General features: G+C 42.5%; 4 protein-coding genes across 4 annotated transcripts in view; 1 reads left to right on the forward strand and 3 right to left on the reverse strand.

Moving 5' to 3' along the window:
• The window catches only part of ntrk1 (neurotrophic tyrosine kinase, receptor, type 1), a gene marked incomplete at both ends in the record, with an annotated part of 46,233 nt that extends 45,647 nt beyond the window's left edge, over positions 1-586 (forward strand). The window contains one exon of the mRNA XM_080741699.1: positions 401-586. Coding sequence (XP_080597825.1) covers positions 401-586 — 186 coding nt within the window. The remainder of the gene's footprint in view (positions 1-400) is intronic.
• Positions 587-12,918: 12,332 nt separating this feature from the next.
• On the reverse strand, positions 12,919-48,952 carry paqr6 (progestin and adipoQ receptor family member VI; the record flags this gene model as incomplete). The annotated part of the gene is made up of 9 exons (XM_080741709.1): positions 48,866-48,952; positions 39,821-39,893; positions 39,026-39,348; positions 22,675-22,802; positions 21,876-22,081; positions 17,205-17,331; positions 15,581-15,677; positions 13,863-14,007; positions 12,919-13,184 (listed from the first exon to the last, which is right to left on the reverse strand). Exons 2-9 carry the CDS (start codon positions 39,855-39,857, stop codon positions 12,919-12,921), a joined length of 1,329 nt encoding a protein of 442 aa, XP_080597835.1. The 5' UTR covers positions 39,858-39,893; positions 48,866-48,952.
• Positions 48,953-56,556: 7,604 nt separating this feature from the next.
• On the reverse strand, positions 56,557-87,233 carry smg5 (SMG5 nonsense mediated mRNA decay factor). Its single transcript, XM_080747166.1, has 22 exons — positions 86,789-87,233; positions 86,315-86,413; positions 83,327-83,450; positions 79,455-79,611; positions 77,132-77,221; positions 75,584-75,673; positions 74,949-75,027; positions 74,483-74,608; positions 73,638-73,706; positions 71,432-71,655; positions 70,002-70,139; positions 67,743-68,690; positions 67,207-67,376; positions 67,037-67,112; positions 66,171-66,346; positions 65,109-65,267; positions 64,902-64,961; positions 63,180-63,339; positions 62,091-62,181; positions 61,287-61,361; positions 59,826-59,964; positions 56,557-58,020 (listed from the first exon to the last, which is right to left on the reverse strand). Exons 1-22 carry the CDS (start codon positions 86,851-86,853, stop codon positions 57,937-57,939), a joined length of 3,399 nt encoding a protein of 1,132 aa, XP_080603292.1. The 5' UTR covers positions 86,854-87,233; the 3' UTR covers positions 56,557-57,936.
• Positions 87,234-95,501: 8,268 nt separating this feature from the next.
• syngap1b (synaptic Ras GTPase activating protein 1b) overlaps positions 95,502-132,500 on the reverse strand; it is a gene marked incomplete at its 3' end in the record, with an annotated part of 114,973 nt that continues 77,974 nt past the window's right edge. Inside the window, exons 5-21 of the mRNA XM_080745902.1 lie at positions 131,356-131,509; positions 130,533-130,631; positions 127,622-127,861; positions 125,923-126,258; positions 125,241-125,385; positions 124,633-124,777; positions 121,588-121,824; positions 120,789-120,990; positions 119,249-119,451; positions 118,462-118,672; positions 117,480-118,076; positions 116,484-116,936; positions 115,527-115,700; positions 114,742-114,953; positions 107,407-107,479; positions 103,083-103,144; positions 95,502-95,616 (exon numbers count right to left, since the gene is read on the reverse strand). Coding sequence (XP_080602028.1) covers positions 95,502-95,616; positions 103,083-103,144; positions 107,407-107,479; positions 114,742-114,953; positions 115,527-115,700; positions 116,484-116,936; positions 117,480-118,076; positions 118,462-118,672; positions 119,249-119,451; positions 120,789-120,990; positions 121,588-121,824; positions 124,633-124,777; positions 125,241-125,385; positions 125,923-126,258; positions 127,622-127,861; positions 130,533-130,631; positions 131,356-131,509 — 3,658 coding nt within the window. The remainder of the gene's footprint in view (positions 95,617-103,082; positions 103,145-107,406; positions 107,480-114,741; positions 114,954-115,526; positions 115,701-116,483; positions 116,937-117,479; positions 118,077-118,461; positions 118,673-119,248; positions 119,452-120,788; positions 120,991-121,587; positions 121,825-124,632; positions 124,778-125,240; positions 125,386-125,922; positions 126,259-127,621; positions 127,862-130,532; positions 130,632-131,355; positions 131,510-132,500) is intronic.

Consider the following 132,500-nt stretch of genomic DNA (forward strand, 5'->3'; position numbering starts at 1 on the left):
GATAGGTTCACTCATATACTGTAGTTAGGATTAATCTTCCCAGAGAGTATGAATGTGCTCAGAGAGTTTCGTGGCAATCTGCCCAATCGATTTGAGATGCAGTATCTTGAGTGGAATTTTTGGCCTAATGGAGTCACTGCAATCTTTATCGTCTGGGGAGCATGAAGGTGCACAAACAATTCCAAAGCAATCCGCCCTGTAGTTTTTTAGATACGTTGTTTGGGATCATTATAGAGCTAGCTGGGCTGCAAGCCTAGCAGGGATAAAAACTCTTTACGTTTATATGCTACCTTATACAGTATATCCAAACACCTATTCTCCCTATCATTCATTATGTTCCCCTCTTTTGTATCTCCCTACTCTCTCTCTCTCTCTGGCTCTGTAAATGTTACACTGACAGGCCATTGAGTGCATCACGCAGGGCAGAGAGCTGGAGAGACCACGCACGTGCCCAAAGGAGGTCCACCTCTTAATGCAGGGCTGCTGGCAGAGAGAGCCCCAACAGAGGCTGGTCATCAAAGACATCCACAGCCGCCTGCTGGCCTTAGTCAAGAACCCCCCAGTTTACCTGGACATCCTGGGTTAGGAGAGGCTGCCTGGGGGACAGAGAGCCAAGGTTTGGAGATCGGTGGCTGGGGGGGGGGGGGGTTGAGGGACAGTGGAATCATGGCTGATCGCTGGGAAGAGTGTTTGGCAAAATTTAATGTAATTTGTTCCAGTTTGGAACTTTGGATTTCACTGGTATGTTAAGAGGACCAGGGGAAACAGTAAAATGCTCAGTGTTCATTTAACTCTCAGTGTAAGAGTGGGCTCAAATGGACCCCGGTAAATGTGTACGCTCATTATGAGTCTATATTCAAATGAACACTGAGGATTTTACAGTGAAGAGCATCGTGGATTAAAGTGGGTTGAATGATTAAAGGACAACTTTAGTTTTTTTACAACAAGGGTTCATATTTTAGATTGTAATTAAAGAATATAAAAGATCAGTGTTAAATTGATTTCATTTACTTCTTTCTATTGTTTTAGAGATTCTTATTTCAGTGGTTGGGGGCATGCGTACAAGTGGCTAAATATGTCATTTTACACAGAATAAGCCCATTTCCAAGATACGATGCATGCAACCTTTCATGGTTGGATGTGACTTATGGGGGCTAGAAGTGTTACTGTAAATAGCAATAAAGAAACTGCTGGCTTATTGTGACTAAAAAGACATATTTAGCCACTTGTACGCATGCCCCCATGCGTATGCATGCCCCACATTTTAGCACGGTAAACAGAATAAAACAATAGAACGAAGCAAATGAAAACATTTTAACACTCACTTTTTCTTTTCTCTAATTACATGAACCCTTGTTGTAAAAGATCAAAGTTGTCCTTTAATACTTGATTGATTAATACTTCCCAGTGGTTGGGGGTTTCCTTTCTTTTTTCTATGTTCTATTTTTCCCAGCCATGATTCTTGAAGGACTGGATGAGAAACATCCTCTCATAACAACTCAAACCTGACCCTAAAGGTCCTTGCACATTGCTGCGTCTTTTAGGCCGAATATCAGAGCAAATTTCAGAGCAAGTAAATAAAAAGAAACAGCCTCATGTTATGTCAATCATGTTTGCACACTGCTGCCCATTTTTGTTATTTGTTTGTTATATTATTTATTTCGGACCAAGGTCGATTTCTTTCGTTTGTCGCAGCTGCCATCCTGCTTCATTCTCTCTCTCTCAGCTAAGGGATCCTTGGCCTGAAAATTTTTTCTTTTTTTTTTTCTTTTCGTTTTTTGGATTTCGAGAAAGGAACAAAGAAACGCAGCAATGTGCTTGTGCATGGACCTTAATCACTACCCTCTTGTGTTACAAATGAAAAAAGGTGTCTTTTAGACCGGTCAAATGTTTACCACACTGTTTCATGGTGTATTCTGATATACAATTTAGTTCATGGTGGAGGGCCGTGCAGCATGGAAGAGGGTTGAGTAAAGCCTAATCTATACTTTGTTGTGTACTGGTGTTGTGTGCCGAAAATAACAGATCCACAAGCTCACAAGCGCGTCACATTGTGACATGTTGTGATCTTGTAGATCTGCCATTTCCAATGCGAGACACCCATATGCAGCCTATAGTATAAATTGAGCATAACGGCACATGGTATTCACTTTCCCGACGAAATACAGCTGCTCTTCAATGATATGGGGGGGGGGGGGGGGGGGGGGGGGTGATGGGGAGACTTTGAGTCACTGCAAGTCATTAATGTGAGTTACTGTATACAACATTTTATACGACTAAAAAGTAGACACTTATGACGTGACTGGCATAATTATAAAATGGAACAGTGATTATAAGAGGGCACTTGAGCGTTGGCCAGAAACCTTTTTAAAAGGTTTGTGCATTTTTTATTATTTTATTTTGCTGACTTAACAAAAAAATAGTTTGTTTCTAATGCATCAGGTCTCACGTGCCCAGTAATATTTTTCAGAAAAATAACAAAAAAATAAATAACAAAAAGGATTCTATCAGCAGAGAATGTGTTTCTTGGTGTATTGGCTATGTTTACATTGTTCATATATCTATATATAATGCTGGTCGTTTTCTTATCAAATACTATTCAATTTAAACAACAAAATACTTCCAAAAGAACATTGGTTTGACATGTGGCCTGGCTGCAAGAAACGGAATCATAGTACTGTGTGGCTTTTTGTACCATTTACTTATGTTTAACATGCAATTATAAAGACCTTAAGCACGAGCGTTCAGTATCAATCAAAGTATTGTTTAGTAATAGAACGAGTTGGTGGGGGTGATATGTATACAGTACAGTAGCGCACTGCAAAATAATACACATTGTACAAGGATTTAAACGAATTCAGATTTTTTTTTTATCAAAATGAATTAACTTTACAATGTAAAGCAACATGTCTATAGTGACATTATCTTTATAGTCACAGAGCAGTCTACCTTATAGTCCCTGTCATGTAGAAACATTGTATCTCCAAGTTTCAAATTAAAGTGAATTAAAGCCCTACTTAATCATACAGAAGTGTTGCAACAAAAGTAGTGAAAATAGCAGATCTACAAGCACACAACGCCTCACAATGCGAGGTGTTGTGTGCTTGTAGATTGGCTATTTTCACTATTTTAAATCGGTTTTAAAACAATAACAAAAAAAGGAAGGTTTTGGACATACTGTACAAGGTTTCCACCCGACAACACGTTACTCAGTGTATATGAAACTGCACTGCAAACAAAATTATCCTATTTCACGCACACCACCGGCAGATGTTTTCACTTATAAAATATCAAATGATAATTAATACATTGATAAATTAAAGATTCAAAGTGCCAGGTTGAAAGTGGAATGAAAGGCTAAAGGCCTAAAGATCAAATTATTTTTGCAGTGCAACAGATGGATAGAGTTGATTGAACGCCAGGAGGAGTGACAGATGGGGGTGAAAGAGGAGATAGTGAGGCGTGTGCCTGACCACCCGTCCAGAGGGAAACGTGCATGTAGAAAACAAAAGAAAGAGGCCCGCAGTTCATGTTGGATTCCTACCGTTAACCCGCAAATGGGATGCTTCAAAGGGGAGAAAAGTGGACGTTTTAAAAAGCAAAGCTGACATTTTAAGAAATAAAAACCGTTGTGATGCCTTTGAATGTAAATACTGTATGTATATACTCTGTATCATTGTCAAAAGGAAATTTCTTCTTCAAGTATTGTTACCCCAGCACTTTGTATATTGTTGGACCTTAAATAAAAAAAACTAACGATTAAAAAGAATTATGTCTCCCCCTGCACAGTACTGTATCTTGCCTCTATATATGTCAGTCAATCAAACGATCACGCTGTCAATATAGTTTAGTCTCGATGAATTACTGTCCACACTTAAGGCTGCTTAACAGTGCAGCTTCTATTATGTTGACAACAAGAGACTGAAATCAATAACCTGTAGCGTCTCAGTGGAAAACTCACCGGTTACTGAAAAGGAATAATCACGTTTCATATTGCCTTCCGAGGGCCTGCGAGCAAACAAACACCCTGCTCCAAACATTCTAGTGCAGCCTCTCCTTACCTCACACTTTCTTTGCTCACACTGCGCTCTGTGGAGCCTCCTCGGGGAGTGGTAATGGATTATGAGTAATGCTATCACACCAACCATGCAGCCCCTACTGCACCCCACCCACCCCTTTACCTCTTAAGCGCAGTGTTTCCCAAACAATGGGCTGGGACCCATTTTTTGGGTCACCGACAGACGGACCCATTTTATCGGCCACACATCGGTATCGGCCGATGTTTGCCGGTATTGGCTAATAAAGCTGACATTAACCGATGGCAGTAGCCGATATTTATCTGTTGTTGGTAAGCATACATTTTGCAATGGCTACGTTGGTGTGTTGGTTATTTGCTGCCTACCAAGAGAGTAGATTCTGAACAGTTATTTGTTCCCTGTCCCAAAAGGGGTAATGACACCAAAAACGAAATAAACAAATATCGTTATCAGTATCGGCTATTGTCTAAATTGATGTTTTAAACATCGGTATCGGCCAAGAATTTCCATATGGGTGCATCCCTAAATAGAAACCTTTTTTTTGTTTCTTATAATTTTGTTTTATAAGATTTTATGAAATAAAATGTTTTAGTTTTTTCAAAGAATTTCATACATTTTCAAAAAAAGAAATCACAGCTTTGAGGGGCGTTTCTAGGCATAGGCAACCTTTTTTTCCTTTTAGATTTATTTTTTATTTTTTTGCAATTATTGAAATGGAGCCAATTTATAGATGTTTACACCTTAGAAATTGTATCTATTCTTATACAATAGGCTACTGTATATGTGATTCATTTATCAGTCATGTGACTGCCCTACAAAGGCAGAGTGCAGTAACTACAAGAATCTCACAAAAAAAAATGGGTTTAAAAGTGTTACAGCTGATCAGCCAAATGAGATAAAGGCATACAAGTGATATTACACTGATTGTATATCTGTTCATCCCCTAATATCATTAAGGCTAATTTGACCTTTGGGCGACACAAATAAGTCGGTGTGTCCGAAAACGCAGTTACTGCACTCTGCCTTTGTAACAGTAGGATGTTAAAGCTGAATGATACTGACATGATACTGACCATGGATATACTGTACTGACATGATACTGACACAGTACTGACTATGATACTGACCATGATACTGACAAAATACTGACTATGAAACTGACCATGATACTGACAAAATACTGACTATGAAACTGACCATGATACTGACTATGATACTGACAAAATACTGACTATGAAACTGACCATGATACTGACTATGATACTGACAAAATACTGACTATGAAACTGACCATGATACTGACTATGATACTGACAAAATACTGACTATGATACTGACCATGATACTGACCATGATACTGACAAAATACTGACTATGATACTGACCATGATACTGACAAAATACTGACTATGATACTGACCATGATACTGACCATGATACTGACAAAATACTGACTATGATACTGACCATGATACTGACAAAATACTGACTATGATACTGACCATGATACTGACAAAATACTGACTATGAATACTGACCATGACACTGACAAAATACTGACTATGATACTGACCATGATACTGACAAAATACTGACTATGGATACATTGACATGATACTGACCATGATACTGGTGGGGAGGGATCTCCGCTAGGGTGCTGGGATGGTCAGAAACGCCAATGTGTGAGCTTGTAAAAGTCAGTCAGAGGAAATGCTGTAAGATAACAGAGAGCCACTATGTGAGCCTGTATAAGTCAGTCACAGAGGAAATACTGTACGCATAGGACAGACAGAGAGAGAGACAGGCCAGACATGAGTATATGGAGTTTTCATCCTCTGCAAGCTAAAGCAGTATTTCCCAAACGCTTTGGGTCGAGACCCAAAAGAGAAATGTGTCTTCCCACTGCTTTAGCGTGCTGGGAGTGAATACCAAAGGTAAAAACACCAAAGACTCTTGTCTGGCCTGTTTCTCACTGTTATCTACACAGAAAAAGGCATACAGCATTTGTTTTATATGCTAGACTCCAAAATGAAGTTTTGCTGCCTTTTGTCTATAATCCTTAAATTACATGGACATGAGAATAAAAGATCCTTAGCTGACAAAATGATAACCAAACTGTTTGATGTGATATTCAGAATTTTTCAATGATTCAAAAATACATATGGCCGGGACCTGGATTGGATCCTGCATTGTTAAGATGTTGATTATTGATAAAGTTCAGACAGAGATTTGTTTTTATCTATGCAACAGAAATCTCAATGTGTTTAAAACCCAAATCTCTAATTACAATCTAATAAATAAAAAAATGGTGGAAGCTTTTATCCAAAGTACCACTGTGTTGATCAACATCATGTTTTTAAAGGGATCCCTGGCTAATACGACAAATATGCCTTAATCTATCTATAAATGCGAGAAGTCTCTGCGTGTCTGTCTGTCTGTGTGTCTGTAATCCGCGTATCTCGAGAACCGTTCGTCCCACCGGCTTCAGATTCGGCACGCGCGTTCCCCGCCGCGGCACGGAGTGCAGTGCCGGGTCTCGACCCGACCCGACGCGCGGTTTTCCCGAACCGGCGTGAAACGTTCGGAATCTCCTTATGCGGGGTTGATTGTTGACATCAGGCTGTTCCGGAGGAAATCGGCGAAAGCTCTGACTCATTGTGACATCACTTCATAAAAGGCTCTGACATCACGTACGCCACACGAGTCAACAAATCAACAAAAAATCTCTGTGAGTGTGTATGTATGTATGTAATCCGCGTATCTCGAGAACCGTTCATCCCACGGGCACGCGCGTTCTCCATATATGGGCATAAAATGAATGCCCCCGTATATGGGCATAAACTGGATTGCAGACAGACAGATACAGATATCTCCATATATGGACATAAATGGACAGAGGCAAACAGATGGTCAAAGATCTCCATATATGGGCATAAAATGGACGCAGACAGACAGATACAGATATCTCCATATATGGGCATAAATGGACACAGGCAAACAGATGTTCAAAACGGGTCCTATGACAACAGGTATAATGAGGTTTGCATTAAAGGGGGAACCGGCACTGTGTCTGCAACACAGTTGGAGGCACAGACAGATACTCCATATATGGGCATAAAATGGACGCAGATAGACAGATATCTCCATATATGGGCATAAAATGGACCCAGAACTATAACTGCAGTGATCTCCATATATGGACATAAAATGGACGCCGACAGACAGACAGACAGATACAGATATCTCCATATATGGGCATAAATGGACACAGGCAGACAGATGGTCAAAACCGGTCCTATGAAAACAGGTATAATGGGGTTTGAATTAAAGGGCGGGGCATTCATTCCCTATTTACATTGTTCCGAGTTGGCCAGGTCGCCGACTAGACGCTGGGCCGCCCTTCTAGTACTTTATAATTGTCCTCTATAGCTACAATGTAAAACTAAAAACACCTTAAATATTTTATTTCTTCTAGAAACAGCTAATCTTTCACTCAACAGGGGAACTGCCCGTCGCAAGTTGATGAAGTCATAAATGTCTAGTGTGATCTTATCCCTATGGATTTATGGCATGCATGTGCAAATAAAAACAAACGTAATACTTCTTATGGTTAATATGAGCATCAAATCAATATTTCAAATGTGTTTTTTGCACATGCATGCCATAAATTCAATAAGGATAGATCACACATGACATTTATGACATCATCAACTTGCGACAGGTATTTCCCCTATCGAGTGAAAGATTAGCTATTTCTAGAAGAAATAAAATATTTAAGGTGTTTTTAATTTTACATTGTAGTTATAGAGGACAATTATAATGTATTAAGACATATTTGTCGTATTAGTCAGGGATCACTTTAATTTTTCAATACCAAATGTAGCTCAAGTGTGAACACAAAACTCTCAAAACACACTCAAATGTAGTAATGATAATATATTTTAATTGTCCTTCAGAATTATATCACTATCTCAACCTTGGAGCCATAGACATTTTTCATAAGTTCTGAAAGAAATGTTGAAATGCTCAACTGTTTACTGCATTGTTCTGCCCTCTCCTGTTCAGTATCACACATAGGCTTACTGTTCATAACAATACTAGGGCAACTTTTTACTACTCACTTAATGTGGGGTTGACTATCACCTAGTGTCCAAATGGAATAACTACAGGCAGGCAACCATATTTAAAATCAACAAAAATACAGAAAAAGGTGAACATTAATCAGGCACACCTGTTAAAATAAAATATATGTAGGCTACTACTACTACTACTACTAGCCTGCTACTAGGCATCCTACAAGACAGTCATTAAGCGCCATGAATTAATTGATGCCAACATGATGAGACATTTCTAAAAAATGTATGCTGCATTACATAGCATAGCCTACTATTTCATTAGAATAGTATAGGCCTATTTCTTTCTAGGAAGTTAAAGGAAACCTCGGAGTTCAGACTATTTCAAGAACCCATGGCATAGTCCATGATAGGCCTAGGCCTACCTCTTTTTGGAATCAAACGGCTCAAAATAATTTTTAGGTTTGGGTTGGACTATGGGTTCTTGAAATAGTCTGAACAACTTGACCAATTGTATCATATAGGCTATCCAGATTTGCACGGTGCACCACAGCGTAGTAGGCTAGCTAGGCCTACTCTTTTACAACTTTAGTTTACTCTGCCTCCCTCACTCCTCCAAACAAAACAAACACACGCGCGCGCACACGCCCACTAGCTACTCACCAATGTAGCACCTGCTGGTTGACAATTCAAAGCAGCACATTTTCATCTTCATGTTGCTCAGCAGTCAGCAAAGTAGGCCTACTGTATGACATTGGCCTCCTCATTGCAAAAGTCATGACACTTTGCTTTCTCTCATCCGCCGGTGCCGACAGGGTATTGAAACCCACAAGTGAAATGTAGTGTTGCCAGGTTTTGCAAAAGAAACAAGCGGCCAGGTATACAACAATAAATGACAGGTAGGCTACGTTTTACAACTGCTTGAAACCTATACCTATACATCTGCTACTTTTAAAATAAAATATTGATCATATTTGATTTTTTTTTTTTTTACATTTGAACAACAAATCTTGTTTGTGGGGTCCCTGGCACAATGGGGGGGGGGGGGGGGGGGTGTCTGCAGACAAATACATATTAATGAAGGGGTCCCTGACATGAAAAGGTTTGAGAATCACTGGCTTGGCTAAAACATTAGTAAGGAAGCTCAAATATGCCCCCGGGCCCCACTATATGTAGTAAGCAGGTTGCTTATAATAAGCAAACTTGGCAACAAATTATCACAAATTATGAATTCATTAATTTATGGTATAATCATTTAAAAAAAATGTTGTCTGGAAAAAAAGTAAGTTGAGAATCCAAGTCAAATCCAGCTGTTTAACTGCACATTTCAAAACAAAATGACATCACCCTGTGGTAAGTTCTTTTTTATTGAAATTATTCCAGTGCAAATGGTTACATTTATAAAATAAAATGCACAATTTATTACAAAGGTTTAGTAAACTAAGAAGTTAGCAAATTATAGACAGTAGAGAACAATTAAGAATTTACATTTTAAAGGAATTAGTATTAGCCTACAGAAGTGGTTCCGAAACCTATAGTGAATTATATCAAAGGAGATGCATTATAAATGGTTTTAGAGGCACAAATATTATTTAAATCAAATTCACTAACATGCATTTTTTTGTGAGTAGTGACGAAGACAATTTGTGTAGGTCCCAAATCACCTGAACCAAGTCTTTGGTTCTTTTGTTTTATCAAACGTAACCTTCATTCCTTCAATATGAACAAAAGAACAGAACATTATGATAAAACATAAAAGGAAGTACCCAAACATGAGGTGAGTAGTATAGGCTACTAAATGACATATATTTCCTGTTTATTCAACCTAAATTATGTTTTGTACAAGACATCTTAAGAAACTGCAAAATACCCAAAATGAAGTGTGATGAATGAATTAACCTATAATCCCTACAGGACCTAATAATAATAATAACAGCAACAACAGACAGTAACAATAAATAAATCAATATACAAAATGTGACCATGGAATGTTTCTATCTGCCATTGAGGTACAAAAAGGGCTGAAAGTCAGATTTTCTGTGGGGTAAGGGGGTTGTTGCAAATTTAAAAAAATAACACTTTTGATCTGACACAATGGGGTTAAGCTTCCACATTGGCAAAATTGCCAGCATGTTCTGTCTTGTACAACTGAAAATGACAAAGAGAATGCAGGCTAATTTGTACATCTTTGCCTGCATCAACACTTTCTTCAGTTGGAAAATACATATTTGTTTTGTTGTGCGCGAGATTTTGAGTACAAATTAGCCTCCACAGCAGCGCTGAATAAATTAATTCCAAGCCAGTTCGGGTCGATAATACCACATCAGAGGCCAGTAATGACACAATTCCAAGAATCAACGGGGTCAAAATAGAGAAGTGTGGGTAAGATGATGACCTCAGAGGAAATCAAATCAATAGAAACCCCGCCGAGGTGCAGGAATCCAGACTGTGTGGGCCAAGGCTCGTTTTGTCAGAGATAATAGGGAAAATATGACTCATATGCTCTATGTTCTACCCTTCAAAATACCTTTTACACGTACTCTTATTCTCATACAAAAATACAAAATTGTTTGTGTGCCTGTGTGTGTGCGTGAGTGCATGCGTAATTACATACTCTATGCGATGTGTGATTCTTCAAATGCACTACAGCAGTGGTTCTCAAAGTGGATTCAAGGGACTCTCTAGGTTCCTTTAGGTGGGTCTAAATTGACCCCTACATGTCTGTAACTCTGACAGCATACAAATGGAACCAAATGGACCCTAACAGGTCCATTTGGTTCCATTTGTATGCTGGTCAGAGTTAAGAGAACCACTGCACAACAGTGTGCTACTGTATTCCACTCAAGCACTAAAGCCACCTGCAATAATATCCATGTACCTCTCCTACCATAATATCACATACTGTTCCCTCTTCTTGACCTACTCAAAGAACATCTGTTTCGGAAAAACTAATATGTATTAGATGGTTGTGTTACCTGTGTGAACTACATGTTCTGTGCTTGTGGAATTTTCTTATTGGGGGTTTTAAATAGTTGACAAAATTGCTTTATACAGATAAGCCTTCCCACGTGATTTTCCGAATACAATGCACATTTATCCTTCTGTTCCTATGCTAGCACTATGAATGCAGCCCCCCCCCCCTTCTTTAATAACTTGAATCTAAATAATAATCACAAATTGTGAATGATTTCTCCTATATACTGTACTGTAGTTATCCAAAACTGGAAATACAGACTTTCTACAATGGTCAATATAGAGCAAAATTCGGAAGATTTTTACAACAGCGGAAGGAATGAAATGGTGTGACAAAAGGCTTCAATGACCATGCACCAAAATATTAAGACTACAAAACCAAGACTAATTATTATAACTCCTAACTCAAATACAGTACAGTAGGCTACATACCATCTGGCTGAATGAATATAATATATAAACGACAGACCAAAGAGTAAATGTTATTCAAATTTGTTCTGAAATGCACATTTCTCTCCATTCCCCAAGACGTTTGCAGTGAACTAATGGCATCATAAGTGCCACTAGAACAGAATACTTCATTTCATGCGAAGAATGGCACCACATGAGAAGTCATTACTCTAACACCTGTGGCAGAAACCCATACAGTACTGATTATAGAGTTGCTGTCTCATAGAAACCTTGTATATCCAAAACCTTAACTTTTGTTATATTCAAAACATTTTTAAATATGAAATATATACGATCTACAAGCCCACAGTTGTGTTCACACTCTTGTATGAGGAAGAAGGGAATCGTTTTAAAAAACCTAAAAAGTTGAAATATGCAGATGCAAGGTTTCTGTCCGTCAACGTTAGTCAAAAATGAAACACTTTCAATCGGAGGCCTTACCAACCTGTAATTTGAGAATAATGAGAGTACAGAAATTTTCCAGGAACAGAAAAAAAGAAACCCTGTCAGGCAACTATAGTTACCATAGAAACGTACCCTATTAAATGCCACCTGTGTTTTAATCACAGGCATGCTACTGAATTTTCTGTTGCAAGTAAAGGTTAAGGCTCATCATAAGGCAGACAATCAAAGAGAACCACATTGGCCAACAAATCAATTCAAGCCATTATAGAGTGGAATCAATAGCGATATGTAGGGGCTGGCAATCAAATCTGCATCATATTATGTAGATTTCAATGAGATGGCCAACATTGATTACAACTTTATTAAGAAAGCCATACTAACCAAATATTACAGTTATAAAACCAATACCAGTATATATTTTCTCGTTTACATTTTCACATTAGTATTATTAAACAATATCAAGATGCACCAGTGACATATAGTTTTGGCCAACATGGATGGAATTATTATTATTTTTAAATCCCTGCCATTCGAAACCGTTCTTTTTGTCCAGTTTGAGATTTGACCAAACCAGCACTGTGTTGCATTTAATAACATATTGTAAACTTTGTAAATTTAGTGTAGCGCTACCATAAGGCACTTGGGTGCTGTGTTAAGACAAATGCTTCATTCAACCCAGAGCCTGATATGTTTATATGTGCACCTCACATGAGCTATAAACTAAACACATACCGGTATGTAACATCCAAAAGGCTTCAACAACACCTGGGTTTTCAGCTTGAGAGTAAACAGTGAACACGAATGAATATTAAAACACAGTTAGAAATAATGCTTTAGTATCAAAGTCAAAGTATAAAAAAAATGTCACAACAGAAGTACTACCACAAACATTTATAATTATCTCAAACAATAAAACAAGTGGCAATTAGTACAGCCACACCCTTTGCACTGGAAGGTGCAGCAGCTATTTTAGAATACCCTCACTGTTCCTTGCGCTCACCCAGCGACGTCTGTTGCTGGTTGGCAGCTTGATGGGGTTTACAGAGCAGGGGAGCACTGAAGATACAAATGATGCCCAGGTTGAGGATGAGACTCAAGGCCAGCGCCCCGATGGTGCCCAGGAACGATGGAATGGCTCCTTGGGCCACCAGCCCCATCCTACGCGAGGACATGTCTGCTATCACCGCCTCCATCTGAAAGTGGGTGCCCACCACCGCGCAGATGTGGAAGAGCTGGTGGCTGTGGCCTGTACAGGTAGAGAATCAGATCATTAGGTGCAACGATGACATTTGAGCTTTCTGAAAGAGTGGTGAAAAACTTCTAAACCACTGGACAGCATAAACAGTATACTTTCAGACAGTAAGTGAACTCCAAACATGTTTTTATTAGACCTCAAAGATCATTTTACCCACATCCAGAAAAAAATAAACAATAAACACATTGGTGAAGAAATGTTTTGGTAAGGAATTGATTCAAGGACTTTTTAAGATATCCCATGACTACTAGCTCAACTGGAGCGATAAATGGTTAATGCCTTACTCAAGGGCATGTCTATAGAAGTTGTCAAGCGAGATCAGATTTGTTCATAAGTGTACTTACAAATGTTGCCATCATTGTAGTGGAATTCATAATTATTTTCACACTCACACCAAATGGGGTGTCAGAGATAGAAAGGCTCTTAAATGGGGGTCCGTAGCCTAAAGCATGCCAAACTGGAAAACCTTGAAATTAAAATGGTTGGGAATTAATCACTGCTAGAGCCATAAAGAATCTTCTCTTATGAAGGTCCCTGGCTTATCTTTTCAAATGGGGGTCTGCGGGCTAATAAGTGTCAATTTGGGGGTCCTTGACACGAGAAGGTTTGAGAACCACTGTCCTACAGAGCCACAGTGTAAAAAGGTGATGGTGGACATACAGTACATACCAAAGTAGTCGAAGCGCCCTGGGGCCAGCCTCTCCGGGAGGTGAGACGCAAACAGGAAGCAGGTGAGGAAAGCGAAGAGGAGGTGGTAACAGTGGTTGGCCAATGCCTCGCTGTAACTGTCCCCTCCTGTACACCACAACAGCAGCTAGACACACAAACACACGCATGCGTCAAAATAAATCATGAAGGGTGATGAGACCATATATATGAACCCATTTAGGCCTAGAATTATTGAATGCTTTAACCAGTGAAAAATAGCAGATATACAAGCTCACAGCGCGGCACCGAGTGCCGCGCTGCGAGCTTGTAGATCTGCTATTTTTGAAAAAGTCGTGAAAATGTGTGCACATCTTTGAATATATGTATTTTCAAAGCGAACGTTTGTAACTCAAATTTTGCTTCTGGGTGGTCCCTGGAACTAGATATTTTGAAATGGGGGTCCGTGGCCAAATAAATATCATTTTGGGGGTCCTTCACATGAAAAGGTTTGAGAACCACTGACATAGTAGTCTCTCAGGAACAGACTAACTGAGCTACAGTTGAAGTGAAACAGACCTTTTCTTTGACGATGGCTGGCCAGATTGCTGACATAGAAACATAGGTTTTTTCCAAAAATCTTAGAAGGATTCAAAAGACACTTCTAGAATCGGTTCAAAATTCTAATTCTCACGATTTTTCAAAAATAGCAGATCTACAAGCTCGCAGCGCGGCACTCGGTGCCGTGCTGTGAGCTTGTATATCTGCTATTTTTCAATAGTTAAAGCATAAAATATTGCGTCATAATGTGTCCCTGCCTAAATGGGTTAAAAGCTAGATACCTCATCCACCGCTGCAGTTCATTGGAGCGACGCACAACGACTGGAGGCTGGACGTCCGGGAGTGCCGGAGACCACGCTGCCAGTCAAAGTGACTACTGGCCAATCACAGCGCGTCTTTTCCGGGACTTATCAATTAAATTCTACAGAGCTTTATTGGCACGTCTCCGTCCAGTTACTAAGAACAGCTGAGCGCTGTGTGTGTGTGTGTGTGTGTGTGTGTGTGTGTGTAAGTATAGATTTCAATTTGGAGAAAGTATGAATCGGGTGAATACAGAAAAAAGTGAACAACATAAAAATGAATGAATCAAATAGAAAATAGCTGATGAGATAAATAAAACAACAAGGCCACCTGGATCAAGTAATTCCAGTCGAGAGTAATCAATTAGTTAACACATCATTTACTTTTTATTCAAATAGCAAATCAGTTTCTTTTTTTCCCCCATCAGTTTCAAGGTTAGTGAGAAAAAGTATTAAAGACTGGCATTAATCTGATCTCAGCTCTTACATAAAGCGCAAGCAATACACGCTCCTTCAGACATCCAAACCTTTCTTCGGAAGGGGGGGTAATATAACTCAAATTGACCACATCATTCCCAACTTCTGATGGGTGGTATCAGAACCTTTTCAGTGCACCCCGAGATATTCTGATTCTCGAAACTAGTTTGGAACTGGAAGATTTTTCAGACGTCAGAATGAGCAAGTACAGTATCGGCCTTAATGCACGCAAGTACTGTACTGTACGTCATTTTAAAATAACTGAGGTCATTGACTGAAAAATTCTCCACAGATTGCTTGTTGAATATTTTAGAAATATGTGACAAACTTTCTGTAATGACTTTACCCCAAAAATGTACAGAAAGCGCTTTGGAAGTCAACTTTTCGGACCAGAATGACACTCACCCTGTAGAATAGAGGAATGTTGTCGAAGAGGAATGGAAAGACAAATGCCCCTGTCCTAAGAACTTTACTTCTGCGTGGGAACTGTAACTCCAGGAACCTAGGGAAACATATGGGGTGCAGAGTCAGTAAGGCTATGTTCAGACTTGGTTTTATCACGTCTGAACAGCAACTGAACATTGAACTCCCACTGAAGCTTGGAATTCTTGGCAGAAATCCCATTTGTGTACTTTTTAATCTACATCATGCAATCACTGTGAAACCTTTAAATTATATTGTTTCTTTGACATTGGCGTGGTGCATTTGAGTGAGCAAGGGCAGAGCTGCTTACACATGCAGATAACAATATAAAAAGGAAGAACTGATTGTGCTAATCCAAATAGCACCGCTGAGTTCAATGTTTGTCTTTAGGTACTCTATCATAGCCGGTCAGTGGATGTATGGAGGTTATCAACCCATTTAGGACTGAGGCTGATTCTAAAAACGCCTTCTAAATCAATGGTTCTCAACCTGTGGGTCGCGACCCCCAGGGGGGTCCCCAAATTATTTTGGGGGGTCCCCAGATGATTAACTTAATGTGCAACATTGTTTTCTCTCTCACCAGTAAACAAACCAACACAAAGTGTATTGAGGGTATGCACACAAGAGACAATTTAAGGACATTTTAATACTTTTAAAATGACAAATTAAACATTGGCCAAATTGTCAAATATTAGAGGCAGAAATTGTGAAAATAGCCGATCTACATGCTCACACGTTGTGAGCATGTAGATCTGCTATTTTCACAATAGAAACATGTTATACAAAATGTAAATCCTCAACTCTTAGTGCTCGTAGGGTGGGGGGTCCCCGGTTAAACAATATGATTATTTTTGGGGTTGCGGCCTGAAAAGGTTGAGAACCACTGTTCTAAATCATGACCAGTTTTCTGGAGAAAAAAGAGAAAAACTTATAAAAAAAAAAAAAAAACATTACGCTGCTATATACTGTACATAGCAACAAGAACCCCAAAAGGGGTTCTGCCCAAAATGAGTTAATGGAATAGTTCACCCCAAAAATGACTTATTTTCTATCAATTACACACTCCATGAAGCCTTGAATTAATTTTCGTTTTTGTGGCATTCTTGAGCCAATAATTTGATGACCGAGTCATCGGTCAGTAGGAGACTCTGCCGGCCATCAAATGATTGGCTTAGTAATGTGACAAAAACTAAAACATCCATGAATCAATGAATTCAAGGATTCATGGGGTTGTCTAATTGACAGGAAATAAGTAATTGGTGGGAGCACCGCTGTTGTTAACTGAAATACATTTTCATTAATAATTTAAAGCACACCTACAAGCTTCTGTGATCATCAATCATGCACACAATTATCCTACATACAAGAATATCTTCTGGTCTCCACTTTTTTTAGGACTACTCAAGGTCAATTTACAGTTTGATATCAAGGTTTATGCCTCTGGAACAATCTGCCTGATCACTCTTTGCATTTGCAAATGGATGTGAATACATCTGCATTGTTCAAAGCAAGTGTTCTTGAGTGTGTATTTTCAAACACAAACAATCACAATTAAATGTAGCACTTCTCTTCCAGAGGTATGGTGGGATGGATAACAGGCTCCTACCTGGAATAACAGGACAAGCTGGTACAGAAGAGTGTGTTGCCAATGGCGATGGGTACAAAGTACTGATGAAGCCAACTGTTGACCCAGCAGTCTGGCATGACATAGGACCCATAGGTTATGGCACAGCCTGACAAAAGAAACAAAACACATTTTCAAAACCCATGCCCCAATACTAGTTGTACCCATACTGTAGTTGAAACATTCATACAAAACCAAAATGCATACTCTGCCCACACTTTTCTGTGCTATATTAAATCAATGTTTATCGGTCACAGACATTCATCAGGTTGGACATAAAAGGGACAAAAACACATAAGACTTGGAGGCCAGCCCATGATGTCAGTACTATACAGTATTGGTGATATTATTTTATATTTTATATACATACACAGTGTAGCCTACTGTATATAAACTTGCCTTCTTCAGGGTATATAGGTAGTCTCGCGTGGCCAGACTGTTGCCTCCGCAATTTGCAAATGCTCCCGGCATACAGTCTGGGGCACGGAAATAGAAACGATGAGTGCGAGATAGAGCGGATGTGACGCAACCTCTCCCTTGGTGCAGTAGCGATAACAAGTCCTACTGGAAGCGTTATGTCTCCTTTCAATATTTTTGGGGGTGTTATTTCGTCTTTCTCTGGTGTTGTTGGTGTTACTTCCATGATGATTTCAAATGTTTTCTTAAACTATACACGCATATTAAGAATATGCTGCTCAAATGACTCTGTCTGTGCGAGTGTGCTTCTGTTAGGTTTCCAGTGGGACTACAGTTCCGCCAACTTCCGTGCAGCAGTGGCTACTTCCGATACTCGCCGTTCGGGAGCTGCCGTTCCAGACTCTATATAGCATTCGGAGATTGTGGAATAGTTGTCTGGCTACGCGAGACTAGGGTATAGGGTATCGCGGTATCTCCCAAAAAAGTAGTTTTGAATGAAAAAAATAAATACATTTTAAATACATTTAAATTAAATTAAATAAATCGCGGTTATGCATTACACAACCGCGGTATGGCAGTATTGCGGTATTGCCGTTATTGCACCCAGCCCTAAACTACTCTAGGATACTTTATTAAACTACAAGCTAGGTTGCTTACTTCTCCAAAGAGCAACTGCCAGAATATGCCAGAAAGTGTAATCAAATGTGCAGTTAATGTATACTGCACCTATGTTTATGGGTTGCATACTGTAGTTGTCTCATAACACTTACTGGTTATGTGCATGACATGTACATAATACAAGACTAAATGTGGGTGATGGCATAGACTACTCTGCATCTTTGTGATAGGTCTATTTATATAATTAATAATTCAATGATTTTCACACTTAATTAATTTAACAAATCATTCCAGTGGCAGAGACTTGGAATGTACAGTATCATTGTTTGTATTTGGCTGATCTTCATGGTTGTGTGTATATTTACAGGAGTGTATATTTATAGGAGTTTCCAACCAGACTCGAGTTTAGCTTTAGAATGTTCTAAACTAATGAGCTTTTCAAATAATGTGGCTCCTGGCACTGCAGTCCTTAATCTGCCTCAGAGCTCTTTAGGTACAAGATGTGTGCTGTCTCAAATGTTCAAAGGTCCATTTCAGGGCTACAAACCTGCACTGTCGTCTTTCTCAGTTACTAGTTTCTTGGGCAATGATTTCTAGGTGTATACCACACAGGGGCACCCTTATATTCATTTTTGGTTAGAAAAACCTCCCTAAGGGTTGCACCAATGAAAGAGACACATTATTCAGAGACAAGAGGATGTGAGGCCAAGCAAACATTGATCTAAGGGCTGATAGTGAAGAACTCTTAAGCAAATCGTTGTTTTTGTTGGATAGAACTCTACAGTTATTTTCTCAAATGGAAACTATACATTCTCTACCGAGAGTTATGGTTATTCTATCTAGTTCTATGACCACAGGCTTCATCCTCTGACCGGGCTTTGAGGGAATAGTTAAATATACACGTACCGGTAGATAATGCATTGACCACCGCTGTTCATTGGAGCGATGCATCAACGTGGCAACCATATTGGACGGTCAAGCGGCTGCTTCTAGTGTGTGTATGTCTATTGAAGCAGGAGTTCTATTCACAATTCAAATCCTCATCACTCGCTGAATCTTGTAAAAAGTTGACACCAGTCACCTGTGCACTCTCATGTTGTAAAATAAACACCAATCACTCATGTTCTTCAGTTTATTCGTGTTATAGTCCCTTTACCACTGAGGGGGGGCTGTACAGTATCTATATAAGGGCAGTAGCATTCCCCATTCCCCTTAGTCCACCAGTCTTAGCGGAAATGGCAGGGCTTGACTTTGTCTGACCATCCATTGACAGAAGATCAGAGGGTAGCCATGGCCTCCTTAATACAACCCAATTGTTTGTGACACTGTAGCATACAGTACCAAGTCAGTTGTGGATAAAACCATATGCCTACTGTATTTTTTGTGGTTTACATTGCATGGAGGATGCAACATTGTGCTGCACAACACTGCCATCCTCTGGCCATTGCTGTTTGCTTAAAAAGCAAGATGAAGAGAACAAATCGCTCTTGCTCTTTGCAGGCATCAGAGAGTTTTTGATGACTAAAGATTCAGACAGGTGTGATCGGTTGGCTCAATCTTTTGACGAGCAAAACCTATAATTCCTGCTGAGGAACCGAGGAACACACCACAGGGCATTTTCTTCACACGGCTTATAGGAAGCATTTAGACAGTTGAAAAGCAGTTTCTCTCTGAACCCCACACAACACGAGGAGATAGCTGACATATACAGTACTTCATCTCTGTTAGGTGGAAGAAACCTCATATGTCCAAAACTGTTGACTCTTAAGGATTCAAAGATAGCAAAAGTAGCAGATCTACAAGCTCAAAATGCGCATTTCGAGCTTGTGGATCTGCTGGATTTGATACAGCTGGCTTTGGTACTTTTGTATTATCAAGTAGGGTATTCATTTATAAAAAGCTGTTAAATATGGAGATAAGAGGTTTCTGCTGAACAGAGACTCCTTTCTGATAGAAGTTGCAGGATGGATTGGACATTTCCTCTCTCTTTCTCTCTCTCTCTCTCTCTCTCTCTCTCTCTCTCTCTATATATATATATATATATATATATATATATATATACCGGTATATATCATATTTGTCATAGATAATTTGCTATAGATGATGCATTTAAACCTCAGCCACATTAGTATGCCATATTTGTTATTGTTACACTTTCTTGGCGAGAGCATGTAAGGTTCACTACAATCATGTGGTTCAAGACATGGTCTTGAATCAAATCAAATGTAATTTTGACCCACTCTTGTGAACCTTATTAAGTGTAGAATAACAGGGTTCTTTGTGCTCTGATCATTAACTTTGCAAAATTCTTTTTCATCTGGAAATGTTCTGGTCAATGGATGTAACCTCAACTCAACCCAGTGAGCCATGAATGGTGGCCTAAATACAGTGATCCCACTAGGCTTTGCTCTCAACTGAACATTAGCACTTACAGTACATCCGTCTAAGGAAACATGAGGCAATACTCTTTATACTGTTTTCAGGTATAATTTGTGACCAGTGACATCCGACTTTGAGCAGTTATTTCCAGTGATTCTCAAAGTGGGGTTTGCGTTTTTATACTTAGGCTGATTCAAAAAAGTAGCAATCTACAAGGCCACAGCGCGTCGGATGCAACGGGTCCCTGGCACAAAATCTTTTCAGACAGGGATCCATGGCAAAATACATTAATTTGGAGGTCCTTGACAGTTGACATTGACAAAAGTTTGAGAACTACTGCTTTAGACTGCTAGCAACTTGTGGTGGCATTCTGAAATCTGGCTTTATTAAGACACATGAATCAGCAGGAAAGTCTTGAGCAAAGTCTTGAACCATTTGTGGTTTGCAAGGGTTGAGCTGTGCATGTGCCAGTGCCTGTCCCTTAACCACTAAAGCCTAAATACTTACAGTAGTTGACCGGGGTCAATACTTGGTCCACTCCTTTTTTCCCTCTACTTCAAATCTTTTCTTGGAACATAGGCAATCTGCTAGCTTGTAACAAGTTGCGTAACTTGAGTCGCAATGACTTGTGAGTTTGTAGATCGGCTATTTTTTACCAAATGAGAATAGGGACAGAAGGTTTTGTGTGGAAACAAACTGTCCTTTGTTTGTCTTCACTGCGGTGGTCAGGGTTACACACAGCAGTCTTGCTCTCAGAGTCTGTTTCAAAAGTTTATATTTGCGTCATTACAGGGCTGTACATACAATTGTAAAGGTTGCAGTCCATGTTGAACTGAGGAACTAAGGAATGTCTGTGTACAGCACTGTAATGTATCCGATTTAAAATCCAGAATCTAATCTGAACTCCTTTTTGCCAGTGTGCCAGTCCTCCCTGGCTACTTGTACCATTTTAATTCCACTTCATTTATCAAGGGCAACTTATCTAAGTGCATTGTTTTTAGCAGTGCCCTACATTCGACTAATATTCATGCCTGAGCTGCCCAGTACAATCTTTTATAGCTGTTGTGTTCAGTGAGGCATTTCATAGTTTTGTATTGTGGATTAAGTACACTTACATGGACAACTCATTGGATAACTGACGAAGAAGAACAACGTGTTACTCATTCACTTTTCCAACTGCTCTGGGGAGCCAAACAAGCTGCCGCCCACTCACCAAACCTGTATTATTTGATTTCTCACCCAAGCTGTAGAGGCTGAGGGCCCCGTAGTCAAAGAAGTAGCAGATGTGACGTGCCTCGGCAGACATGGTGCTGAAGGTATGAGCACAGCTGGATGTGAAGGGGTAAACACATATCAGCAGCATGTACACCAGTAGCGGCCACGTGAAGCCGTCCGTCAGGAAGTTCAGCATGGAGCACAGAATGCTGAAGCGCCATAGGAAGTACCTGGGGGACACAACAAAGAGTCATGAAACCCTCCAAAAATAAAACCCCTGTGAAGTGGTTTGTGTTGATAAATTCCACAAATATCTGATAAGTGTAGAGAGTAAAGAGCCTCTCTCCTAATCTTCATACGTTTATTCACGTATGAAAATGTTATATTCTGGGCAGTGTTTCACACAGATGGTGTAGTGCAGGGGTCTTCAACGTTTTCAGGCCAGGACCCCATAGTTGAGAGAGAGATGAAGCAGGGACAACCTGTTCATAGATTCCGTATAGTTGTGAGCTTGTAGATTTGCTATTTTTGGCTAAAGTTTTCAGAATATGGACACTAGTGTTCAATGGTTAACATAACAAAGGAGAAAAAAGAAAAAAGTGCTATCACTCAAAGATTTGGAGGACCCCTGTAGTAATTCTGAGGACCACCTAGGGGTCCCGGACCCCCTCTTGAAGACCCCTGGTGTAGTGGTATTTGGATAGAATAGTATACTTAGTACACGGGCGACTCCCATTGTCAAATATCAGTTCATAGTAATTATGCATGCATGAAACGTGTCTATGATCCGGGTAGGTGAAGCAGATCTCTGTGTACTACACACCACGTTGGCAGGAAGTGGGTCCAGATGTTGACTGTCTCGTTGGTCATCTGGAAGCTGCTGAGGATGCAGTCCAGCGCTGAGCTCCGAGGATGACGATAGCCAGAGATGATGCCATCCTCTCGGAACACCTGAGGAATGGAGCCAGTCACACGCAGTCTGTCAAATACTACACAGTAAAATGGACTGGTCCATTTTTACAGATCAACTTACATTTTGTATGGCTTGTGTCCGGTTAGTAATGATCTCCCTCTGGCTCTTACTGTAGCTGTAGCTTCTATTTTGCATTGTGTTTTACGACTGTTTGTTTGATGATATTTTCTGTATAGTACTGTGCTCTATCTGTCTGTCATTCAACGTTATATGAGTTTAAAAAAAGGACCTCAATTTAAACAAGCCATAGGTTTTTGGGGGTTTATCCTTTTAGTTGACCTTGTACGAGTGAACTGTACTGTCATGAAACTGTACCCTTTCTTATGCAAACTTCTAATAACGTTTTCAATCAATCAATTCAATCAATACATTTGTTATTACTATTCTCAATATCGATATATATACTCAATATAGTCAATATAGACTGACAATGTCAGAGGAGACAAAGAAAGGTACATTTTACTATGAAGAAGGTCCTAAAGGAGAGTGTAATTCCCAGTCCAATCCATAGGTATTTATACATGATGTAGGTTATACTGTGATAAATCTAACAAAGTACATCTATCAGAACTCTGAAAAGCGTTGTTGTCAGCATATGATGGCAATGCCACAAGAATACAAAGTTGGGCCACATTCTCACAGTGATTCAGTATTCTGTGCGATTGGAAGGGGTGAACTTGCAACATTCTTGCATATTGAATTAATGTGTTTGCGCTCACACTGCACGTTGTCAACCGCATGCAGCAAGGAACCGCATTAGACCACGTCTGTCCACGGGGCATCTAACCACTGCTTAATAATGCCCTCTCCTCCTGTGTTTATAAATTCTTCAACCCACAGCCCTGCATCGGGAGTGGGACCCCGCGGTACCACCAGGACCCAACGCAAAACTTGCGGGCGTATTTAAATACCTGCAGTCCGGAACGGGTGGCCAAAACAATTAAAACAGCAGCGGGACTCACAAAATCCCGCAATAAACCAGATATAGAGCTTATATATAGGCTGTTTAGAGAGCACTCTCTTTGTGCTCTGTGCGTAACGCAAATGAATATACATGCGTCTTCACACCAGCCCAAACAACGCTACAGGATTCATTTTAATCGTATTAAAACATGCATGTGTGAATGAAACCTTAGTGTAGCTTACTGTGAGGTACAATCACATTTTGAAAGAGCAACGGGCTGCACCGCTAAAGGATACAGATGACGAAAACCAAATGGTGTTCACATGTTTACATTGGCCTGGGATTGCAAGACACCAAATACATTAGCAAATGAGAAAACACAATGACATTTCACAAAACAAATGACGAAGTCAGAACACACAACATTGCATAAAACAAATGGTCAAATCAGGGAAGACAATATAAACGGTAGGTTCCGTACGGAACCATTGTTTACTTAGATATGGAAGGATGACCTCCCACTTGGGTAATGACGCCCCCTGGCGATCATTCAGAGAAACTACTTCAGCTCCCGTACTAACGTAGGTAGGAAGGGCCTGTCACTCAAACCGGAGTGACCCGCCTCCAGGCTATATAAACCCCCGGAGGCGGAAGTAACATCCTCTTAATACCACTCTCTGCCACATTCAGTGAAACAGAGGGGCATTACGTGGGAGGTCATCCTTCCATATCTAAGTAAACAATGGTTCCGTACGGAACCTACCGTTTACTGTCAATATTCCAGGATGACCTCCCACTTGGGATTCTTAAACTCCCCTCTAAGCCACAACCTACTCTCATACCCCCACACACCCCTCATACGGGTGAGCACAGCCCAAACGGGCGTGACCCATCACCCAGAAGGTCCCAGGCCCACCGGACCTGGGTGTGAAGGCATGAGAAAATAAAGAGAGACCCTGACAGACCGAAGTCCGCCTCATTCAACTAAATGAAAAGGACCAGTCCGCCTTATAAGTAAGACACACTATATAAGGAAAACACAGGGTCCCCCCAAAATACCCCAGGTGGCTACATGCCCACCTGTGGGAGGGGAAGATCCGACTCCTCTATGACGTAGAGGAGGCAACTGCACCCAGAACCGAATGCGCTAGCGAAGAGGATTCGATATCCAGGTGATAGTAGGCTGCAAAGGTAGAAGGCGAAGACCAATTCGCCGAAACACAAATCTCCTGAACGGAGACTCCCTTTGCCAGTGCCCACGAAGTAGCCACACCTCTAGTGCTATGGGCTTTAAGTGCCGCCGGCACTTCCACACCCGCACTAGAGTAAGCCAGCCTAATAGCATCCACAATCCACCTCGAAAGAGTGGGTCTAGACACCGGCTTTCTGACAAGAACATTGCCCATTTCTACAAAGAGCTGAGAAGAAGCTCTAGAACCAGCAGTCCTGTCACAGTAGGCCTTCAATGCCCTGACAGGACAAAGGCAATTCAGCCGTTCATCCTCCACCGAGACAAACGGAGGAGGATGAAAAGCCAGAAGAACAACAGGCTCCTTAGGAACCACCATGTTCTTAGGAACAAACTTAAGATGAGGCTTGAGCAACACCTTGAGATCATTGTTCATAAACTGCATGCACTCCGCAGACACCGAGAGAGCTTGCAGGTCACCAACTCTTTTAGCCGTGGCCAAAGCCAGCAAAAGAGCCGTCTTGAAACTCAAAAGTTTCAAAGGCATCCCTACAAGCGGCTCAAAGGGAGCCCGACATAGGCCCCCTAGAACCACCTGCAGATCCCAAACTGGGAACAAAGACCTAGTCACCGGCCTCAAACGTTCAACTCCTTGCATGAACTTGATGACCTCCGGGACTTTAGAAGGTGCCTTGCCCGCCACCCCCAGGTGACAGGCATTAATAGCCGCCAAATACCCCCTAAGGGTAGAAAATGCCAGACCACTTTTCAAGCGGTTCTGCATAAATTCCAGAATTTCCTGGGCTGACGCCACATGAGCCACCACAGGTGGAACACGCGCCTCACACCAGTCCTCAAAGGCATTCCACCTTCCATCATAAGACGCCCTCGTAGAGGGCGCCTTAGCACTCTGAATGGTAGCAACCACTTCAGAAGAAAAACCGGCTGCCAGCAGGTTTAACCTTTCACATGCCAAACCCACAGGTCTAGGACCTGCAGGTCTTGGTGGAAGATCTCCCCCCTGGCCTGACTCAACAGGTCCCTGCACTGAGGCAGCTGCCAACCCGGTTCGCAAAGGAGAGGGGCGATCGCCGATCTCCACGTGCCCTTGTAGGGAGCCACCAGGAGCATCTCCAGACCGAACCTCCTGACTCTCTCCAGAGTGGGTCGGATTAAGTCGAAGGGGGGAAACGCGTACAGTAGACCTCTCGGCCACGTGTGCGCTAAGGCGTCCAACCCCAAGGGAGGACTGCCCTTCACCGCGAAGAACAACGGACACTTCGTATTCTCCGCTGACGCAAACAGGTCCGCCACTGGCTGACCGAACTTGCGAAAAATCTGGCTCGCCACCCTGGGGTGGAGAGACCAATCCTCGTAGCGAGGACCTCCCCTGGACAGGAGATCTGCTCCGCTGTTGAGGAGACCTGGGACGTGTAAGGCCCTGATCGACTTGAGGCGCGACAAGCACCAAACCGTCAATTCTCGAGCCAGACGGTCCAGTGGCAACGACGACAGGCCCCCCTGTTTGTTGACATAAAACATGGCCGTCGTATTGTCTGTCCTGACCAGGACGTGACAATGCAAAATCCAAGGCTCGAAATGCTTGAGCGCCAGGAGTATAGCCATCAACTCCAAATAGTTGATGTGACGACCCCTCATCTCCAGAGGCCAAAGCCCCTGCGCTGTGCGCCCCTCGAAAGTGGCTCCCCATCCACTGAGACTGGCGTCTGTCGTGATCGACTTGCGGGAAACCACCTCGCCAATCGAGACTCCGCTGGTGAGGAACCCCTCCACCAGCCACGGAGACAGGGCGATCGCGCAGGAAGGGGAAACCGTAACCTTCTTGTACTTCAAGGAGGGCGGGATCCCGAGGGATAACATCCATCTTTGAAAAGGTCTCATATGAAACCTGCCCAAACGCAACAGATGTACTGCGGAAGCCATCATTCCCGTCAGTACCATGCAACTCCTGTAAGTGACCTCCTGGCCCACTTGAAAAGAGTCGAGACATTCCCGAAACCTGTCCACCCTCTCCTCTGAGAGACGGGCCGACATGTCGGATGAGTCCAGAAGGACCCCAATGAATGTAAGACGACTTGCTGGAGTCAGCATGCTCTTGCCGTGGTTGACTATGAAACCTAAGGCCTTCAGGTGAGCCAAAACCACTTGTGTGTGACGCGCCACTTCGTGGGCGGAGCTCGCTGAAATCATCCAATCGTCGATGTACGTCGCCAACCTGACGCCCTGCTGTCTCAGCGGGGCGATGGCTGCTTCGGTCACTTTCACGAAAACCCTCGGGCTCAGTGACAGACCGAAAGGGAGTACTGTATACTCGTACAGGCGACCCTCGAAGGCGAACCGAAGGAATTTCCTGTGTGGGGGATAAATCTGGACGTGCTGATAAGCATCCTTCAGATCCACTGAACAGTGGAAATCCCCTTGCCTGACCGACCGTAACATGGTGGGTACTGTTAGCATCCTGAAAACGTATTTCTTCAGGTACACGTTTAGTGCCTTTAGGTCCAGGATGGGACGTAGCCCCCCCCCCCTTTTTGGGCACCAGGAAATAACGGCTCCAAAATCCCATGCGGGATTGGGTCCTGTCCAGCTCCACTATAGCACCCTTGCTTAGCAATGAGCTGATCTCTTCTCTCAAAAGACTTGCTTTTAAACCACGTGCTCTGGTATGAATAACCCTGCTCGAAAGCGGGGGTATATCTGCGAACTGTAACCTGTAACCCCTGGTTATCGTTCGAAATACCCAATGGCTCGGGTTGCATAACTTCCACTGGCGCGCACAGCGTGCTAGCGTGTTTTGAGCGAGAGAAACCCCACCACTGTGCTTCCGTGACGGCGGAGCTTTTTGGCGGCCGGACCGGAAGTGGGGAACCTGCGTATCCGTATCCGGAACGACCGGATGCGGAGCGCAAGGGTTCAATAGGCCGCATGGCGGAAACACCTTCTGGTTGTACCGCTTGACTAGCGGAGCTATTTTGCGGCGGGACCGGAAGTGGGGAACCTGCGTATCCGTATCCGGAACACCCGGATGCGGAGCGCAGGGGTTCAATAGGCCGCAAGGCGGGAACACCTTCTGATTGTACCGCTTGACTAGCGGAGCTCTTTTGCGGCCGGACCGGAAGCGGGGAGCTAGCGAATCCGTATCCGGTGAAACCGGAAGCGTTCGGTTTTCGCTCGATAGAGCGACAGGAAGAGCAAAGCGATTCGACTGATAAACAGACTCGCCCACAACTAAAGCATTCTCCCCTGACAGGAGAGGAACTTTTACGTTTAATACCTGCTCTAAGGCCTTTATGCTTGTCCCTTGACCCGGGCTCATAGTAGGCCGACAGAATTTCTGACTCAAGGTTAAATTCATAGCATCGCTCACGCGAGGGAAAATCCACTCGCGCGCATGAGGAACCATATAATTGTTTGACGTTAACATTACTGGTTGCTGATAAAACCTCTGACTGATTAAAGAGTCCTGACAGGACTCCATCATTCTTACAGGAGGCATGCATAAAGGAGTCATATTGTCGACGCGAGGGATATCCCACTCGCGCGCTTGAGGAACCACATAATTGTTTGACATTAACATTACTGGTTTCTGATAAAACCTGTGATTGATTATCGAGTCCTGACAGGACTTCATCATTACTACAGGAGGCATGCACGATGGGGTCGTCTGTGCTAGTGCGAGAGAGTTGGACAGAGACAGACTTTGCTCTTTCAACATGTTTATTGTCGACACAGGAGGCATCAAAATCAACATTTTCATTTCCCCGACACGGGGTACCGAAAAACGCCCTCGTTTGGGGGGAGGGGGACCGAGAGACACCTCGGACCCCCGCCCCAGCACAATCCCCCTCTTCAGAGTGTCATTTGCGCTGTCCCCTACCGCGGCCCCCGCGGTATGAAGACTGCTGCCTGCCATCCTTGGACGGGCGGCGCGGCTGAGCGCGCTCGGGAACCACCGCCTTGCTGCGGGGCCTGTCAGGCGCCCTGGCTGCAGAGGCTCCCCTGGAGGAAGACGAGTGCTTCTTAAAAGAAGCAGAGCGGCCCCTTTCCTTGGCGCGGGAGGAGCGGGACGCCCTCCTAGCTTGCTGCGGTTCTTCCTGTGGCACTGTGGTGGACTCGACGATGTCCTTAGCCGCCTTGAAGAAGGTAACTCTACCCTGCAGCAGCTCCAAGCCCCCACCCATGAGGGTGGTGCGACTGTTCTCCATGTTTATGAGAGACTTGTACATCTCCCCGCGAGGACCTAGAGGCTTCTCGCCCACGTCCCTCTTAGGCTCGAGGTCGACATAGTCGAGCCAGCGGGCTCTCTCAGACTGGAGGTTGTAGTCCATGGACCTGCCCATCCACTTAACCGCATGCCAAGTGACCTTCAGCATGATGTCAAATAGAGTGTTCAGTTCAGCTGTGTGCTCCCCCGTGGGCAGACCTTTGACCAGGTCCTTGGTGGAAGCGAGCAAGAGCTGGATCAGATTCAGGTCCTTAGCGGCCAGAGCAGCGGACCGGTAGGCGTTACGAGCCCTGTCCGACTGCAGCTTGTCCTCCAGGACCGTGAACCCCGGCGGGTTGGTGCCGACGGGGCCAACAAACGGCCCGTTTTTAGCCGTGCCTACATCTTTGTACTGGGGTCTGACGGAACCCAGAAAAGATTGTGCCAACAGGTGGTCCAGGTTAGGGCAGGTGGACATGCCTGCCTCCGCACCGCCCACCAAATCCAACACAGAAAAAGGCAGCTTCCTGGGGTCTTTATGTGTCTTCCATGAGGAATGGAGGGCCTTGGTGAAACCTTTCACCAGCGGCAGCCTGGAGAGGACATACGGGGCGGGAACCGAAGGCTCCTGCCCGGGCATTTCGTCATCATCCTCGGCCTCTTCAGAGGGGAGAGGAGGTGGCAACTCCTCTCCAACTCTGGCCAGAGCTCTCATGTAGACTGTGAGATGATCCAGCATTTCTGCTGCAGAATCGACGTCCTCTGCTCCCGCTTCACTCGCTTGACTGGCGGGTGGAGGGGCAGTGGTGCCTGAGGAGGCCTGGGAGCTCCCTGCGGCGTCCAGTTGACGTGCTGGAGCCGCAGGGGCATTACCTTTCACAGTGACCGTGAGTCGAGAACCCTCGTCCTCGACGGAGTCCTCCTCCTCCTCGGCCGTGTATCCAGAGTATTCAGAACCAGAACCCTCGCTCTGACAGGAGCTCAGGTCCGACTCTCGCCTGAAAGTCTGGACTGTTTTGGTGATGCTCACGTCGAGGGGGACGTCCCCGACGGTCACATCCGAGCGTTTCTTTTTGGGCACCGCGCCCGAAGGGGAAAAGGCTACCGGAGGGATGTTAGCCTTCTTGGTCGCCTTCTTAGCGGCGACTTCACCAGACCCGCCAGCTCCAGTGACAGTGGAGCTAGCTGCGGTCGGTTGCGCGGCAGGCGGTGTCTCATGTAGCACGGCGCCATCTTGACTTGGAATGGCGCGCTGTTTGCCAAGCGGATCTCCGGAAGGCAGCGCCGCACCTTGACCAACGGTGCGGGCCGCCTGGGGAAGGAAAGACTGGGCTGTGGGGTTGAGAGCAGTGGACCCACCTGGTGGAGCGCAGGCCCCGAGGCCTGCCCTGGCTAGGTAGAACCGGTGTATCAGTACATCGTGGTCGTAGGCCACGCAGAAGTCACAGAAAGGTCCTGCTCTCCCCTGAGGACTCAGTGCAGAGAAGGCGTGTGCAACGCCCATGCAGCCGACACAGAGAGGGTGAAGATCCTGTCCGTCGATGAGTCCTGGACAGCCTGGACATTGCCTCGGCAGGAAGGCCAGAGGATCCATGGCGAAGCACTGTAGATAGAGTTAACCAGAAGCAGACGAGCTAACAAGCTAACGGCTAAGGCTAGGCCACGCTTGATTCGGGCAGGGCCTGAACAAGCGGTAAGCAGTGTAGCTAACGTTAACAAATAGCAGACGAGCTAACAAGCTAACGGCTAATGCTATGCCACGCTTGCTTCGGCGGAGGCCTGAACAAGCAGTAATAATCCTTTGTTATAAAAGGAAATAACCGTCGATTTAGGACGGAACAAGAATAAGTATTCTTAAGTACGGGTTAATTCAACACTCGCCGGTGGGCGACTCCAATGCCACCGCTTTAGGCTAATGCGCGAAGAATAATAATACAAAGGCTGAGTTTCAACTTATCTGAATGTGATATCGCAGAGAGTGAAAAGAGGATGTTACTTCCGCCTCCGGGGGTTTATATAGCCTGGAGGCGGGTCACTCCGGTTTGAGTGACAGGCCCTTCCTACCTACGTTAGTACGGGAGCTGAAGTAGTTTCTCTGAATGATCGCCAGGGGGCGTCATTACCCAAGTGGGAGGTCATCCTGGAATATTGACAGTAAACAGATAATCTCTGGTATAGACCGAAAGGTTTCGTACGAAACCATGGTTTTCTTAGTTTAGGAGAAATGCACTCCTCTTGGGTTATCGCGCCTCCTAGCGTGCGATACAGAGCTACACATATGCTCCCGAATGACAAAGTCGGAGGGTATGCCAGTCAAAACGCCCCGCCCCAACCGAGGGCATAAGGCGCGAGACTGGCATGTGTACTTCCTCTTAACAACACCGTTCCTCTGCACGCAAAATGCGCGCGAAGGGGCGTTTGAGGAGTGCATTTCTCCTAAACTAAGAAAACCATGGTTTCGTACGAAACCTTTCGTTTTCTGTCATTTACTCGAAATGCACTCCTCTTGGGTCACATAAACCCCCGGAAGCGCACACCCTCAAATTCCGCCCGCTCCGCCTGACAGGAGACCACACCCCCGGCGTGGCCCCTCCCCCACGGAGCCCCGAGCCCACCGGACTCGAGAGCGGAAGAAAGTAGAAAGACCCTGACAGACCGAAATCCGCCTCATGAACTAATAGGCCGACCAGGTCCGCCTCATAAAACCCTGACAGGCTGGAGCCCGCCTACTCACTAATAGGCCCACTAGCAGCCGTTTTATAAGGAAACAGGGTCCCCCCCTTTTACCGAGAGCAAAGGGACTTGGTCTCAGCTATAAAAAAGGGGGGAAAAAGTCTTTAACTAGAGGAGGCGGCAACACCCAGGACCGAATGCGCCAATGAAGATGGAGCCACGTCCAAATGGTAAAAAACCACAAAAGTCGACGGAGTCGACCAGTTAGCCGCCGAACAGATCTCTTGGATCGAGACACCCCTGGCTAGAGCCCAGGAGGTCGACATTCCCCTAGTGTCATGAGCCCTTAGGCCCTCAGGAACCGGGACTTTAGCACAAGTGTAGGCCATCTTTATGGCCTGCACAATCCACCTTGAAAGTGAAGCTTTAGCCACCGCTTTCCGTCTAGGACCACTTTTAAAAGTGACAAACAGTTGGTTTGACGCTCTAATAGCCCTCGTCTTCTCACAGTAAATCCTCAAGGATCTTACCGGGCAAAGACAATGTAGACGCCTATCCTCCTCCGAAGAAAACGGAGGAGGATGAAAAGCCACCAACTCGGTTGGCTCATGTATAATCACACGGTTCTTTGGGACAAACGCCAAATGGGGTTTTAGCAGAACCTTCTTGCCATCCTCACAGAATCTCATGCACACCGGGTCCACCGATAACGCATGTAGATCACTGACTCTCTTGGCTGTAGACAAGGCCAACAAAAGACTAGTCTTAAAACTCAAAAGCTTTAAGCTCGCCGCCTCCAGAGGCTCAAACGGTGGACGGCACAGCCCGTCCAACACCACACCCAAATCCCACGATGGGAAAAGGGACCTAGTAACCGGTTTAAGCTGGTGCACACCCGCTAAAAACCGAGCCACCAGACGGTGCCTACCCACCGTCTTACCCTCAAAGCCCACATGGCACGCTGACAGCGCCGCCAAGTAACCTTTAATGGTAGAAAAGGCAAGACCACTTTCTAGCTTTTCCTGAAGGAAATTCACAACAAGCTGGACCGGAGCCTCAAACGCCACCACCGGTGACGTACGCTCCGCACACCAGTCTTCAAAGATCCTCCACCTCTTATCATAAGCCGACCGCGTGGACGAAGCCCTAGCACTTTGAATAGTCTGAACCGCCCCTGGCGTCAGACCCAAAGCGCTCAAAGACTCCCCTTCACGGGCCAAACCTGAAGGTCTAGCTTCGCCGGGTCGGGATGGAAGATCTCCTGCCCTGCCTGCCGTAGCAGATCTCTGATTGGCGGCAGAGGCAACGGGTTGTCGTAAAGGAGGGGAGATATCTCCGACCTCCACACGCCCCACCCCGGAGCCACCAACAATAGTTTGAGGCCGAACCGCCTGACCCTCTCCAAAGTCTGGGGGATCAGTTCCAACGGAGGAAACGCGTACAGCAGTTCCCTCGGCCAGTCGTGAGCCAGAGCATCCAGCCCCAGTGGGGCTGGCCCCGTCGCAGAGAAGAAAAGTGTACACTTCGCGTTCTCTGCTGACGCGAACAAGTCGACTTGAGGCTGACCGAACCTGCTCCAAATCTGTCTCACCACTCCCGGGTGGAGGGACCAATTCGCATAAAGGGGCTCCCCCCTGGACAGCAGATCTGCTCCGCTGTTCAGAAGCCCCGGAATGTGCGACGCCTTGATCGACGCCAAACGTGGTTCCCACCACAGCGTCAGATCCCGCGCCAGCTGATTGAGAGCCGGGGAGGAGAGGCCCCCCTGCTTGTTGATATAGCACATGGTCGTCGTGTTGTCTGTCCTGATCAACACGTGACACCCTTCCACGAAAGGCAAAAAATGTTTCAACGCCAGAAACACTGCCTTTAACTCCAGAAAATTGATGTGCCGCTTCTGTAGAGCGGAGTCCCAAACTCCCCTCACCGAACGGCCCTCGTGCGTTGCGCCCCAACCACTGAGGCTGGCGTCCGTTGTGATCACTTTCCGTGACACCACCACGCCCATACTGACCCCCTGGGACAGAAGAGTCACGTCCACCCACGGTCTCAGTGTGTACACACACCCTGGGGACACCTTGACCTTGCGGCGACCTTGTGTCGAGTGGATCTTGAGTGCCAACATCCACTTTTGAAAAGGCCTCATATACAGCCTGCCCAGCCTGAGTAGATGGATAGTTGAGGCCATCAGCCCTGACATAATCATGCAGCGCTTGTACGTGACCACTCTGCCCACGCGAAAAGATTTCGCGCAGGCCACGATCTTGACTAATCGCTCCTGTGAGAGTCGAGCCGTCATATTTATTGAGTCCAGCGAGATCCCCAAAAAGGTGGTCTGCTGAGCTGGTGTTAACATACTCTTTTTGAAGTTTATGTTGAACCCCAGAGAGGTTAACTGCGACATCACCACATTGGTGAGACGTGTCACCTCCTCTCTCGAACTTGCGCTTATTAACCAATCGTCCAGGTACGTCGCAAGTCGGATTCCCTGCTGTCGCAGGGGAGCTATAGCCGCTTGTGTCACTTTGACAAACACGCGGGGAGACAGAGAGAGGCCGAACGGGAGAACAGTGTATTCGTACACTTTCCCCTCGAAACCGAATCTCAGGAATTTTCTGTGTGGGGGGTAAATTCCCACATGCTGGTACGCGTCCTTCAAATCGAGGGACGTCCAATAATCGTTGATTCTGATCGAGCGCAATAGCGCTACGTTCGTCAACATTTTGAAACTGTACTTTACCAGAAAATTGTTGAGGGCTTTTAGGTCCAGAATGGGCCTTAGCCCCCCCCCTTTCTTTGGCACAACGAAATAATGAGAATAAAACCCCAGACCGAGCTGATCTGTGGAAACTTCCCTGATCGCTCCTTTCCCCAATAAAGAGTGAATCTCCTCCCTCAGAATCAAAGCGGCCTGCCCCTTTGCGTGCGTGAATATCACTCTGTCTGACAAGGGAGGCTGGGTTGAGAATTGTAGCCTGTATCCCTGCCTCACGGTGCGAAGCACCCAGGGACACGGCTTGCATGCTTTCCATTGAGTTAAATGCTTTGACAAAGGATTCTGAATGGGAGCTGACGTCAGACCTAACGGAATGTGATTGATAGGAATGCACGGTATGTGCACCCCCGGACACGACTCTGACGTCACCGGTAACGCGGAAGTCAAAGGGACTCGAGACTGAGACACGTGACTTACTACTGAGCGTGACACCGTCTTGCTGTGAAGCGAGGGCCTTACGTTTAATGCCTTTATCACCGGCGACAACACTTTGTTGCACGGTGGGACAGGAGGCAGAGGAGGAGTGTAAAAAGGAACGCATTCTTGTAAACACGTCCTGTCTAAAACCCTGTTTAATACTGCTGTCGCAGCTGGGGCTGGGATAGCTAAACAAGAAAGACCTCTCTGCAACCTTCTTACCTTGACTGGCGCTTTGGCGCCCTCTCGTGTCGGAAGGGAGGAACACTTGTTGTTCCGGCCCTTGAGTTGAGGCTGTGGAACAATTAAACCTTTTATATTGGAAATGCCCCTTAAGGGGGTTTCCTTGAAGGCTGTTTGTGTTTGTGATTGTGGTACTGGGCATGCATAATTTATATATGGATGTCCCCACTGGGGATTCTCCATTGTGTGTGCATTGTGAAAGAAGAGACCTTGTTTCGCAGACACATTCTTTACTTGGGAGAAAACATTTGGCACAGTAACAAAATTCACATTTACATTGGATTCCTCCACCCTGGGTGGCAGGATCAAAAGTGCACTGTGCTTGCGCGCTGGAGAGCCGTCCATGACCCTGTCTCCGTGCGCCGAGGGTGAGAAGGCCCTCTTTCTCAAAGTGTCATTTTCTCGACCCTCTCCCACGCCCCCTCACGGCTGCACTGTATGAAGGGCGAGCTGGTGGGCGCATCTCCTGGTGCTGGGAGCCCTGGTTGCTCTGACTTCTGTTCCTGCTCGTGCCCGAGGAGGAAGACGGAGCTCTAGGAGAACGATGGGGTTTCCCGCCCTGTCGGGGGGGTCCCTGATATCTCTCCCTATTACGGGAAGAGCGTCCTGAGTAGCCTGACTGTTCTTTCCCTTTATCAGGTTTACCCAAAACAGCATCCACCACTTCTTTTTGGGCTTTATTGGTGTCGGTGATGACACGGAGGAAGGGTAACGCTCCCTCGAAGAGACTGTTGGGGGCTGTGTCCAGGCCCCTCAGCTCCTCTCGCCTCTCGCTGGCCTTTGGTTCGTCGCCTTGGAAGGGGACTTTCTGCAGCCACCTGAACCTCTCCATGCTGACAGCGACGTCCATCCCTCTGCCAGCCCATTGGATGGCATGGACGTTGCTCACTATTGCCAGCTGTAGCATGGCATCCCATTCAGCATAGGCTTCAGGAGGGAGGCGGTCCTTGTTTTGGAGCAGCATCTCTGCCATGGCTCCATTCATCAGCCCCACCACGTTTAAACTTTTCACAGAGAGCCCTGCAGCTTTATAAACATTTTTTACCATGTTGGAGACCTTGTTCTCGTCCTTGTTCTTGAACTTGGGCACAGGCTCCTGAGTGAAGGGGCATTCCGTGGGTTTAAACTGGGCACAGAAGAACTGATTAGTGGCGACATCCACAGGGGGAAGGCCGCCCACGCCAAACTTGTCCTCATCCGCCAGTGAGGTTGACAGAGCCATCTTCCCGGGCTCTCTGTGTTCTTTCCATGTGGAATGGAGAGCTTCTTTGAGCCCCGGGGTAGCGGGTAGCTTCTGAGAGCGAGGGACTGGTGTCTGTACCTCTCTCTTGCCCGCAAACTTGATCTCCGTTGAGCTCGCAGGGCGAGGCTCCACTGGCATAGTGAGGCCCATCTTGGCCACCGCCAGCTCAACCACTGCCAGCAGGTCCAGTTCTTGTGGGGTGGATTCTGCTGTGGCGCCCACCTTCTCCTTATCCACCGCTGCCTTCTTGGCAGGGGCGATGGGGGGGGCTTGGGGTGAGGTGCGAGGGGTGCCGCCATGACGGGGGCTTAGCATCACAATGTCCTCACTTGTCTCCTCTTGAACCAAACCGTCCTCCTCCTCCTCCTCTTCATCTTCCTCCTCTTCTCCTTCCATGGCATCTTCCTCCTCCTCGGAGGTGCCAAACTCGTCCGAGCCGCGAGGCACTTTACGTGGCACGTTCTGTTGGGACGTTAAGAGAGGGGGGAAAGAGGGGGGGGCGGTGACCGTTGGAGTCATCAGGAACGGGTTGGTGGGGTGAGGAGTCCCACTGGTGGCCGCCTCGGCGGCGACCGGAGACAATGGCCCCGCCTGGAGTGGTCCCTGGAGGCTAGCCTGCAGGGCGGCGGAGGCCTGGAGAGGCCCGGTGCTGGTCAAACCAGGACCGGGCGTGAAGGAGAAGCGCGGGGTAGAGCCGAACATGCCGGGTCCACCACTGTGCGCTGTGGTAGAAATAGTGTACATCGGAGCGAAGCTACTGCGGATAGGTTCGCAAACACTAGGAGCCGCCTGGACAAACCTTGCTGCGGTGCTGGAAACAGGCCCGCTTCTTTGTCCTGGCGTGGCGGGGATCTGAGCGCCGTGTTCCATCTGAGCTCCCCGAGCGACGTGGCTTTGTTTGGGCCTTGCAGCGTCCATGTTCATGACCACCAGCAGACGCTGGTGAAGAACGGCCGCGTCCATCGTCGCGCAGAACACGCAGCTGTTTGGGAAGTAGAAACCTTGCCAAGCGTGTTGTAGCTCCAGACAGCCCAGGCAGATGGAATGCGGGTCCTCAGCGGCGATGAAGCGGCTGCACTCCGGATCCCCGCAGCGTCGAGGGAGGGGTGGTGAAAACAGACCCTCGCTAGACATGACGACGGTAAGCTAAGCTAACCTAGGCTAGCCGCTTGTTATCGTTAGCAGCAAACAGCGAAGAACAAAACAGAGAAGAACAGACCAAGTTGAACGAAACCCGTGGGTGATGGTCCTACTCACCGCTAAGGCTAAAGTTGAATTCGAACTGATCTTAGACTGAGTAACTTGAAGAATTAATTATTTGTCGTAGAGTAACATGTGTAGACGTCCGTATCTCATGCGTGCAGAGGAACGGAAGAGGAAGTACACATGCCAGTCTCGCGCCTTATGCCCTCGGTTGGGGCGGGGCGTTTTGACTGGCATACCCTCCGACTTTGTCATTCGGGAGCATATGTGTAGCTCTGTATCGCACGCTAGGAGGCGCGATAACCCAAGAGGAGTGCATTTCGAGTAAATGACAGAAAACCCCATTGCTTACTTAATGCATCTGTATTTCCCTATTTGATTAGCTATTTAAGAATGGAATGAAAAAATATCTCTAACTGCTTATGGCATCACTAAAATAAATGTTCTTCAAATTAGATAAACTTTTTTTTTTTTGCATTATTATGTGTTTTAATGAGGAAGCTGGACTTTTTGAAAATGTGTAAAAAAAATAATTAATCATGAAATATGAAAAGATAAAAAGATAAGAGCGTGCAGATTGGTTGTTAGTCTCGCACAGCCAGAATTTCAAAGATCTCCGCTTAGCCATCGAAACGTCTGACTATGCGAGACTAATTGGGTGTTGACAACGTTGTTGTTGTTGACGATCATTGGACTTCCCGAGCATGTGCCAAGACTAAAGACTTACGATAATATCAAACATCCTAACAGCTCGGACTGAGTTTTATGACAACCTTACACTTAGAGATGACAGGAGCGTGCCACAACTCTAGCAGAACTGTCACGATTTTATTCCGACATGGTCTGCGGCCGTGAAATCGCATGAAAAGTAGGCCTAAGGCCAGAGACGTGCAGAGAATGTTAGAGAGGCAGTGGCTGACATTTTTAAAAGGGCATTTTGGTGAAAATATTGAAAATAACAACGCTTGGAGGTCGGCTATTTTCGTTGCTTGATACCACACTGAACTAAGCATAATCAAGTGAATACTGGAGATGTGGCGTACAGCATGGATTTCTACACAGAGAGAGGGCTGTTATTCGACATAAGAAGCTGCATTTAAGGTCAGGAGAGTTTGGACAAGGCAATTCTCTTGAATGCTGCCTTCAGGTATGGCATGAAAGAGGGTATTTGCATTTCTTTCACCATAGTAAAAACTGCATTCATGGTCTGGAGAGGGCACTTTTTACAGACGGATAAAAGGGCAGGGGCTCAAGCCCCCTTTGATGTCTATGTGTGCACGTGCCTGCCTAAGGCCAGCATTTGGGGGTTTCTCACTTCACCAACTTACCTTGGGAACTTGGTGGGTGTCATAGAGCTGGGTGTCAAAGAGCTGGGGTAGTCTGATGCTGAGCATGTCTGTTGGCAGTCTGATGCTGAGCATGTCTGCACTGGGCAGTCTAATGGCACCTGTCCGTCTCTGACAAGCCTCCCTGAGCCTGCTCCATCCTCCCCGGCACAGGACACACCAGACAGGGCAGTCAAACGCCGGGTCATGGGCCCCTTCTCTGGGCCCTCCTGTTTCCCATCGCATGCAGCGGCCCCAGCCCCAGCCCTGGGCCCACCTACCAGCTCCAGCACCACTGGTCCCTCCGCCCCGCCACACTGGAAACACTGCAGAGAAACATTCAAGGAACACACACACACACACACACACACACACACACACACACACACACACACACACACACACACACACACACACACACAATAAAACAATATGTCATTGAGAAGCATTAAAGGGATAATTCACCCCCCTCAAAATTACTTTTCTATTGATTACTCACCCCATGGAGACTTGAATTCATGGATATTTTTTTTTCGCATTCCTAAACAAATAATTTGAGGAGACGCGTTGTGTATCCATAGGGAACAAAGGAGGCTCTTTGTGTCTCCATAGAGAACCACTGAGGCTCATCAAAATATTGGCTTAGGAATGCGACAAAAACGAAAAAAATATCCATGAATTCCTGTCACCATGGGATGAGTAATCGGTAGAAAAAATTTAATTTTTGGGTGAACTATCCCTTTAAGACTTGAGGCAACTGTTTCTGTCCTTGTTTGAGTAGAAGATGGGTCTAGTTACTTTTTATGGTGTGGCGGCACTGGACTGGCCGAGCCATCTAGAAGAGGGTCTGTGTGTCTGTCCGTGGCTAATCCTGCAAACCACTGAACTGATCAGCACCACATTTTTTGTGCACGCTGTGCACAAGGAATGAAATCTCCAAACCATTCACGCTTTTTAAATACTTCTTTTAAACTTTAAAATGTATAATTATTAAGACAATGGAGAGGCAAATAACACCACAGCGATATCACGTCAGTGTCGAGAACTTGAGATGTCATCAACATGACATCTGAGATCCACATGAAATCCAGACTGTTAGCCCACGTCTTTTTCATATAGGAATACCAGCAGTGTCCGAATAGACAATCGCAGAAAAGCATGTTATTTCTGTGTCAATTTTGTGTCAAGGTTTCCACATCTGGCCCACAATTATATATAGTGTATAGTTATACAGTAGTTAACAAATGGACTAGGAATGATAGATGTCTTGACTTGTATCCATCATTGGAGTCATCTTTTCAAGCGTTTGTTTTGCACGAAAAACATTCCTTGGGCTAAAAATGGACCCCACAAAATTGACAATTGTGGTTAAGTGATGAGTCGTCACTTTTCACAGTTTTGACCAAGGAATGTTTTTCGTGCAAAATAAACGCTTGCAATGGATTCAGAATCATGAAAAAACCCTAGTTGGACCCCTCATGCTACTTAAAGATGTTTTTTCCCCTGTATAGTAAGTGAATGGGTAGGTGCAACAAATCGTTAAAAATAAATCCCATGGGACATTAGTTGACCACGGCAACAAGAAGAAATCATAACTAAACACCATAAGGGTCTTTAAAAAAAAACAGGTTTCGAAAACATGTCGTTCGGGTGCTCTGGGAGCCTCTGATCTATCCTACTATATAGTCCTCCTTGGGATTATCACCCCCCCTGGCCTGTGTTATATAAGCTTAGAATGATAGATTAGCAAACTTGCTTGTGATGTGTTTGTTTGCTGGAGTCAAGACTAACAAGACTCTCCCATTATCAAACATCTCAAGACGTAGCCTACCCAGATAGACTTTGACTCAGAGAATGACTGCCATTGTTCACATTGTAGTAGGCTGCTAACAAAGCTTGCATGGTGATAACATCATCCTGAGTGCCAATATCGCACAGGACAACAATCCCCTCTCTGTCAACAGGACGTTTGTCGATGAGATGGTATTGTTTTTCAGCCCATATAAAATATCCTCCAATATTTTTCAGACATGCTTTTCCTTCCTTGACATGATTTGATTGGTAAAACAGCTTTTCATTTTAGAATGGTAATACTAGTAGGCCACGCTTATAATTATTTATGAAGGATGCAGATTATGACAGTCTACAAGTAGCTCTTTGTTTACTTCAATACTTGGGACAGCACAACAGGAACACACTTTGAAGGCTGAAAATCTGTGAGGAAAAGGAAACGGTTGGCTGACAGACAAACTGAAATAGATTACCCAACACGCTCTCTCTCTCTCTCTCTCTCACACACACACACACACACACACACACACACACACACACACACACACACACACACACACACACACACACACACACACACACACACACACACACACACACACACACACACACACACACGCATGCATGCATATTTGGCAAACAGAACAGGATGAGAGGTGATCACATACTTGGACACTATGTTGTGTCTGCGCTTCTGACATAACTATTAATGCATCACTACCATCCACTGACAATGGACAGGAAACGGCTTATGTTCATCATAAAGTGAGCCAAACATATAAAATCTGTTTTTTTCTACATACAATATGCATTGTATATGGGAATCAACCCCTTAAGCTTAATGTATACTGGGGTGCCCACTGGCCTACCGGTCCAGACGCATACCACATAGGTTCTGACGCCTGACGGCTTGTCGCAGGTTTGAGTCCCGATCCCGACGACCATAGCTGCATGTCACTCCCCATCTCTCTCCCCATTTCTTGGCAGTCTACTGTCCTATCAATAAAGTCATAAAAGCCGAAAAACAAATCTTAAAAAAAGAAAAAAGCTTAATGTATACTTTGTCCCGTGACAACTGATTTTCAAATGATAAACGCAACACACTTCCAGAATCCAGAATTTTACATTATTTGCCAATTGACCTACAGTATAACCCTCCACAATAGGAGGGACATGACTACCGGTAGTTGAAAAACTACACTCAGTCCCCATGTTATTAGAGCACAGCTCAGCACACCTTCAGGGTGTTTCTCTGGCCCGAGAGCAATGAGATGGGGACTGACTGTCGCTTATAGTGGCCCAGCTGTGAGCCCAAGCCAGTTAACTGTGACAAAGTGAGCTTTGTGGCGGCCAAGCCTCGAGAGACGAGGGCCAAGAGACGACTGTTACACACTGCACTGGATGAAAATGAGGCACCACACAAGTGTAATCACACACACACACACACACACACACACACACACACACACACACACACACACACACACACACACACACAATCATAGGAACAGTAGGGAAGGACAACCGTTAACAATACATGTTGTGCACGCCACCACATACACAATTTTCGCATAAGTGTGTAGTTGCATGCAAATCCTGTGGGGGACAAGTCCTGCATTCATTTCATGCTGGACAAATGGACATGCACGCAGGCCACAGTACACACAGGAAAGAAGCTCATTTCCACCATGAGTGAGTGAGTTCCCCGGGTTTACTGAAGAGTAACACGTGAAAGAGAAACAAATTCACACGTCTAGCCGCCTGAGGCGACAACCATTTTACTCTCTTTACTCAAGGCATGTGTTGGTGGGGCTTTCATGTGTTGCGCTCTATGCTGTGTTTTGAATGACATGCAAAATCATCTATAGTATACCATGTACTGAAGGCAAAATCCATAGCCTCTGAGGGCGCATAACTGTCAACTGTCACAGTTCAGCAAGGAAAGGAGTAATAACCTCTGTGAGTCTTGAGTAATATCAACACCTTTAAGGGGTATCAGAACAGGTTTTCCTTTAGATCAATATTTGTGAACTTGAGCAGCTGAAAGAAATTAAAACAGAATCAACAAGCAGAAACAGAATTCATTTGGAAGTTCCCCAAGGGGCATTTCATGGACAGACTTCCTTGCCAATTCATGGGAAAATAAAGCCTGTATAATACCTCGTATGGTGGTGTCGTATGTCGAAAATAGCAGATCTACGCACTCACGCCTTGCATTCAGATGAGATCGGTTGTTTTCAGTGTCACTTGATGTCCTGAGTCCTGATTCAGTAATGTAACCAAACAAATCATGTGGACTTTTACCCTCATTAATAGTGATTGATTGCATTATTTGCATAATAAGCTTTTCATAGCTCAAGCTCTGGGAGAAACTCTTCCGAACAATTACTGATTAAAGTGTGGATATAAAAAACAACCCATGAATTCTGTTTGGGGTGGATATTCCTTTTAAAAGCACAACACAACGTTTATGAGTTCATGAACATCAGTTTCCTATTAAGCCTCTGAGGAGCCAAAAGGACATGATGATGATGACTAACATGATTTGGCTGGTGGTCAAACATGTATTAGTGCAATAGGTACAGACAACATCAACAAGGGAAAAATTGTACTCCTACGTATTTCCCCCACCCTATCACAGATGAAGTAATCTCCCAAATAACCGAGCTTTCCGCCAGCCAGCTCTCTCCTGCTGTAAACACGAAGTCAGCTGACAGCAGGAAAGAAGTACTCCCATCTCCCTCTCAAGTCCCAACAAAACACGTCCCTATTATGAGTCATGCTGCTGGACACACCCTCCTAAGTTATGACAGTTTTCCCCTCCGAGGCTTCCATAGACTATCACGTCCTTGAAAACTGAACTGGGAGAGCGTGACAATGACAAATGAGTGCTTAATGAAAACTTTAAAAAAAAAAAGGTGTGCATCCTTTCCTCCTAATTGTAGTTTAAAGACTCCTGCACAAATCTGGTTATTGAGCAACAAAACCAAATTGACCTTCTGTTCTGTACTTCTGGGAAAGGCCTGCTGAGGGCTGAAGAGAAGGTGGAGGAGGTGTTTCTGGGGATATGCCATGTTGGTTGGATCTTGTGACAACTTGTTTATGGAGCGGGAAGTGCAAGCCAGTAGGTGTTTGCTGCGTTGCCCACTCCTCACCTAGCCTCGGAGTCGGTACCCAGGCTTTTCTATCTTTTTTTTTTTTTTACTCCTCACCAAACTACCACCACTTCTCTTCTCTTGTCCGTTTTGACACCAGGGTGGTGTTATTCAAAGACATAGTGGTCTCTACCAATAAGCATACTGTGTGTGGACACTTCTATCTATCTTTACTTCAAATTATTTTGGTCCAGCACTGGTTATATCAAGAATTATGGGGACGTGCATATACTACGTCTTGTTATCTACTCTGCCATTAAGCACCCACACAACCAAAACACAAACTCATGTTTTCCTTGAAGGCTCTTTTTCCTGCTACTATAACACCTGAATGTCCCTCCAGGTATCTTCAATATTTGAATACTTGCCTTACGCAACAACCCGATTAAGCTCTATTTTATACTTACGATAATTGGTGTGAAAGATTTGCTAATCTACAAGCTCACAGCACCATTGTTGTACAGTATTTTTTCATGTCGATGACATGACATGCCCATGTCCCATGTACATGTATAGCATGTACAAAGGAGGTATGGGCCTTAAAAAAGATGGCATCTCAACTAATGAACAGCTAGGGAGAAATTCAATACAAACATTGCTGTTAAGGACATGGTATCTCCAGTCCATGTGTGATATTGAATCATCAGACCATCACAGTTTGACTTCTTATCTGTCCCTAAACAGAGTGCACAGTTTATTTACATGATCTACGAATAGTCTAGTACAGGGGTCTTCAGTGTTTTTCAGGCCAAGAACCCCTTCACTGAGAAAGAAATGAAACAAGGATCCCCACTGCATATTGTGTTAAATTGTGTTGCAGATTAAACTTTTTTCAAAGATTTCATAGATGGCTTCATTCATAGATGTTGCGTTTGTTTATAGCACTATCATCAATGTTATGACCAGTATAACTGAATGTTTGGTTAAATGTCTGAAAATACTTGATTCCAACAACTTAATAGAAAAGATATTGTTTAAAGAAACACTTTGGCTCTGTACTTGCCAATCTACAAGCTGCAATGGCTTGTGAGCTTGTTTATAGGCTATTTGCTGTTAATGTCCCCACAGAAGAGGATTCAAGTGGTTAATAAAAGGTTTCTATCACATGTGGCAGTATCTCTGAGGACCCCTAAGGGTCCCGGACCCCCTGTTGAAGACCCAGTGTCTAGTAGTCTACCAACCTCTGGATTAGTCCATTGTATCCAAACTATTTTGGAAAACAAAATAGTTCTCCTCGTTTTTTGAACTCGTCCTACTCCTAAATTCTGAAATTCCTTCCCTTGCTCGTGATGCTGTCACATGACCGTCCTCAATGGACATCTTTATTGCCAGGGGGCTGACAATAAGAAGCCTATGCAGGGCATGGCTGCCGCTGCACAGTGCACGCACGCACGCACACACGCACGCACGCACGCACACAAACACACAGGCACACCTATTATGCAAACATCCTAGGCACATTCAGAACAGAGGCCCAAGTCACAGAACATTCCATTGTCATGTTGTGACATGCATGTACGTACATTATGCCTTTTCTGCACCAGTCCGTACTGTACCCTAGCATCTTACTGTAACTCACAGTAAATTGAAAGACAGACTACATATTTTCCTGTGTCTAACTTTAGGGACTTTTCATTCCTTCCTTAACTTTGCTCCATTTCTGCATTGTGCATCTGATATTACAGATTACAACTCTAACCAAATGGTAGCATTATTTATCTTATTGTCTCCACCAGCCGAAGGCATGGGGGAGAGTATGTTTTCCCCTCCGTCCGTCCGTCCGTCCGTCCGTCCGTCCGTCCGTCCGTGCGTGCGTGCGTGCGTCCGTGTGTGTGCGTCCGTCCGTCTGTTACCAGCTAATCTCCGGCGCTGTTGGCCCGGCCGCTGCCAAAATGAGCACACACACTCCCTGGATGCCAATTCAGAACCTCTGCCCCACATTTTTTGAATGGCCCTGTTCTAGCGCCACCATGAGGCCGATGTTTGCAAAACACATTTCTGTACACTACTCTTAGAGATTTTGTCCACAAATCCTACAAATCGGTAGACAGTATCTCTACAGTCATGTGATCAACATGGATCTGTCCGATTTTCCATATTCCATCCTGATTGGCTACAATTGGCCTCCAAAGTTTGCAGGATTGAGCCGTTTTGAACAAAATGCCTCAAATCACAAACGCAAAGTGTAATTATCATGAAATCGCACACACACATTCCCACTAGGCAGAGGAAGAAAGGCCACTTATTTTTTTTAATCAGCCTCATGGTGGCGCTATAACAGACCGATTTGTGGTTTTACCTATAACTCCACCGATCAGTTTCAAACTTTATAAGTGCACTCCCTAGAGGCCAAGGACAAACCCTTTTCCTGCATTTTTAACCAACTAATTCAATACCACCCATTGCACACCCACAACCAACACACCACACCTGGTGGAGACCTGTGCTCGGAAGAGCACTGCTTCTAGTTTAATGTTGATATCACAAGCTCAGTCTCTCTGCATGTCCCTTCGTGTAACTTTTAGAAACCTGTGATTAAATAGTACAATTTCACAGAGATGTACTTACTACTTGCAGACGACCCGTCACCCGACAAACACGCTTCACAGCAGTGACTCATGTTAGTTTACGCCTCAACTAACTGTACTGTACACACACTTCTCACGTGTCGAGGTTCCTCCACCTGTGCTGGATTGCGTCCAATAGTTTACACCTACTTGGAATCTATTCCTCCAGAGGCTCCTAAATTGTTGAAGTTGTACCTGCAGAGGCTGCAGTAATAAAGGCGTATAAGTGAAGATTATTCACACAGCAAAGAAATATATATAATATAATATAATTCAATGTACTTGTTGAGCAGTGCAGTGTTTCCCACATGAGCAAGCACTTGGCGCCAGTGAAAACTAAGGAAAACCTCCCACGTAACACAAGAATCCTCCTGCAGAACCAGGCTCTGGGTGGACAGCCATCTGCATCAACAGCTGGAATAAAGTTTAAATACACTATTGCACGTTTAAAACTATTTTGACTAAGTAGTAATCTGCGATGTGGACAAAGGCTCATTTTTTTTTTTACCAAATACCTCAATATTGATATTGGGACAATATTGTGGGGATGGCTATTTGGTGCTTTCACAAACTGTTTACTCAATGAGATTTTTTGATAAATCATCATCAGTGACAGTAATGACAATAGTGGGTTATGGATATACAGTAGCTAGCAGTGGTGGAAAAAGTACTCACATATTTTACATAAGTAAAAGTATCAATAATACAATATAGATATACTCCGTTACAAGTAAAAGTCCGGAATTCAAAATGTACTTGAGTAAAAGTATGAAAGTGTTGGCATCAAAATGCACTTAAAGTACCAAAAGTAAAAGTACAAAATGTTTGAAAATAGCATATCTACAAGCTCACACACAGCTTGTAGATCTGCTATTTTCAAATAGCCAAGGTATAGAATAGGGCTAAAGTGCATTAATGTATGTTTTATAATATAATCATTTTTATCTGCAAAGTAACTAGTAAGTAAAGTTTTCAAATAACTGTAGTGGAGTAAAAGTACAATATTTGGATCCGAGATGTACTGGAGTATAAGTAAAAGTACTGAAAACTGGAAGTACTCGAGTAAAGTACAAATACCTCAAAACTGTACTAAAGTACAGCACTTAAGTAAATGTACTTAGTTACTTTACACCACTGGTAGCTAGAACACTTGGAAGTACTTTACAGTAATGCAGCCTTTAAAACTAGGAAAAGACAACACTTATGCCATATCTCGATATAAAAAAATCACACTCGTGTGAACTGAGCAGTGGTGTGTGTGTGTGTGTGTGTGTGTGTGTGTGTGTGTGTGTGTGTGTGTGTGTGCCCCCTGTGTGTGTGTGTGTGTGTGTGTGTGTGTGTGTGTGTGCCCCCTGTGTGTGTTTGTGTGTGAGTGTGCCTGGCCTATGCCTGGCCTATCCTGAACAACAGCGCCCCTCCCTTAACATGTGTGGGCAGAAAAGGTTACTGCAGGCTACATACCCGGAGACAGACAGACAGACAGACAGACAGACAGACAAACAGACAGACAGACAGACAGACAGACCCACACACACGGCCACGTATAGGAGCGTTGTGACCACCGCTCAAAAATCGCAATATCTAGTCTCATATTGTGATAATGCTATATAGGCCTACAGCCCTACTGACACTGATAGCCTAATGTTGTGCTGTCCCATCCATGTAATGTGCCAGCAAATGGTCACTGTACAGTAGAGTTCAAGTTGCTTATTTCTCAACTGACTGCTGAGACCTTACTTTGACAAAGAGACTGGTATTGGAAGGGAGGTTTTAAATATTCACGTTCCTGCACTTCCAAAACCTTTTCCTTCAAACTTTAACAAAGAAAAGGGCATGCGACACTCATTATTATGTGATGCTACCAGAAGCTCAAGATAAAAAGCCGTAGGCATTTCCATTTCCTCCATGTCTACAGACTGCATTCCATCAAGTATGGTAAACTCAATACATCACCGAGATGGGAAAGTAACCATAACAACAAGCATTTAATAATAGAATACGAGCCACCACCTGAGGAACTAAAATCTCTTTACACTTTATTAGTGTTTCACTGTTGGAATTCCTGGAAAGTCATGTACAGTTTTACTGAACAGTACACTAGCAGTTCACCAAACTGTAAATGACTTTCCAGGAATCTCAACCTCCCACACCAACACCGGATTGCTGCAGTCACGACCACCAAAACGTCGATCATCAACACGGTGACAAGTAACTGACAACTGACCAGACAGTAGCACATTTAAATACAGAAATAAACGATGTAGTGATGACAAACATGCTGCTGTAGTGTGAACAAAAAAAAAGACGATATTAATCTTTTGTCAACTTACCGTGGGTGTCGGGCATGCGGAGGGGTAGTAATGATGATGCCACCCAGTCCGCCTACAAAAAAATCCACTGTTTTGTTTGTTTGAACACTGAACAGAGAGGAAAGGAAATAATAATTGGCGCGGCCAAGGAGGGAGCAGTCGGGCTGGACCAGGGCTGGACAGCGATCTATTGTTGTGTGAAAGCGGACAGTGTGTGTGTTGTGTCAGTGTGTGTTGATCGCTCGCTGTGGGCTGCGCCCTTCTGAAGAGCCCTGGAGGAGCCAGTAGGAAGCGCTGCTGCTCGGCAGTGAACTCACGTGGACTGTTGCAGCAACAATAACAACAGCCATGTGTGTCGCAGACAGACATACTTTCCTCCTCCACCCCGCGTACTGAGTCTGTCCTCCTCACATCCTCAACGCATATCGTCCAGTTAAAGCTCAATGTCAATATTGTTCAACAACAGTCAGTCAGACTGACATTATGTAGGCCTACGCTGTCAGTGGTTCTCAAACCTTTTCATGTCAAGGACCCCCAAATTGACACTTGTTAGCCCGCGGACCCCCATTTGAAAAGATATGCCAGGGACACTCATTAGAGAAGATTTTTTTACAGCAGTTATTCCCAACCATTTTAATTTCAAGGACCCCCAGTTTGACATGTATTAGTCAGTCTACGCGGACCCCCATCTAATTGAGACACCAATTTATATTGTAAAATAAAAATGGAACCGGTCCATTTGCACACTACATAGGCCTACCCCATAAGGGTCCATTTGGTTCCTATCTAATATTAAGCTGGGGACCCCCTGGGTTGAAGGCAAGGACCCCGGACCCCACTTTGAGACGCTTTTACACAATATATATTACCTGTACGTAGGCTAAATCTTGGCGTTTTGGCCAATGCGCGTGTGGTTATTAGCCTACTTTTTCTTTTTGTTATAGATGCACTGATCCACTGGCAGGCGTCGCTTCACGCACAGATAGGCTATCCTATCCTACATGCACAAGTTGTGTAACCACAAAGAGCAAGCCAAAAAAAAAGGAAAAAAAAGATGATGTCATCATGATGGTCACACGAGACATTTCAGAACTATGGAACTTGGAAAGGCGGACCCCAATTTAAACCAAGCCTAAAAGCTTTCTTGTGGTGTTTATCCTTTTAGTTTACCTTAATCAGCACACGTAGGCTACTGTCCTGTACCTTTTCCTATGCAAACAAACTTTTAATTAGTATTCAATCAAACAATCAAATCAATAAATCAAAATCAATCAAGCTTAAAAGAAAAAACTATTGCAAAATCAATAGCTATAGCTTTTGTGTCGATGCGATCTGATTCATGAAGGCGGGGAACCCGATATCTGACGTTATTATGCCCATTTGGAAAACAATTTGGCCACATTTTAGCAGGCTATAACTCAAGTCATTTTGGATGGTACCCCTACAGTTCCCGCTGCAGTCATCACATCTCACTGGAGAACAGCACCGTCAGGTCAGGCAGCACAGTGGCGTTTCATTGGATGCAGAAAAGAAAGAAACATTGTTTTTTCACGATCAGGAGACAAGGAGGAAGACCCGTTTCAATCAAACCATGGATCTTGATGGAATCAATTCATAAACATGCTGCATAAGTGCATAATACATTCGTATACTGTCCCTTAGCCTAGACTACTAGATATCAGAATACGATTTAATTCCTCGCACTATTACTAAATGTTACTAGGCCTATACTCGTAGTCGTAGGCTAAAACACGGTCCATACTCACTCAAAATGTTTAGGCATATAGATGTAGGCGAGGCACAAGGTGCGCTTCATATTCCAAGAGCATTTTCAACGCGAGGAGCATCTTTAAACGGATAGAAAAGCATGAATCTTCTGCTCCGATCCCCGCTCAGTTACTTACAACAACCCACCCCGGCCGGCCCCTCAGAAGTCCTTATTCAGAAGTTCAAGAGGAAACAGAAAAAAAGAACTCAATGTCCCTCTTGCTCCCCGAAAATGTTGGCCAACAACTGACTGACTGACTGACTGGCCCAGGGCAGAGGGACAAAAGAGAGGGCAGTATAGTTGGGTCAAAAATGGCAGTTCCGTGACCGTGGAGAGCGAAGGTCCGTTTCTCAATGGATTCGTCATCTAGAAGGGTTATTAAACAAATTTGGCCGGGGTGTATTTTTTAAAATGGCGGGGAAAATGTTTGACAGCTAGGGTAATTTTCAGTCTCATTCACTTACACTACACTATAAAGGAAAAAATTACTCCCAAAAAATCTGCTTTAAGTGGGATGTGAGGTGTCAAACTAGGGGTTTTTAATTATTCTGAATCCATTGCAAGCATTTGTTTTCCATGAAAAAACATTCCTTGGGCTAAAAACGGACCCCAAAAGACTGTGAGAATTGATGACTCATCACTAAACCATCATATTGTGGGGCCATTTCTTGCCCAAGGAATATTTTTCGTGCAAAACAAATGCTTGCAATGGATTCAGAATAATTAAAAACCCCTAGTTTGACCCCTCACATCCCACTTAAAGCAGATTTTTTGGGAGTCATTTTTTCCTTTATAGTTTAGTGTATAGTAAGTGGATGAGACTGAAAATTACCCTAGCTGTCAAACATTTTACCCGCCATTTTAAAAAATACACCCCGGCCAAATTTGTTTAATAACCCTCCTAGATGACAAATCCATTGAGAAACGGACCTTCGCTCTCGTGGTCACGGAACTGCCATTTTTGACTCAACTAGTAGAGTAGCTGGGATATGATGGCCCAGTAGTGGTGGAAAGTAATATTTACTCAAATAGCCTACTGTAGGCCTACAATAGCTACTGTACAATTTTGAGGTCATTTACTTTACTTAGTATCTCCAATACATCTCAGAGGCAACATTGATTTACTCCAGTCCAGACCACTACAATTATTTGAAAACTTTAGTTTACTATAGCCGATTTATAAACTCACAATGCGTCTCGATGCATTGTGTGCAAATCTGCTATTTTCAATATTTGGAGCGCCAGGAGCAGTGAACTCCCAACCTTTAGCTTTGTGTCTCCCCCTGTCTTCAACCCTGTCCCGTGAGCATAAATAGGTGCAATACCGCTGGGTGACCAGAAGGGCACTGTTGCGCAGCCTAGACACGGTGCCATGAGTTAAGGTGGTTGCACACTGCTGCGTTTTTCGGGCCGAATATCAGAGTGAATTTCGGAGCACGCAAATAAAAAATCAACCTCACGTTATGTCAGTCACGTTTGCACACTGCCGCCCGTTTCGCGCACCACTCGGTCCCTTGCTCTCTCTATCTCTCTCTCTCTCCTTGCCCTGAAAAACGCATTTCGCAACGAAAAACGCAGCAGTGTGCAACCACCTTTAGGCCTATGTAGCCTAGGGTCCCTTCACTTGTCGGGAGCGGAAACCACTTTACGTCATGTTGTAGTCCTAGACGGACTACACTTTAGCCGGAACTATCAAACCGGATTCAGTTTGAACCCAAAATATTCTCCTGCACCCAAGGACATACTGTACTTTTAGGGCCTACCTAATAAACCCCTTGATGCAGCGTAGTTTTGCTTTCGGAAAATTTGTTTGGTATATGCATCTTTTAGTCCAACTCGTAGCGATTGGCAAGACTAAACTAGGCTATTCGAGCATTTTAATAGGGATTGGGGAAACAACACAAAGCGACGCCGCTTATTCAGCTTGTGGTTTCCGCCTAGAACGGATCAACGGCCCGTTGTAAACGAACACCAGGCTTTCCCCCAGAAAGCCTCGTGAGACGAGGTTAAGGCCTATGGAATACAGGAAAACTCGACCTAAAACAAACTTGACCTCATTCGCACGACCACGTTTCCCAACAAGTCTGTGGCCTTAACTTTTTCAATGCCAAAAAAACGACTTCTATAATAAAATAGAATTTTTCAAAAATGTTTTTTGGACCTCCAACAATGTACTAGGCATGATCGCGATCGCGAAATTGCATGTTTAACCCAAGCCCCCGGAACCCTGAACCTCATGAACGCGCATCTAGGCTTCTTTGTGTTGACGTGCATTCATACCGGAAGTGCTCATTCATGAATTAGAGCCCCAGCGCGTCCATGAACACAAACTATGAAGCAAAATGCGTCACAGAAGCCAAATAGAAGCCCCACTACGTCACGTTTCAGAGGCGTCTCAAACGCGGAAGTACGCTTCATGCGCTGGGTGAGCAACTCAATGCAAGTGGACGGGCGGGGATATCCGGTGTCCTCTCTATTCTTATTATAACTCTATGGTTTAACCCCCATACCAACCCCATCTTTCAAACATGGCAGCTATGTTTGTTTACATTTGAAGAAAACATAAGGGCTGCTATCTCCTGAATGCCTGAACGGATTTCCAAGCAGAATTTTTTGTTTGAAAGCTGTGAAAAGCATGCACATGCATAGTGCATGATCTGTGCACCAGCGTGCACACTATTTTTTTAACCCTTTGGTGGCGAAACGGCAATATAAGAGGTCCCACTTTACATACGGCACCGACTGAGTTAAGCTAGATGCAGAATAGACCAAAATCTAATCTTTGCTTCTGGGAGTCCCTGGAACAAAATATTTAGCGATTAGCCCTATTCACGGCCCGCCCACTCAGCATCCCCCGGGTGCTGAAGTCACGTTTTGAAGGGGAGAATCCTACTATAGCCTATAGATTTAACACAGAAATCGCAAATTTAATGCAATTTCCGAATAGTAAAGTATAAAATACGGCTAGCATGATCAAGAACACAAGATAGTAAAAGGCACAAAGCATTATAATTTATTTTACCGTTCGAAATAATGATTTGTTGGCTTTAAGTCCAGCTATTTCTGTTATAGTTTCCCCTTCTAAATTGATGTCAGCACCCGGGGGATGCTGAGAAATTTGCTGAGTGGGCGGGTCGTGAATAGGGCCAATAGGGGTCCATGATGGACACAAAATATTGTGTTCCACGGATGGACCGTCCATCCGTGGAACACAATATTTTGAGATGGGGGTCCGTGGCCAAAAACACATTTTGGGGGTCCTTAACCACTGAAAGGCACATTCTACAAATGTCTTCTAAATCCTAGCAGTTTTCTGAAAAAAAAAAAGTATGTTGCTATCAGTGTTTCTCAAACTTTGTCATGTCATGCATCTAGCCTAAGGCCACAGACCCGTTGGGAAACGCGCGGTCGTGCGAATGAGGTGGAGTTTGTTTTAGGTCGAGTTTTCCTGTTACCGGCCTATGCTTCTTTAGTACAATGGAGCGTGGCCGGAGTTATGTTTCATTAGTACAACGGCGTGTGGCCGGAGTTATATTGCATTAGTACAACAGCGTGTGGCCGGAGTTATATTGCATTAGTACAACGGTGCGTGGCCGGAGTTATGTTTCATTAGTAGGCCTGCAACGGTGTGTGGCCGGATTATAAAAACAGGAACAGATTGAGAAGGCCACTGTTGCACAGACACACACACATACAGGGTCGAACCGATGGTTTGATTTTTTTTGAAAACTTAAAATGGGACATTCTGTATAATGACTGAGTAGGCCTACAGTACTTTTAGATTAAGTACATTTTGATGCCAATACCTTTGTACTTTTAAGTACATTTTTAATTCTGGACTTTACTTGTAACAGTGTTTCTATATTGCAGTAGGCCTGTTGATTGAGTAAAACATTTGGGTACTTTTTCCACCATGCACTGCAGTTGGTCGTTTACTAGTTTACTATGGAAAATCAGAACCGAGTTCAGGGAGTTCATTAACAAATGGAGCGATTGTAGTTAATCCAGGCATCCAGCCAACCAAAAATGCAGGCCTACAAACTCATTAGGAGTGAAAGAAGTGACAAAACCAAATCCCTGTAGGGGGGGTCAGAGGCACGCCATGATAATAGCACATGCAATTAAACAGACAACAAATATTGCTGTGCTATTAGTACAGTATAGTCTAACTATAGAAAAATGAAAATGTACTAAAAGAAAAAAGGAAACAATTGCATAAAGGGATTGGAAGAAATGTGTTTCAACCCAACCCCTACTGAACAGAACAGTGTGTGTGTGTGTGTGTGTGCGTGCGCACGCACACATGCATGTGACTGTGAGTGTGTGTGGGGGTTGTGTGCGGTGTGTGCGCACGCCTAAATATAGCATGCACCACAAACCATGATTTACCAACGAGTTGTCTGCTATTTGTAATACGAAAAGTTAAGACACCACTGCCTTGCTGCAATCTGTCTACAGTGAGTGTAGACAGATTGACTTTTTCCTTCATTAGGCTATATGTCACACTTTGAAGTGACAAAATAAAAATCAACCTGGCCAGATTTAGTTGCTTATGCCACAGAAAGCATGGTCACACTCGAGTTGAGCATCGGGAATCGTGTGCTTCCATTTGGGATATGTCATATAGTTACATTTATGTAAATTTATGAGTGAATTAATTTGTCCCAATAGTACAGTACCTGTGCGACTTTATTGTCATGTATGCATGTAGCTTATTCGATTCCCCATGCATGGCAAGCACTATATTTGTGCATAGTTGGAGACAATTGCACTGTGTGCTAGCAGGAGGCGAACGAGATAAATGGGATGGATAAAGTGAGAAGAAGGGGAACCTTTATAGTGTTTTGTTCTCACTGCCATTAAGAAGAGAGACATGGACTTACTTCCAAGTAGATTAACATACAAATACAAACCTGCACTGAATAATCATTAATCAAATTTACATTAACTTTCCCCAAACTAATAATTGTACCAATTGGTGTGTGTGGTATCTCTAAAATGGAGCATAACGCAACTCTTCTCATCCATGAGACCACTTACCTTTTCAGCATGAAGTGGAGAAGCAGAAACAGTTGTGGCCTGGGTGACGTCACACAGGAGGACACCAAATGGCACTCTTTAACTGTGACAGACTTGTAAATTCAACAATTGTAACTTAAGACTGCAGAAAAGGCCAATACATGTAGCCAATATAAATGCTGTATATGAGACTTTTGTGTTCAAATTATAGTGGGACTTAGGCCTAGGCCAGACGGAGCTGGATATTTCATATATCCCGGTTTTTCAGGTATCCACATAGAAAAATATCTAGGTCCACACGACAAAGATATCTAGGTCTAAAATAATCTGAGTCCCCAGACCTCCACTAGGGGGTTAAAAGTCTTCAGAGATATCCGGGTTCCATGTCTATACGGATCCAGTGAATCGGATATTTTTCCATGTCTCCACTTATTTATCCGGTTTCAAAAATATCCAGCTTCGTGTGGCTGCAAGCCCCAGCCGCACAAAAGAATGTCTAGCTTCAGAAATATCCAGCTCTGTGTAGCCGGCACCTTAGTGAGGGGGAATTTGTATAAGTTTCTGTTTGCCGTTCTTACCTGGCATGCATGCACTTTACACACACATTTTTCTGAATCTCACTTTGTTCCCTCATTTGCAGAAATTTAGCTTTGCTTTGTTTTGTTTGGTAATACAGACATTTGAGAATATGATTATGATTTAAAAGTACACAGTACACACATGAAGTTAATTTATCATTAATCCATGTTGCTTCATTCAAAATGTTTTTAAAAGATAGAGAAAATAAAAAAAAACAAATTGACTAAATACTACAATTTGTTATATGAATACAAAACATCTCCAGCAAAGTAATAATTAATACCATTAAAGCAAAGACGCTGACAGATTCAATACATTTTTTTAATTTATTGTTGAATGCGTGGCCACACATATACTGGTTTTCCTTCGCACTGTGCATGAAGGGTCACTATGGAGAGTGATGGGATATATATTCTAGGAGTTCACAGGGGTCCCTGCTTTCCTCTGGGGAAGCAACAGGCCCCTCTCTCCTTGTTGACTACCAATGGCATGATACTGATGCTACTCAACATCTTCCTAAAATGACACCATGATTAAAACGTCTGGATAACTATAATTATTATTCTTTTCTTTCATTCCGAGAACTGAAGGCCTGGTTTAGTGGAACAATACACAATGGCAATCCCCTCCCTTTCCCCTAAACATTCCTCTGCATTTCATTCAGCAACAGCTTACAAAAACGCAAAATAAAGTACATTTGAGTACAAAAATAAAATCCAAATTACAAACAAACAGGACACAACCCGTCATGTTGCCTTATTTTTTTCTTCTTCTCATACACAGATTAACACAATACATTAGTCACTGGTCACCAAAAGTACACCGCAAATAAAGGAAAAATGAAAACAAAAAGATTAGCCTTATAGGAAATGAACAAATTCAGAGAAGTGTAGATGCATCGTCCTCAACCCTTTCTACAACTCTATTCTGAGTTAGGAGACCCTGTTGAATCCTAAGGCTGGAAGCTTGGTAAGCCAAGGTGTCAGATGAAGACTTGTATATTTTTTCTCTCTCTCTCTGTCAATGGGTTTTCTTCATATTATTTGACCCTTGGCCTTCCCAACCTGCACCAGCCAGAGTCTGTCGACCTTGTGACCCCGCTCTCAAACAGAAAAGAGGGGAAAAAGGGAGGAAGGGACGGAAATCTATAAACACTGCTCTATATATTCATATGGGCTTATCGGAGCATGAATGTGTATGCGATGAGTGTGTGTGTGTGTGTATGTGTGTGTGTGTGTGCACGCACGTACGTACGTGCAGTTTCTCTCGACACATATGTACTCATTTGCTAACATATACAGTATACGCCTGGCTAAAGATGAGAACCAGGGGCACTATAAGTTTCATTAACATCCCTGTGATTTCCTCATCCTGACCGCTAGGGGTCTCTCTTTTATGTGTGGCATACAGGGTAGAGGTGGAAAGATCTTCCGTTTCTCATAGCCCCCCGTTTTCGCCCACGTCTCGTTGCTTTTTTTTCCATATCCTCCATTGTATTAACTTTTCCTCCTCAGCTAAGCCTCAACTCGTTTGTCGCTTCCATCTTTCTTTTCTCTGAGTTGATTTTTTTATCCCCCTTGGATATGCAGATGCACACAGAGCCGAAGAGTGGAAGTGGGAGAGAGACAGACACAGAGAGAGAGAGAGAGGGGGAGAGAGAGAGAGAGGGAGCGACTGTTGCGACTTATCAGCTGTCCGCCATGCCGACCTTGTTCCTTCGGACCTCTCAGCCTATCTCCTTCCACTGCCGGTAGAAGTCCACAACGTTCTTCAGCTCCATGCCGGCCACGCCCACTGCTTGGATGGCCGCCTGGTTATCATGGGAAAGCGAAGGAGGGAATCAATGAATGAACAGATACGGTCTATCGGGAAGATTTTCAAAAAGAATGTAAAGCAGGACACGGCATCTAATCAGTGGACAGACATATTGGACAGGACACCATGTTAGCATTTCAAGTTATAATAAATAGACAGTAAAATGAAAAATTACAAGCAATTTTCCAAAACAAGCACTTGGAATTGTAGGAGTTGGCATTACATTAGTTTGACTCCACCCGTTCCATTGCGAAAATGCTCACGTAGATCTGCTATTTTCACAATTTTGGCCTCTAATATTTGACAATTTGGCCAATGTTTGACCAGAGGTACTAAAAAGGTCTTAAAAGTCCTTAATTTGCCACTTTAGAAATGTGCAGATACCATGTATATGTCAGAGTTAGTTTGAGATTCAGTGAGATTGAGACCAGGAGCGCTCGCTGTGCGGCGCGAGGTGGAGCAAGCGGTGGCTTTGATCCACGGAGCGTCGGCAGCCTCACGATAGGGTCAATAGCGCCTCACCCCACGGAGGTTAGGGTTAGGTGTAGGCATAGTTTTACTTAGGTTAGGGTTAGGTTTAGGCATAGTAAGCTAATGGCAACAGCTAAGCTAGACTACTTTACTAGTAAACAACAGGTCACAGACGAGTGACGTCACCGACTACACACCACACACAGTGAATGGTTGTCACCACCATGTGTTGATTAGTCACTATCAAAGTGAATTAATCAGGTGGTGGTGAACTACAAAACGAGCGCTCCTACCCCAATCTAACTGAGTTACCCAATTTAACTGTAACATATACACTTGTACTGTATGTTGGTCTGTTTACTGTTGAGTGAGAAAACAATGTTAACATTAAGCTAAACATCTGGGGACCCCCCAAAATAATTTGGAGACCCCCCTGGGGGTCCCGACCCATAGGTTGAGAACCACTGCTGTAGAAGATACCACTATCATAACCCAAAAAATGCTTATATCCACCAGCTGACATGATAAATACTAAAACAATCATACATCATTTTATTTTGTGATTTTTTTTCTAAAACAGTGCTAGCTATAGTTCACTATTATTTCCATCTTCACTGTTAGTTCACTATCATTTCACTATTGGGGCATGATTGGCAATTTAAAAAAAGTTTTGAACACAACCAGCAGATGGCGTTAGGTATACATGTTCCCTTCCCTCTATACATCCATGGTAGAAACTGAAAGTCTAGAATTTCAGCCTTTGCAGTTTGTGAACAGATTTCTTTCATAAACAAGGACAAATTATGTTCTTCACAATGCCTGACTGAAGTAATGGATGCACCATAGTGTAGGCGTGTTAACGGTACGCACATTTAATGGTTAGGTAATAGGTAGCCATCAATGTTTAACTAGTTTGAAACTGCACCAGACGGTTGTGAATATCACTGCTCCTAGTAAAGAGAAAAAATTCAGATCTGGCCAGATCAATAACAAATGTCACTGCTGTGCGCTCCAATCCTCCGGAGTCACTTAATGTGTCAGTATGGGAACTCAGTTTTCAAGTGGCCTATGTTCCATTCCATCCTCAAAAAAAGTCTACTCTGTACTGTACAGAAAGTCCTATAACGAAATGATCTGGTATGAACATATACTGTTACCCCTACCATACAGACAGAAATACAAAGTAGTTTCTATAACTTTTGGTTCTTTGGAGGCAGCTAGCAAGGCGCACACATAACACTCACTGGTTCAACTAGTCTTTTAAAAAAGGATTTGTTTATAGTGTTAAGAACTTTGCACAAGAACCTTTAACTATGATTGGTGACAGACCTTCATAGGTGCATTCCGGTTACACAGCTCGTCCACTAAGTGGCCGGTCAGGATGGTCACCATGCCTGCTGTGTCTTCATCTCCGTTGCTCTGGGAGACCGTCAGCTGACGACAGCTGTCCACCATCTTGTAGAGATGCCTGAGAATAAACCACACACTCATTTCATGAGAACTATATTTCTATATATTTCCCATTAAACACATTGCTGTCGATGAAAAAAGAAAGTTATCTGAAAAACGTATGTTGTTATATCAGTGGTTCTCAAACCATATTAACACATCAGGTGCCCACGTGGTGTCTACGCGTCAATCTCTTTGATCTTTACGAGTGCCCAACGACGCGTTTGACGCGTTGTACAGTAAACTATACTGTACTGTAGCTACTGCACTTGGCTACCGCGGTGATGAAACAACTCCATTTCCCAACATGCAGCGCGCAATTACGTCACCCGGACGTGCTGTGTGGCTCGTTGACTTCCTTTTTACCGGCTGCACAAAAGTGCTGTTTTCTCCGGATTCCCTTCCTTTTTTCATTTTTTTCTCAAAACGGCAGCCTCTTCTACATGCCGTAACACAAACACTGTGGCTTAGAAATGATAAAAAACGGTCCTGACTGAAAAAAGATTTTCGCGAAATAAACAGGACATACTCGGATTACATTTACTCTGATTACTTTTCTCGCCAGTACTCTCGCCGGTAGGTAAAATGACGTGTTGCCATGGGCACCAGCAAATTAGACGTCAGAGATCACGTGGGCATCCGATGTGTTAAGGATCCCAGAAGAAAAGATTTGTTAAAAAAGTAAGCTTTAAAAGAACGTATACATTGCCAAAGATTTGCACAGATTTCGTGGGACTCCCTGGTAGCCCCCTACCTAATACCCCTGGTCCCCACTTTAAGAACCAATGTGCTGTATAGCTAAAATCTAAAATGACACAGATGCTTTTTCGGTTTTAACTCATGCACTGCTTATGACTAGTTTGACGAGTTATATGTATGTGTCCACTCTGCTTATGACGAGTTTGAAAAAAAAAAAAAAAAAAAAAAAGGGGGGGTTTTTTATGTTTTTTTTTTGAAAATTTATTTTTGGACCCCATTAAATCTAGTAAACATGATTTCAATCGCGATTTTGCATGTTCCACCCCCATACAACCCCATCTTTCATACAGGGCAGCCATCTTTGCTTACATAACATGTAAAACATAATGGCTATTATCTCAAGAATGCCTGAACGGATTTCCAATCGGATTTTTTTGTTTGAAAGCTGTGAACAAACTACACAAACATGGTGCATGATCTGTGCATGGGCGTGCATGATCTGTGCACTATAAATTACATGTAAGTCTATGGAGACCTATGGCGGGATATCAGTAAAAAATGGCATTAAAAATGGCAGTAGATGAGTTGATGGGTTCATTACATTACACGGTTACACCACAGTTTGAACATGTCGGGACTTACCAGGCTTCCATATCCTGCCGTTTCAGTTTGTCTCTCTCAAAACTCCGCCCTGACTCTTTCTGGCATCGAATGTACCTGCACACAGTGGCAAGTTAAATGTTAATACTAATACAAAATGAGGAACGGTAGGAAAAATGTAAGGTCACATTAAGAAATCCTTGTCATAGTGTACATAAAATGCTATTTTATGTACAAATTACAATTATTGCATGAGTAGAATGCATACCTAAAATGGTAAATGGTGCATTCATATAGCACTTTTATCCAAATTGCTTTAGAATGTGCATTACTTTCACACACACAGATGGCTTAGGAAACCATACAAGCACCAACCTACTCATCGGGAGAAGTCAGGGGTTCAGTGTCGGTCGCTCTACCACTGCCACTCCTACCTCTACCAATGTTACAGTATGTAATCGTCCTCACATGATATGACCGATTATGTCATTTTGACCTTGACGTTTTTGATCTAAAGTTAATTTCTTCAGGGAATCCTATTGATGATTTTCTCACTAAGCGTCATGAAAGTCTGTCTATCCGAACATGGCCTAATGATCCTTCTCATCAAATCTCATGGAGATCCACCCATCTGTTCTCAATTTTTACCTTGATCTTTTTGACCCAAGAGATAATCTCTTTGGGGCAGTCCACTTAACATTCCCACCATGTTCTATGACCATCTGGCCACATCTACTGTAATTCCCCCCAAAACGGATGGAATGGGGCAAAAACATAACACCATTAGGGGTCTACATAGCCCATTGACTACTGTAACAAATCTGACGAATCAAAAACGACACTTACCTATTTCCTTTGCGGAATTCAGACTCGAGAAAGCGAATGCCGTCCCTAGCACCAGGATTTTCCTTCTTCAACATGTCAAGTCCATCAATCACTATGAAACGTGATTAGATAAATTCAGATGTATTCATTTGATGGTAATAATAATAACCAACCCTACTAATTATCTAAAGGAAAGAAAGACAAGCATGTGGCGTGGGAAAGGCAGAATATCCCTATATGAGATGAATTGTGTTCATGCTTGTATTCATGATTGCGTACAGTTATTCATGATTGCGGTCAAACTTGAAGAAGCTGGGTGTCTGCCTGATAGAGGTTTCATCAAATTGACATGTTCATGGCATCGCTTACAATTATGCACAGTTTTATTGATGATTTTGCCTTTATTGTTGACTGTGTACCCAAACTGCTATCATGGTGAAAAGCTGTTATGTCAGAAGCTTACCGGACCTTCTGAGACCTATTGATAAGTTGTTCCTTAGGAAATCCCTAAATTCCTTTTAAAAAGTAACATTATTTAAAACTACCTTTGTATATTTCCCAAGTCGCTCCATTTACACACAACTGTGCTGGTTGTTCTTCTAAAAAGCCTTGAAGCTTCAAATTGATCAAGGGGGATTTGAGTGGAATTTCACTCGAAAACTGACTCTTAACATTTTAATTATGCAAATAATGCAATAACAATTTAGAAATTTGAGTTCTGCGTTTTACAGATAATTTTATCTAACGACACAACAACGCAATGCTAGTGCCTAATTTATTCATCATGCAATGTGTCGCTCAGCAACCACAACGCATTTTGAACAGAATTCCCCCCCTCCACACACACACACACACACACACACACACACACACACACACACACACACACACACACACACACACACACACACACACACACACACACACACACACACACACACACACACACACACACACACACCAGTAGCCATTAGCCAAAGAATAAATCAGGCTTATTACTTTAAAAGTATAATTTCCAGAAGAGAATAAACCCCTTTAAACTAATTACACATTACAGGGTACAGGCATGGTAGGACATGGTGAAGACAGGAGGAGGTACAGGACACAAACCTGTGCGCGGGATGATGATAATGAAGCAGCCACTGCCGGCCAGCTGTCTGATGAGGTTCAGGTGCTGGCAGAGGGCGGCGGTGTCTGGCACCAGGTAGGGCGACATGGACGACTGGGCTTTGGGCTGCTGCAGGCTTCCCTCTAGCTGGGATACCTCCAACTGCATGGAACCAGGAATGGGGAGATAAGAGATTTACTGTAGGATTTATACCAGGGGTCTTCAACAGGGGGTCCTCAGAGTTACTACAGGGGGCCCTCCAAATCTTTGTGTGATAGAAACCTTTTTTTCTCCTTTTTTATATTAACCACTTGAACCCTAACGTCCATATTCTGAGAACTTTAGCCAAAAATAGCAGATCTACAAGCTCACACAACGCCTCGCGCTGCAAGGTGTTGTGAGCTTGTAGACCGGCTATTTTCGGCAAAGAAGTTTGGTTCAGAAGGGAAAAGGTCAAGTTTATTAAGTGTTGACAGTTCAAGTGGTTAAATATCTGAAAACACAAATCGACATGAATACGCTGATGATTGTGCGGTGAAAAGATGAAACTACTGTATATGGAATCTATGAAAAGGTTGTGGGGGTCCCTACTTCATCTCTCTCTCAACTAAGGGGTCCTTGGCCTGAAACCGTTGAAGACCCCTGATTTATACGTGTCCTCCTCCTCCACTGGCAATAGCAGATCTAAAATCTCACAATGTGTCGGGGCGTCTTGTGAGGTTGCAGATAGGCTATTTTCTATATGGCTACTATTTTCTATACACCATCGTGCGATATATTTAGGGTTAGGCACTACACCAAACATGAGATTTAACAACTTTGTGAATGCCATTTGTTTGTACCCATCTAACAATGTTACACTTAATTCAACAGTTCCCAGACAAGACTATATATATATTGTTTTTCATTAGCTCATGACAGATCTAACGTGGATATCAGGGAACACTGTTAACTCATTGAGTGCCAATCCCGAACTAGTTCGGCTTTATTAGCGTATCGTAGAGTGCCGATCCCGAACAAGTTCGGCTTTTAAAAAAAAAAAAAAAAAAAATTTGAAAAAAAATTTTTTGAATTTTTTTTTTTTTTTTTTTTGGACCCCATCAAATCTGGTGAACATGATTTCAATCGCGATTTTGCATGTTCCACCCCCATACAACCCCATCTAACATACAGGGCAGCCATTTTTGTTTACATTACATGTAAAACATAATGGCGATTATCTCAAGAATGCCTGAACGGATTTCCAATCGGATTTTTTTGTTTGAAAGCTGTGAACAAACTGCACAAATCCACTCCAATGCAATCCAGGATTGCATTGGATTTTTTAGAGCTCATTCTTCTCTGTTTTTTTCCCATGCATGAGGTGTGCAAGGTTTAATCATGGCTAAGTTGACGAAAATAAGGCTTCTAAAATGCTTGGTAGCCAATAGCTAACTTCAAGCTAACTTCATCCTCTTCCTGTACATGCACAAAGGAAAGTGTTCAGGCAAGTAGGGCTTGGGCTTGGGCTCCAGGGCTTGGGCATGCATTACCAGCATATCTCTATTATTCTCTGGTCACTGGGCGCCCTCTAGTGGTGATAGGCTGGCACTCAATGAGTTAAGTGGATTATATGAGATACTGTAATAACTACGGTACAAACACTGCACCTGTGGTGGTGATGATGGTACAATGGGGGCAGTGTATCTGAACACCACAGTATGTGCTTAATGTCTGACTCTGACCTGCAGTCGAAGTTGAGCCATGTCCCTCATCAGGCGATTTCGACGAGCCTCCTCCTCAGCCTGGAAAACAAGGAGGGAGACTCCATTGTCAGAGATGACACAACCACTCTCTCACACACACAAGTGTTATAAAAACCTGTATCCAATTTCAAATAAATATAGCTAACCTGTGGCCATGCCTATTTGACCTATTTGTCTGTCACTCACCATGCGGAACTGTGCCTTGGCTTGCTGCACCAGGTTGTCCTGTTCTGATTGGCTGATGCTAGTGAAGATGCCTGCCTCCGGGTTGAAATGCAGCACATTGCCCTGGAGATTGGTGAGGAAGTGGCCAAAACTGCGGATGCAGCACACCCGGACGACACACTGAGAGATGGAGGGGGAAGAAGAGGTTCTAAGCACCAGATACAGTAAACCATTGAATGGAGATTCAAATGAGGGTTAAGAGAAAAGATGACAGAATGAGCGAATAGATCATTGTGTCGGTGATGGCTGTGAGAGCAAAAACGCAATGTTGAAATAAAAAAGTATTTATTTTTCTTTAAAAGCATCGTCATTTGAGTTGACAAATTTGAACACACTTCAGAGTGACATGGTCATGTAACAAAACAGTGGTTTGCCTGGTGAGAAGCAAAGCTATTTTCTAATAGACATTTGTCCAGAGTGCTGCCGTGTAGCGGTGCCCCTTGACACCACAGCTATGACTGCCGCTCTGAGAAATGGGTCTATAGGTTACCTTACAGACCAATCCTAAAACCAAACCGAATGTCTGGCAATGTCTGTCAGGAAATAAGCTTCATCTAGTCTGAGATATTGACAATCTGGCGTGTGTGAGAGGAGAAGAATGTGAGCCGAGTGAGCATGTGTTATAGGGCATTCACGAATAGTGATTTTTAGTATTCGAATTATTCAACCTCAAAGTATTAAAATAGTCGAATATTCGACAGGACTGGCCAAACTGTCAAATATTAAGTAAGCAAGAGGCGATTGTGAAAATAGCCGATCTACATGCTCACAACGCCTCACGTTGCGAGGCGTTGTGAGCATGTAGATCAGCTATTTTCACAATATTTATCTGCGGAACCAAGTCACATTAAATGTAATACCTACAATTCCAAGTGCTTGTCAGGGTTCTTATGACTTCCTATCTAGCCAAGCTTTATAAACCATGAAGAAAATATAAAATAAGCGAATATTCGACTCCGGTGAACAACGTTGAATAGTGACTTTGATATTCGAATATTTGGTGAATGCCCCAATGTGTTATACCTCGTGCAAGGGGCTGATGGTGGGTCTGTGTCGGGTGAAGTCAAAGCGACGGTGTGCCAGGCTGAGGGCGGGCAGGTGGCGCAGCGCCAGGTCCTCGGGCAGCAGCAGACTCTGGACCAGGTTGGGCTGCTCGCACTGATTCAGCAGCTCCGTCACCTCAGAGCTCAAGCCCAGTTCTACAACACATACATGGTGGAGACCTTCAATTATCCATTTTCTTTCCTGCGAAAAGTCTGTTTTTATTTTCATTTCCTTTATTTGTGGTCCTGTTTATATGTCGCAGTGGTACTTTAGTTGTACATCAGTCACTGTCTTTCTTGGCCTCGGTTATGGTTTTCTGCGGATTACAGCGGAAATAACATTTCCTTGGGATTCTTTATAATAAAAGCAATTCTATTGGCGGAAAAGTACTTACATTTATATTTTTCTCACAAGAGGTAGAGAAGGACAACAGAGTAGCCAAAAAGCAGTTAGTATTAATTTTCAAGGTGAACAATATCTAACATGGATAAAGAAAACAATTCAATTTAGTTCGGCATCATTCAGCCCTATCACTGGGTTACACAGAATATGTTTACACATCTCCTATATCGTCGTTGTCGGGTGGAAACCTTGTATGTCCAAAACAGTTCATTTTGGTGTTTATCATTTAAAAAAACAAGTAAAAATAGCAGATATACAAGCGCGATGCGAGGCATTGTGTGCTTTTAGATCTGCTATTTTCACTACCTTTGTGTGACACTCTTGTATGATGAAGCAGGGCTTTACCTTACGAAAAAACATACAAATTTGAAACATGGAGATACGAGGTTTCTGCCTGACAATGACGATATAGGTCTCCCTGTAAAGGTCTACTGGTTACTCACCTGCTTCAAGCATTTTACTGCCATCTGGTAGCAGGTTTAGTAGCACCGAGAGTCGGTTCCACAAGCTCTGAGAACTCTGTAAAGAGGATAATGGACTGGACTTAACCAAGATAAACAAGAATGAAGGTCATTGTTAGATGGACAAGATGTCTGAGACGCCATGCCCTTACCTGTGCACACATTAGAATAATGTCTGTGTTTGTCCTTAGCCAATCGACAAAGACCTTCACAACCCTGATGAGCCCCTGATTGGTCAGGATCTCGAGCTTCTCCGACAGTGTCTTTTCACTGTGTAACGACTGGTTGCTATGTTGGCTACCTTCCGACTCTGAGTCCAAGTCTAGAAATAGAGGTAAATCAGTCATTAGTGAGTGACCAGTTGAAATTAACATTTCAACAAGTGCAGCATAGGCAGCAGGAGCCATTCCAACATTATCCTCTTAATGGTTAAGTACTGTCATTTGACATGTAATGAGTATAGTAGGCTACTAAACGTGTCTTATGTAAGCACCATCACGACACACTGTCATTATGGTACCGGTTAAGTGACATTTTCATTTACGCTGTGATGGGATAATAATGCAGGTATTCCGACAGGGTAGGGGGACATGATAGTGACGGTATGAAATATACCGGCATTCAAAATCGTCTCGTGTTCCCACAGGACGCCAAAATGAAATATACCAGTAAATTGCAGGCACCGTACCATTTTCATTGGTTCCATTGGCAGTACCAGGACCCACGTCGCAGGTCGAGTCTCCAGGAAGAGGAGGTGTCTCTTGGGAGGGGGTGGCGGAGGAGGCGTCGGTGGGGGTCGGGGTGGGGTTGCCTGAGGAAGACGGAGCCGGGGGCCTCAGCAGCACGTTGCTGAAGGTGGGCGCCAGGCGGAAGCAGCGCTTGGCCTGGAAGAGCTGCGAGGACATGGCCTGGAGGTTGCTGCTGATGCTGGGGTCGCTGCAGGCAGGCAGCAGGGGGCCGTTGGTGGTCGGAGGGACGTCACCCTCCCGATCTTCCTCCTCTTTTTCCTTTTCTTCCTCGTCCACGTGCTGGTGCTCCCGCGCCCGACCCTCTGGGTTTTCTGAGCTGTCCGCGTCTTCAATGTCTTCCAAGTCCGAGCGCGACTCCTGGCTGTTCATGTCGGAGTCCGTCTCCACGTCGAAAGCCGTTCCCCCCTCCTCCTCTTCCTCCTCCTCTTCTTCTGACCCGCTGCCCCAGCTGCCCTCCTCGCCCAGTGGCTCCCTCTTGCGCTCCTTGCCGAGGGAGGAGGCGGCGGTGTCGAGTGGCAGTCTGGAAGACGAGGTGCCGCTCGACGAGTCCGCGCGGGCCCTCCTTTCGTCGTCGTCCTCGTCTTCGTCGCTCTCGAAGCCCTCGCTGAGATCGCTCTCGTCCTCCGGGCGGCCGTGCTTGCGGGCGCAGCGGCGCCTGCGGAGTCGGGACAGGCGGCCGTACTTCTTCTTTTGCCTCCGTTTCTCCTCCTCCGTTTTACGCTGCTCGGCCACGTCGCCGTCGCTTTTCTTGGCCCCGCCCCTCCCAGAGGTATCTCCCTCCTTCTCATCATCTTCGTCTTCCTTCTCCAGCGAGCCGTTGTGCAGAGGCCTCTCGTCATGGCCGCCTGTCGCTGGTGGGGCTGACGGGTCCCTTGCCTCCAGTTCGTCTGGGGGGGGGGGGAGGGGACAAAGGTTGTATGCATAGATTAAAGCAGTGTTTCTTCAAATGGGCGTAGGTGTACCCCTAGGGGTACGCGGGGGTACTGCAGGGGGTACAGGAGGAAATGGAAATATGTATTTTACTGTTATGTGTAATGACAAAACATTGACAGTCTTTGTGTGAACCTTCTCATCTGTAAATCACCAAATTACATCAATACCTAGACTAGTATAACTGTTATTGAATAGAAAGCAATGTTTATTTGCCATTATGCCATTTTATTTTGAACATATTGGCATCGGAACTGGACTTTTGATGTACATTTTATAAGCAATATGCTGTAGTCAGGGGAAGGGGGTAATTGGCTTCAGAATTTGGAGAATCAGTGGATTAAAGCAAAATAAAATCTCAAGACTTGAAACTCAACACACTAGCGCCATGTTTCATAAACATTTAGCATAATAATGTTTTGGTAGCAATACAGCCAAACCAGTTGTTGAGTATATAGAGTGGTGCAAATGTCTCTACTCTCTACCTAAAAATGTAAATTTTTATGTAAATATCAAAGTGTTCATGAACTGTATGTGGTAATAATAAATATAATTTTAGAGAACTTTACTTCCTGAACCCATTCCTCCTTTAATACCACTATGCAGTGCACTCTTGACAGATAACGAGATAGAGAAGGGGATAGACTAAGAGAAATGTATTAACCTTCCCTCTCATCAGCTCTTAATCCTAGTGTATTTTAGTACTTCTCTCCATCATGATCATTTTTTGGGGCCACGGCGGTTCAGACTTGCATATTTGCAGCTCAAGTTATTGGTTGATTGAAATATTGTGGCTCCAGGAAGAGAAGTGTATTCTACCACTACAATCATTTGAAGTGGTCCATGTTAAAGAGTATGTTCACTCTGTCCTTAAAAAAAGGTCTATGATTACAAAATCAATGCTCTATACAGCAATGATTCCTATCACAATAGTTTGTTCAATATTAGGGGTCTCCCCGACTTTTTTTCTCCCCCTTTCATTTTCAAGTGGGACACCACTTTCATCCGATCAGACAGAGTCACAGAACCCATTTATTAGCTTCAATTTGATATTGTTCCAGTTCAAAGTTGAGACTAAAACAAACCCTCTTGACCGGAAATCAACTTTAAAGCGAGCTTCGTCGTGATTATGTCCTGTACCCTTGACAGGTTGGAGGATGCCGTGTTTTCAGCAGTAAAATGGCCACAGGCAGCGCTTTTCCCTCCATAACATCCAGACGGTGTGAGCACACCCTAAGCGAGGAGAATGAGATTTCCCTGCTGCCCACCTGCGTTGTCTGTGTGCAGCGGAGGCACCTGGCTCTCTCCTTCCTCCAGCTCAGCCTGCAGGCGGATGTTAACATGGTTGACCAGGTGGGAGAACAGGGCCAGCGTGAACGCTATGGAGGCGCTGTACTGCTTCGAACCTACAGCAAGAAAAGAGTCACACCTCATTAAAATGAAATGAAATGAACAGGGGAAAAAGGCTTTCATTTGAAAAACCTTGTCTGGAGCAGAGCTATTCAATTATACCAGAGTGAGAATTTAAAATGGGGGGAAAAAAAGCAATTGGTCATGTGGGAATGTGTAGAAAAGCACATCTCCCCAATACACGCAAAGCCACTCGCCTTTTCTTTGTACCTGACTCTCACACAAGTTTCACTGGGGGGACGCAGCACATGCAAAGAAACACTATCCAACCCAGGATCTTGGTCCTTCTGAACAGGTGCCCTGACACAACTGGTAGGAGTCGCTAGCGAAGCGACAGAGATCACCCTCCCCACCCAGTGTCCCAGCCTTGAACACAGCCAATTGTGTTATTTGGAACAGAACCAAAGGCACCGGAGGATTCAAACCACAAATCTAGGAATGACTTCATCGGTAGGCAGGCTTGATCATTTCAAATGATTTCTTTTTTTATCCAGGAAATAAAGCCTGTAGTTTCTATTAGTTTGTAATCGTCACCGATGATGACATTGTTAGGCAGTTTTCTGAACCCCACTTCGGGGAGACAGAGTGCCCTCTTATTTCTGGCCCTCTCCAGGGCACCGCCATTGCCTTTTACAGAGGGCGCCATTGAGTTTTTCTCTGCGTGCTGCTTCATTCAACATCTTTTCACTTCCTCCCAAGTAAGGAAGGAACTGGGAATCGTGTGTTGCCAAAGAAACACGCGGCCAGGTCTATGAGAATATGCCCAATAGAAGCAACTAGGCTCAGTTTTACTACTTTACATCAGCTATTTGTAAATAGCAGAAATCAACATAATCTTGTGTGGAGGTCCCTGGTACAACATATTTTCAGATGGGGGTCTGTGACTGGACAAATATATTAATCTGGGGGTCCTTGAAAAAAATCTTTTTTTTTCCCAAGACCCAAATTGCTTATTATAAGCAGACATGAAAACACAGGTTCACCCAGAGCCCAGCATCATTGAGTTTCACTTTCCCAGGTGTTTCGCCGAGCCCAGGTGTTTCACCCTGGATATATAACATCCCTGGGATCAGTGATCACTATAGTGACAATAATCACTATAGTGACAATAATCACTATAGTGACAATAATCACTATAGTGTCAGTAATCACTATAGTGACAATAATCACTATAGTGACAATAATCACTATAGTGTCAGTAATCACTATAGTGACAATAATCACTATAGTGTCAGTAATCACTATAGTGACAGGCACTGCCGTCTTAGCCGGCGGCCCGGAAACTGACCTCCTCTCTTCAGGCTGTGCACCACCATGAGGCAGGTGACCACCATTTTGAAGACCAGGGCGTCTGGTAGGACAGGGCAGGTGCTGTCGGCGTGTTGCTCCTCATCCTCCTCGCTGGGGGAGTGGTGAGCACCACTGGGTGCCGGCAGGGGCAGGTAGAAAAGAACCAGGTTGAAATCCTCCAGCACCGACTGGCACAGAGACGTCAGCTCTGTCTCCATCATGCTACAGGGGAGAGAGAGGAGGGATAGAGCTGAAATTGACGCAACTAGTGACACGAGTTCGAGGTGAACTATTAGGGCCGTCACAAATCATTCAGATTCATTGTCATTCAAATAACTGCAATTTAACGATTTAAATGTGTTTTTGACATCAAACGTTTTGTCACATTTTGTTTGTCTGTTAAGCTTTGTAAACTAAAATTGCACCAGGCATACTACAGGTTAAAATGTTATTAAATATACAATGAAATGACTGACAATGACCTGTACCAATAATCAAAATAAATTATTTAGTAAAACTAAATATTTAATATATACATATTTAATAATTTGATACCCCCCCCCCCCCCCAACAGAAATACTGGAAATACTGTAGCTTATCTACAAGGTCATCATGACACTTGCTCTGCTATTGTCGCATTTTTAAAACACTTTTTTGAATATTTATGAACACGTTTCAACATATGAACAAAAATGATAAAATACAATTATTCTGAAGTTATTCTTGTTTTGAGTCCCTCACAGCACCGAGCTGCAGTCTGCCTATGATCAGCACTTAGCATCGCAGCAGACACATGTTAATTAGTTGATGCATTTCAATTAGTCAGACCAAATCACCCCAAACATTGTCATTTAGCCAGCATTAATACGTAGTCGTTAGCCAAGTAACCCGGGGAGGAGAATAAAGTATGCGTATGTGATGTTATGATTATGGCAACATTCCAGCTGTTGCAAGATGTTAACCCAGGGCAAACACCCCCTGGGGTCAAGAACGGCTGTAGATGAGATTCCCAGAAGTATCTAGGACTAACTGTCTGGGCCTGATTCTTGATGTTGAGGGGGGAGTGGTGCTCTGGCAATCTCACTCTGTTCCCTTTTTCTCTCTTTTTTGAGCAGTGGTCACAACGCTCCTATACGTGGCCGTGTGTGTGGGTCTGTCTGTCTGTCTGTCTGTCTGTCTGTAGCCTGCAGTAACCTTTTCTGACCACACGTTAAGGGAGGGGCGCTGTTGCACACACACACACACACACACACACACACACACACACACACACACACACACACACACACACACACACACACACACACACACACACACACACACACACACACACACACACACACACACACACACACACACACACACACACACCACCGCTCAGTTCACACAAGTGTGATTTTTTTTTTAAATGACTAGTACCTAATGTAATATATCAGTTAGAGAAGCATAATATTCTTTTCAGGGTGCCCTTGGGAGCACCACTGCAAGATGCTGAGCACATGTTTGAGGGTTTTATTGGATTCCTTGACCCAGAGAACATAGAATTGGCTAATTTAATTAAGTTTCTAGCTTGTCTAGAAGCCAAGATGGTGCAAATTAAGAATTTTATGGCAGCCATTATTAACATCCAAAATGGCAGCTAAACTCATGTCTGTGCAAATGCAAACATTGATTTTTGGATTCCCTGTCTTCTCTCTAAAGATTCCAAAGATGTACAGTTTTGCGAACAGTGCAATGGTTCTCAATCTTTTCAGGCCACGATCCCAATTTGTTTTTGCAGGTAGCAGTTATTGGATTTTTCCACACTTCTTTGGGTTTCCACATTTCTTTTTTCTTTAGTCTTTAACTGTTTCTTATTGTTGCTGAAATATGTGAAGAGCCAAAACTAAAGATACAAAAAGACAAAGTCTGATTATTTTTTGGACTTTAAATATGGGTACACACACACACACACACACACACACACACACACACACACACACACACACACACACACACACACACACACACACACACACACACACACACACACACACACACACACACACACACACACACACACACACACACCTACCTGGTGGTCCGCAGACCACCACAAGTTGAAAACCCATGAATTATAGTATGACCTCAAAATAACTCTAGAACACACCACTGACCCGACTGTTAATTATTTATTATACACAGAAAAAAAAGTGATCCCTTACCTGTTCTTGGGCTGTAGTAGACTCTGGAGGTACATGAAGCTTACCAGGAGCCGCTTAATATCTTTAGATCTGAATGGAACATCATTCAATTGAATCTTTATTAGCGGACTCGGGTCCATAGACAGGGTACAAGGAATAGACAATTAATACATAAAAGAAACATAATATTAATAGGATGTAATGGTAAATCTCTCTACTAGCAAAACACTGTTTACATTTCAAAGCATCCCCAAATAACATTCCACACACTCATTTTACATTCTGCTAGGATATTTGTCATGTACACTTACTGCTCGCGCACACACACACACACACACACACACACACACACACACACACACACACACACACACACACACACACACACACACACACACACACACACACACACACACACACACACAAACAGTTTTAGGGCTCTCAACAATATAATAGACTGCTACCCTCACCCCACTACAAACTCCACCCTTTTCTAATTGTAGTATAAGATAAAACACACTCTGGGAGGCACAGGCTTAGATTTGCAGATGGTTGTCCTGCATTTCCGCACAGAGGTCTACTAATAAAATCCTCAGTGTTAGTGTACGGGTCCATTTGGTTCCATTAGTACACAGATATGTACATGAAGAACGAGATGCAGCAGCTCTTTGGATATAAGGACATTATTTCAGGAAAATACTGGTCAGTAAACAAAAAACTACTTCAGAGATGTTTCCCTAACCCTGGAAACAAATCCATTAGAATGGTGAAAGGTTAACAGCCTCCGATTCCCCAGACTGGCTAAGTGAGCCTGATGCCATCAGTGTGCTGGTTATATCAAATACTGAAAAACCTACTACCCATACCTTTGTCGGGAAGGTGACAGTTTTTTCATCTCTTGTTTCTTGACTTGGTGATACATTTTGGCAGCTTTGTCAAAGAGGCGCTTTAGGTTGCCGTAGGCGCCCTCAAAAGGGGTCTCTGATTGGATACTGATGGAAAACAGGACAAACATGAAGGAGCATTAGTTTCTTCATTTATGGGACACACCTGCTTTAATTAACGAACAGGTACTGTCAACATTTATCTAGAAATAGCAAATGTAGAACCCACAATACTATATTCCAAAACATCTCAACATTTATTTATTAGAATTTTATTTAGTACACAATAACCTGATAAAGCCCAACAAGGTTCCATTCCCATTTGTGTTCAATTAAACTGATGTGGGAATTGGTTTTCTGTTTTCCATGTTTACCATTATTAATGCCATACTTGAAACAGGACGTACATACATAGTGCTTTTAATTACAGTATAACTTAATTTCTCACCAGCGTAGGTAGTAGTATGTTGCTTCAACATTGTAGAACTTACTCCCTGCCAGCGTGCCCAGCTGATTAAAAGGCATTCCTGGAGATATAACATTTTAAGGAACACTTTTAAACACAAGTTAATAACAACTGGATTTAAATCTAAACTGCCATCGAAAATTAAGTTAAGTTGTGTTCATAGCATAATCTTTCTATGGTGTTTTGTCAAGTGTTATTGAGATAACAACAAAGCAATACAAATGTTATGTAAGAGCAGAGATTAGTTCCTTCAAATGACACTGCAATATTTCATATTACATTTAAAATTTGCACTACTGATGTATAATTGTGGTGTGAATCTGCGATAACTCATTTATATTCTGACACTAGCCAGTGAGTTCATCGTCAAGTCATCAGGGAAAACACTGCCCTCTTCTGGTAAACAGCAGTAGTTTGTTGAGTCACATGTGATTTCTAATCGTTCAATTCTAATTTATACAATCATATTGTATACTTATAAGACATACAGCACGTAAACAAGCATATACTTTCCATCAACTTCTCCTGGCCTGGTAAAGAGCAATCCTCACAATACACACCATTTTTCCCAGGGGTCCCATTACCGATGCAATGCGTTTTAGGTCACAGTCACTCACCTACATGTGGCGTGACAGACAGTGCCTGGTGGTAGAACCTCTCGGCTAGCTGCTCAGCCTCCACCCCGGCCAATTCATTCTGATAACGGGCTATGAAACGACAAACATTCAAGAGAAAAGCTTGTTAGAATCTCACGAAAACCAATCTGACAAGCGGACTAAAATGGTGGATAAGGATTGGAATGAATGGCGTAGATATTCATTCACACTACAGGTGCTGTGCATGACTTTTGAGCTTAAAGGACAACTTTAGTTTTTTACAACAAGGGTTCATATTTTAGATTGTAATTAAAGAATATAAAAGATGTTAAAATGATTCCATTTACTTCTTGCTATTGTTTTAGAGATTCTTATTTCAGTGTTTGGGGGCATGCGTACAAGTGGCTAAATATGTCATTTTACACAGAATAAGCCCATTCCCAAGATACAACGCAACCTTTCATGGTATGGAGGCTAGGAATGTTATTGTAAATAGCAATCAAGAAACTGCTGGCTTATTGTGTCTAAAAAGACTATTTAGCCACTTGTACGCATGCCCCCATGCGTAGGCATGCCCCACATTTTAGCACGGTAAATGCGATAAAACAATAGAACGAAGCAAATGAAAACATTTTAACACTCACTTTTTCTTTTCTCTAATTACAATCTAAAATATGAACCCTTGTTGTAAAAAAACAAAGTTGTCCTTTAAAGGACCACTTCACCCCTGGGACAACCAGATCTTATTTTATTGTTGTTTGGGACACGATCAACACAATCAGAGTAATTTTTTGTGTTCAATCTGTGTTTTTAGATATTTTAGTATTTCAGCATGCTAGCATCATGTATCATGATATTGCATCATCTAATGCATCATATGATGCAAAATGCATCAAATCCAAAACAAGAAGACAAACTAACTGAGCATTTGATGCACTAGGATTGGCCATGAAATATAAGCAAAACATCCTATACCACTCTGTTGTCTCTTCAGTGCACCAAAACATGCAATAGCCAAGTGGTTTTCAAAGTGGGTTCCAGGGACTCTGTGGGGCCTTTTCCACCAAAAGAACCTTGGTTCAAGAACCAGTGACGTTGTTCAACTTTCTTGGAACCTCGTTTCATTTTGCAAACCGGACGCGAACCGGCTTGCGTTTCCACCAGATTGAACCAGAGGGACCAAGGATTTTATGGTTCCCGTTCCGAACCAACTTTCACAGTTCGGAACCAATTCTGTTCTCTGTGGAAAAGCTCACCTCTGGGTGGGTTCCTTTAGGGGGGCCTAAATTGACCCATACACGTCTGTAACTCTGACAGTGTACAAATGGAACTAAATGAACAGGTTCATTTGGTTCCATTTTTATACTGTCAAGAGTTAAGGGAAGACCTTGACATTTGAGAAGCACTGCAATAGCCCATTTCACCAGTAGTCCAGTACAGTTTCTATTACTTAACAGTTACCAAACTGTTCTAGGCTAACACACACACACACACACACACACACACACACACACACACACACACACACACAGGGTTACAGAGAGATTAGAGGAATTTCATATTACATACATAGATCTCCTAGGTTAACCAAACAGCGATGACAGGCCATCTGCGCCCACTCCATCTCCTTGGGGGTGGCAGTCACTGGTTTCTTTCGACCTGCACGGAAAATGTTTGTTTCTTTGTTAATAAACTGCAGCAACATGCGTCATCATTTGTGTCTGATTAAAAACACTGCTGAATGCAGATGCTTTTACGAGTGTTGTTTATTCAAACATGTACCTGACAGTTATCTGGAGAAACATATGATTGACAACAGAACATGGATATAACTGATAGTGAAACTGAAAGCTCAGTGAAATACAGCTCTGGTTAATTGATTCAATTTTGATTCCCTGATTCTTGATTTGCACACGATTTAGCCAATATATGATAATTTGATTCAGAGGCATACTGAATACTATCCATACGAGATGACATCTTGTGCGCTATTAGAACCTATGTTACATTTACATCAGCTCACCAACAAACTTAAATATGACTAATAGGCCTACTAGTAAGACGCCTCAGGGCGACATGCGTGCCAATTCTTGGCCATCTGGCTAGTGATGTATATCGGACCAGTTACCCATACGGAGACCCCTGCATGATAGTCAACAAGTGATGTCAAAACATGCCCATATATAAATATGGGCATTCCCAGATATGCGCTTAATATTGATGACATCAAGACATGGATCTCCATATATGGGCATAAAACAGACAAGGACGTAATTAATTTGCAAGTGTGACTAGTGATGACATAAGCGATCTCCATATATGGGCATAAAAGGTATACACGAAAGAAGAAGAGTGGTTCCCCTGACATCACAGTGACATCAGAGCATGATGTCAGAGCAAACAGACAAACCCATAGAACCACAGTGTCAGGCGTGACGTACAGACAGAGACAGACAGACAGACAGAGATACACGGACAAGATGTGCTGGTTTTTATAGTAACCTACTGTCCTACGGTCGCAATTATTATTTTTTATCATTGTATGCCTCTTATTCAGAGCTGCATTAATGATTATCTAGCTAATAAGCCCACCACATATCCAGCGAGAAGAATCTTACTCAAAGGATGCTTCAAATGCCGAAGACTGTAAGACGCACCCATCTACCAGTCCATGCACTTCCATCTAGACAACACATTTTAAGGATACCCAAACCAACCGACTTCACTACCCAATGAGCTTGGATAAAGGAATGAGAGTCCAAACAACCCTCAACAGATTTAGGACTGGATATATATGAGTGAACACATGTAGTTATCAATAAATGTACTATAAAAGAATACAATAATGAATATACATCCATTGCCATTGATTATATGAATGAATATACAGTATGTAATCCATCGACAATGAGTATATGCAATACGCATATATAGATATAGATATATGCATGGCCTATATAAACATTCTATGAATAATGAGTATAATTTGTTATCCTACAGACATGGAATTTTATAAACATACCGATTAGCTCTCTCTACCTTCGTGTTGACAGGTACAATTATCCTGCTTCAGAATTGACAGTTTACTCTCTGATAATGAACTGCTATGTGGAGCTTTGAGTTTAGGCCACTTTATTTGGATGGAGCCGTGAATCGTTTAATTACTAGATGCCGTTTTACAGTTTGCCAGCTAATCCAACAATTAGTATATCAATGTCTTTCTCCCTTGAAACCCATAAACCATGATTAACTTTGCTTAATGAAAGTGTGCTCCAGAAAGGTTAACATTCCCACATCATCCACGCTGAATGTGTTTTGTTGGGGAAGGCGCTGAGGGATCTGCCATGTTAAAAGCTGCAAACTGTATGATGGCCAATTTAAAGATTTTACTCAGAGAAAATAAGGACCCTTGTGCACTTACAGAAATTGAAAGATGTTTTAGCACCGACAAGCCACGATCACTGTGGCATTTGCATGCATTTTCCCAGAACAAAAGCATTTTGCAATACAATCATGATTTGAATTGATATTTTGTCGGACTCAATTCCATTGGATTGTGGCCTGTGGAATCAAAACGATCAATCCAGATCGATGGATCATTAAACCCCAACTGATTTGATGTCTCTTTTATTGAGCTGTACTTTAGGACTATATTATGATGGATGACATTGACATTTATAGGATTTGTTAATATGTTATAAATGTCTGGTGTGTTGGGCACATTTTGTGGTGTGAGAGCATAGGTATGCGAGAGAGAGAGAGAGAGAGAGAGAGAGAGAGAAAGAGAGAGAGCGAGAGCGAGAGAGAGCAAAAACAGACACTTTGTACAAATGATTATGCAATACAAATTACAAAATCAGAATGATGTGTATGAGCCATGTCTGGCACTAACCAATGAGCGGGTCTGTGACGTGGGTCCAGTCAATGCAGTCTTGAAGCTCCAGCTGGTAGTGGGACTGGATGTACAGCAGCAGGTGCTGGTAGAAGCCCACACCAGCAATCAGATGGGTCCTGTAGGCACACTCCAGGGCACTGCGACTATGGATGTGCTACAGAGTGCGAGTGTGAGAGACAGAGACAAAGATAAAAAGAATTAGAAGAAAAGGAAAAGGCTGGTTCAAGGATAAAGTACCAACAAAGGGTTAGAATCCGGTGCATCCGGCTTGGCCGAGCGCTGTATATATGAACACAATTGGCTTTGTTCAAGGTAGGGAAGCCAGGTTTGTTGCTAAGTCAAAGACTCCTATGGGCTAGGATACAACACAGCACTGTCCATTATATTGCCACGGGCCACACATTTTTGTATTGAATACAATACAAATGTGTGACAATTAATTATCAAAGTTGCCTCTGCCACGATGCTCTGACCTCTCGTGTGTTCAACAAATCAAACCAAGAGAATTAAAAGGCCATAATTTTCCATATGCCTCATATTGACAAGATAACAAACGTTTCGACTGTCCAGCCTTCATCAGTGTGGGAAGGATTAACTGGTATAAAGACTAACTAGGAAGAAAAAACTAGTAAATGTATATATACGTTTGAAAAAGTAGCACAGGAAAGGGGAACAAATTAACAAATGACGGAAAAATAGAAAAAACTGGAAAACTGCAATATCGTTCAGAAATTAGTAGAAGTCGGGACACCAAAAAAGACAGCAAACAACTGGCTTAATGCCTTAAGAGAGGATAACACTAACCCAAAGAAGCCATCGGTAAATAATATATATGAGCCATAAATTAGTCACCCCAGGAATCCGCGGAGAAAAATTCTTAATTCCGCGGAGAACAATCCTGATTCTGCGGAATTCTGTGGTGAACAATTCTTGATTCCGCGGACATTAAAAAAACAACCTAAAATGACCAGTTATCAAGCTAAAAATGATATAGTTCTAATAATCAAGTAAAACCCTTCATGAAATAGCTACAATTAATTTTAATTAGTGGTTAGAATAATCAAATAATCATTTTTGAGAATATAAATCTAATATTAAATCTATTCTTTTTTTTTATTGTTATTGTTTTTAATAATTACTTTCTGTTGCAAAGACTATATTGTCATGCAAACCCTGCCCATAGTAACCACATTTTAGAGGATAGCCTACCTACTACCTAGTATGGGTGTAATATTTATTTATTCTCTTCCATAGACATAGAGGAACTATAGTTCAGGACACAGTTTCTGTCAGGAACGAATGTGGGACCGGACCAATACAGCGTCAGTGCAACCAGCAGGAGGGAAGCTAAGCTATTCCCCCAGCCTCTGTATGAGGTGGCCACTGGCCAGACTATGTACACATCGTTTTATAATAGTAGTAATGACTACTCCCGCCGCTCTGCTGCCACTCGCGACCGTTATTCTACGGACGTCAGAAAAGTCCGCGAATGGCCGAGAAATCCGCGGGTGGTCCATGTATAGCATGCGTGAGTGCGTCTTTCTCACCATGTGAGGCTTGTGAGCCAATATAAACAGTCAGACGATGTGCCTAGTTCCTAGTCCATTAAAAATCAGCACCATCCGCTCTGGTATCGTCACCACACACACGAGTCACAGCACATGAATGCATGCCACGGCAAACAAAGCCATTTCCGTTTCCGTATCCGGCACGAGGACCGGCTAGGCTGTGAGTCTTGTCCGTCTATATCACCGCGACATCTAGCGGCCAGAATGAAAACTACATGTAAAATGTAATATTCTGCTCCTCGTCTTGTCCTATTCTGCGGACTACTATGATATCCGCGGGAGGCTCTGATATCCGCGGAGGGCTTCGATTTCCGCGAAAAATTCCGTGATCGCAGAATCGCGGATTCCTGGGGGGACTAATAAATGCTTTATTTGAGAGTGAGAACTTATAGGAGCAAAACTATCCTTGTGATGAGAGATGTTATGTTTACAATATTAACCACAGAACCGCTGAATTACAGTTACAGGCAGTTAAGTTAACACAGGCATTTGAAAATGCAACAGCATTTATGGTGTGGAAAATGTTCTTGTCAAATGTTCAAGTTCTTTTCATCTTGTGACAGTGAATTGTTTGTCAGCATAATTACATTGATCCCTTGATCTATGGCAACCTTCTCTAATCCTTTTTCACACTGTGGCGATAAGATTTGGTAAGATATGATTCAGCTCCACAGGTAAAGCATGACACCAGTGTTAGGGGATCCATTTTACCTATGCTGAGAATGTCCATGTTCATACTATAAAATAAAAATTGTATTTATACTTCAAATGTCACTCATCCCTTTGCTTAAAGGAGTGGTGACACCGGCCGAAATTTAACATTATGGTACAGTAGGTCACGTGGTCTTTGTTGAAACGGTTTGGAAAGGGGGTGGAGCTCAAAGTATGCAGTACGGGGGCTCTGTGTTGCTGCCGACACGCCCATACAGCTACTGTAGCTGTATGGGCGTGTCGGCAGCATAATTTGATTGGATAATTTAACATGGGGGTACATGACATCATTAAAAAAAATGCTAATTTGATAGCCATAATTAGCTGTTTTGGCCGTGTCACGCCCCCTTTAACAAAATTATATGAATTCAGCCTAAGGCCATTTTGAATGCTAGGGTCCAAACATTTTGTTTGTTATGATAGATGTATCGTTCGTCTGTCCCACAAAGGAAGTTCAATGTTGTTTTAAGATGTATACAATACAAAATGTCAGCATGCCCATTGGTGCAATGATTATAACCCAATACTAGTCCAAAAAGTGTTAAATCTCCACTTTGGCAAGTGGACAAATTAAGGCATAATTGTGCTTGGACTGTAAGCAGAATTTCTGCATGGTATTGCAGGAAATGCAATTTTTTATTGATTCCAGCAAATTTGGTACTTAGTAGTAGTTGGTAGATTGCCGGCCGCACAGTTTTACGCTATATAATAGCGAGATTAAGCTCGCTACAGCAACGGCAGATGACAACGGTAATCGGAAATGATCCGCGCTCGATAGATAAACCTGCCGTCGCTGCGACCGCCTCTACTACGGCAGAAGGTCCCTTCCCACGTAGCGCCTACTCCGTCTGCTGCGTGTACGCGTCGCCATGGGAACCAAAGCGTTCAGTGAAAGGGGTGGGAACCCGTCGCCGCAGAGGCTTTGCTTAACCATTTTGATCGCTACGGCGATTACGTCATAGCAGCCGTAGTCCGCCTGGCGTTGCCGTATTGAAAACCATCTAGCTTAAACTTGCTATAATAATCAAACAAGGAGAATGCAGGAGTAGTGATTGTGTCAGACAGACCAGCATCTGTGCGTGTGCTCTCTCTCCCCATCTCCAGAGACACACGCTGACATTTATCTCAATATTGTAGTTGTAAGGACAACTTTGTTTTTTTACAACAAGGGTTCATATTTTAGATTTAAAGAGAAGTGTTAAAATGTTTTCATTTACTTCTATCATTTTAGTGATTTTAACAACCTGGGGGCATGCATGCAAAAATAAGCCCATTCCCAAGATAGAGAGCAATATTTCATGGGCAGTTGTGACTTATGGGGGCTAGTGTAAATGGTAACAAGGAAATTGCCGCCTTATTGTGTCTAAAAATACATATTTAGCCACTTGTAAGCATGCCCCCAACCATTGAAATCAAATACTAAAACAATAGAAAGCAGTAAATGAAAAGATTTTAACCTTCATTCTTGCTTTTCTCTAATTACAATCTAAAATATGAACCCTAGTTGTAAAAAAACAAAGTTGTCCTTTAAATACCGGTACACATGCTTCAACAATGCACCAATGTGTTTTTCTTCTTTGATTAATGTACCTTCTTGTTGGTCTTAATGACCTGGATGACCTCATAGTAGACCTTCCTCCAGAGCAGCTCTTCAGCCTTACGGCCATAGTCCACTGGGTGGAGGAACATCAGCTTCACACAGAGCTCCCTCAACCTACACAAAAGACATACAAAACAGGTAGAGTTTAATTATTAGTAGTATTATATGGTGGCTGCCACAGGCTGGTGGAGAAATCACTTCCCCTAGGAAGTGAGAGAGATCTACATCTACATAACTAGCAGACAAGCAGACTTAGCAGAGATCAGCTTTGTTGTTCCCTTCTCACAGATGCATTCTAGATTCTCTATTGTAGACAGATTCTGAAATTGTAAAGGTTCGAAACATTTGCAATGTGGAAGGACTAGGCCCTAGTCCTTCCACATTGCAAATGTATAGGGTTTTAACAGTTAATCAAACTAATGGATCTGATCAATTACAACAACAAAAAAACGTTTTTATTGAAACAATAGATTTTCCAAAATATCAAATCTAAAAGCTCAACGTGTCACAAATCACAATGTGATTTGTTGTGTGTTAGGATGGGTATCGGCCAATGTTGGCCTTAAAATGCAATATCGGTATTGAACCAATATCAAAATAATATATCGGTTTTAGCCGATTTTATATTATAATAATTATGTTGAAAATCTTTAAGAAAGAAGATAATTGATAGTTGCAGCCCTATAAAAGGATATGGCAAGAGTGGTAGCATTGCAAGAGTTAAAGCCAGATTATACTTAGTTGTGAGCCGGTGTCACTCACCCAAAATTGCAGATCTACAAGCTCACAACATATACTACAACGCATTATGAGCTTGTAGATCAGTTATTTTTCCTTGTGCGACACCGGTGTGCAACTAAGTTTAAATAAACCTTGAGCTGCTGCACCCTTCAATTACTCAATTTAAACATACAAACAAAGCAGAAGCTTATAAAATCATCCTATTTAATTTCTCCCCTGTTGCTGCTACATTTGTATCAGCACTTTTGAGAATATATGAATGTATCTGTGTCCTTTTATCTGTGCATTTCTCACTTCTCTGTATCGCTTTTTCGCTACAACGCTTTCTCTTTCTTGCAAAAGAGCCTAGGATTGAGGTTAGTGAAAAGTTGCTATCAATGCTATCAACCTCCAGTGTTTATTATCTAGAGAGGCAGGGTCACCAAAGCCTGGCTTGGTGTATGACACATGCAATACAAAAAAAACAGAAGATGATAAAAAGCCTGCACTCCCATCTAGCTCTGTAAACAGAGCAGACCACTCTAAAGGCCTGCTGTGGACAGCACGTGTCAAAATAGCTGCCCCCATAATTTTCAATTAACATAACCACACCGGCATCGTTCACGCCTTGCCCGCCGCTCCGATACACCACTGTTATATTTTCTAGGCGTTGCCACGCGGTAAGAAATGTGCAAAGCCCGTCTGCAGCCAGTGCGCGACTGCGCGTGTTCCCCTTTAACAGCACATGGTATCATCATAACCCAGAATTAAAGGATGTGTGAGCTTCTCTCTTTATCATCATATCAATCATTAATTTTAAGGTAGCAATGAATACAGTAAATTACATGGTGTCATGTGGGTCAGATTTTTCATATTCCATCCTGATTGGCCTCCAAAGTTTGCAGGAATGGCCCTTTTTGAACAAAATGGCTCAAATCACGAACTTATTGCTGTGAATAAGCTACCACCTACCCTGGCAGAGACCTGTGCTCCGAGGAGCAATGTTTTCTAGTTAACTGCAAATGTTGTTTAGCTTAACTTTCCTCATTATTTTAATGACTGGAAAATGTAAACAAAATGTAATGTCAACAAAGCCATTAACAGGGAAGTGGCATAAATTCATGTATGATACATACAGTACATATTCTGTATGGCGGAAGCTGTGAATTCTAGAAATAATGATTGTGAGCGCAACTCAGTCACAATAACGGGAGCGTGTCGCTGTTACTACATGTCATCTTTTCGACACCCGACTCTAACCCTCACCCTAACCTTAACCTACGTGGAGTGAGTCGCTAACCCTCCGGTCGAAATGATGGGCGTTCGCAAAAGCGAGATTTCCCCCGCAATAACTATTAACTAAAGATATTTACCTGGTGCACACTCCCAGCTCAAAAAAATAATAATTTGTTTTGTATTTACTATTTATCATTTCAAAAGAATATTTAAAATAGTAAAAATAGCCGATCTACAAGCATGGCGTTCTTGTGTGCTTGTAGATCTGCTATTTTCACTAGATGTGTGCGACAGTCTTGTATGATGAAGCGGGGCTTTACTTTACGGAAAAAAAAACTTATTTGAAACTTGGAGATACAGTACGAGGTTTCTGCCCGACTGACAAAAAGCAGAAGAATGCAAGCACACACAGAACTGTCCTTCGGGTACGTTTTCAGTTTTGTATGCACAGGCAACACACAAACGTACTTTGGGAGAGCCTGATCATGAGCAAGGCTGCATATTTTTGAACATATATATATTATTTATTTTAAAGCAAACATTTTTAACTCAAATCCTAGCCTTTTTTGGAACTCTGAATAGCTTTTTTTGTATTTGGAATGTCGTCATCCCAAATACACACACACACACACACACACACACACACACACACACACACAAAGGTATTAGGGTTCTGAAAGGGTCTACTACTCTACTGCTCCTGGGGGGGGGTCTGGTACAAAATATTTTAAGATGGGGGTCCACGGCCAAATACCTACATATCATGTTGGGGGTCCTTCACATGAAAACGTTTGAGAACCCTGACATAGAGCCTGACATAGAGCCCATACACAGAGACGTACGTTTTTCAGAAAACTGCTAGGATTTAGAATGGACAATCGGATTACATGTAGTGATGCTCATATGGCCCTTGTGATATCATGATATATAAAGGCTGTGCAAGCCACAACAGAGGCTAATGTGAATTCCAACAGCTTCAAACATAGTTCTATAACAATATGCATAACACTGTAATAGTTTACTTGTTGCGGAGGCTGATGTTTTCTGGCTTGAAGACCTCTCTGTAGGATGATTTGCTGCCAATGATGACATCCAGTTTATGCACAGACTCCACCACAGCCCTGGGTGAGGAGGGAAAATAAACCTTGTCATGTTTATAAAATTGTTGAGGTTCTTCATGTTATGTTATCCTAGTCGCCATTCCAAGCCTAGCAGGCGTCAATTAATTAATGAAATGCCATCATCATACTATCCAACAGATCAAGAAGATAAAACACTGTCTAAATGTATTTACTATGTATTTACCCTGCATACAATTAGGTGTCAGCAGCTACATTTAGATTTAATAGCCCATGTTCTTGTCAGACAACCTAATATGAACCAGAGCAGTGCATGTCTATCGCTGAACAAGAAAACAATGCCCAATGCAATGCCCAACGTTAGCCAACATAGTGTCGTTCTGGGATGGCAGCACCATGGCCTTGCTTAAAACTCACCTGTAAAGCCTCTTGATGAGAAGGACTTTTGCCTCTGGTTCACTATCTTGCCCGGGTCCACTCATATTAGCAAGTATAGCGAGTTATTTGATCAGGCGCTCCAGCGGTAGCCCGTACCCACACACACACACCTCCTCGACCCACACACAGTTGTCACGGCTGCTCGGGGGTCGCTTCCTCCCGGCAGTGACAACCGTGTTGATAGCCAGCTAGCCGCTAGCCGACCAGCTAGCGTTAGCTTTCCTCCTCCTCTGCCCACCACCACCTAACTTGAGTCTTTTTCGTGTCTTCTCGTGTCCTTTGGCGAGGCCCCCTGCCTCTACCCATCCGCTCTGACACCGGGGAAGACGGGGGGTGGCCCGCGTGCTTTGCCGCAATTCCTGGTCAGCTAAAACGCTCCGATATGTTTCTTGTGTTGTTCCCCGTTCCAGCCATCGCTACGAGGGCGGCCATTATTTCCAGGAGGAGGCAGTGCACCGCCTGTGATACCGCGAGATTCATTTACAGGTCAGAGTCATTGCACGAGATAACCCGAGTCACCATGGCTTTCTGATTCTGATGCTGCAGAGCAGAGCAGAGGGATACTTGGTGGTGGAAAATGTTTTACAAAAGTATCAATGCTGCAATGTAGAAATACTCTGTTAGAAGCAGAAGTCCGAAATTAAACATTCATATGAGTAAAAGTACAAAAGTATTTATATCAAAAATGCACTATAAAGTAAGTACCCTACCAACAGTAGAAAGTAGGTCTACTCATCATTATGCAGAAATTCTGCTAATTCTACGTTTTCTAAATGTAGGCCTATATAAATATGTCTAAAAATATTTTTGAAATAGCATGATCTACAAACTCGCAAATTCGCAATGCATAGCACCACTATGCTTTGTAGTCAGGGACCCAGTCCCTGATAATGGGAGAGGACCTGTGATGTTCTGCCGTAATTTTTATTTCTGTTTTATCTATTAGTTTGGTCATTAAGGTCCACAGAATGACAGGCCTGCTCTGATGGAAGCATCGCGAAAAAAAGTTATGGCCATTTGTATATTCACTGTCCCATCGACTTCACTATACAGGAAAATAATACGAAAGAAATGTGCTTTAAGTAGCATGTGAGGGGTCAAACTAGGGGTTCTTCATGATTCTGAATCCATTGCAAGCATTTGTATGCATGAAAAACATTCCTTGGGCTAAATTTTGGCACCCCAAAATTGTAAAAAGTGATGAGTCATCAACATTTTTTCACTTTCACAGTTTTGGGGGGGCCGATATTTTGCCCTAGGAATGTTTTTTATGCTAAACAAATGCTTGCAATGGATTCAGAATAATGAAGAACCCCTAGTTTGACCCCTCACATGCTACTTAAAGCACATTTATTTTCTTTTTTTAATATTTTTCTTTTCCTGTATAGTGAAGTCGATGGGACAGTGAATATACAAATGGCCATAACTTTTTTCCGCAATGTTTCCGGCAGAGCAGGCCTGTCATTCTGTGGACCTTAATGACCAAACTAATAGATAAAACAGAAATAAAAAGTACGGCAAGACATCACAGGTATCACCCCTATTCCTTGAGCTTTTGGGCTTGTGGGTCCCTGACTATTGTGAGCTTGTAGCTCGGATATTTTCAAATGGCTGAAAAGTTAGTAGGTCTGTAATACATTTACTCATCAAAATCAACATAGTAGCCTAACTAGTAAAATAATTGTAGAGGAGTAAAAGTATAATATTTGCATCATGATGTAGTGGAGTAAAACAGTACAAGTATTTGAAATTGGAAATAGCCTACTCAAGTGTTAAGTAAAATACCAAAAAATTGTACTTAAGTAGTCTACTTGAGGAAATGTACTTAGTTACAAAAAAACGAAAAAGACTACAAGATTTTGATATATATTTGTCGATAGACTAGAAAAGTTAATAGGTCTGTAATACATTTACTCATCAAAATCAACATAGTAGCCTAACTAGTAAAATAATTGTAGAGGAGTAAAAGTATAATATTTGCATCATGATGTAGTGGAGTAAAACAGTACAAGTATTTGAAATTGGAAATAGCCTACTCAAGTGTTAAGTAAAATACCAAAAAATTGTACTTAAGTAGTCTACTTGAGGAAATGTACTTAGTTACAAAAAAACGAAAAAGACTACAAGATTTTGATATATATTTGTCGATAGACTAGACTAGACTAAAACAATATCAGAAGACTAAGATTAAGACTATGTGTGTTAGATAGGTTCCGGAAGATATGGGGTCCATATATTGGATCTATAGGAAACTGACTGACATATTCATCAAACATTCCTAATTGAATAACATTCTTGTTCAACAAATGCTTTTGAGAAGTTCTGTATTCTGTGGGGGGAGGGAAGTGGAGCAGTTGGGCTAATGTGTAAATATTATCTGTAAGTACGACTGTTTTTCTTTTGTTTGTTTGATTGTTGCTTTTGTTTTGTTTTTGGTGTGTATTTGTGCATTCTTGTTTCTTTGTTTTTCTTTATATAAAATTGCTTGTGATATTGCTTTGTACAGCATGTTCAGCATTTTTCAAATGTGAATATCAAAAACTGAAAGCAATAAAAAGTATTAATCACAAAAAAAAGACTATGTGTGTTATTCAAAAGACGAGACTGAAGTCTAAGTTTGGCCACCAAGACTAAATAAGAACAAATTCAAACAATTCAATTCAAATAAGACAGAGCACCAAACCTCCCTTGAACAATAATTATGTGGGACTAAAGGCCCATTCCCACTGGGACAGATAACAGATAAAAAAAAATCTCTTTCTCCATTCAAGTGGATGGTAAGATACAGATAAAAAAAATCTCTCACAGATATATAGGCTATACTGTATATATTTTTTTTATCTGTGACAGATTTTTTTTTTTTTTTTTATCTGTATCTTACCATCCACTTGAGTGGAGAAAGGGATTTTTTTATCTGGACCAGTGGAAATGGGCCTTAAGACTAAAACTATTTCCATAAAGGTCAACCATATCGGCTACTCCAAATAGTTAGTGGTTTTAGAGTCTAAAACTATGTTATAGCCAAATTAATCAATTTCACTATGATACAGAGGACAATAACAATTCATGAACACTTGGGAAATGGTTCCTTCACACAAACTACAGGTTTGTCTAAAAAAAAAATGATTATTGTGTGAAAGCATTGGAAGTGCAGATGCCAAAGCATCCCAAATCATCACTGACTGCAGAAAATTCACACTGGAATTTAAGCAACTCTGACTTCAGAAGGTTGACAATTCCCTAATTGTTTTGAGTGGTCTCGTGTAATATTGCAATATTTTGAGATATGGATTTTAGATTTTCATGTGCTGTATAAGCTTTATACTCATAAAGTGCCATATAATGTGTTGTATAGTAAATCGGTGTTATACTCTGAAGAAAACCTGGAGACTTGACATTCAGTAATTGGTTCAAAATAAGAACTTTATAATGTTGTGTAAAAAAAGAAAATCTAATATTTGCCATGGACAAGGCTACGTCTTTGCCACGGAAGACGGACACATATGTCTGTGTATGGACATATTAATGACCCCTGATTTTGCCAGTCTGTTTGCTTTTTGACAGACGAGACTAATCACTATGCCACTAGCAGCTTCTACAACTAAACAGATCAAAGTAGTTTAACCGACCAACATTGCCATTCTATAGAGCCTGCACTCTGCTCTTTTAAGGGCTGAAACTGAAAAGTAAGGAGTAACATTTAAATGTATTATTAGGGCAAGAACGAGATGCGGTATATTGGATATTCAAGAACGAGATGCGGTATATTGGATATTCACTGAATGATTTAGATAACAGCAAAAGCTTTAAAGTAAAGTAAAATAAAACAGACATGCTTAAAAAGCTACAGGGTGCCTTTAAAAGAGCAAACAAGTTGATATTTTGGCATTAGGTGGCACTAGAATGAAGGCGGTGGGGTCACCAAAATTAATAGTGTTCATCCTAAAATCTGCCTGTAATATAAGTTATCTTGTGCACACTTTGGCCTTAGGGTGGCGCTAGATGACACGTCATGGGGCCACTAAAATGGTTGGAGTCAATCATGGGAGCATGAATTCGTTCAGCAAGTTTCATGGCCTTCCAACTATTGGATTTTTAGTAATCCTGTGTGCAAGTGCAAAATTGGCCTGAGGGCCGTCAGGGTAGAATTAAAGCAGTGGTTTTCAACCCTTTTCATATCAAGGGCCATTATTTATTCGGCATTTGAGCCATGGACCAACATTTGATGAGATGTAGCCTCTCTGACCCAAAACGTAGAATTCTTTGGATAAAACTTTATAGGAGAGATAACAGGCAAACGTTGACCAAAACAAAACAAAAAATTCTACAATCTCTAGTTGTGTAGACTTCTTGTAAATTAAGTAATGCAGATGTTTGAGAGCGGGGGCACGGTGGCGCAGTCGGTACTCGGTAGTGATGTCGCCTCACAGCTAGAAGGTCCTGCATGGGTTCGATTCTCGCTGGGGATTGGGAAGCTGTGGGGGCTGGGGGCGTGTTCTCTCCTCCGCGTCATCAATGCCCATACCCTTCCTGGTGGGGTTGGCAAAATGGCCTGTGTGGAGTTTGCATGTTCTCTCCGTGTCTCCTAGGGTAGGTACCCTAACATGCAGTAATCCTGGTCTCTATACTGCCTCCCCCTGGCCAGCCAGGGAAAAGAAGCTGGGAAAAGAACTGGTTGGAATAACGTGTTCCTTCCACGTGCTATGACCAACCTGGGAAACTCCTCCCTGTCAGGTCAAAAGAAGCAACTTGGACTCCTTATGCATAGAAGGAAGCATGAGGTCAGTCCGTTGTCTCTCCAGGTTGGCAGAGGGAGTGTAGCGCCCAGGTTTACATTAGATCATTGACACCGGGTGAAAAAGGGTTACAAAATCGTGGGATAAAAATGTAGTAACTCTTGAGAACATAAAAGAAAACCAAATGGACCCCTACAGGACTACGGGTCCATTTGGTTTCATTTTACACTCTCACTCCATTTGGTTACCAACTCTCCATCATTTAGCTGTGGACCACCTGGAACCCCCTTCAAGGACCACTGGTTGACCACTGAACTAAAGGAAAGGTCACTGGGTCACCATGATCAGCAGCATGTTATGCATTTGATGTATTGATTGATTGACCTTGCTATTGGAAATCGCTCTGGATTAAGAGTGTCTGCTAAATGACTAAATTGTAAATTGTCTAAATTGTATGTTCATCAACATGAAGGTGCACTGAAAATTCCATGGCAATACTTAGAGCCCACTGTTCCTAGAGAAATGCTTTGGCTTGAAGACACTACCTTATGTTATATCCATTACATTACAATGTTTCACAACAAATTAAGAATTTAATTGTTTATTTATTAATTTATTTACGTATTTCTATGTCCAAGATTCACCCACCCGAAAAATATAAATTCCGGTTTATTCAAAAAGGGGGGAAAAAAAGAAAAAGAAAAGAAATGATGGAATTTTCATCAACTGCATCAAAGGAATTAATGAACAAAATCAAAGTGGCAATAATCATTGTCATTATTACAATAATAATTTGTTGATCAGAATATCCACATTCATAACAAATCCATATACAACTGTAATACACTCTTCAACATCACTCTTCCATTAATATACACAAAATCCCCAAATGTCTGTCCTTTTCAAAACAACAACAGAGGAGTTTGGGTTAGGCGGGGCTATGGCTTGTCAACAGGTATGTAAATGATTGACCAGCAAAGTTGACAGGTCTAAGGTTAGTGAAGGGTATAAGGGGGAGGCACATTTACTTAATTAGGACTAAAGCCCAATTTATCCTTTGTCATATGACCGTATCACCTGCAGGGAAATGTCTGATTTTCAAGTTAACTGGGTTTCACTGGGAAACCAGTTTTGTATTTTCAGTGAGCAATGCAGTCGTAGGGAAAAGTATAAATTAGGCTGTATTACGAAAACAAGCAATGGCAAACAATGACTGTATCATCATGGAAGAATAGCCATCTTAACCAAATCTTCAGCTGACAAGAGGTTAGAGGACTCCATGATAGGCAGAATTTGGGGAACTAAATTTTCAAGGAATATATAAGGGTTGTCAGAATAAATATATAACTCTGAAAGACAACCGCTGCAAACATATATTGTAGGAACCTAAACTGAAATCAGATACTGCAAGAACCTAAACAGTTCAAGAATTTCAAAGAAATGCAGATGGAGGCTTCTGGAAATATTGTCTTATTCTATATATGTACAAACATTGCTCGGCCACTCAAATCTACTTAAAAAAAAAAAAAAGCTTTTTAGTTGGACAGAAAATGAGTGCAAGCTTAAGTATTATGTGAGTTGGTTCTTGTATGAGAGCTTCAAGAATACAGATACGATAACTGACAGACCTTGCTGATATTTTGTGAGTCTGTGCAGAAAGTGCCTCTGATAGCTGTCCATACGCTTAAAACCTATCCATGCCTCAATGTTGGTATTGAGGAAAACCTATTCCCAGAGAGAGAAACATTAGAGGAAAAAAATAACTGTACACTCTGCTTAAAATCAAACAGTATATACACATAGACATACCATACAGTATATACACATTTACCCAGTATATACACAAAGATGTATCTGATACACACACTTTATATACACAACACATTCACTCATTTAAACAGAACCTCTAATATCTCTCTCTCTCTCTCTCTGTCATATCCAAGTGAGAACGCTGTAAAATCCTCAGTGTGAGTTACCTCTGACAGTGTGCAAATGGAACAAAGTGGACCCTGATTTGTACACTCTCCAAGTTAAAAAGGTATAAATGATCACTGAGGGTTTCACTCTGTAGCGATGGAAATGGCAGGGATTACCAACTCAGGTTGGGATCAGTGGAGTCCATTCAAAGAAATCAATGAGGCGTTTCATAACAAGTTAACTCCAGAATTCTGTCAAATGTCACACTGAAACCAATAATCCAGGGGTCTTCAACGTTTTCAAGCCAAGGACCCCTTAGCTGAAAGAGAGATGAAGCAGGGACCCCCACAGGCCACAACCTGTTCATAGATTCCATATAGTTTCATCGTTTGACAGCACAATCAGTGTATTTTGTATTCATGTCAATTTGTGTTTTAAGATATTTAACCACTTGAACCATCAATACTTTCACTCTATACTTAGTCTGCTCTTTTTCCCCTCTACACTAAATCCCTTTGCCTAAAATAGCAGATCTGCAAGCTCGCTGCGAGGCATTGTGAGATCTGCTATTTTTGGCTAAAGTTCTCAGGGGAAAAAAGGTTTCTATCACACAAAGATTTGGAGGACCCCCTGTAGTAACTCTAAGGACCCCCTAGGGGTCCCAGACCCCCTGTTGAAGACCCTTGCAATAATCCATCAGTTAGTCCCTGCTCAATTAAGCTGTAGACAGATAGTAGATTTGAGATACAAATCAGATGGTGAGAATGTCCTCGTCCAAAGGGTTTCAGATCGTCCATAAATGGAGAGCTCCATGGCGATTGTTGGGCGAAAAACATCGTCCATCCACGTTTTTCTTTTCTTTATCCAATCTCAGGATAGTTATATGCAAGTAGTCAAGAGCACAAGTCACAGCAACGTGCAAAACGTTGTAAGGGGAGCAGGTAAAACACAAGTTAATCCCTTTTCTCACAGTCCTAGAACAATGATTCTCCTCAAAGTTCCATAAGATTGTCTTAATAAGAAAAACTTGGTTCATATAAAATGGGTTTATGAACTTCCTTTAGATAGACGGTTCTATCTTTATCAAGAAATAAATATATGCTCCGGAAGATTTCTGATGTAGAGTATTTCTTCTACTATGGTAACAATAAACAGTATCATATAAATATAAATATCAACATTCTGTCCAGTTTTCAAAGTTTTCAATGAATTATGTTTTTTTAAGCAGTTTCACTTGTATAGGCTGTGCATATTTAGTATTCTTTAAATAAAAGTCCAAAAGAGATTAAAATAAAATAGCTAAAACTATAAATTGAGAAATTATTGAAAATCTGAAAGGGAGGTGATCAAATAATGCTTTCAAATTCATAGAAAGATGAGGACTAAATGGATGAACAGTAATCATATTGTAGTGTGAAGAGACTATGAGAGAGGAAATTAAATGCTTTAACCACTTAATCGCTGAACCACTTAACAATCTAAATTGTTTCGGAAATAGCTGATCTACAAGCGCTCAAGCTTGAAGATTGTCTATTTTTGAAAATTGTTTTAAAGTCTACATTTTCACATTTGTATTTTCACCTATAATGACATGCCCAAAATTGGAATGCCAGGGTTTAAGTGGTTAAAAAATAAATGGGCTTCAACTGAAAAAAAAAACTATAATAAATAAATAAGGAAAAGAAGTCAAGCACCTTTGAAATACACCTACAGTACAACATAACTCCCTCTCTTTCTGGAGCAACGTGCCTTCCTTTGCTTCTGTGTTCTTCCAGTCTATTGATTGAACGTTCTGCATAGCTTCTTCGCATGCTTGACAGGCCAACAAATATACTATTACATTGTTGGGCCTATCTTCAAAAAAGAAAATCTAATCAGAAGGCGTAAACTCTTAAAAAATCCAGTTTTCCAATCAGAGAGAGAGGGCCCAAGTTAAGAAGGTTAAAAAAAAGCCCAGCATATCCTTACATGGTTCGCTGGGGCTCTGCACCATCCTTTAAGCAAATAGAATGGGACGAACGCCCCAAGTTCTCCCTTTGTCAGCCAATCGCGTCACGAGAGAGGGCTCTTGATATTGCATGCCACCCGGTGGATTTCCCGTGGCGGCTCAGCCAATTAGGTTCCCGATTGTCCTCCATGAAGCTTTGTGAGTGGCTAAGGGAAGAGAAGAAAGGGAGACAGAGAGAGAAGGATCGGGGCAGGTGCTTGATCAGGTATTACTGAAGCATAGCTAAGAGATTTCATTCTAGTCACTTCCAACTATATAATGATGGTAGTTCTTTCCAAAGCTGGAGTTATGTTAGTTTTGTGTTCAAGCTCTGAGGCAACTGCTTATTTACCTGAGTCTTTCGATTTTATGTCACTGAGGTATTTTCATAGTGATATTAATTTCTCAATCAATGACTCCTGTCATCTCATATCCCTATACCACAATACAGTGATGTTCAAATCTAGCCTGATGGTTTATTCAGTGTTTATTAATGACACGAGTGCTTTCACAAGAAAATAATTTAGCCCTAAAAGCTGTCATGGCAAAATAGAAAACAAAAAAAAGAAATTGAATTGCTAGCATTAAGATTTGGTGGTTCAGCGGTATATTGTTCTCTCTGGGAATTTCACCATTTCTGCATCATACGTGCTTAATCAAACCTCTCTAATCAAACCTCTCACTGACCTAAGACCTGTACTGTATGTACGAAACACTAGTGCTGGCCCTCCACAGTCAGTGAAACATTTTCTCAAAAGAGAAATGGCCAAAGATAATGGTGAAGATCTTCTACGGTTCTTGATTTCAGTTACAAATCTAAACAAACAACTTGTTGCAGGATGCCAGCAGTGTGAGGCTACGGAGACGAAAACAGATTCACATCCAAACAAAGTTTACAGAGGACAGTTCATACACAAAATGAAGGGATATGACAACACATTACAAATAATTCAAAGACTTGATGTTTCAGCAGCTGACATATGTATGAATAGTAAGAATTCATTTTAAAATGTTATATCCATGTTGGAATGAAAGTGATTACCTGAAGTTTCCTGTTACAATATCTTCAAAATATAGAGAATTCATTCTTTATGTAGACCTATAAGCGTTATCCTTTGTCAACAAATAACTTATCCTTCAAAAATGTCCATATTGTTATTATTTTGTGTAATTAATACTTTCATTACTGTATGTCATCTTTATTCAAATGCTCTATTGAAATCAAAGTTCAGCTATTCCCAAATGCAAAAATCCATGCGCTTTTTGTACTGTATGTCCATAATCAAATCGGGAACCACGTGCGTCCCTTTTCTGGGATGAACAAAAATAGCCAATCTACAAGCTCACAATGCGTCACCTTGTGAGATTGTAGATTGTCTATATTCTGTGAAGATACTTGGTGTCTCCTGGAGATCTTTAGGATGACTGGCTAGTCTAATGGGCCAAAGGCTATTACAAGTCCAAATTCCAGGCACTTGATGGCTAGAATTATTGGCTACAGCAAAAAATGTACGATCCTCTTAAGAGACAGATGTTTGTTCAAAATAACATGTTGTATGAGAAACAATAAAGTGTCCTTGTGATACAACTGCTCTAAAATGATTTGAAGTATGTGGTAACTGCCCAAAATAAAAGATAATGATACAGTAGGCTACTGTACCACAATTTAGCTAGCATTACATAATGTAGTTTACAGCCAAGTTACTCAAACTATAGATTGTAGTATTGTAAATGTCATCCTGGAGGTTTATCCAGAATATAAGTGCTAATCCTGTGATTACATTATCTCCGGTACCCTCAACAAAATTGACACCAACACCTTTTAAATGGGAAATGATATCAATACAGTACCTGATAACACATAATTTTCTCCATTTCATTAAAAGCAGAGCTTTGTTTTATCTCCAAAACTCAACCCTGTTTTATAACTGAGAGCTATGCCATGGCAAGTGTAACTGACACTAAATAATACACCAAAAAAGCAATACATATTAAGGGAAAATACATTTGTTTACTACTGAATTGAAATAACTCTATAGTTATAGTTATTTGCAATGACATATCCTTCAATTTCCAGGCCACACCAGGCCTTTTAGAGACTGTTTTTTAATCAATGTTTATCAAGTCTGAGATTGTAGGAGTGGATTTCTTTTTTTCTTTCTGTCATTTTTTTAAACAAACTTAAATGTGTAGACCCAACTACCCCGTTAGACATACAACAACAGAGAGGGGAGCACAAATAACAAACATGTAGACAAACAAACATATTGAAAACAATGCCTTGGCAAAGACAGACAGCTGGAGAAGGAAAGTGAGTGAAGAATGAAAGAGGCAGTGCTATGTTTGACACAGACATTTGACATTGGAAATGGCACCATTTTGTTTCTGTTTAGCACCAGTAGATCACATATCGGTTCTGAGATTGAGAAGAGAAAAACTGCACAAGCTCAGTCCAATAACAAGTCCCTTAGTTTAAAAAAAGAAACCCCCAAAATGTCTATGCGTATTTCCATACATTGTGTAGACAATTCTATCACACTTTCAGCCTTTTTGTCCAGCTTACAAGAAATTCTAAGTTGGATTCCTCTCTATACGTTTTTGTTTTTTAAGACCCTGTTGAAATACACTCAAAGGCACTAAGGAAGCCAGACAACATTAATCACACCTCTACAGAGACCCGTCACACACAATGTTTTGGAGAGTTTGTTATCAGTGGTTATGAAGCTTGATCTATGCTTCTGTGACAAGTATGGTGTGACGTGTTGCTTGACAAAAAAGAACACAGTTTCAACTGAAAGAAAAGACATTGACGCAGAGCGTCGTTATTCTGTGGAGTGATGAGTCGTGTGGCACTCCGTCGCCGACGCATAAATCAGGCTAAAGGGGCACCATGCCATCGAGTTGGAGGAGTGACAACAAATGGAACTACAGCAATCTTATCACCCAGTCGAGGCCCCCCCCCGCAAAACAATGATAAGGTCTAACATTCCTGCTATACGGCAGGTTGCCAAAATGATAAAATAGAAATAAAGTCAGAATAAAAGTTTGGGAAGTAAAAGGTGACAAATGTTGCTTTCTTCGTTGACTGTCACCACCCCCATCGCGACAGGGTGTTCCTCATAGCCACTGACGTCAGGCCTCTATTTGCAAGCTGGCATAATAATGATTCGCCCCGCGTCCTTGGGATTCAAGGGATCCGGTGAGCTGGCTCGTAGCACTTCTATGGCTAATGGCTACTGAAAAGTCTTTGGGGTGCAAGACATTCTAGTGCTTGTTCCTCACATTTATTCTTAGTCATGGACCACAAACAGGCAGGCGATGAGCGACATAAAGCAGATGTTCACATATCGGCTTGGTTTGGCAACTATGTACCTGTATGTCAACTGCTTATTCAAACAGTATATACAGTATGTGAAGGGGTACCATATCTTGTCCTGCAAGAGTGATACTGACCAAGCCCGGTTTAAGCATCAAAAAGACAAGTGTCTGATAAAGAGCCCTTTGTGGTGTGTTAATGTGCAATGCACGTACAATAACTATCTCTTTCCCACACACTTTTCTTCTCTCTCTTGTTTGGCCAAAATAGTATGTCAGCAATATTGTCTCATTAAATGGGATGGGGAGGGTTTGCGGGAGCAGCATTTTCCTAATTGTGTCATCTCTCTCTGATTTGGCTTTAGTGTTGTGTTTGACCTACTCCCCCTGCTTCTGCTATGCCTGCCGTTGCCGTTGCTGGGGTTCCTGTTGCCTTTGAGGTTGTCATGGGGGAGGATGTTTGGTTGCCACGGAGCTCTCCATTCTGTCTAGGTGACTGATGTGTAGCGGGCAGAGAGGGAGGGTCGAAGGTTTGGGGGAGATCTCCATTGTGAGGGGAGCTGTCGGAGGAGACGGCCGAGGGAGATACTCTGTGGCCGTGATGGCTGCTCACTTCTCCTCTTTGACCAACACCTCCCCCTCCACCTTCGGTGTTCACACCGGGGTTTGCTGAACCCAGGGAGGAAAGCTGGGCTTCCTAGCGAGACAGAGAGAGAGGGAAGGGGGAGGAGGAGTGATGGTTCGAAGGAGAAAAGGCCATTCAATGGACAATGGCATGAGAGAGGGTGAAAGATGATCCATTCGGGTGGTATGTAACGAGAAATACACAAGTCAAACAATGGATGTATAGTAAGGAGTTAAGAGTATAGCGAAAGAAAGACAAGAAGAAGAAGAGAATAACACGTGACATGAAGGACATAGTTTGGGAGTGCCAAGTGGGGAAGGCAGGAGGAATCACGGATCAAGTTGAAAACAACAACAACAACAACCACAACCAGGAAGTGGAGAAGGATGTGTTTAAGGAATGAGCATGTATGTAAGCCATGGTAGAGATACGTGAGGCAGGATTATGAAAGATATAAGAGATGGGAGGACAAACAGAGAAAGAGAGGGACAGAGAGAGAGAGAGGCAAATGAGTCACAGAATCGATGTATGACACACACCAATAAAAATGGCAGCATAGGAAGGAGGATACAGACAAAGAAGGGATGGAAGGAATTAAAACTCTTGAGGTAAGAGAGTCTTGATCCTCTTGTGATGAGTTGCAAGGAGTGTTTATTGTTTGACGGGTGTCAGGAAAGGTCTGGAATTCAAGTCAGTCATTCTTCGCCAATGATTACAAATCCTGTTCAATAACCACTATACTTCTATGCAAATAGGCTCGCTTAAGTTGCATATACCTTACATTAAAGAATGGTTTCCAAAGGATGATAGCAGCGCATAGCATTAGGCCTACCAGGACACCAAGGAAAACATGCACAAAACTCAAAGCCACATGGAGCTCAGCGCCAAATTGAAAAGCAAGATAAAGTTGCATTTTATGTCCCTATGGGATGAAATCCCAAACTGTGTCAAAATCACAAGCCAAAATCTCTAACCCAGTCCCATTGATGACAAGGCAATGAGTTCTATTAAAGAAGAAGAAGCTGCATCTGAGTACATACTGAGTTAGAACTTTTGATAAGTGATTAAGTCAAAGTTTGGGTTTGCCATCTATCCTTACCTACATTGGCGCAGAATAACATCAACGCAAATGAAATATCAGATTCATTTCAGTTATTTGATTTATCAACGTCTGTGCACAAGCCTTCATATCCAGTCTGGTTCACTGTAGTCTGTGTAGGAGCAGTGGGAAGAGAAAACAGTTGGGTTATTGGGCCAATATACAACTAGGAGGATATCTGAGAGATAATGCTATTTAATGTACCCAACAGCTGACAGAAGATGGCGTCAGTTGACACAGAAAATCTAGAGTTTTTGGACCACTCTCAGAGCTAAATGAACATTCTGGATTTTGCTGTGTACAAGCGGTTTGAATGTTGGAATCTACGTGGCCTGGATAGAAATGCCTCTTGAAACAATTATGATGCACTTGATTGCTTCGCACAACTGTTGGTGTAGTGGCATGGCATGCCTGCTGGGGGTCTGTTTCACTTAACAAACTATACATGTGCAAGCAATCTCACGTAAGGTGAACATATGCAATGGAGGAGTTTAACCCATGGTTCACTTGGTTTCACCGCACACACATTTGGAAAGAAATATGAAGGAGTACTGTCGTATGGATGGAATGAAGTGTCGGCGAGGGCAAAGATAGGAAAGAGCTGCTTTGTAGAGGGGTAGTTTGGTCTGCATCCAGTAGAGAAATGGTTCAAATGGATAAAAAAGTGAATTAATCATTTAGTGTGTATATACAGTAGGCCTATAGTGGTTGATGTGTCCAGTAGTTGCCTTTTTTTGTTTCTAATGAAATGAAAAACAAACAAGAATCTGATGGGAATTGGCAGACCTTTTCTCTTCTCAATCAGAACCAAAATCTTTTTTTCTTTTTTTCTTCCCATGACCTTAGTTCTAACTGGTGCTATAAACAGTGTTCTTCCCATCTCCTATGACACGAACAGTGACAGAATGCCAGTAAAACATATAACTTGGGTAACATATCCACACATCACCACCAACCATTGCGCTTAATATCCATGTGTAGCCCCATTACACATGTCTATTAAGCTTGATAACAAGGAAAGTAAATGAAATAAATAAAAAACAAGCTGATAAATGTTGACACTTTAACTGGCATCCTTTTTACCTTACCAAACATGAATCAATCACTTCTCAAAATCCATACATGTAGCGCTCCAGTACATGGTGTCAAAGTGTGACTAATGAATGTTCAGGTACTGGAGACCGAAACACAGAACATATAGTGGACTGTTGAGCTGTTGGGTGAACAGCAAGTGACATAGATATGTCCTTCCTTACCAATCTCCTCCAATCTCATTTGTTGATGTTGGTTGATGTCTATTATTGCATAGTGTTGGTCTTTTTCACCCCCCCCCCCCCCCCCCACATTCAAAGAAATAGTGTCGCTTTAAGTGTAGACATACAGTACAGCAACTTCAACACTAAAGTGATCCGCTTAACGCATACATTATGACCTCTATCTTACTTGATGAAAGAAAACTTAACTTGAAGCAAAATATAAAAACACAAACACATTACATACATGACATGTAACTTACACCACCATTCAATCAACGAATGTGCCCAGGGCGCCAAACATATACATTGACACAAGTATCAGAACATAGACACAGAAACGTACAAAAACATGAGCACATTTCTATCTTTTTTTTTCTTCTTCTTTTTTCTCAGGGAAGGTTTGGGTCAGATACGGAGATTTCCCATAATTCCCATTGTTTATCCTAGGGCAAGCTGGAGGGAATAGATCAAATTTAACGGATGTGAGTGAATGATATGTGATTTAATGTGAAGTTAAATTGGAAATACAATCTAGAACAATACTGTATAAGTCATAACTGTCGATAAAAAACTAGGTGTGAACATAAGCTACTCTGTGAATGAGAGGTTGACTGTGGAATAGTTTTCATGTATATTAAAAAATTAAATGCCATTTTGGCCGAACATTCGGTGAACATTGGGGGGCTCAAAAATGTATTTTAAACCATTTTTAATGGAATATATCGTCGGACCATGTAAAATGGCTCGCTGGAAAGCGTAGGACGAGCCAGGACCACCCACGGCTCTACAAGCAGCTCGGGGTAAGTAAAATAATTTTAAAAAAAATGTATTGGATTGAAATAAAGCCGAACTTGTTCGGGATCGGCACAATAAGAGTTAATGACTGAATTGTGAAAAAGCAATAGCATCTTTGAGTTTTGAGCATTGCAACAGCTGCATACAAAACACTTCAAGGTGGATTGTATGCATACTGTGCTGATTTGCTCACTCTAAGCCTATGTCTCAAGACAGATTTTTTTCCTTCTTTATTTTTTTGCAGATGGATTCCCAGATTGATTCTAAACTGACATGGCCTCATCATTCAGAATTATATTGACTTTGGCCACAAAATAAATTGCAGAAAGAAAATAAATGGATAAATAAAAAAGGGAGAGAAATTAAACTGAGCTGCTGCTGTGTCGGCGAGTTGGTTCTGTAATGGTTTAACAAGGTGCTGCATACGGACGTGGTGGGGACGCACATAGAGAACAGTAGAAGTGGAGGAAGGCAGCAGGTAATGGATGGAGAGTGGGAGTTACACCGAGGTGTACAGTAGTATGCTGGTTTCGGCTTTATTACCTGGACACTCTCGGTGGGGCGGGCGCAAGACGGGGCTGCACTAGGATGGACTGACGCCTCCCCTAAGAGAAATCACCGTATCTCATCAACACAAACACAGGAGGAGAGGAGAGGAGAGGAGAGGAGAGGAGAGGAGAGGAGAGGAGAGGAGAGGAGAGGAGAGGAGAGGAGAAGGAGAGGAGAGGAGAGGCATGTCCGCATTGAAGAAAGTCACAAGGGCTGTGAGGGTTGTGGAATAAAATAATGACATTCAACAATGACATACAAACAATACAGTACATACACAACTTACAGTACAGCACACAGTGAACGGAAACACAAGAACACATACATATATATAAAACCCTAATGACATATACTGTACATAGATATGTACATAATTAACTCACATACACAAACACAGACAAACACTGTCTGAGAACTCAACAGCCTGAAAGCATTAGAGCAGCCTGCCATGCAGTGTAGCAACAATAGCAATCATGCTGAGGCCGAGAGAAACAAAAGACTTTGCAGCATACACTCCATATCACAGCACCTGAAAGCAGTTCACTAAACCATAGCCATCAGAGAGCTGTAGCCTGTAGTTAGTCAGCGGGTTTCCCAATTCAAAAAGGTTAGACGAGGGACGTGCGTTTATCACACATGCAGTCACCTAGTACTTAGTCGGAGAAAACCCAGAGTTATATTTATGTGTACACAATAAACCAACAAATAAACTGAGGACATAGATCTGGCCCTTCAACAAGCATGCGCGCACGTGCACGTGCACACGCACACACACACACACACACACACACACACACACACACACACACACACACACACAATAAGTGAGATGAAGTTGAAAAATGTGAAGTGATAATTCCAACAGACGAAAATGTATTGTATACCGGTACAATTCAAAGATATATCGAGTGCCCAGGGGCCACTACCCACTACCATACAACTGATCAAAAGTTCAAATAGTCTCAACTTTTCAGCACAATTCACAGTCACGCCGCTCATTAATGTCACACTTGGCCATGGCATTACTTCTTTACTACTTCCTCGCTGTTTTGATGCTGTTAGATGTGGTATGGTGGGACAATGGCAAATGCAGACACATTAATTAGTGTGGTTGCTATTAGGCAACACACTATTGTTTTAGGTCAGAGAACTTTTATGCCAGCAAAAGTGACCATGTTTTTTTGTTAATGTTTTAACTGAAGTTATCTGGGTTGTAAGGCCAGATATCTTGGACAATATAATGTCCAATCAGACAGGATTGGTTGTGCTTCACTTGACATTATAATACAGTATATAATACTAGTAAGACGCCTCAGGGCGATATGCGACCTCGCCCTTTACGCCAATTCTTGGCCATCTGGAGACCCCTGCATGATAGTAAACAATGTTTATGTCAAAACATGCCCATATATGGGCATTACCAAATATGGGCATTCCCAGATATGTCCTTAATATTGATGACATTGGGACAGGGAACTCCATATATGGGCATAAAACGTATGTTAATTAAGCCAAGCAGTTAGGCCAGTTAGGGCCTGGAATTGATGACATCAGAAATCTACATATATGGGCATAAAAGGGATTTTTTATTTTATTGAATGCTTTATTAATAATAATATGTATCCATATACATACAATTTATTTTATGCCCATACATAGAGATCCCTATCTGAACCAGCCACACAGATATGGGCCATGTCTTGGCCATCTGGCCAGTTATATATATCGATGACATCAGGGATCTTCATATAGGGCACCACACTGCACAACCTCGCCCTTTAGGGCAAGGTCGCTTTTCGCCCTTAGGCGTCTTACTGGTTATTATGTTCACCTGTCTTATCTGGCACACTATGCCAAGGAGTTTTGTAAGCGGCCGCACCTGTTGTAATTCGACGTGATTGCCTCCTAGAATGGAATATTTTGCGTTGCTTCAAATTGTTTTAAAAAGAAAATGAAAAAGAGTAGCGGTCCAGGCATTTACTAGATTTTGACCTAGTCTTTTTTTGTTTAGCATAGTTTTTTATTGGATATACTATACATTACACGTAATGTTATGTTACCCTTATTTATTGTTTCGTCTTTTATATGTGATATGGTCATGGACCTTGAGTCTGAAATAAAGATTGATATATACATTTTTTTATTTTATTTTGACCTAGTCTTGTTGAGTTCAAAGGAGACCACTGAGGTATCAAAGGCAGTTTATGTTGTGAATACTGACCCTAAACCGCTGTGGCTGTGAAGAATTATCTGAAGCATACAGGTATGTCTGACTCTGATATCTCTGCACTATGCAGAGTGAGCCACGGAATTTCCAGAAAGAAATTCTGACAGAAAACGGATGGAGCTTAAAGCTGCACTCTATGCGATAAACAATTTGTAAGCGCCTACAAGCTGTGGTGTTATGGGTTTCAGATTGTGACCGCAATGTAAAATGACTGCATGTCAGGTTATTCAGCTGCATTGCAGGTGTTGGGAATAGGGCTGTCACAATTATTACATAATCGTCTAATCGTGATTATTTGACATTATCGCAATTATTTTGTCACAATCGTCATAATCGTGAATGTTGAAAAATGTCCGAAATAGTGGAAATAGCAGATCTACAAGCTTACAACGCGTCGCATCGCGACGCGTTGTGAACTTGTAGATCGGCTATATCCACTATCAAAGTTATTTTTTAAGTAATAAGTTGTCAAATGTGTCAGTAATTTCTTTGTATATTTAGGTTATGTGTCATATCTACCATGTACAACTTCAAAGCCTAAAAGCCAAACAGAAATGTAATTATCAACGACAAAAACACAATTAAATCGTTAATCGCCAATTATTTGAGTGACAATTAATCGTCATGTAAAATGTCATATCGTGACAGCTCTAGTTGGGAATGCAACTTTTTATTTATCTTTTCCTGGACGATGATCTATCCTAGATTATTGTACAATGATTATCTGACACTCAACAGCAGTTTGCTTATGCAGAGATAATTTGATGCAGTGTTGAAACAAGGTGAAACAAAGCGTGGAGGGAATGGCATTGACAGGGTTTGCAACAAAGTCTTCCAGAATACAAATGACCTGCATGCACTGCAACCGGCTTTGGCGATTAAGACTCAAAGTTTCTGTTTGAAGCAGGAATTAAGAAATATGAATAGTTTATGTCTGCAGTCAAGTTGGAGTTGGACGTCAACTAGTACTATTACTGTATGTCCTCTTCAGTTAAGTGAGATGAGGGTATTGGAAATTGGAAATACTCCAGTAAAGTACAAATAACTCAAGTATAGTATAAGTAAAGGTACTTAGTTACTTTACACCACTGCATACACAGGATCACCGCCAGATCCAAACACACTTCATACACTTGATACGAGCAAACATTTGTGTGCTCAAAAGGTTTATTTAACAAGAACTTAATTAAAATCTACAAAACAAACAACCCAAAAAAGAGGCTACCATGAATATCATGAATACATAATGCTCTAACATGAAGGCTTCTGTAGAGATTCCTCCACTTATCCATTTTAAATGTATCTCCATAAACGCACACACACACACACACACACACACACACACACACACACACACACACACACACACACACACACACACACACACACACACACACACACACACACACACACACACACACACACACACACCATATTTAAAGCATGACTCATGCTTGGCCTAGTTCAATGTGTGTGTGGTGTGGATGGAAGAATGGCGAGCAAGGATTTGGGGTTCAGCTGTTCAGCATCTTGACCGTTAAGTCTGGCATCCCACCCGTGAAGCTGTTAAAGAGCTAAACCTGCAGCATGCTACGCGGAAAGATTTGAAAGAGAAAACCTTTAGACTTGTGTCAACATTGTTTGTGACAGACCCAGATTTGACACACAAACACACACACACACACACACACACACACACACACACACACGCACACACACACACACGCACGCACACACACACACACACACACACGCACGCACACACACACACGCACATGCACGCATGCTCGCTCGCACAACTAACTTGAGGTACAGTTTTGAACTACGTAATGGAAATGCACACTCTTTGATATTCAAAGCACCCCCCCCGATATGTCGGCAGACAGTCAGATGGCAGTCAAAATCCAACGACGGAAAAAGGTTCAAGGACGGAGCAAGACAAACGGAAGGGACCAAGTACACCGAGAGAAGAGTCAAAATAATAACTAGGGAGATGGAGGGTAAGAAAGGGAGAAGGAAGGACAGAGACACTCAGGGAGAGGGAAGATAGCACAGGCCACCATACGTTCTGGAGATGGAGGACTCACAGACCTGATCAACGAACATCCTGGTTTTTGGCTCAATGATGGGTCCTCCTCTTATCTCATCCTCCACAGCCATGAGTCTTAGAAAAAACAGGTTTGAGGGTTGACACAGACAGATACAGAATAAGAGAGAGAGAGAGAAACAGAGAGAGATGGTGAGGGAAAGACAGAGAGAAAGAGAGCATTGAGTTTAAGATACATTATGAAAGCTTTAGAAGTTATCCATGCAACTGCAACATTTGCAATGGCAAAATTGCCTAATTAGCGCAGTTTACCTACTGTATATCACATCTCAAATCTGAATGCCTGCTGGGAAACATATGCCATTCAAGACCATGCCAGTGTCCACAAACCCTACGAAAATAGGTTGGCTATGTGAGGCACTTCAGAGGATATTCTTTGCATGTGCCTTTCGTTGTGGTATTTTTGTCTGTTTTGTGGCGTTTTGAAAATGCAATAACCCCTGCCAATTATTTCAGATTGTTTAATTAACTGAATGGTTAGATGAAGGAGATCCACCATTTTCCCTAGGGAATCGCTGACATGATGCAACACACAGATGTCCATGGCATCCATTGCCAGTCCTTGTGATCGTCACTTCAAAGGTTCCACAGGCCAGAACTAGGGAGCTTATTAGCTGATTTCACAGGATAGTGAACAGTGCAGTTTCCCCATCTCTCAATGTTAAGCATAGGGTTTCATTTGCAATGTAATGCTGACCTGGCTTATGATCAGGGCCATTAGGGATTTGATGTCAAATTAATACATTCGACAGTTTACTCTATACTCCCCATCAATCAAGTAGCTGACAGGCATCATTTTCCATCAAAAAAGATTTCTGATTCGCATAATAACCTTGTTGTCTTGACCATTGTAGCTTTAATTTCATTACAATCCCTTTCCAGGTGCTGTGACAGGATTTAAAATTCTATGTCATACTGGGCACATTCTGAACCTGCAACACTATGTCATTTATAGAGATTGCTGACACATGGGCAATTTGACAGTAGTTGGTTAGGGTTAGCAAAGTATAAAAAACATATTTGTGATGCATATGGGCAATCGTATCAGCAAGATTGTCACTGATAAATTGATTGATTAAAGGACATAAATACATTTTTAATACAATTTACCTATGCCCCTTTATTTAGTTTAATCACCATTTCACCATTTTAGCTTTTTTACAATTATTATTGTCTTTTCTTTATAAATATTGACTTTAAACACATGGAAGCTCAGCAGATTTTTGACATTAACAAAGAACGGAAATCCACATAATGAAGTTTCAAACATAAGTGTTTGGATGTTTTATTATGGACGGAGAATAATGCAGAGGTATCTTACAAAAGATTAATAGAGAAAACAAAGACTCCATCATAAGCATTGACAGAAACATTAAAACTGCCAAAAACAATGGAATGTAACATGGGTGTACACAGCATTATGTTTCTGAAATGACTACAATTCAGACAGTGATTCATGAAAGTGACGGTACAAAACAAAAAGGAGAAACAGAATAATCCTTGTACATTGACTTTTCAGATGTGTGATTTGGAGGTAAAGCCGTCCATCCATTCAGAATGATATGAATATATGTCAATATGAGGTCTGAATACTTTTGCTACAGAGAAAGAAGGCAAAATACAAGAAAGTACTTTTGAAAGTACTTTTTTTTTACCCTGCCTTGGTGCCAGAATGGTGGGGTTTACTGCATATCGTTGTCGGGTTTTTTTCAAAAATCGTTCTTTTCATATTAAAAATGATTTAAAATAGTGACAACAGACGATCTACAAGCACACAACACCTTGCACAGCGAGGCATGGCGTGCTTGTAGATCTGCTGTGTGACAGTCTTGTATGATGTAAAAAACGTACACATTTTAAACTTGGAGATACAAGGTTTCTGTGTGTGACAATGTGAAAATACAGTAAGCCAGTTGTTCCCAAAGTGGGGTCTGAGGACCCTCAGGGGTCATTGAGAGGGGTTCCAGGGGGTCCCCAGCGAAATGTGTTATTAAAGCATGAAAATCAGTTGAACCACATCACCTATTTGAAAATAACTGATCTACAAGCTCACAATGTGATACGTTGTGATCTTGCAGATCTGCTATTTTCAGAGTGATTTTTTTCTTCTTAATATTTGTAAAACATTTTATCAACATAAATCCTCTCTGGGGGTCCCTTGCACAAAATCTTTTCATAATACCTTGAGAACCACTTCAATAAGCGATACATTTTTAGACAAACAAGAAAGCATTTCAAAGTTAATTTATAATAACATCTCTGTGACTGACATCCTTGATGGAGTCTGACTTATCATGATACAATAAATCCCACCCAAACAATACAACTTCAAGTCATATCACTCGAGCCGTGTGATCACAAACACATTATAGTCCACAAAAGGTTCACAATTATTGGATCTACTGTACGTATTTGCAAGAGTTCAACATCATTTTGGATGTACAGTAGTTCAATTTATACAGCCTATCCATACTGTATGTGCTTGCTACAAAAACAGAGGCAGACAGGAATACTCATATCAATATATCTATATTTATGGAAGGAAAGATTTAAAATAGAGTACCTCTAGACTTGTCGGAGACCCCCCCCCCCCCCCCTCTCTCACACACACACACACACACACACACACACACACACACACACACACACACACACACACACACACACACACACACACACATATAGATGTTGCCCTTCTGATAATATTTAAATATTTTGTACCATAACTGTGTTAAAATGTCAACTTTTCTTAAACGACTGTACTGACCAACATGTCACTGGACAGCACCAATGACAAACTGCAGATCAAAACTCAAACCAAGCATTTACAGCAAAATCATACAGATAGAGAAATGTTCATAAATAGCATCAATCTTAGTATTTCATTCTTAAATGTTAATGAATTCAAAAACAACATACAAACTCATAAATTAGAATAAATTGTGGAACATAGTCAACATACCCTACTGTATCGCTAATATTATGGACTTGTGTGCTAGTGCTATCGATTTTTGTACTAGCACCTGGTAAAACATGTTGAAGGCAGGGGGTTACTGTACTTTGCATACACTGTGTAAAATATACCAATATCTTGACGCTGTACGTGCCTTTGCACACACAGTACCTGTGGATATATTGATAAATAACAATATCAAATGTTATTATTGCACATCTCTTACCAATACATGAACTATTGCAAGGTTAATTTAATTACAGCTAGCTGATACAATAGAATTCAATATTTACATTGTATATAATATATATACAGTATATCTAAATCTTTATGCTATGGCTCTTGCATCACTGATTTCAATATGCTAATACTTAGATAACAGTTAAAATGTATTTCTATCAAATGTACACTATACTCTAAACCGGGGGTCAGCAACCCGCGGCTCTAGAGCCGCATGCGGCTCTTTAGCGCCGCCCTAGTGGCTCCCTGGAGCTTTTTCAAAAATGTATGAAAATGAAAAACTTTATTTTTTGCTTTAACGATTTTTTATTGTCACTGTTGGGCAGAAACCTTGTATCTCCAAGTTTCAAATTTGTATGTTTTTTTTTTTTTTTAAAGCCCCTGCTTCATCATACAAGACTGACGCACAAAAGTGGTTTTCGCTAGTTTAGTTTATTTTTTAAATGATAAATATAAAACGAAGTTTTGGACATACAAGGTTTCCACCCGACAACGACGATAAGGCTTTTATAATTTGTTGCGGCTCCATGCAGAATTGTTTTATTTTTTTGGTCCAATATGGCTCTTTCAACATTTTGGGTTGCCGACCCCTGCTCTAAACTAATCCTCAAGAAATAGTGAGCATTAGAATCATGATTAGAATGGATAGGTTAGCCAGACAATACCAAGCAGGCACCATGAGTGGAGCTGAACAATCTCAGTTGCTAAACCCACCTCCCAAATACTTACCAACCTAAACCACACCAAACCCATGTCTTAACGTCTCCAAATGAATGCCTATACTCAAACGTCCGGCTGTTCCTGCTATAATAATAATAAACTATTATTATTATTATTATTATCGTCATTATTTAAGCATCATGGGTATTTTCGTGCAAACTGATCCACCCTACTGCAAGTGCTACAGTCAAGAAACATTGCTGCAAACTCACTGCAGCTCCCGGCGAGCAACCAAGCTCATGTTGTACAGTTGGTCAGTTCAGAGCAGCTTAAAGAACGCGAATGTTTATTTTCAAATTAACTTGACTCAATAAACAAACAAGAGACAGCCATAGCCGCAGCTCATGGGAACCATATAGAAATAACACATTCGAATAAATTGAAAAGCTCATTTAAGTGCTTTAAAGGACAACTCCACCATCTTCATACCGTATAATTGATCCTCACTAATTTTCACGATAACATCATCTATATTTTAGAATGGGAAATGGTAAAGGTGCTGTAAGTGATATTTTTGGCTACAGTATGTTCTGATAGTAGTCATTGCTACTGTATATAGTGTTTGCTCAGGCCGTCTCTCAAGGTCTTCAATAAACAGAAAATACATTTCCAGGTGGGAAATGTATTTCCTGTCTCTCGATTGGACGAATTGGGTATCCCGAACTGAAATACCCATATTACTGAATAAACAATCAATAGTTATTATTACTATGGGAAAATAGAGCTAGCTAACAAAACATATCACTTACTGTATAATGTACCCCTTTTAACATTGAATTTGCTAGTTGTTATTATAAATATCATATAGTTACACTTGTCTTTCCAAGCAGATTTGTTTTAGATTGGACTGTCCACATTTTGGCAGAATTGTGCTTAGAATATAGCATTTGTATTAGAATCACATCCACATGTGATTGGGGTCATCTAGTGGTCATACAAGCAAATTGGAAGCATTCAGACCCGCCCCGCTGCCCGTTAATTTAGAATGGTGTGATGGCATGATAAAAGGGATGAAATGAGCAAATGACAAGGATAACCACCACCTAGGACTGTGGATTAAAAAAATATGCCTTTCTTGTGCAATACCTTCGGCCGCTTCATTCCAGAGAAGAATACAGTATACTGTATATTATCATGTCCTTCAGTGAACACTGCAGGGTGTTCCATCTAAAATGGAAGAGCCAACTTTATGCCACATGCGTCCAGGGTCTTTTGATTGAAGCTCCCAAACAACGCTTTGTGCAAACTGTATAATAGTCTGTCAAACGAACAGAGTACATCTCTATCATCCAGGATATCAAACTTTCAATCCTCTTGTGCTTTTAGTGTTCCATTTAGAGGAAGATTCAGTTGACATTAATTTAGTTCATTTGAAACGTCTCAAATGATCCCGGGATGCAGTTAAAAACCCACCAGCATGTTTCTATTTATTGAAAGAAAATGGTCACTGAAGGGTGCAACAGTACAAAGGATAACAGTACTGTATGTTGTGGATGGTATTATGTACAAAGACTAGGGCATTACAGATCCATACAAGGTGACCAGAAGTGTCTCTGTCTTCATTTCATTTCTTCTTCCCTGGAGTGGAAGAAGCAATATTCTCTGTCATAGATATCTGCCCTTCAGTTGCAGGGAGAAAACTATTGTACAAGGACAAGAAATTATTTGACTCCTTTCCTCATAGTGCCCATTAACGGAACTTTCAGCAGCATAACAAAATAGAGTATGATTGCCAATGTGCAATCGCAAGTAAAATGTTCACTGAGCATTTCATATTTAAGACAGTTGAACTGGGCCCTGAGTACAGCCGTGAATCAGTTGAACACTTTCTCAATCAACAACCTCATTTTGAAGACGGTCAATAAGAACAAATCACTCCTCTCAACAACTGCAGCATCATATTTCCACTAAAATTGCGAGTCAACTGGAGTTCTTTGCAGTCCTTGATACATGATATTCCTAAGAATCCAGTATGACTTGCAATGAAGTAGGATAGTAGGTTTGCTACCAATGTGTTGTCATGTTTTTCACTAAAAGACCCAATTGTCTATGGATGGACATACGTATATTCAGTAGACCTTTTAAAAATGTCATATCCATTCTAAAGCTTTGGCTTGTGTTACACTGATCTTTCCTGGAGTGTAGCACTGAAAATAATGAACTCCAACATTACCCTCCAATATGCAGCTCTATGCCAATATATCCATTTTGGCAAGAAAATAAATGAATACTGTACCTCAATGTCTCTTAAATATAAATAATTCAGTGTATAAATGTTAATTCAGTCAGCCAAAGACTTACCTATAGTATAATCTCAAAGAATGAAGTGCTTCAGTTTTTCACTAATATATCTCTTTCTCAAAATAATGACAGATACAGTATAACATTTAGCAATTATACTCAGAATTAAAGTAAAGCCCAAATTATACTCTCCGTGTCCATGTAGGCGCAAGGGTTCCACATGACATACGTTTTGTCACCACCTCATGTCTGTGTGGACAACCACATGTGCATGGACAGTCACGCGTGAGCGGGCAAACACTGACTGCACAAAGTGCACGAGCACATGCACTAGAAAAGTGGTTCTCAACCTTTTGAGGCCGCGACACACAAAATAATCATATTTGAACTGGGGATCCCCCCACCCTGACGAGCACTAAAGAGTTGAGGCATTACATTGTGTATTACACGGTTCTATTGTGAAAATAGCCGATCTACATGCTCACATGTAGATCGGCTATTTTCACAATTTCTGCTTCTAATGTTCGACAATTTGGCCAATGTTTCATTTGAGGTATTAAAATGTCCTTAAATTGTCACTTTAGAAATGTGCAGATACCCTTGATACACTTAAACTTTATGTTGATTTGTTTACTGTTGAGTGAGAAAACAATGTTGCACATTAAGTTAATCATCTGGGGACCCCACAAAATAATTTGGCGACCCCCTTGGGTAGTCCAGACCCACAGGTTGAGAACCACTGCACTGGAAACCAACCTGCATCTCTATCAATAGAAGCCTATAAAGACAACTAAATGCGCTTAAATTCTCAGATAGTTGGAAGAGATGAAAGTGTGTGCAAGCAGAAATGGAAGTATCTGTGAGACTGATTTAGATTAGTAGTGTGCATGTGTGGAACACGTCCGCACCTGCAGACACCAACATGTAGTACGTACAGAACCACGCATGAGTCTGCAGTAAGCAGACCCTCGCCGCCACACAGACGTGCAAAGTATAATCAGGCCTTAACACTGAGGACTTTGCTGGATAGTCCAGTCAGCTCAGTCATTACCACAGTAAAGAAGACATGTGAATACAGTGTGGTCCCCTAAAAATAAATACACATGTGGTATGATGTCTCAGCTTTCAATGGCCCTCCTTCCCAACAACAACAACCTCCATTTACCTGCTAATTATTCCTTTAATTTGGGAGTCTTTCTCCAGTTGCTGTCGCTGTAGCCTCCTCTCGCTGTCATCAAGGCGATTCTGGTACTGCAGGAGGATTTTATTGGTCGTCTGCTCCTGTGAGAGGAGCCTCCTCTCGTACTCCTCCAGCTTTTTGTGGGACATCATCAGGCGTTCCTTCAAGGAATGGATCTCGTCCTCGTACTCGCGTACCTGAGGCAGAGCAGCCGGAGACAGAACAACACACACAGAGAGAAAACTTAGATGATCTGGTACTGTAGGTTCAAATAGGTTAAGGGTTGAAGAGGTGTATAAGTGTCCAGGGACCGCAGGGGTGGGAAGACGCACATTTCTTGTGCGCTGACCACATTGGCTGATGGATTTGAAAATCCCCTAGCCACACCCATGTGTGCATACCAAACCACCTCCCAAAAACAGTTTGTTACCTTCCACAAGATGCTAGTAGATCAGAGACATCACAGTTTTAACAGTAGCCTATTTGGCTGGTGATCTGTCTTCTTGGTAAGACCAAATGACAGTGTTTTAGAACCATCTGTTCGGTATCAATAGACATGACTTGAAGTTTCTTCACATCAATGGTTTCATTCCAAAATGAAAAAGAGTGACACCTATTTTAATGTCATTCTGACATATCATCAAAGTTATAAACTATCTAAAAAGGTTAACAGAAAGTATCAATAGTTCTGAAATACTGAGTCATTTATTGACTATTCACACGCTCCTACTGAATACAATGAATAGTATTTGAATATGTATGATACGTACCCTGTCCATGCGGGACTCGTCCATGCTCTTTGAGTACTCCTTCAGTTTGAATTCTTCGCGGTCAATCCGAGAGCTTGCAATGTCAGCAGAGAGGTGAGGCATGTTGGAGACCCAGGCCACGGTCCTCTCGTTGGCTGGGGTTGGAGGATTGAGGGTAGAGGGAGTCTGGGATCCCTGGGACAACAAAACAATGTGAAAGTCAATCTTGTGAACAGTAGTATACAGCAGTGTTTCTCAACCTTTTCAGGCCGCGAACCCCAAAATAACAATATTTTTACTGGGGACCCCCCAAAATAATCATATTTTAACTGGGGACCCCCTACCCTGACGAGCACTAAGAGTTGAGGAATTACATTTTGTGTAAGACGGTTCTTTTGCATTACAACACTTGAACCTTTAATCCTGTGGTTCTCATCCATTACAGGCCTGATCTTCCCCCCCCCCCCCCCCCCCCCCGAACTGGGGACCCCCCCACCACAAGTACTTGCACAGATGCATTTAATTTATTGTCTCACGTTCCACAGATTGTAAAAACTAGACGATCTACATGCTCACAACACCATGCAAGGCGTTGTGAGCATGAATATGGACTATATGTAGATCCATGTCGATCGGCTAGTTTCACAATTTCTGCCTCTTTCTAAGGTAATGACAACTTGGACAATGTTTGAATTTTTTGTATAGTATAGTTGTTGGTTACCTGGTCTTAATGGTCTTAATTGTCATTTTAGAGGTATTAAAAGGGTCCTTAAATTCCTTACACTGTAACAAACCCAAGGAAACTTCCAAACATAGACAGTGAAACATACTGTACCAAGGAAACTTTAAATCATAGACACTGAAACAAAACAAAACAAAACAAAACAAGGGATCATTCAATCACAGACTCTGAAACAGATCAAAGACAGAGAAAGGCTCATGGATTCAGAGTGGTTATGAAGGGCTTTTCTGAATCACCTGCTTGCTAATGGTGGGCTTGAGCAGATGTTGCTGTTGTGGCTGTGTCTGAGGCTGAGGCTGCTGCTGCTGCTGTTGCTGTGGCGACTGCTGAGAGCTCTGATTGGTGGTTCCCTGCGGACTTTGGCTCTCTCTGACGGAGCTCTGCTGGTGGGGCAGGCCCGGGGCCGTGTTGTCTTTGACCGACAGCTGCCGGGACCCCCCCTGCTGCTGCTGCTTGCCAGCGTAGCCCGACTCCGGCGACTGGAGGAGGTTCCCGCTCTGCGGTCGCGTTTTTGGTGGAGCGGCGGGAGCCGCGGCGGCACTGACGGACAGCTGATGGGAGGTCTGGGATTTGACGCGCTGAGCGGGAGGCGGGGCGACGGAACTCTGGCGCACCGGTTGGACGGTGGACGGGGGAGTGGCCAGGGATGAGTGGGACGTACCCGTCTGGGAGGCCATGCCCAGGTTGTCCTGGATGGAACACATCCAATTTAGTCTTTCCGATTCCTCAAATTAAAGAAATAAATTAACAGACAGCAGGCAAGACTAATTAATGGGACCGTGTTTGATGCCATAAGAACATCATGTACAGCAGGTAGTAATAGTATATACTATATGCTGTATACCAGTGGTTCCCAAAACTTTTAGCTTAAGACCAAAAAGACAAATTAGATGTTTGTACCCAAACTAGTGAAAATAGCAGATCTACAAACCTGTACTGTAGATCGTCTATTTTCACTATTTCTTTAACAATTGTTTTCTAATTTATGGACTTAATTAGATTTTCTTTTATTTCTTCTTGAATTTACTGATTTCGTTGAATTCATGAAAAAAATAATGGTAATGTTTTTTGAAAATGTTTTGAAATAATAATAATGTTTTTTGTTTGCTACATTGTAGCAAACAAAAAATATAGGCACCCACAAAAATGTGTCCGCAACCCACTGATGGGTCCCGACCCACTGTTTGGGAAACAGTGCTGTATATACAGTATACACTGTGTAGGTACTGTACCTGTATTATGGACATCTGCCTCCGTCCATAGTCGGCCCTGCTGTAGTCGTCGCTGTAGCTGTGCGAGTGGATGATGTTGGGCGGGCCCAGGTGGCCGTCCCGGGTCCTGAGGGTGGACAGGTCCTCGCTGCGGGAGAACCCTCCGTGGGCGAACTGGGGGATGTAGGCCTGGTGGGAGCCGTCCTGCTCCGGCGCCAGCAGCAGGGGCGGCGGCGGCTGGGCCCGGCCGTGCTGCTGGTGGAGCTGCGCCTGCTGCGGCCCGTCCGCCGTGGCCGCCAGGTGGAACAGGGGGTTCTGGAAGGAAAGCGGGTAGCGCATGGCGGCGGCCTGCTGTTGTTGCTGCTGGGACAGTGAGTCGGTGGTGGCACCCATCTGGCTCAGCTGGCTCAACCGGAGGCCGCCCGAAACGCTCGACCCGCCGGAGCCGGCCGACAGTCGCCCGCCGCCGGCCCGCAGCTGGCTGCTCAGGCCCGAGCCCAGGCCGCCACCGCCCCCGCTGCTGAGGCCACCGAAGCTGCCCATGCCGGCGATGGAGGCCTGGGAGGAGTTGAGCATGTCCACCGACTGCAGGTTAGACACCGTGCTCATTCGGGAATCCTGGAGGTTAACGCTTTTATTGACACTAAGAACCTAAGTAATAAGGGATTATAAGAGGCTGGCGTGTCCCCCTATTCCGTCATTACGTTACGTGGCTACGGATGATATATGGATGAGGGTGCTGGTGGGGTGCGTTTTACCTATAGAGGCCTCGATATTGGAATGCCTGAATTGTATTTCCCAGGAAATACCGCTAGAAATGAATTGCGCGAGTGAAAAAAAAAAAAAAAACAAGATGTCATGATCTACAGTCTTATATTATTCACTGGAAAAGGCTATTAAGCATGGTCCCTGTGCGGGATCACCTTAAGTTCCCTTTGGTCAGTGATTTGACAGACCTACTCAATGAGATGGTAATTTCTCAACTCCATGTGATAGAACTCACCTTGGGGTCCGGGTCTGTAATGTCAGAGCTGCTTGTACAGTAGGCTGGGCTGGATCGGGCCAGTGGAGGGCGGGAAACATAGAAAACGTCTTTGGAGGCGGCTCGATGGAGATGGTCACGTTCCTGGAAACTCAGCTGGGAGCGAGATGGTATGACCCCTCCACTGGTCACCCCAGAGGTAGGGGAAGGCAAGCGAGTGATATCTATGGAGCTGGAGAAAGGCAATACATCAATCACAGAATAGCTGGAGGGGATGGCTATGAAGTGATGACAAGTCAAGTCAGTTTATTAATGAAGCACATCTAAAAACAACACAAACTGACCAAAGTGCTGTACAATGAATTAAAGTCAAAATCAGTAAAACGTCAAGTAAAACAATAATTAAAAATACAACAAATAACAATGCATAAAAAGAAAAGGGGTTAGCTATACCATTGAAGCACCACAATAGATCTCAAGCAAAAGATTTAAGGTCTGTCCATACTTTGACCGAAACCCAACTTTTCGGTCAAAAGGTCCGGTTCGACTACAAAATGATGTCACTCGCGACTTCTGAAAATCATTACACCGAATGAGAGTTCAGAAATGTGCACGTCGGAGATCGCAACTCACCGAACATTTCGGAGATACTATGGACAGGCCTTATAAGAAGGAATATGAGCATCATGTATAATTATGTATTTGGTCTTTTGAATTATTATGAAGCCATCTGATGACAAAAATGGCATTATAAAAGCATGGGTGCTCATTGAAGCTGTTATTCAGCCACAAAAAAAGAGCCACGTACCTATTGAGATCCCTCATCATGAGGTTCTGGAACTCAGAGGACACACCCCTGTTAAAGCTGGGTCGTGACAGCAGCCTTTCTGTCTGTCTCTCCTGAACCCTGTCTGTCTGGTGGCTGGGCTGCCTCTGGAGGTGGGGGTTGCGCAGGGCCATGCTGATGTCATTCAAGAGGCGAGGAAGTGGACCCAGTTTGATGATGGCATCCTGAAGTTAGAGGGAAAATACTCTATATACTTTATTTTATATTTTATAAATATTGACAACGCCAGGGGTCTTCAACGTTTTCAGGCCAAGGACCCCTTAGTTGAGAGAGAGAGATGAAGCAGGGACCCCCACAACCTTTTCATAGATTCCATATAGTTTCATTGTTTGACACAATCATTAGTGTATTTTGGATTCATGTCAATTTGTGGTTTTCAGATTAGTTAGTATTTAACCACTTGAATCGTCAATACATAACTTGACATTTCACTCTGTACTCCCCTCTTTTTCTCCTCTAGACCAAACGTCTTTGCCAAAAATAGCCGATCTACAAGCTCACAATGCCTAGCTTGTAGATCTGCTATTTTTGGCTAAAGTTCTCAGAATATGGACAATAGGGCCCAATTTTGAACCAGGTCTTATGCCTTATGCCTTAACTTCTTTACCTTTTTTTCCACTATTTTGAAAAACATTTTTAAATACTTCAAATGCTGATCTACATCTGCACGTTGTGAACTTGCAGATCAGCTATTTGAAATATTTAAAAAACAAAAACAAAATAGTAAAAAAAGGCAAAGACGTTAAGGCATAAGGCATAAGACCTGGTTCAAAATAGGGCCCTAAGGTTCAAATGGTTAATATAAAAAAGGAGAAAAAAAGTTTCTATCACACAAAGATTTGGAGGACCCCCTGTAGTAACGCTGAGGAAGACCGACAGGTCAAAACGTTCGTTGTCCTCTGTCCAGGGAGGTAAATTAAACATGAAAAGGATATTCCTTGTGTGCTGGCAACTTCTTCATTGTTTCATGATATTATTGAGCCATGCACAATAAAGACTTTATTTAATTTGGAGTGTTGTGGGCTTTCTGCTTTGTTGTAGTCACCTCTCTCTAGACATATTTATTCCACTTATTACACAGCCAATACTCCATCTATGTCAGGACCACATGTCATGAATAGCTGTAATCATTTATTTGCAACAAATGAAATACAGTTACGGTATACTTGGTGTTGATGGCTCAAGATGTTCCCCAATTTTAGTAGCATGCTAATCAAAATCATTGAACGCTATGCAAATCCCCCCAGGTATGCAAGAGTGGGCCCATAGAAAGTATTAATCAGTTTGCAAACTTGAATTGCAGCTTAACACTGAATTTCAGTTTAACTTTAGAGCCAAGCACACATGAATTTCAATTTAACAAAAAATGGAGGGGCAAAGTATAGCCCAATGTGGGACCACAGTCAATGAAGTACAGTATATAGGATTTAATTTTAGCGTATCATATGTTGATGGTTATGTGATGAGTGGTGGTGAGTTTTAGGCATTGTCTGGGCCTTACCTTGCTGAGCTGGGCCATAACCTCCCAGAGGAGACTGTGCAGTATTGACAGTTCCCTGCCCAGGTCGATGTAGCCCTCGAAGCCTCCTGCATTGCTAACACTGTCTAGGTTGGAGATCTCATACAGGAACTGCTGCATGGAGCCCCATTCCATTTCTAGAAACTCATTCATAAAGCTCATGTACTCCTCTTTAGTGCCAAACCTGGGGGTAGGAGGGAAAACAGTGGAAGGAAGGTAAGAGCGGGAGGTGAATGGTGAATGAATGGATAAGAATGACAACATTATTTGAGGGGCAAAAACACTTAAAACAAATAAGCCACCAACATTAACATTTTAAAATAGTCTAGTTTTAAGGAAGGTTTGCAAAGCAGTAAAGCACGTATGCTCTTTTACAGCCATGCTGTAAAAACTACAGAATATATATAGACTCAAGAGAATCAATCTTTGACAATATATCGTCGTTGTCGGGTGGAAACCTCGTAACTCCAAGTTTCACATTTGTATGTTCTTTCGCCAAGTAAAGCCCTGTTCATCACACAAGACCGTCGCACAAAAGTAGTGAAAACAGCAGATCTACAAGCACACAACGCCTCGCACCGCGAGGCGTTGTGTGTGTGTAGATCGGCTGTTTTCACTAGTTTAAATCATTTTTAAAATGATAAACGCAAAACGAACGGTTTTGGACATACAGGGTTTTCACCCGACAACGACGACATATATAATCACACAGTACAAGACATTGACATTTAACTGCATCAAGAAGAGCATGAATTCACGGCAGCGATTCAAAGGAACTGACTTGGAGAAGTTGGCCAGGTTCTGCACCACTTTAGCGATAAGGGTGAGGGTGCGGGACGTCTGCTCGTCGGGGTACTCCTGGGTGAGGTTGAAGAGCGAAGGGGACATGACAGCGGGACACAGGAAGCGCAGGAAGAGGGAGCCGCTGATGAGGCGGTCAGCAATGTCTTCTCTCCCCCTCTCGGCACAACGCACTCTCCAGGAGGCGAAGACTTCCTTGAGCTCTCGTGGAAACACACTATCGAGATAACGATAGCAAATGAAATACGTTGGGCACTATACACTCATGGACAGATTGGACACTGCTCCTACACATTTTGCCCTAAAATCACGCAAATCGGTACACAGTATGTCTACACTCATTTCATCAACATGGATCTGTCCCATATAGCGCCACCATCAGGCCGATTTCTTCAAACACATTTTTGGACACTACTCCTACACATTTTGCCCTAAAATCACGCTGCGACCTGACGGTCGCTTATCTCCCGATTAGGGAGTCTTACTGGTCTTTATTATTGTGCGAAAGGATCTTAGTCCCTTAAGCCCTGTTTTCATTTTCTTTTAATCCAATTCAATAAAAAAATAGTTTTCTTTTTTTTTTTTTTTGCTGATACAAGCTTGCATTGAGAGCTTGTAGATCTACAATATTTGCCTATATTGGTATGCCACGGTCAAAGTGGTAAGAAAGAATCTAAACAGCCCATTGGAGCTTGAACACTGAATCCTTCACATATTCAAATGATGCATTCAAGGTCGAGGACCTCTTCGAGGACTCAGGGTAACCTTCTGGTCACAGACCAGCAGCCCAATTTAGTTGTTTTGCCAATTACCCTTGAAAAATGAACAATAGCACATGGGCCCTGTCACTGCCAAGCACCACAGTTGGACTGAGGAAGTCGTATACCACTGATTTTCAAACCTTTTGTGCCCAAGGATCTCAAGGCCCACCTGTATTCACATACCGGTATTCTTGCAAAATAACATAACATTGTACAATTTTATCACTGTAAAAAACATATTTTACTTCCTATTGCCAAATAAAATAATAAAATATATATTTTAGGGTATCAATTCCATCTCTGTATTGGGAAATGTGTGTGCACAAAGTACTGATATAAGAAAAATCACACCAGTGTGAACTGAGCGGTGGTGTCCATTCATTTCAAGGTGTGTGTGTGTGTGTGTGTGTGTGTGTGTGTGTGTGTGTGTGTCTGTGTGTGTGTGTGTGTGTGTGTGTGTGTGTGTGTGTGTGTGTGTGTGTGTGTGTGTGTGTGTGTGAGTGAGTGAGTGAGTGTGTGTGCATGCGTGTACATTTCAAGGCTGCTCAACAGCACCTCTCTGGTCACCCAGTGGTATTGCAGGCCAGGCTTCAGGCTACAGACACACATAGACGCATAGACACATAGCTAGGAGATGGTGTGACCACCGCTCAAAAGAAATCATAACATTTTGTATAGTTGTATATTGCAATAATCTATTAATCCCAAGGCACACCTGGAATTGTCTCACGGCACACCAGTGTGTCTCAGCACACCGTTTGGAAACCACTGCGGTAGACCATATTTCACCTGAAAGCGAGGAGTTTCACTGGGGCATAACGTTTACAGATCAATACACTATCCCTCCAACATGTAGCAGTCAGTATTGCAGCAATAAATAACACAATCCCCTACCTGGCAACTTCCCAAAATGAAAACACAAGCTAGAGGCACCATGGAGGAATCAGGCCCCAATCTCCATGGTGGTGGGAGAGTCCCCCAGCTCCACATGGATAAGCCAGGCCTCACCATCCAGTTATTCTTCTCTTAATAATTTTGACCCTTTATTTGAGTTATTTTATTTGTAATTTTATTGAATGAAAGCCAAATAAATCAAACAAATCAAACCCTCAAGATTTGGACCAGCTAGAATAGTTTATTAACTCTAAAAGGTAATTTTAGTGATACGTTGCTATAAGCAGAGATATAAAAAGCTAGACTCCTCATTCTCCATTCATTCATTGGAGCGACTGGTAAAAAAGGATTTGCGGAAGAGCGGAAGACACGCTGCCACTCAAAGTGACTACTGGTGAATCACAGCGCATCTTTTCCGGGACTTCAATTCAATTCAAGGAACTTTATTGGCATGAGGAAACAAACGTTTACATTGCCAAAGCAAGTGCCTCTGGGAAAGAGGGAGTCCCGCCACTGATTGGCCTACCGAACTTCAGTTTCTGTGACGCACGCAGAAGAATTCCATAAAAATCCATTCCTTTTTTACCAACATCCCAGAGCCGGAGGAGGCATCTATGGCTAATAGACCGTCGCAGTTTAAGACCCGCCCCGTCCTGACTCTGGTGCTGGAAGAGATTTCTCCATTCATTTCATCCATAGACATTTCATAAAATATTTATTTAAACGTCTTTTAAGCCTCTGACAAAGCCAACCCGGGTGCTGATGAATTATGACAATAAACAATTTGGCATGCAATGATTAATTAGAAAGCTGAAAAAAGTGCAGGGTACAACACTGTGTACATAATTTACATCGGAGTGCTAAGTTTAGTTATCCAGGCTAGGATATAACCTCGACACGTAGTGATTTTCACCTCTGCGGCTGCTCTTATCTTCATCTTTAAAACAGCGCATCATATTTGTAAAAGGAAGACTCGCTCACGGAGTTAACTGAAGTGCATTAATCTGCCGGGCTGACAGGGGGCAGTAGCTATTTCCGAGGTAACCGCGAGCTCCAGCAATCACAGACGTCAGCGTCACCGGATGTATATTTTTAGCAGTATGGGTAATGCAGTTCTTCTCCGTGGAATTGTTATTAAAACATGTTTTTACTAAAACTAGAGTGAAAGCATACATACTTGGGGTTTCTACAGAAGCATATACAGTAGATTCATTTTACAACCAGCATTCTAGTGGTAAGTGTACATTGAATTGTTACGAGTTTATGGCTGATAATGAAATCCCCTATGGTGTAAATGAATGGGCACTTTACTCATGGAAGGACAATATAACCAATCACATTAAATTGCATTGCATTAGCTGACTACTGACCAATGGGAGTTGACAATCTTGCAGAGTGCCAGTTCACAGCACATGCGGAGATTGGCTTGGTGGTCTGGGAGCACTGAGGGCGGGGTTCTCATGGGATCCACCTCACAGTTCTCCTCTGATTCATACAAGGCCCTTATGAACTCCCCTGTGAAAGAATAGTATGAAGAACAAAGCTGTACGTATCAACAAGGTCAGTTTAAATTCAATTTAGGTAATTACATATTTAATGGCAAAATGTCAAATTGAATGTTACCACACCTCTCATAATGAACTTAAAGGATGATGATGATGATGATGATGATGATGATGATGATGACAATGATGATGATGATGATGATGATGAGGATTTCTATAATAATAAAACGTATTATTATTATGACTGATATTGGAAGGCTATTTAAGTTTCTTGGCGTCTCTTTATGCATGACTAACTATTAACTATTTACTAGTAAAATTGCTAGTGAGTCATTTTGAAATTGGTAACCTGCAAAGGACAAGGGCATACAAGCCACATCATTTTCTCACTTCAGAATTTCAATCAAAAATGTAGTTCTTACATTTGAAATGAAATTTGATTGATTATAAGGAGCTACATCACCCACTTATACCTATAGCATCCTTGAGGTACTTATGTCCAATCAGTTTGAGGTACTCTTCTATGGCTTTGGTGGCCAGGGTGTTCTCTCTGAAGATAAGGTGTTCTCGGTCGATGAATCGGTCTACCTCACACATTGCCATGTCTGACAGAAAATCCTGGAAAAGGGAGGCATTAAAGTATGTAAAAAATAACATTGCTGCTCTGTCACATTTGTTGTTTGTAAAAAACAAAGTGCAAAAATTACAAATACGTTTTGATTTCACAGCCAATTTTCATTGGTTGGTTCAACTTGATGCTGTTTATCATTATGCAGAAAATGTCACAAAAAAGCGAACTTGTAAAGTACTGCACTTGGTGTAATGCTTATCGTCACTTCTTATCTCCGAGTTTGAAATTTCTATGTTTTTTTCATAAAGTAAAGCCCTACTTCATCATTCAAAAGTGTCGCACAAAAGTAGTGAAATTAGCAGATCTACAAGCACACAACGCCTCGTGATGGGAGGCGTTGTGTGCTTGTAGATCAGCTATTTTCACTATTTTAAATTGTAAAAAAAAAAAAAAGAAACGTTTTGGACATACAAGGTTTCCACCCGACAACAAAGTTATACACAATTAGTATAGTAAAATCGATTCAAATGTGTTAAAAATGATCACGTGGGATCTGCGTCTTAGAGGAATCAATGTTGCTGTACCTTAGCTTTCCCTGTGCTTTGCAATATGTGCACCAGTGCACAGGCCACCTCCTCTTTGCTCTTGACACTCAGCACGGGCTCCAGAACGGCGCACAGGGTCCGATAGTTATTGGTGACGTACTCTGCAAACTCCTTGTACAGCTCCATGGGCAGGATGCTCATGGTCTGGTAGCGGGACTTGAGGCGTATGGATGCGTTGATGACCTTTCCTCCTCCTCCGCCGGCTCCCTTGGTGAGGACGCTGGGCTGGATGACAGGGTACCACTGCTCCACGAACTGCCGGCCGGTGATGCTTGAGATGGGGATGCTGACCAGCCCCAAGTATGTGCTCTTTTCCTTAAGAAAAAGGGGGACGTCAGTGATGAATCCTTAAACAATTCTTATTGCGACCGTCAGGTCGCAGTTACTATCAAAACCTCCACCGCCTGTCTGTCTGTCCGTCAGTCTGTCTGTCTGTCTGTCACGTCACGTCACATCACGTCACGTCACGTCACACTTTTGCCCTACTCATATCTCCGCCATCGTTGCCCCTATCCATGTGAAATTTTCCACACACAATCCTTGTCTGCCAATCCACAACCTCCACCCTTCCAGGGACCCCCGCACCTCCAGGGACCCCCAGGGACCCCCGCCAAAAAGCTAAAAAATGACGCCCCCAAATCGGCTGCTCACCGCGTTGTTCTGCCACAGACAAAGAGATGTCTACACACATCTCATCAACATGGATCTCCTCTTTTCTCACATGCCCCTCTTCTAGCGCCACCATGAGGCCGGTTCTTGCAAAACACATTTACGGACACAGATCCTACAATTTGTGCCCTAAAATCACGCAAATCGGTACACAGTATGTCTAGAGTACACTCATGTCTTCAACATGGATCTGTCCCATATTTTAGACATTTTTGGACCTAAAGTCACGCTGCGACCTGACGGTCGCTTATCTCCCGATTAGGGAGTCTTACTGGTGATAGAAAAGATTAAAAAGGTGGAGGTAAAAGGCAAAACTGGCCCCAAGAACCCTGGCTTTTGTTGCTTTTTATTTTGCCTTTTATATAATATATTTACGCTGTATATATACTATGGGACTAATACAGGTATACAAGAACAACAATCTGTGGTCTGTGTTCCCTCTATGTTTGCTTAAAATGTGTGTATGTATGGAACATCTTAAGCGCGGGCCAATAATGCCAAGTTTAACTGTGTTCTATTTGTTGCAATAATCTACTTAATGAAGTGAGTGTTCCTGACTGAAGTACCGGTATATACCACATGATTTTCCAAATAATGGGGAAGAGGGACAGGTTAGATACGGTATGCCTGTCATTAGTCAAACTTGTACTATCGCGGACACATCCTCATCAGGAATACCATTTCTAAACTCAGAGAAAGCACTGGGCTAGAGGCCAGAGACCAGCATGATGCATGTATGGCATGAACTGGGATTTGTCTATTTATGTGGGGACATACCGTAGGCTACAGATAATGTGTAGTCTTAGGATAGGATATACAGTAGATATACCAGGGCTGTGCTATGCTATTATCATTTCTACTTTGAGTAGCAATATAGGTTGTAAAATGAATAGTTAAATAATTTTATATATATATATATAAATATATATATATATATATATATATATATATATATATATATATAAACTCAGATTCCCACATTACATAATCTCCCTCAGTCTCCCCTAACCTTGCGTCTTTTCTTGTCTGTCTCCTTGTATAGATGAAGGCGTAGGTTGCGGACAGCTGGAAGGTTGTTGAATTCAAAGTGCTCGCCCCAGAAGACCGTGTCAGTGCGGGGTTTGCTGGTGGTGCGTGCGTACAGCATGTCATCCAGGCAAAGTTCGCAGTAGTAGCGCTTTTTGGCTGGAAGCTCGCGGGCCTCGATGATCCAGAGTTTGAGCACATTGTCTACCCTCCGGCTGTTGTCCTGTGAAGTCAAACTTGTTTATGAAGTGTTTTTTAACAAACAGAAATTGTCACAAATATAGGTACTGTAGAATTTAAAATTAAAATAAAAGATTAAAAGAAACACACAAAAAAAAAAAAACATTGCAAACCCTGAGATATAGGGCCAGAGCTTGTGCATCTTGGAATGTGTGTTTGCTTGTGCGGGTTTGTGTATGTGTGCGTGCAAGAAAGGAAGGAAAAAAAAGAGCTGATAAGTTGGGCATTACAGCAGACTGTAGGGTACAGAGTAATAAATAGGTCTGCTGTCTGGACCTACATACTGACAAAGATGAAGGCAAGATGATGAAAGCACAAAAGGAAATAAGAGACAGGGAGAAAGATAAGAGAAAAATGGTCCCAGTGGGTAAAAAAAAAAAAGGAAAAGGAAGAATCCATCTGCGTATGAAAAGAAGCCAGTGACACAATGAATATGCTGCCATGAGGAGAGGCACAAGATGGATTTATGACTTGTAATGTTACTGGAGAAAGCTGCATTTTCTGAGAACGTTCACACAGCCCCAGCTATATTTGACATTCCCCTCGGGAGTAGAGAGTGCTGCGTTGATTGCAGAGAGCAATTTTTGTCAGTGGGGGCACCATGGAGAAATCAAAACCCCATTCTCCACATGGTGGTAAACGGTAAATGGTCTGCATTTATATAGTGCATTTCCAGTCAACTACTGTCGCAGACCCCTGAGCGCTTTACAATGTACTGCACATTTACCCATTCACATATCCATGGCGGGGTCAGACAGGCAGGCCAGTTTCCTGTTTAGCCCTGCAGAGCGAGTTGAAATATGTCCGTCAGACGGATATTATTTTGTTTACTCTACTGCGCCCTCTACCGATATAAACTACCATTGACCATATCTCAAGAGGGCACATTGGAGTAAATAGAATCATTTCCGTCTGGCGGACATATTAAAAATTCTGCCCAAAAAGTGTATTTTACAGAGAAGTTGGTGTGCTGAGAGGCTTCCCACCCAGGAGAATAGACTTTCAACGACACAAAACAGTCTTTGTTTCGGTGAGTAGCGAAGTAGTTTTGTTTATTTTTAATAAAGACAGAGCTCTTGCAGGCCAGTGGAATTCTCTATCTATGAGCAGAGCCGAGCACCTGGCAGGGTTCTTGTTAACGCTCTGGACCAGGGCTATAGCGCCTGCTCATCGGGAGCAGTTCGGGGTTTTGCTCAAGAACACTTTGACATGACACAGAGAGGAGCAGGGGATCGAATGGGAACCATCCGGTTCTTTTATTCCTATTCCTATTTTATTTTTTTAATCTAGACTGTGACATCACAGACTTGAATCTCACTTCATTAGGTAACATGGACTGCAGTCCATGTTTCCTATAGATCCATTCCATTCAGATCGGCCACTGCTTCACAAGCTATAGTTCATTCCCTACCAGCTAGAAGTGAAGAGACTCCCACAATATCTTTAGAAGATAATGTAATCACCAATCTAAAAGCAAAAACATTTTCAGAGACAATACTACTGTAATGCAGGTTAAAACAAATGCATAATGGGAAAAAACACACAGAATCCTGTTTATTAAGACCTCAATTTCATTGAAATAGGATTTGGGTGCAAAATCAGTGAAGTGCCACTTCATGTTCTCAAGATGTGTGGTTATCAAGGCCAACATCAATGTGGCACTGATTCCAAACTTTTGAATGGCAGATTGGCAGTGTACCGGTACCTCTGGAAGCTCCGATTGTTAACGCAATCAAACGCACTGTACGTTGTGTTCCTTCCACGTGACTTTAAGTCCTCACATTGTTATTTATGTTCCTGATTGTCTTCACTCATCTGTATAAATGGTCATCAAATATTGGAGGATGCAGTTGTGGCTGTTTGACGTGGGGGGAAAATAAATGCTCAAAATGTAACCGGGAGATAGTTAATGACAACGAGCATCCCTGCCTCTGCAGTGAGTCTTGTCTCTGCAGAGGCAACTAGTCTGGGATGCGAAATGCTTGTTGTTTGTGAGAGCTCCTGTATCGAGTCCTTGAGGCGCCATGATTCAGCCAGGAACCCCTACGGCCTTAGCATCTGGATGAGTCATTCAGCTCCGGTGGCATTTTGTCTCAGTTTGGCTCTTATAAACTTGTGGTCGACTGGTTGCCTTCCAAATGCACCGTTACATTTATTGTGCGCCTGTTTTCTTTTTGGAATCCATCCATCTATATCTAACCTCATTTGTTTGTGTCGTTACTATGTCTAAAGGGCTTACGTTCCTGGATGTTCCTGTTTTACAGTATGTACTTTGGGGGTGGAAATAAAAATCGCTTTGCCTCTACATACTGTGTGTGTGTGTGTGTGTGTGTGTGTGTGTGTGTGTGTGTGTGTGTGTGTGTGTGTGTGTGTGTATGTAACTATATACATATACATATGCATATACATATACATATACATATACATATACATATACATATACAGTACATATACATAAAATGTAGAGGCAGCTATTGTCCAACAAGAACACATAGACAGAGAATGGCATTCACACACAAAAAATGAAGCCGTGCGCTCCTGGTTGACAGACAGACAACAGACAACGAGAGACAGGGAGGAGAGAGAGAGACACACAGACAGAGGGAGGGCTCGTTCCTTTTTCCTCTACTCCGCATCCCTTTCTCTCCCCTCACCTTGTTGGGCTTGACAGCTCTCTGAAGGTTCTCGATCCATTTGTCTCTCTCTGCAGCCGAGCGACACGCAAAGCACTTGGTTCCCGACGCTGTAGTCACCTGAGGTTAGCCAACAACGGTAACATCAACAACCACAGCCGTTAGTATCTATGGAGACTGTAACCAAGGTGCTATTACAATGTCTGGTTTTCTTTTTAAGTCAGAACGTGTGGTTATGTTCAACAACAAAAAAAAAGGAAAAAAGATAGAAAATGTTTTTCTTTTTTCTTTTGTTAGTTTTTTGTAAAATGACAGAAAAATTAAAGGTGGGGCGGGGGTGGGGGGGCACATTTTGAACGTTGAACACAAAAACTGCTGTTTTGTGCCATATATATGCCATATATATATATATATACACAGTATATAAAAACTCTGAATGAATTGAAAATTATATTAATACAGTATATATATACAGGGCCCTATTTTCGTCCATGCCTTACCCTTTATCCCTAAACTTCTTTGCCTTTTTTTTACTATTTTGAAAATCTATTGAAAATTTCAAATAGCTGATCTACAAGCTCCGTTTCGATGTAGACTGGTTATTTGAAGTATTCTAAAATGTTTTTCAAAATAGTAAAAAAGGCAAAGAATTTTTGGGATAAGGGGTAAGGTATGGACGAAAATATAGCTCACAGTGTATGTATGTATGTACACACGCATATACTGTATATATATTATATATACACACACACATACACACATTTACAATTCATTCAGAGTTTTTTATGCTTTACTTTGTTTGTAAAGATTGTACTTGCGCGGGTGTGGGTGGGAGAAGTCTCACCTCAAAGCAATACTCCTGTCCCAGGATGCTTGAGTGGACTGGTTTGATGATGGCGTCTTCATCCAGGGTGAGGTCCAGGGCCTCAGCAGCACTGCTGGGGGACAGCAAAGACTCATGGGAGTGGGACTCTTTGAAGCTCTGCATCAAACGTGTCCTGGTGGTCAGAATCAGAAAGAGAAAGAGAGAGATGTTCAGAGAGATGCTTATTGATTGGACAAGAAAGAGAGAGAAGGTCAGAGATATTCTCATTGATTTGACAATGGCACCTACAGAAATTGTATTTGTAAAAGAAAATAATAATTGAGACACACAGAGGGAGGGCTAAAGCGGAATAGCTTGCTATAATTTGACCTGTGTGTATTTACCTACTATATCTTCGGTTATTGTAAAAATAATAATATACAGTAAATACCATTCCCTCCTCATACAAGATGGCAAGGAATTATCGATAGAGAGAGCAACCATGGCTTACTCGCAATATAAAATGTACAGCAAGGGAAAATCGTCTGGCAGTTCCATCCACACGAAAAGGAAACATAAATAGTGCTTTGCTAGACACTGACAACACATAGTGTATATATGCTCTGCATGTTAATAGAGTGGATAACATAACCATTTCATTTTCAGTGTCCAGTGTTCCAGATTTGAATGAATTGACCAACATCCCACAACTCCCACACCCACACGCTTAGAATGTGTGTGCAATACATTTTTGCAAGCATTTAGCATGTGAATAATGGCAATAAAGGGAATTTGCAGTTATCCCTGAGAGGACATTACTTCTCGGCATTGACCCAGACAGTGGCTTGCTCCAAATGAGAGCACAGGGGAGCAGTTTGGGAGTTAAGTGTCTTGCTCTGGGACACTTAATCAGGCAACAAAAAGGTTGCCTGATTCCATGCTCGGATTGCGAGCATCAGTGGCGTCAGTTCAGCAAAAGGGTATGGCAAAGATGGGAGTCCTCGTGGAAAAGAGGAATTACATTTTGTATAACACGAAAATAGTGCTGCGAGGCGTTGTGAGCATGTAGATCGGCTATTTTCACAATGTCTGAAAAAAAAACGAGTTTTGTCAGTTTATTACACAGGTTTCTACGGTTTCTTGGACTGGATATGGCAGCCTGGAACGGTCGTTCAAGTGCAAAC

This window comes from Nannobrachium achirus (assembly GCF_963921795.1).
Source record: "Nannobrachium achirus genome assembly, chromosome: 2".
Classification (NCBI taxonomy): Eukaryota; Metazoa; Chordata; class Actinopteri; order Myctophiformes; family Myctophidae; genus Nannobrachium; species Nannobrachium achirus.

Excerpts from the sequence above, each read along its gene's own strand:
- smg5 (XM_080747166.1), bottom strand. The coding sequence starts at position 86,853 with ATGAGTGGACCCGGGCAAGATAGTGAACCAGAGGCAAAAGTCCTTCTC. Across the intron at positions 67,113-67,206 it reads TTATTCTAATGTGTGCACAG|AGTTCTCAGAGCTTGTGGAA; the intron begins GTAAGGGCATGG and ends TCCTCTTTACAG. Across the intron at positions 66,347-67,036 it reads CAGTAAAATGCTTGAAGCAG|AACTGGGCTTGAGCTCTGAG; the intron begins GTGAGTAACCAG and ends TATGTGTTGTAG.